Genomic DNA, 132,786 nt, shown 5'->3' on the forward strand with positions numbered 1-132,786 from the left:
GTGTTTCAGCGTCTTGGGTTGTCCTCCCAAAGTGAAAGGTGCTACATAAAGACAATTTGTTGTTGTTAAAAGCAAGGAATATGCATTTAATTGAAAATAGTTGTGCTCAAGTACTCAAGCTAAAATAATTTCGCAGCTGAGAGTTTTGAGCTGCTACATTGGAATTACTTTAACCAGAAGCATCATCAAAACCTGCAAAACAGATTGTAGACTCCCAATGTGATGTGAGACAACGGTATTCTACATCCTGAACATTGTGAATTTCCTCAATGGTGCTCCATTATCAGACAGAGCCCAAAGACATATCTGTACTGACTGCCATTTAGTCTTTAAATATTTAAACTAAAAAAAATCACTGTCCAGGAGGTTATTTTGCACTGGTTCCAAGTAGTTATTTTAGAAATAAATTCTTCCAACATAAATCTAGATTTTCATTCAAAATGTAAATAAAGCTTTATGCATTCATTGAGTTTCCTCATCAATAATTTCATTGACAAGCATATTACATGAACATACAGTACAGTCCCAGAATGGAAAAGACCATACTGACACATCTGGCTGATTCAAGGTCACAAATTCAAGCTAAATTCAGTAAATTAAAATTGATCCAAAACATTTCATTAGTTAGCTCAAGGAAAATCTCATGATTGTCCACGATTCCGAATGTAACTAACGTTTCGCAATATTGAATCACATATGTTACTTATCTGTGCAGTCTTTGCATCTATACACATGCACTCATGGTGGAGGATATCTTTAATTATTCTTGCCACATAAATATTGTATTTCTATTTCATGTATTCCAAATAATGCACTTCATTGCATGTATTACAATGTGAATAGAATAGAATGGACCTGCATTAATTGGCAAGGAGATATCACGTATCAGAATAATGAGCACACCCATATCAATTGGCAAGTTTTGAAAGAAATTAAGACACCTTCAGTCAGATTAGTTTTAGTCTAGAGTACAATTTAAATCCGGTTTGAATGTTATATCAGTATGTTGAATAATATCAGCAGATTATACCAAAAGTGCAAAAAATTTGCACTGTTAAGCACTTTAATTGGGTCCACTACATTAACTGACTCAGTGAGAAGATGCACCAGGTGACATGGAATGGGACAACAAGTCAAAAACATCGCAAGTTCCAGCTAAGGTAACTGCAAGGGGGTTAGACTTGGCCTCAGCATTCCCAGGTTAGAAGGGAAAAAAACAGCCAAGTTTATTGCTCATTGCTATCCAATGACCTCTGGTGAAAGTACACATATGTAAGTAGGATCAGTCTCAGCCATAATCTCCCCCACTTCTCCCTAATTGCTATACTAAGTGTTCCAATGATCAGGTTCGTACTGAGTGTAACTACATTTTATAATTTTCCTGCTTAAAAAACAACTTTTATGAAATACAATTTGAATCCCACTTTTTAGATTCTAAGCCTGACCTTGGACAAAAGAAGTTATAGTGTGCAATAAACAGCTAGACACAGAACAGCTTTCAGGTGACAATAAAAGGTACAATTATCAAAAATTTACCTTCGAGAGATCTTTCAGTATATAGCCTAATTTCAGTTAAGCTATAAACACAAAAAAGCCCCTGTGAAATGCTATACCAGGAAAGGGACAAATCTTATTGTGATTTTAAAACTCATTTTCAATCCAAAAGAAACATTCAAGTGCCAAAGTGAATGTCAGGAGTATCTTGTTTGAAAATCTCAGGAATCCCAAATACGCATTAATCAACATTTGTATTCTCACTGCGATAGCAGTACAAGGAGTAAGTCTACAAATAGAGTCGCTACTCCTTAAACCAATTACTTGTGAAGCACTTTGAGACATTTTCACTTTAGCCATTATTAGGCAAGGATTGTAAGAAGGAACAGTAGTGTCTTTCACAACTCTAATATCAGCATCAAGGTCATTTAATGAGTCAGGTGCAGTAAATGTGAATAAAGCAACTTCACATTTGAAATTCTTTGCTTGGGAGTGAAGGGTGGGTGGAAAAAGTGAGAAGGCAAGGGCTGCTCAAGGGAACATTGGGCAAACCTCCTAGACACATTCCAGCATGATGCAGCATCTCTCAGCAATCGAGCAGTATTTACTGGAATTTTTTTAAAAATGGTTTCTAATTATTTTCTCCTGTTCTCCCCACTGGCATATGCTTCAGCTCCAGGGCTTGCTGGGGTCCAGGTCCCACACATTGGTTGGCCTCCGGTACCCTGCTCAAGTGGCCACGAGTGTACCCTGCTGAGTGGCCTTGGTTGTAGAAGGCATCACAGATGGACCCGACTTCTTCTCACCCAGAAGAGGATGCTGAAGAGGGCCCAGGAACAAGAACCCTGGCTGGATTCCTCCTCCCTAAGGGAAAGTCAGGACTACTTTAGCCTCCCCGAGCAACACCAGCAAACTCAGGATTCAAGCCCACAAGCTCTGGTCCGGAAGCTACACAAGCCATGGGAGCTTCCTAGAAGTTCATCTTAAAAGGAGGAAGAGTTTTGACAATTTGTATTACTGCTAAAGCCAGTAGTGTAAGTAACACCTTTAATGACCTACACAAATGGAGAAATCACATGTGAACCAGGGAAATAAAGATGTAAAAAAATGAGCTGGTACCATTTATTTTATAATATTTTAGAATTCCATAGCACAAATCACCAAAGTCGGGTAGATGAATGGTGTTTTTGGAGTTTCACCCAACCCTTAAATTTCTCCCCACTGATCATGCTGATGAATAGCTACATAAGCAATAACCTGGGTCAATAGAAATGTGCAGAAATATTTGCCCTAAATTGAGGGGAGATTTGCAAGGATTGCAGGAAATTGCAGGGGTTGATTTTTGCTACTGAGGTACATTTTACTGCCGACCTAAACATGAGGAAATAAAACATAATAGACTGTTTTCTTTCCATTTAGCACCGGGTAATACTGGAATGACATACTATTACTAGATGCAACATTGTTATATTGTTATAACAGCAGAGCTCGCTGTTCTGTAGCTCAGTGGTCAGAGCACTCGCCTCGCAGCGAGATACCTGGGTTTGATTCCTGGCAGGACGAAACGTAGGGCAAGTTTCCTTACTCCACACGCCTGTGTTTACCAAGCAGTAAGTAGGAACCCGGTTGTTAGTTGATTGGCGGATTGCTTTTCAGGAGTAATAATTCCTTCAAAAAAAATAAATTGGTCAGTCAATCCGCGACTGTTTGTGGGACACTGCTGTGGGTAATTGGCTGCTGCATTTCGCCCACAAAATATACAGTCATTCACTTTACAGTATATTCTGTGAAGTGCTTTGAGACATCTCAAAGTCATGATAAGGTGCTATATCAAATGTAAGGATTATTATTAATATAGTCAACACTTCTAATTCAATTTAAGATCAACAGTTCTATTAAAATTGTAGTTGGAACAGTTTGGTTCAGAGGAAATCACAGCATGGGGTTGGCCAAGGTGTTGAGCTAGGAGGACAACAACATCAAAATTACATTTACAGCAACAACTTGGATTTATATAGCGCCCTCCACGCTGGACGGCGTCTCAGAGCGCTTTACAGTTTAGGATCCCGGGACCGAGCAAGGGGGAGGGGTGGGAAGTTGACCAAAGGCGCGGTCTAAAAGAAAGGTCTTCAGCAGAAAGGTCTTCATTTATAGAGGATGTCCCAAGGCTCTGGACAGTCAGGGGTCAGGAGCCGAGCAAGGAGGAGGGGTGGGATAGGGGTGAGGGAGGGCAGAGAGATGGAAGGGCGACCGAAGGCACGATCGAAGAGGAGGGTCTTGAGACCGGCCTTGAAGGAGGCAAGGAAGGAAATGAGGCGAAGGGACTGTGGGGTGGATTTCCAGAGTGTGGGGGCAGAGGCTGAAAGCTCGGCCAACGATGGTAGGGCGGGTCGGTCGGGCGGGAGACATGGAGCAGACCGGAGCCCGCTGAACGGATAATGCAACATTGCACCCAACTCATCAACGAGTCGTCCCAGTGGGGAGAACATGGGCTTTCTCACTAGGAGGAGTGCACCTCTGGAGTGGTAGAAGGCACTGTTGGGATAGGCAGAATATGAGATCCACAATTTGGCTCCTTTCTGCCTGCTTGCCTCTCCCCACTCAGATTCTTGGAAACTATCAGCCCTTGTGTTTTCATGCTGCCCTTGCCACCTGGCTCCACTGTTACCATAGGAGGAGCATGATCCTCACGCTTGTGTACATGCAAATTGGCTGTCATGTTTGCCCACAAAATATAGTCACTGCACTTTACAGTATATTCTGTGAGGCACTGAGAAATCCTCCAGACATGAAAGACAGTATAATACATGTAAGGATTATTATTATTTGTCCCTTTTTTAAAAATTCTTAATGCAATTTGGACCACACTAAATAGAAAACATTAGCTCATAATTAAGCACCTGACAGGAAGCATGATCCTTACTGTTCAACAGATGATCAAATGCTCCACCGCATCAAATCAAGGAACAAGTCATTACCGCTATCACCGCCATGCAATAGTCATCCTCCTGCAGCTATCTCAAGATACACTTTATATGCAGAGAAAAGATACTCTGAATAATCCTAAATTACATCGGCTACCATCTTTGTCTAGAACAAGATAATGGAGTGAAGGGGGGAAATCGTACAGGATTTAAATACTTCCTTGGGATCATTGCATATTTAAGGAATTCAGGTTACATAGTACTTTGAAGAACAGTATTTCTGCATTTTTGTGGTTAGCGCACTCGCCTCGCAAGCAAGAGGTCCCAGGTTCGATTCCAGGATGGGGTAAAACCTTGGGCAAGTTTCCTTATTCCACAAGCCTATTTACCTAGTTGTAAATAGGAACGTGGTTATTAGTCGATTGGCGGATCGCTTTCTGAGGGCAATAATTCCCCCGCAAAAAAATAATTTGATCATTCACTCCAAGACTGTTTGCTGTGCACAATTGGCTGCTGCATTTCATGCACAAATACAGTCAATTCACTTTACAGTATATTTTGTGAAGTGCTTTGAGACGTCTCAACGACATAAGGTGCTATATGAAATGGAAGGATTATTATTATGTAAAGCACATATAATAATAATAATAATCCTTGCATTTGATATAGCACTTTTCACGTCGGGAGGACGTCCCAAAGCGCTTCACAGAACACACTGTAAAGTGAATTGACTGTACATTTGTGGGTGAACGTGGCAGCCAATTGTGCACAGCAACGTCCCACAAACAGTCGTAGATTGAAAATGACCAATTTATTATTGTTTTTGGAGGGATTATTATTAGGCTCTGTGTGGAGTAAGGAAACTTGCCCAAGGTTTTGCCCTGCCTGGAATTGAACTCGGGTCTCTCACTTGCAAAGCGAGTGCTCTAACGAGTACTGATCATAGATGGGGGTACATGTAGAGGCTCAGGTAGGTATTGTGGAGTTGGGACCTTGCTGTATCATGGTTGCTTGGAGATGGCTGCGTTGTGTAGACATACAGAAAATGAACAGTTGTCTCTTTGTGTTTTCTTATTGCTAATGACAGTGTATCTATTCTCATGCAGATTGTCAAACATCCCTCAAGCGCTTTTGTCTGTTTAGCAAATGAAGGTGCCTGGTGAATAGGACTTCCCCCATTACAATCAAATCATTGTTTTTCAAATAAAGTGCAGTAGATATTATTGCTAGCTAAAAGAGGTCATAATTGGACAAGACTGTAATTGGAGGCTGTTTTTCTAAACATTTGATTGCATTATTAAGATAAGTCATTTTCAGGGACCAAAAATATACACATTTAATTGTTCATAAAATACAGATGTCAAACCTCCAACTCACTAACTCCATACTAGCAAAAACGAAAACCGTAACTAATATTACGAGACCAAACAAGTATTTTTTATTTAAAAAAACACTCCCTAATCATCATTAGTAAAATAATGGAATTTTGTTTTAATCAGCCAGGTGTTCGACTTGTGCAGAAACCCATCACAGTGTTTAAGATTATACAAATCAGACAGAGTTCCACAAATCTACGTGTGCACCTGCACATGGAAATTTCCCTTTGTCTGGAATGGAATCCGCACTTTCACCCTGGAGGGACACGCCCTATTTATCTAATGCCAGAGATTATTAGATAAGGTTGGCAAGAATCATAGAAATTTATATTGCTGGAAAAGGGCATTTGGCCCAATGAATCTGCATCAGCTCTCAGAGCAAGACTCATTCAATCCCATTGCCCTGCTTTGCCTAATCCCTTCAAGCCTCAAGGCTTTGGAATCACAGAATACGTATTGGGATACTGCTAGAATTTAACCAGCTAAAACTGCATAACTTACCATCTCGTATTGTGTGGCAATCTTCCCGCTACTTGTCCAGATAGGACCACCCTACCCATTTGGGCTTTGGCTTGCAGGAAGAAATAAATGTGAGCGAAATTAATATTAAACTTTTTTTTAGCACAATTGTAATTTTAGAACTACCTAATACAGATATATATCCGGCACATTTTCCAAATTGTATAAACTGGCAAATAGTTTAGTATTAGGTGAAGTAGCAATTAACTTGACATCATGAGAGTGACGGCTATTGAATTGGTGCACAATTGCCTCAGGTTTTAAGATCGTTATTGTTATACAGTAGCAGGGCATTGACAAATAGCTGTGATACAAGCATGAAAGAAGAGTGTAAACAACGAAATCATTACACCCAGTTATGAATTCTTTAAAAAATAGGAATTAGTGACTTGATTAGATTTTGATGCCAATATTGGATCCAAATATCGGTCAGGGATGGGGGAGGAAGTCTTCAATTCGCAGCAACATTTTACATCTTGTTAAATATATGAAGGTAAAAAAGAAAATGTTTGTAATGTTTATTCAGTTATAAAATGGTTTTCTATTAATACCTGCATTCCCTACCGAAACATTAATCACCAAACTTTTCCAAAAATCTTCAGCTGTAACACCACACTTTGTACTTTTTGCTGCGAAAAGCACTCAAGCATAAGATTGTAATTCACAGCTGTCTTTAGCAATATCCTTCATTACGTAGGGCTCTAAGCATTACACAATTAGTATATTTTGAAAGAAACTATTACTGAGGCTTATTCACAAAATACTGTATAACAATTAATAATCATCAAACACAAAAATAGCCAAAGTTCAGAAGTACAAGTCTTGATAGCCAAAGGATAACCTATAATAATAATGAACTAACATTGAACACAAACGTTTCTGAAAAAACAGATTGTTAACACCAAGACAACCACCTTGATAAAAAAAAACTAGAGTCCATGATCATTGCAATATCGGATGACGGCTAGTGGAAGGTCTTAGCTGTGTTTCTGATTATTACATTTAACTTGACACCTTTGTTTTTGTTGAATGGATCCAGCAATGACATACCTGCCAACTCGAAGTCAGGTTCTTAAGGTCCAGTTATGAGTATACGGAGAAACCTCAAGTCTACAGGGAAAAGATTGCACTAGATTTTAAAAATGCGGCTTTATTGATGCCCGTGGCTAAACCAATCGGTGCCAAACTGTAAGCATTACGTGGGTTGGCATGAGTGTGAAAACGTATTGGATTTTTAGTGCGTATGATCGCAAGATTTTTTTTCAGATCCAGTCTGACTAATTCTGGATACTTGGGGTCTGGAAAGCCAGGCGTTTACTGAACTTCAATTGGCAATGCAACCATCTAAGAAAGTCTGAACACAATTGTAAGACAGAACAAATTTTCGGACCTGTATAAAATTAGAGTAGATGATTGTTATTTTTTGTGCTTTTTGCGGAAAAGAGATTTTAATAGCAAAGAGTGGCAAAAAGGATTTCAAAGATTTTGATGTCTATGTGATAACGAAAGCATGTCCGTGACTACAAAATTCTTAGATATGCCAAATTAACCATAGTATGTGTTGCATTTTTATGTTAGAGTTATAATCATATGGTTTTAGGGTACATTTCAGTAACAAATTCTATGTTATTTGGTTATTATAATGTTTTTAGTAAAAAAAAATGCTCGACATGCACTATGGAAGATCTGCTTTTTACTTCTAAGAGGTTTTTTTTGCAAGGGGACACTAATCCAGGTTAACATTTATACCACTAAAAACCTGCTTTTTTTAAACAAATCTAAAGCTTTTTAGTGAACATCTACAGTACTCTTTTTTTTCCTTCTGCAAGGTTGTCGGGCGTGCTATGGCTTAGCAAAAATACAGGCAGCCAAATGAATGGAAGCAGGAGCAGTCATTAACCTGGCCTATTTTAGCAAACGTATTTCACCAGCGTATATTTATTCAGCTCCCTCACATGGTCCAGTATACACGCTGACCTCTGTATATAACGACCCCTGGGTTTACAATCCCTCCAGTTATAGCGAACTCGACATTGAGACCCCTTTTATCCTTTTGATTCTTACCCCAATACCTTAATACAGCAACCATTGAAGCAGCACATAAAACGATCTGCAATCAAGTCAAAATGATGGGGGCGCTCACCAGCCAGTCACAGGCATATTCAGCTGCCAACCAGCAAACCAATCCACGCAGGGCGGCCGCTGAAGTTGGGCTGGAGGGAGAGTCGAGCACCAGAGAGTGAGAGCGCAGGGCCGCCGCTTACACACTCACCTTCACCTCACGTCATACACCTGCTCCTCTTCCCCTTCATTAAATGACTGCTCACCATGTGTAACATTCAGCTATTTCAGTATTTAAATGCTTATACAGACACAACGCTTCCCCCACACACCCCCACCCCACACTCTTTATTAACTTGACATTTGAATTACAGAAACAGTAATTGTGTTCATTTATTTACACTATCTTGTGCAGGTGGTTATTTCAGTCTCAAGAGAGGCAGACTGCTCATAGCTAAGTTATCATTTTTAGCAGAGGGAGGGAGTATTGCAAAACCAGTAAAATATTAAAACGTTTGAAGAATTAGATTGTCAAAAATGTGTTTCTAAAGAAGAATGGCAATACAAGGCATCAATAAATCAGTCACAATGGTATTAATGTTAGGGGCAGTACTGTCCTGATCTAGTTTGCTACATATTCTAGTTTATAATAGCAGCACTCCTTAGAACATTATTCATAAAAAGCAGCTCTGCTAAGAATAACTATCTAAGAAATTGGAACACATCCATCAATCTGTTTTTCTCATGCAACTGACTTGAATTCCACACTGGTTTCAAAGATTTATGCCAGGCTCCCCGATAACCTAGCATATAAAGGCACCACCCAACTTTAAACAAAGTTATTCAGACCAGAAGGTCACAGGTTCAAATTTTGGGACATTATAAATTAACTAATCTCAGTTGGTATTGAGGTTGGGCAGTACAATTATCATTGGTGCTCTGGGCAAGCGAAATCAGCCAGTCTTCCTGCTTCTGATCATTGAGTGATCGCTTTCCTTTGCGAGATGCCATGCACCAAGGATCCCAGATGACAAGATGGTTTTAATTGTGATACCGTCCATTGTCAAGTAACCTGCTGACACTTCTATCTAAGATACATTCAGATTAGCCTTGCTGTAATAGTGTTTGGTATTAATAAATTCCCAACCCACAGTCATAGCAAGACATGATAGAAGGTTTGACATGAGCATGAGCACAACTGGCTAAAAGAAAAAAATGGTCAATCCCGGTTCCTCAAAACTTCACGTTTCATTTTCTGGGTATATGGAGAAAGCAAAAAGTGATATCAGCAGTGACCAAATGAACCAATTTTAGCACAAAAGACAGCTGGCACTTGGGAAATGAATAAGCCGGCTGCATAAATGCGCAATTAATGGAATCCACAGAAAAACTGTGTTATAAGCAAATTCAAGTTAAAAGACCTATTTTGTTGACCATGCTTTCAGTCATCTTTCTCCTCCCCACTCTCCTCAGCTCCCATCCTAGCTCGGGTGCCCAGCCAGCAGTGTAAAGTGTTTTGAGACTTACTCCCAACATTTAAGGCAAAAAATGAATGTAAATCGTATTGTATTCACACTATTGTAAAGCATGTTATAACATGGCTTTGCTGCATAACCTCTTGGCTTTGGGGTTATGATGTAGTGGCAATAACAGAGACCTGGCTCAAACAAGGGTAGGAATGCTGAATATTCCTGGCTACAATGTATTCAGTAGAGATAGGGAACGAAAAAAAGGAGGGGTGTGGCAATATTGATTAAAGCCACTGTTACGGCCCTGGAAAGGGACGATGTGCTGGAGGGTCCAAAAACAGAATCTATTGGGTTAGCATTAGGGAGTAGAAAAGGAGCCGTTACTATGTTAGGTGAATTCAAGATCCTCATCCTCACCTACAAGGCCATTCACGGCCTCGCTCCCTCCTACCTCTCTGACCTACTATCCCCCTACTTGCCTGCCCATACCCTCCGTTCCTCTGGCTCCGGTCTGCTCCACATCCCCCGCCCCAACCGCCCTACCATCGGTGGCCGGGCCTTCAGCCTCTCAGCCCCAAGCCTCTGGAACTCTATCCCCCAGTGCCTTCGCCGCCTCCTCCCTTTCCTCCTTCAAGGCCGGTCTCAAGACCTTTCTTTTTGACCGTGCCTTCAGCTCCCCTCTCGACTCTCTACCCCCTCCTTGCTCCCTCCCTTCACCCTGACCATTTCCCCCTGCTCGGGTCCTGACCCAACTTTACAGCACCTTGGGACGTCCTCCCAACGTGAAAGGCGCTCTATAAATGGAATCTTGTTGTTGTGTATACTATAGACCACCAAATAATGGGAAGGAGATAGATGAGCAAATCTGCAAGCAGATTTGAGAAAGATGCAAAACCACTAGAGTAGTGATAATGGGGGACTTCAATTATCCTAATTATAGACTGGCAAAATAATAGTCTAAAGGGCAAAGAGGGGGAAGGATTCCTGAAATGTGTGCAGGATAACTTTCTGGATCAGTATGTTTCCAGCCCAACGAGGAAGGAATGATTACATTTTTTTAAAAAAGTGAGTAAACAAAACAACCTGGGCCACACTTACATATCTCCTAACAACTGGTTCAAAAGCACCATTGCCAAAGGCTTCGAAGCAACTTGTTTGCGGGCAAGGCATTCAAAGACCTAAAAGCTTTTTTAACTGGAGGATCCCCCAAACTGACAATAATAGAAGATGAATGCAAGCCTTGTTGAACAGCTACAAACATGAACATATAATTGCTTAATTACCGAGACTTAAGCAAGGATTCAATGCTCTCAGCAAACTACCAACTTTACCCTTTACATGCACTCTTGAAAACCGCATTGGTGATGTGCTACATGGATAACATTGTCTATTAAACCTGCTATGTTGTCACAGAGAAATTATATTTTTTGCAAGTCATTCCAAACAACAGCAAACGTCATTTCACAAAATAAGATGGAGGGAAAAGGCTAGGAACAATCCTAAAAACTGTTAAATACATTCTGCTCACAATCTGAACAAAGGCTGCAATTCAATCTCGGGGCTCAAGTGACATTTAACTGTTCAGTCTTTTTTCCCTTCCTCATCTTCTAATGGCCATGAATCACGCTCCCCTAGCACTGCATTGTATCATCATCCTGGATTATGAGCTCAAAGTCGCAACGTGGGGCTTGATGCAACATTTTTCGCTCAACGGCAAGAATGCTACCGAGATACGCTGATACCTTGAATTGTAGCAACTTCCTTTCAAATAGAGCAACAATTTACTCCAGTAAGGTCGTAAAACAACCACAAAGTAAATGACCAATTCATCTGTAGTATTGTTGGCTGGAACACTGGAGAAACACTATTCTCTTTTCATATTGTGTCAAATTATGTTTAATATGCATCCAACTAGGCAGAAGGGACCTCAGTCTAATGTATAATCTTAAAATTGGATCTCTGACAATGCAACACTCTGAACCCCAGGACTGCACTGGAGGGACAGCCAGGCTCTTGACTATGTTATTTATAGGTTGATTAGTTCATTTGTTTTTCATCGAGCAAAAAGTGGAAGTAACTTGATCCTGGGTAGTTGGCAAGTGGGATTTTGTATCCTGCACAGACATTAATTTTAAAACAGTAAACAAAAGATTTTCCAATCACATTTTGAACCAAGTCAACATTTTGGTAGGGATCTTAAGTCCTTTGTAGAATTGTTAAATGTCTCATGAGTCAATTTCTATGCATATTTCTTCACAATTAAACACCAACATTTGTGTTTACTGGTTACAACCAGTTATATAATGTGAATGATTTTGACTGAATAAAAAACTTTCCAGTTGTGTACCAAAGGAAATGTCATTTAACTCTTCCCCCCTGAAAATACACTCCATAGCTCAGTTGATACAGTAAAAGAAGCCTTGGTGATATAAAAAAATTAAGGGACCGATTGCACATAATCTCAGTATTTTGAAGCACAGGGACAGTGCTATTCATAACACAGCCTAGGAGCAATGTACTCCCTATCTCCTCTTCATCTGTAGATTTCAAAACAGCCCTCTGTAGGCCAACAAAGAAAAACAAAGCAAGGTTCAATTCCCAGTCAAAAGGTTCAGTCTCAGTCTGTACTGAATTAGTGCATCTGAGCTGAAGCAGCAGTAAGGCTGGTAAAATTGGCAGCAGCATGCTACTATATTATGAGAGTTGGAAGAGAAATCAAGCAGAGTTCACTGCTCCACATCACTGTTACTTTATAGGCCTATGTTGCAAAATACGTTTCAGATGAAGGCAGGATCATTCTCAACTACAATCAACCAAAGGACACATTGTGTGCACTGCCCATGTTCACTGTAGCTGTACTTTATTTGCACGCAAACATGGCACCCATGAAATGAACAATCAATTCAATTCCTATTCATACAGAGGCCAACATACCAGCAGAAACTCTCTTTCTCTTTTCAAACTTTTCAATATTAGATATTTAAACATCCACCTGAACATGGCACCGGGATTTATCATATCACCTGAAGGTCGGTAATTCTAACAATGCAGCACTCCCCAGAACTGCACTGGAAAGTCAGTCAAGACTATGAACTTAATGGTTAATTGTGGACTTGAACCCACAACCTCAAGAGAGCAACCGATTACACCAAACTGGAGTGGAGTCCTGTAGCTCAGTGGTTAGAGCATTTGCCTTGCAAGCAAGACACCTGGGTTCAATTCCACGAAGGGCGAAACCTTGGGCAAGTTTCCTTCCTCCACACGCCTAATAATAATTCCTCCAAAACAATAATAAATTGGTCATTTTAAATCCACGACTGTTTGTGGGACACTGCTGTGCGCAATTGGCTGCCGCGTTCGTCCACAAATATACAGTCCATTCTGTGAAGCGCTTTGGGACGTCTACAAGACATGAAAAGTGCTATATCAAATGCAAGGATTATTATTATTATACTATAAGGAGTCTTCAAAAACATTAGGAAAATAAAACCAAATTGAAGCAATCAGAAATAAAGCTTGCTTCTTATAATAAAACCATGATACTACATTTCAAATGCAAACTGCCTTCATTACTATATTAACAGATGCCTTGGTAACAAACAAAAAAAGGGACCTATTGCACATAAGCTCAGAAGCACAAGGGGCAGCGCTATTCATAACACAGCCTAGGAGCAATGTACTCCCCATCTTCTCTTCATCTGTAGACTTTAGTGGGCCTGCTGCTAACATATGCTTTGTTTTTGGCCTGCCTGGCTATGGATTTTTGTCAGTGGAGATTCAGCATTTTTCCCTTTCATTCTCTGCTCTACGGAAGGATTTCTCAACACCACACAAGTTAAAGTGCTGTATTCAAATTACATGACAAGGAATATAAAATAGTGGTCCAATTAACCTTTCTGTCTTCCCCTGCCCAAGCTCCGTGGGGAAGTGCCTGATGTCAATACGACTACCACACATGGTGGAACAATTGAAATCAGATATGCATAACTACCGATACACATCCCAATATTGCAAAGCATTCTTGAGAGCGGTGCTTGAGCTTCATCTAGAATTCCTTTCACACCCTTGTACTTCGCTACCTTTGTGATTTTCGCCAGCCTTTCTGCGACTCGCTCCTTTTGCTCAGCAAACTCGGGAATGCTGCGAAGCCCTAAGTACTGACAGGAAGATACAAAGGGCCTCAGTCCCAATCATCTTACTGATTTCTGGGGTATTATGATGGACACTATCTTTTGCTTGGACACTACCCTAACAAGGGGCAAAGAGCACACTCGTTATTCTAATCTCACTTCAAGGACAACAAGGTCCCAATCCAGGTTAATCTTAGAGTATAAGACATGTGTCCAAACAACTCTACTTCATGGTTCCAAGATCCAGTGGAGGAGTTTCATATTTCTAAGTTGAGGACCAAGCAGCAAGCTAAATTTTTAGTAAACATGAGAAGTGGTAGTGGGAGAAATGGCCCTGGCCTACAATGCCCTGTCGAAAAGCAACCTGGAAGCAGTCAGCTTCATAGGAGGTATGTCTATTTGCCAAAGCTCCTCACATGAGAAAACGTAAAATACTGCAGATGCTGGAAATCTGAAACAAAAACAGAAGTCGCTGGGAACACTCAGCAGGTCAGGCAGCATCTATGGAGAAAGGAAAGTGAGTCAACGTTTGTACTAACTATATTTATAGATAAATATATATTTTCAAAAAAAAGTAAGGGAACAGGTGGCAAAGAACATTTACGAGATTTCAGCACAGATGTATATGAACAGAAGACCAAAACAGAAACAGTTTTGACACCAATTTGATGCCTTTATGAAGGAATATTCCACTCTTGAAAAAAAAGTTTAAATTCTCATTTTACACACACACACACCACCCAGAGTGAACTCACAGATAAAAAGTAAACAAAAAAACTCTAAACCTGCATGTGCGTAATTCAGTGAAGCCAGTAAGTGTGCACACAGTATTTTGTCACTGCAGCCGGTAAGTGCGCATGTGGTGACAGTCAAGAGTAAGATTCCCACGACTTAATGCGTCTTGACCCGTTGCCCGTGGGCACTTATCAGAAAGCATTAGAATTGCATTGAATCACGGGAAACAAAATCTTCTGTGCATGCGGCAACAGATCAAGACTACGTTTCCCACGATTTAATGCAGCCAGTAAGTGCTGGAGTAATGGAGGATAAGGAAGCAGAGTTACTAGTTAAGAGATGATAAATACGACTAATGAAAATAAATCTAAGTGGTTTTGATAGGAAACTGAATGGGACTCGGGTGCATGTACGACTTAAGCGATTATACAATTTATAAAGATAAGACTTATGCACGTTTTACTGTACTTCATAAAAATAAAATACTGTTAGAATAGAGGCCAACCCTTTCCAATGTCTACTAGGGCTCTCGGTAAAGATACCATCAAAAATGGTCAGAAATGCTACTGACCTTTTCGATTTTTAAAAAAAAAATACACTGCACTCTGTTGATACCAGTTGGCATCGCCACTAACCATCTGAGTCAACTAATTGCACAATGGAAGAACCTAAAAGAAGACTACAGTAGACTTGCCCTCCCCTTTATTTTTACAAAAGCATGCACAACTGGCCAGGAGGTTCCCTCTACTGAATAATTCTCAGAATAATTCTTTCATACTTGAATTCACATCTTTCCTACCGGATCATTCATCATCCATCCTGGAGACACTCATATCAATTGTATCACCGCTAGGACTGCCTGGCTGCTTGCACAAAATTTAAACCATTACATTTCTTATCCATGAGGCTCATCTATGGCCTAATCCATCCAAGGCAATCGTTTCAACAAAATGCTACATGTAGTTGAGGTACAACTTCTAGTTAAAAAAATTATTTAATATATATTATTTTTCACCTGAGCATTCACTTCCATAAACAAGTTTTTTTAAAAAAACCTTACAGCCCGCATGCACAGAAGATCTTATTTCTTGTGATTCAATGCAATTCTAATGTTTATTTTAGAGGGGAAAAAAATCTAAATGTATTCGTATCCCTGCAATTTTCCATTAACTATTTGATCATTATGTATTATATCTGAACCAACGCTAGTTCTAAATCATTAGTCAGCAATAGTAAGTCAGAATTCTACAACAGCTGTTTAAGCATAATTTACATATATAAAAGATTATGAGATAACGGTCTTTGCTTTAATTTTGTGATTAGGAAAAATAATGAATCCGTTGTCAGTGTGCCATTTTCAAATTACATTTGGAGCACCTCAGATGCTCATTTGTACCATATGCAACTACCCCAGGTATGAATTGCTTGAAATAGAAAGTACAAATGTATATATAGAATCCTATCAAAGTTCCTCCCTTAAGCTTATTACTATAATTTATAGCACAGTTTCAGTCTCTTGCTCAATCTGTTAAAAGTTGTAGACTAGTATCAGCAAAAGGAGAATCAGTACGTTACATCATCAAGAAGAAAAAACTTGAATTTAAATAGCACCTTTTTACAAAATTTTCAAATTGCTTCACAAGCGATGACCAAGTGCAGTGGGTTTTTCTTGTAAACAAACAGGGCAGGCATGTCTGCCACCAAGGTTCCACAAGTGAGGTGAATGGCCAATTAATCTATAGGATTAATCTATCATTCCACTTTACAATACAAACTTTCATTTATATAGCACCTTTCAGGTCTTGAGGACCTTCAAAAATGCTTAACTTTGGCAGTTTCTTCTGACACCCCTGTGCTAGAAAATGACAATGGTACAGGACTCATTTTCATTTAGCCAATGGAGACGATATAATTTCATTTAAATGGAAGGAGTTATTGCTCTGAAATCTGTAATTACTAATATCTGCATCCAGTACATGATTCCTTGTTAGGTACAAAAAGTACAACCGATGTAGACAAACTATTTTCATACAGATCAATTTCACACAGATAATCCCATTTAAGTATTTTATTAACTGTTGACATCACCCACAATTGACCACACGTTTTTTTTAAAAATTGCAAATTGCACAATTTTTCTGACACTCAAACTTTAATTACACATATTGTGAAAGACTTTGCCCTTTCATTTTTACTACTAATCTTCCTCCTTTATAATCCAAGAGCACCCTTAATGTGCCCAACTGGTTTGCCTAATCATTAGGCAGTGCCAGCACCATTTGACTAGTGGTGGATAACTACTAGTTTAAATTGTTTGGATGGTGGGAAGGGGCTGCACATTGCACCTTTCTGAGTTTTAGTATAAGACATCCCAGCCAAAACCATAAAACTTAAGGGTAAGTAAACATCTGTTTAAAACTATGACTTGAATTAATGATTAAAAAGGAAAACAACAAGTCACTATTGTGAACTATTGGAACTTAGGTTTCCGGTTCAACAGTATAGTTTAATGAAATATCTATTTAGATCTGATAATTTATTTTAATTAGCTGAGGTTCAAAGTCCTAACCAGGAAGAACAGCATGAATCCATTACTTATATGCTATAACTGCCAACAAACCTTCCATAAATGAATGTCTGACATTCACAGTACCTGCATCTCACGAACTTTGAGACTAAGCACATAGCATTACAGTGGAGTCTTGACAAAATGTATTCCTGATTAAAGATGAAAGATACTCCAATTATGCAGGTCATGATCCAAAGCATAATTTGAGCATGCTTTCATGTAATGTTAGTACAGTTGATTGGGTGACAATTAATGCAATTAATTCTGGATATTATCAGCTTCAATTTGTATGAGTATGTTAAAGCATCAAGCCTGAAGCTGAGAGTATTTCCAAAATTTCCAGGTGTAAGTTCTAGCCTGTATCCGACAGTCAACTATATATACCCAAGTCATAGATGACAGGCCTTTTACTGTAGTTTTCACCTTCCCATTTGTTACAAGTGCTGTCCTTGGCAGCATGCAATGCCCCGAGCAATTGTACAACTAACACGGGGAGCACCTTACTTTTAGAATGTTAATTCTAAATCTAATGTTAACAGTTTCTGTATAAATGATCATCACCTATTAATTTCAACCAATGTAAAGCCAATGAGTTTATGTTTCATCCAGAACTTAATTAATCTAAAAGTGAGATCTTAGAAAAACGAGTAACATTAAAACCGAACGTGTTATCTGGCGTTATTGAAGAGTTCCTGCCTTGTCTTCCATCAATATTTACAGAAAACATTTCAAAGCTTCCACTTTGGAAACAATCGATTCTACCGCTACAACATTAGCGACACCTCCTGAAACCAACGCAACCTGTCACCATTAATAAAGAACTTATTTCTTTTTGAAAGGCAGTCAAATACTATCGATACGCTGAACATCCTGCCCATGGGAAGGTGTGTTTGAACTGTAACATGAATGAGATAATAGTGTGTAAAATTTCAAGTGACATATGAAAGTTTTTTTAAAAAAGGTTCGTTCAAATCATCCCTCCCCCCCACTCCCTCCTCCCCCGTCCCACCACCCACTAACTCCCACCACCCCCTCCTCCCCCCCCACTAACTCCCTCCCCACCACCACCACACTCCCCACTCCCTCCTCCACCCCCCACACCACCCCCCCCCACTAACTCCCTCCCCCACCACCCCCCACTCCCTCCACCCCCACACCACCCCCACTCCCTCCACCCCCACACCACCCCCTCCACTAACTCCCTCCCCTCACCCCCCCCACTCCCTCCTCCCCCCCACCCCCCCACTCCCTCCTCCCTCCACCCCCCACTCCCTCCTCCCCCCCACCACCACCCCCACTCCCTCCCCTCCCACCCCAGCCCCCCACTCCCTCCTCCCCCCCACCACCCCACTCCCTCCTCCCCCCCAACACCCCCACTCCCTCTCCCCCCCCAACACCCCCACTCCCTCTTCCCCCCAACACCCCCACTCCCTCCCCCCCCACCCCCACCCCCCCACTCCCTCCTCCCTCCAGCCCCACCCCCCCCCACTCCCTCCTCCCTCCGCCCCCCCCCCCCCCCCACTCAAAACATGAAACCATGTTGTAATATTCCAACCGAATATACCGTGGTGCAGTTTCCACTTCCGCGTTGGCCACCTTCACACAAACCCGACCTGTGTCAGGTGCTCGTTCACAAATTAGGCCGAAGACAGAATTTGATCGCGTCCCACCCTTTGCACACACAGAGATACATATATATATATACACACACACACACACACACGCGCGCGTCTCCCGAAACAGTGCTGTAACCGCCTTAACTCCAGTACCAGAAAGAGAATGCTTCTGACTTCTCCATTTAAGCCACACGGCGTTTGCTGCTCTCTTCAGCGCGACACCTGATCCCAAACTTCAAAACGTGTATTTTATTCACACGCGAAAATAGATTTTCTCTATTAAAAATTTTTTTTTAAAAAAAAAACACCGCTCTGCCCTCTCTTCCCCGCTCCCCCCCCCCCCCACCCCCACCCATCACCCCCACCCATCACCCCCACCCATCACCCCCACCCATCACCCCCACCCATCACCCCCACCCATCACCCCCACCCATCACCCCCACCCATCACCCCACCCATCACCCCCACCCCCGGGGTACAGAACAAAAAACTGTCTTTCCTCCCCGATCGTTTGCAAGACAGTTGCATTAACCAGCGAGCATTCCTTGTTGTTGTTGTTGCTGCGTAATAAAAGGGAGTTTGATCGCAAAGGTGATCCGGTGGTTTGTGCCGATACGGGAACAAATGAATCATAAAGGTCAGGGCTGGTGCTCCCGAGGAGAGGACAGTGGCAAACCGACCACCTCACGCCGGCACTCTTACCAGGTTGAAGACGGTCTCCACGATGTCCCTGTTGGTCACTTCCCCGGCTCGCAGGAGGCTCGTCAACACGGCGAATTTCATCCGGATCCCACGGATGGGTAGGGGTGGGTTGAGGCCCAGCGAGGCGGCGGCGGCGACGGCGGCAACGGCGGCCGAGGAGCCGGCGGACTGAGAGCGCTGCCCCGGGTCCGCCCGCGCCGCTAACGGGGAGGGCGCAGGTGCAGGTGGCGCGGGTTCAGGTTGGCCTCCTCCTCCTTCTCCACCGCCGCCCGAGTCCGACGACTGCTGGTGATTCTCGCCGGTAGACATGGCGATCCGGGTCGGGGATTTCTATGTGTCTGTGTGTGTGTGTGTTGTGTGTGTGCGTCTGTGTGTGTGTGTGTGTGTGTGTAATGAAGATTTTTTTTAAAAAAACGGGGGTGTGCAAAAAAAAAAGACGCGAAGCAACTCCAACGAACTGGTATCCAGAGAAGGAACGACTGGGGACAGGACTCGGCTCGGCTCGGCGGCTGCCCTGAGCCAGAGTCCAGCTTCGCTTCGCTCCCTCCGCTCCTTGAACGCTGCTACTGCTGCTCTGCTGCTGCTGCTGCTCCTGAACTGTTGAAGCTCCGCGGCAGTGCGCACGCGCGCGCCCCCTTGTCAGCTCGGTTTAAAATCCCTCTCGAGCGACCGAGAGCCGCGTCGCGTCGCGTCGCGTCTCGTGTCGTCTCTCGCGGCCGCGGCGACGGTTGGCGTCTCCCCCTCCCCTCTCACGTCCGCTCCGCCATGACAGCGCGGCGACCAAAGTGCGAGCTCCAGACACACACACACACACACAGAGAGACTCTCGGCGGTGGCTGTGCGACAGCTCCTCCCCCCCCCACTCCTCCCCCGGCCCGTGGAGGTGGGGGGGTCCAGAGTGTCGACTGCGCACGCGCGTCCTCGTCCCCCCCCCCCCCCCTCCGCTGTGATTGGTTCAGGTGCTTCAGGTACAAAGGTGATCAAAAGAGTCCCCTCTCTCCTCCGTACAGTGCAGAACACACCCAGAGAGTGAGAGAGGTACAACAGTGACAATAACTATTGTTGCTTCGACGGGAATAATCCTCGCGCCTCGACCGCGGCTTCGAGACGTCTCGCGAGCCGGTCACACCGCGCTGCCGTCGAGACATTTTGTGGGGGGTGTTAGGAGGTCGGAGAGGTAGGTAGGGGGGGGAGCACATTTCGTGGGCGGAAAGAGGCTTCAGCCGATTGCGCCCGGCAGCCTCCCCGCAAACCTGTCGTGGTTCCGAGTGGGGTTTTTGTTTCAAGGGATTATTAGCCCCGGAAAGCGAGCGGCCGGTCGGCTAACAACCGGCTTCCTGCTTACTGCTCGGTAAACAGAGGCGATTCCACAAAAAAACTTGAAGGGGAGGCGAGGGGTGGGAGTGGAGAAGACGTATAATATAAATATAAGATATCGAGAGAGGTATGGTAATGCATAATAATCCTTGCATTTTTTTTTGCAAAAACAAAAACAATAATAAATTGGTCATTTTCAATCTACGACTGTTTGTGGGACATTGCTGTGCGCAATTGGCTGCCGCGTTCGCCCACAAATATACAGTCCATTCACTTTACAGTGTGTTCTGTGAAGCGCTTTGGGACGTCCTCCCGACGTGAAAAGCGCTATATCAAATGCAAGGATTATTATTATTATTATTATTATAGTGCCTTACCACGTCGTTGAGACGTCTCGAAGTGCTTCACACGATATACTGTGAAGTGCATTGACTATGTTTTGTGGGCGAAAAACACAGCAGTCAATTGCGCACAGCAGCGTCCCACAAACAGTCGTGGATTGAGTGACCAATTTATTTCATTGTTTTGAAGGGATTATTCCGCCCGGGAAAGCGATCCAACAATGCAACTACCTCTGCTGGGTAAACAGAGGAGTGGAGCAAAAGGGAACTTGCCCAAAGTTTCGCCCTGCCGGAAATCGAACCCAAGTCTCTCGCTTGTGAGGCAAGTGCTCTAAGCGTTAAGCTACAAGACTCCACAGATATAAAGAGAGAGAGAGAGAGATATAGAGAGGGATACAAAAAGAGAGAGAGAGATATAAAGGGAGAGCCCCTCCTTATAGAGTGCAAAACAGAGAAAGAGAGAAAAAGAACGAGAATTAAATAAGAACAAGCATGGAATGAATGAGAGGCAAAGACAGAACTGGCCACCTTGGTCTCCTCTTCCGACAGAGGCATCTGTGAAGCTCAGGGTCTGTCTGTCACTAACCTCAGCGCCATCTGCCGCGCGGGGAAGCCGTCCTTGAGATCTCTTGTCCGGATGGGTTACATTTGGTAACACTGTTCGCTGTCAGTCAAACCAGCTGGATCAGTCTCGCTGGATACTGCTGTCCGCGCTATTTTTAGACAATCTGTATTCATTAAGAATTGAAGTAAGAAAGGTACTGCACGCTCCCAGCAGTTGCTGCTTCTATTTCCAAGCATTTAAAAACATATCTCTTGAAAGCTTGACATTATTTTGTGCCTTTTTGTTCTGTACGTTTTATTGAATGATTGCATTTGGTTAGCCAATTAAAATCTGCAGAAATCTTTGCCACAGTAGATTTTAAAACTGCATGACTTCAGATGTCCATTAAAATAGTGTAGAGATCATCCATAACTCTGCAGCCCGTGTCCTCTCCCAAACTAGGCTCCACAATCCTATCACTCCCATCCTTGCCCAACTCCACTGGCTTCCCATCAGTTCAAGATCCTGGTCTTCACCTTCAAAGCCATCCACGGTCTTGCTCCCCCCTACCTCTCCGACCTCCTAACCCCCTACCACCCTGTTCGCTCCCTGCACTCGGTGGGCTCCGGCCTGCTTCACGTCCCCCGCCTTGCTCGTCCCACTATTGGCGGGCGGGCCGTCCGCCATACTGCACCCACTCTCTGGAACTCCCTCCCGCAGTCCCTCCATCTCGCCCCCTCCCTCGCCACCTTCAAGACCCACCTCAAGACCCTCCTCTTCAATCGTGCTTTCGATCTCCCTGGTCCCCCCCTGCCCTCCACCCTCCCCCACCCCGATCCCCAGCACTTGTTCTGTAACTCTGTCTGTCCAGCGCCTTGGACGTCCTCCCAACGTGAAAGGCACTATACAAATGTAATTTTGTTGTTGTTGTCTTTAAATTGGCGAGGCGGGGGACGGAAAACCAATATCAATACTTCTAACATGACCAAAAAATGTACTTAGTAGGCATACTGTACAGTATTTCACAGCGTGCTGAGACACTATCCTGCCTGAAGGACATTATATAAATGCAAGTAGTTATTTTATTTCTCCTAGTGTCCTGGCCAACAATCCACCAAACAAAATTAGCCATTCACTTAATGGCTGTTTGCAGGATATTGCCATACCCGCAAACATGTTAGTCTACAAAATATACAATCATTACACTTTACATTACAAGTGCCTCAATTCACATTCTGACATCCCCAAGCCTTGGCTCTTGCCAACCTGAACCTAATATTCTGTGGAATTAGGTGAGCAGGGTGTGTCCCTCTAGAGAAAGAGTGCATATTCTATTTCAGGCACAGGAATTTCCATTTGTAGGTGACATGCATAGAACTCTGTGTGGCTTGAATAGTCTTAAGCATGTTGATGGGTTTCTGCATATGTCTGGCACATGCAGAACAAGTGCTGTATTGGTAATATTTAATTGAAAATACTGTGGCCGTACTGTAGCTGCTGAGATATCTGTATTACATTGGACAGTTTTCTGAAGACTGAAGTAAATGGAATTCTTTAGCAATCCAGCAAGACCCTCCCAATTTCTGGAATGCAGTCTAGCATTTGCCTCTCATCCAGTGGAGAAATTTCATTTATTTTTATTTTTAAATCAGTTTTGTTCTGAACAAACTTGGTTACTCTTTTGACCTGTATGATGTTATGCTACTAGACTGGTTAATAGTAATTTTATTGATCTCCAATATTAGAATGATTTGCAGACACGCCCATACTTTAGAATATAACTCCCTCTACACTGTCCGTCCACACTCCCAGGTCCATGACAGCACGGGTTAGAGACAGAGTAAAGTTTCCCTTGACACTGTCCATCCGGTATTCACTCCAAAGTCAGCTGCTATTTCTAACCTGCACTGTACCTGAACCCAACAATCATTTACTCCTCGTACACAGGTTCAGAAATTGAGACAACCTCCATATAATCTCATTTGTTTAATGGGTCCATCTGAATCAAACGGGGGTGTAAGTATATATATATACATATATTGCAATGAACTCCTTGTGCTTTTCATGCACGTATTTCTATAGTGTGTTATGCGTCACTGACCTTTTACCCACACACGTAGAATACAGACCCCATTCACCAAACACATCTTACACCCCCGCAAATCTACTCGGCTTCAGTCAATAGCAGCTAAGGGGCTGTGACGTGACCTAGTGATGTGCAGATAGATCATTGACCCACACCACCATTCAGGTAATTAGAAATATCAAGACATTGAAATAAATACCAAATTAATAAGTTGTGCATTTCACACAATGCATAGAACATCTAAAATGTCTCAAAACACTTCACAGGTCATTGGTGTCAAGTGTAGTTAGGGACTGTTATTTATAGGGGCTAGCCAATTTGTACTCAGCAATGTCCTGCAAACAGCCATGAAGTGAATGACCCAATTTATGTTAGGATTTTCAGCCAGGATACCAGAAGAGACAGGAACTCTCTTCTGTTTTCCAATTGCGTCAGGGGATATCTTTAACGCTAATACATTTTAATACTTTCCGGAATTAGGAAAGCAGGAAGCGTCCCTCTAGCTCATTCCAATCCAACAACCTATCTCTGAAATTTCCATACATGGGTGGGATGCATGGAATTCTAAGTTTAGTTTGGATACTCTTGAGAGTGGTGATGGGTTTCCGCATGTGTCAGACACCCGGGCACCTCGGAACAACATTTCACCTGAAGCCTCTGACATTGCTGATTATGACATCTGTTCATATTCTCCAGTGAATATCGCCCCAGTTTTAGGATCATAACGAAATTACCCGGTAAATCCAGTGGAGTCCTGTAGCTCAGTGGTTAGAGCACTCGCCTTGCAAGCAAAACACCTGGGTTCAATTCCAGGCAGGTCAGGGCGAAACCTTGGGCAAGTTTCCTTACTCCACACAGAGCCTAATAATAATCCCTCCAAAAAACAAAACAATAATAGATTGGTATTTTCAATCCACAATTGTCTGTGGGACACTGCTGTGTGCAATTGGCTGCCACGTTTCGCCCACAAGTATACGGTCAATTCACTTTACAGTATACTCTGTGAAGCACTTTGAGACATCTAGAAGATGTGAAAAGTGCTATATCAAATACAAGAATTATTATATTATTTTTAGTTTTCTAAGGCTTTAGAGGAGAAACACAGCTGACAAAACTTTGCCTATTAACAATTCTAATGATCCCATCTGGAGTGACCTGTGAGATGACACTTATTTTGATCTTTAGCTTTATTTGTTTAGCTACTTATGTCTGCCCAGTGAGGGCCTTAATGGCATTACTGTATTTTTAGGCTATCTAATTTAGCCCTAAACAGAAGTGGGACAAGTAGTTTAGTAAAATAGAACAGTCCTGTTGTAAATTGCAAAAGGTGATCAAGAGATCAACAAATATCTAAGGAGAGTTAAAGAAATGGAAAACTGAGTTAAAAAAGTAGATTACATGGCCTTTTCTAGATAACAGGTTTTACCAGCCTGCACCTAATACTCTATAGAATGAAGTAAGTAGGGTGTGTCCCTAATAAAACAAGCAGCAAAGAGGGAGGGAGATTCAAACAAGCTATATCCGTCATGTTGATCCAGTGCTCAAACATCGGAATCTCAAATTGCACACAGTCATTGCAGACAGGTTTATCATTCTAAATACAATTCCACTCTCCACCTTTCAGTTAAAACACTTTTGCCAATAATGAAATGAAAATGTATAGATTATTATAATAATCCTTGTATTTGATTTAGCCCATTTCACATCAGGAGGACATTTCAAAGTAGTTCACAGGATTCAATGAACAGTATAGTATCTATGTATTTTTGTGGACAATTTGCGCACAACAATGTCCCGCAAACAGCCATGAAGTGAATGATCAATTTCATTTGGGGAATTATAGGCCTGAACACAAGCAGAAATTCTCTTTTCGAATAGTGCCATAGGATCTTTAAGGTCCATCTGAACAGGCAGACAGGATCTTGATTTTGATTCGTAGAAGGTACGGCTCAGAAGCAGGCCATTTGGCCCATCTAGTCTGGCTGGTGTTTAAACTCCAAATGAGTGGTTTAACATCTGAAGGAAGGCACCGTCAACAATGCAGCTCACTATATAGTACTGCATCAGAACATCAGCCTGCACTGTGAGTTCAAAGTCATGACGTAGCACTTGAATCCACAAACTTGTGACTCAGAGGCGAGAGTGCTACCAACTGTTACCTAATGATTTTTTACCTACGATTTAGATATTAGTTTCATTTTTTTCTGTTTAACATTAAAGCATTCTAACTCAGGAGGGGGTGGGGTGTGTGTGGCAGTTTAGCTGATTGTGCAACCATAAGATCACACCAGTTATTTTCCAAGAATCCCTTTTTATACTTCCTAGTCTTCTTTGGTTCCCGTTCAGTTGTTTATTTCCTCTTAAAGGGGTATCCGACAGTTTTGATGTCTTTAGATGATGCAAAAGGGGAATTTTGTCATGGTCCAAGGTTTTGTTAAAAGATGCATCAGTCTTTTCTTGTCCTATACATGCCTGTGATTCTATGTAGTGCCTGTTATGTAGGTAAATATAGGGACTAATTTGTGACAGCAGTGTGCTATAAACATCAACAAGACGAATGACTGAATAATTTGGGATGAGTTTGTTTGACGGAAGAATATTAATCAGGATGAATTCCTTGCTCTTCTTAGAATTGATGCCATAGGGCCTTTAATAACTAATTGATCCAGCGTATGGAACTTAGTTCAACGTTTAATCCAAAGGACATCCTCTCAAACAAAACAGTACAGGCTGTGAATTGCATTGGAATGTCAGCCGAGATAGTAAACTCAAGTTCAGATGTGCAACCTAAACCAGAACTTTTCTGACTTTGAGATACAAATGCAACCAATTGAGCTAAACTGACACATAAGCATTTTCAATCTACAAACGACCAATTGACAAATAAACACATTTGTTTTTTTTTATATATCGGGTGAATTTATTTTTCTGTGTGAAGGTCATGAAACTAAGAGATAATATTGTGTTAATGTATTAGGTCGTTTATACTTTTTTGCAACCAGTGATTGTGTTCAATAAGAAGAAATCTCCCTCTGTATTCTTTAGTAAACTGTAAACTGTACTTCATGACATACCTCTAGAGAACACCTGCTACTGCAGGTGCATCAGTGTTACATTTCTACATAGAGGGCAAATATTATCCTGTACGTTTGGAATTGATTCAAATGCAAGTCTCAGAGGTGTGTGCTCACAAAGCAACCCATTCAAAGTAACTCACATCAGTCATATTTTTGTATTATTATTTATGGCAAATCATTTTTTTTAAAATTGACTACCACGTATTTCCATTGGTCCAGTGGCTGAGTTCCTGCTCAATAAGATATTCTTTCTTTGACCTTAGCAAGCTTACAAACCCAATTACTTTTATTTTCTGATGTCTTAAGTTTGCTTTCTACATTACTGTCACTTTACAGCAATGACTGTTCACTGTCTTCTATTTCTTTGACCCATGCTTGGATTTGTATCTGTCTTGCCTTTCTTCAGAGGTGCCTATGATTGTTATTTGCCAGACTGACTCTTATAGCATTGGGAATTAAAAATTGTTCATCAGAAAAAAAACATCAACATAAATGTCACCTCAATGTTAAAAAAAAACCCAGATCACAAAGAGTCCTCTGTAGGGAGATGTCACACCATGTGCATCACTCCAACCCGTGGGAGCTCATTCTGGCTTAAGGTTGACTGAGATGAGCTGAAGCCTCATAGATCAGCATGATATACATATAGCTCCCTGCATATGCTGTGAAATGCCTTGAGACATCCTCTTGACGTAATAATATAATACATAATATATCAAATGTAAGGATGATTATTATTATATCCCAAGGCACTATTTCGGTATTGAGGTGCCATTTTATCAAATGGAAATACAAGGATTATTGTTGTTTATGCTGTCATTATTGTCCTGTTATGCCCTATTTGAACCTTACATCCACGATCGCTATATGTATGCTTGTATTTGTGTCTGTGATTGTTCCCTGACTAATTTTTTCCAGTGTCTGTAATTCTTTCCTATTTATTTCTCTCTTTTCATTGGAGTCTAAATCTTCCTTGTTTTCTTCTGTTGAGCAGTTACAAGAAGGACTCGCCTTTAAACTACAGTTTTCTATTATCAAGAGTCATTCTTAACCAATTATTGGTTAATCAAACAATGATTGTTTCTCATTATTATTGGCTACATTTGCTGCTGATCTCTATGCCTGTCTTTTTTAGTCTCCCGTGTTCTTCCACACCTGCTTATGTCTGTGTTTGATTCGTCCTGCCAGCCCTGTTTGATTTATCCTGTCCGATTTTCAAAATAGGGCTGGCAGGACGAAAGAACCAGAATGGGGAATTGTTTTCTCCCGTGGCGTAACAAGGCCCCAGGGGGCCATGGTGCAAGAATATGTTTCCGAAATCTAAAATTCTGTGCGCTGGAATGCGGGAGATCCTGTCATTGATTCACGTCCTCACCAGGATGCTGTGTCCCCAACACTGCTGAGCTGGGAATGCTGAGCTCAGTTACATTGCCCTCGCTCTCTGGACAAGCCAAGTGGTCAGCCCCAGAGCAGGATCACACAATGCTGTTCCTCCTGACCATGGCTGACAAGAGCCCCCGGATGCGGCACAGCAAGAGCTCCTCACTATACTGAAGCACCATTCCACTGGCTTCCCTCCCACCAACTTCTCTCCCGTCATTAGCATGCAATGATGTGATTGTTCCCGTCCACCTGCTATAGTTCCTTTGCACTGACTAAACCCAATTTCTGCCCACGCTGAAAGTTGATGACCTCCCCCCTCTCCCCCCCCCCCCCCCCCCCCCCCCCCCGACATGAAGGAGGACTGGAGGGGCTGCCATCTTTGTGGCAAGCCCTGCAATGGCTATCAACAACAACAACAACAACAAAATTACATTTATAGAGCGCCTTTTATGTCGGGAGGATGTCCCAAAGCACTTAACAGTCAAGTGTCGAGGCCCGAGCATGGGGGAGAGGTGGTGTAGGGGTGAGGGAAGGCAGAGAGGTGGGAGTATGGCTGAAGGCACGATCGAAGAGAAGGGTCTTGAGACCGGCCTTGAAGGAGGCAAAGGAGGAAGCAAGGCGAAGGCACTGTGGGATGGAATTCCAAAGTGTGGGGGCAGAGAGGGTGAAAGCCCGGCATTGATGGTAGGGCGGGTCGGGCGGGAGACATGGAGCAGGCTGGAGCCCGCTGAACGGAGGGAGAGGGCAGGTTGGTAGGGAGTCAGCAGATCAGAGAGGTAGGAGGGGGCAAGGCCATGTATGGCCTTGAAAGTGAGGACAAGGATCTTGAATTCGATCCTCTGGGGGATGGTGAGCCAGTGGAGTCGGGCGAGGGTGGGAGTGATGGGGTCGCGGAACCTGGTGCGCGAGAGTGCACGAGCTGCAGAGTTTGGGATGATCTGCAGCTTGTGAAGGGATCAATCAAGAGGTCAGGGAGGTGGGGGTGTTTCTGCCACCAACAGGTTGGGCCCCCATAATCTCATGGGCTCTGGCGCAACTGCAGCACTTGCACCAATATAGTTACGCTACTGTTTTTCTCCACTACAAAAGGACAAGTTTGTTTTGTTGTGCATGTGAGTGATCAGGCAAATTCATTTAGATGTCTACCTGAGAAAAGTGTTTTAGGCTAAATGCTTCAGTAAATCTTGGAAAAGTGCATTACTTTCAAGCAGAGGACATTAATCATTTATATCTTGTGTTTCAAATGGTGTTGAATTTCAACTGCTTTTGAGTTAAGTGTGCTAATTAGCTATGAAACAAACAGCTTGATGGCATCAGAAGACGGATTTCAAAAATCTGGATTGGTGTCATGACAACCTTTGATCTCATAAGCAAGTGAGTGAGGTGCCCAGATCTGGGAATCCAAGTAAGATTCAAGCAGACTCTGAAATGTATTATTAACTTTGATATTGTGGCCAAAAAGAATTCTTATGGTACTCTACTATTGGAAACTTTTTCCACTCGTCAGAACTTTCACCTCTATATTGCTAATCCAATATTCTATGCAAAAGATAATTTAGCATAAATTCAATAAGGTTTTACTTTTTTAAGGTTGGAGAAGTTCATTTTTAAGCAGCAAAGTTGACAGCCCTTGTGACGAAAAGGAGAAAGTTTTCTGTAAGAACCAGTGGCATGTAGCGCCTTTCATGCATGAAATTTTCATGTGTCATATTGCTTTATTGAGATGGAGTGGAATCCTCAGCTGGATGGACGATAAGGGAGACAGGATGGTTCAAGCCATAGAAGTGTTTCAGAAGTGGAGAGGAAGTGAGCAATGTGAAGGGAAATTTTGAAAGAGTTCCAGAGAAACAAAAGGGTTCAAGGTTTAAGTTCATAGCCTGACTCTCTAATGCAGCTATTCACCAGGAGAATGGTATGTTATTAGAGGTAGCATCCTTTGGATGAAAGATCCCGTACCACTATTCAACTAGTGGAGGAAGTTTCTCTCAGTGACCCGACCAACAATCCTCAGAACCAATTGATCATTTACCTAGAACAAAACTCATGTTTGTTTATGGGATTTGTCTGTTGGACAATCAATGATAGACCAAAACTATACATACAATACTCATTTTGTATTCAGTGATCTTTTGTCCGGAATTGTGAAAGTATTGTTGCATTTTACTGCTCTGAGAGTTTTACTTTCCTCTAGAGTTATTTTTCCAAAGACTTCAGTTTAACAGGGACTCCAGGGATTTGCTGTTCGTGTCTGGAGCAGAAGCTTTTCTTTCATCACTTTCTCCAGCTCAAACTGCTGCTCCAACTCTGAGTTGGATCTTGCATGATTCAGAGTGAGGACAAACTCTGTTGTATGTTACTAGTTGTCTGCAGAGACCATCGTGCTTCCAGAAACAAACTAGTACTGTAAAAGCAGCATTAAATACTGGTCCATTTCCTCTAACTGAGTTAGTTCAATTTCCCTAAACTGACAATCAGTCATTTGAAAACAACTTTTGCTGATCCAACTGATTTTTATGGCCTCAGCTTAATAAATCTGGTAATGCTGCTCTACTTTTTAACCCTTAAGACCACACAAAAGTTGTACGTATTGTATTCACAAAAGCTTCACAAGGGGAAACAGATCTGTCTTAGATTGTGTCCAATGTGAACACTTGTAACTTTTACAATTGTTAAAGTTATGGATCTTGTGTGACTTATTTTTCGCTGGAGTGGAAATGCCATAGTCAAACAATGTGGTGAAAATTATACAACAAGCTGGTGCCTTGCTAAACAGCACAAGGTACAAATGTTTTCCTTCTTAAAAAGAAATCGAATAGGTACCTAATAAATCTAATACCTCTAAAGTACGAAATGCAAACCCAAACTGAATACTGGCTGATAGTGAATTCATAATTAAGACTATGGGTTATTCAAAAATGAAACTTTTAATTTCTTCAGATTTTATTAAGATTTTGTTTCTACTTAATGAGCTGTGATATTTATGAAAGCCGTTCATTGGGCAGAAATACTCTTGGTGTCTCAGTCTTGGTGATGGTGATTACCTTGCACTCAGCAATGTCAAATGCTGCAGTTCGCTAATGAGCTTGTGACTGGATATTCCTTTGAGTCATTTTCAGGCCTCTGGGAGCATGATCAGTTGTTTATAAGAACTGGACTGGGAAATCTATTACCATATCTGACAGACTGTTGTTCATTTTTACAGCATACAGTGAAATCACTTACTCTTCTAGATTGTGCGATTATTCATTTTACTTGGGCAAATCTACACCACATATAAAGAATGTGATGCGGATCATAACTACAGTATACACATGTCTGTAATAAAATTGTAAGAAAAGTGATTAAGGAGTTATATTATAATCTCGTAAAACTATGGTGAGGTGAAAGGTGAAATCTAGTGTACGTGTTAATAAATCATTCTGTTCCTCCCATATGATGCAAGTTATTGAGTCTTGCACTACATTTGGTAGGTGGATCACAAATTAACAGTGCCATCTATTGGTTGATACATTTCAGCATACCGGTTAGAGTATGGAAGAGTGGATTTTCTACTATTCAGTTGTCCCAATAGTGTAACCATACTTAAAAATAGTCTTTTTTACATACACTTCAAAAAAGATAATGCTTTGAAGAAAATATGATTGAAAACCTGTTTTTAATATGTTTTCATGTACCATGTATTCTTTCTTTATAGTTATGGAAGTGTAACTATCTGTGGTTTGGAAAAACAAAAAAAAAATCATCAAAAAGAAAATAGACCAATTTCAATAATACCAAAAAAACTCTTCAAATTACGTTCTTTTCATTGATTTTGCCTTATGTTCCTTTGCACAATGTTTCAGCCTAAAGTAATTATTTACCAAAAATATATTCCAATGAGAAGGCATTGAGGGTATTTCAATTTGGAGTAATATCTCCTAGCTAATTATACTTCTATTTTCTGCTACCATTTGGGTACAAGTATGTAGGAAAACATTTTAGGGTAAATCCTGTAAAGCACATTCAGATGTTTTGATAATGTGATAAGCCGCTATATCAAATGCAAGGATTATTATTACTATTATGGTAGTCATCCAAACAAATGTAACACAACCCACTTAATCTGTTGCTAACAAGCCTTATATTGGTATATGGGTCAATAATTTTGTTCATGATAAAGTGGTGTAAATGGACGGTAAAATATCCTCAGCCCTAACCTCAGAGAATGATGAAGGCAGCTGCAGTTTCTCTTTTCTGATCACTATCCAGTGGCCCATTTTGAATAGTGTACTTGTGTAGAAATTGAGGTCGCTGTTATCCCATTTCCACATCTCTAGGAACATGTTAGCTGCACATCCAAAAACTCCATTCTGACGTCCCTCCAAACATATTCCTTCTTTCCACCTACTCATGTCTACTTTAGGCTTACCTACCAGCTGCTTGATTTCCTCCATAGACCATTTCCTGTCCGTTTCATTTCAAAACAAGTCTATATCTGCTGCAATCTTTTCCTCCATCACTACCCTTTCAGAAATGTCCCTGAAAAGTGTTATTGCATCTCAACAACCACAACAACAAGATTACATTTGTATAGCGCCTTTCACGTCGGGAGGACGTCCCAAGGCCTTGGACAGTGTACAGCATTTCAGACCTGGGGTCAGGGAGGGAGAAGGGAGGAGAGGGGAAGGGGGGTGACCGATGGGATGGTCGAAGAGGAGGGTTTTGAGGCGGGCTTGAAGGAGGCTAAGGAGGGGGTGAGGAGGAGTAATTTGGGGATGGAATTCCAGAGGTTGAGGACAGAGTGGCTGAAGGCTCTCCCGCCAATGGTGGGGCGGGTGGGTCGGGGGGCGTGGAGCAGGCCGGAGCCGGCTGAGCGGAGGGAGCGGGCGGGTTGGTAGGGTTTAGGAGGTCGCAGAGGTAGAGTGGGGTGAAGCCATGGAGGGCTTTGTAGGTGAGGACCAGGATCTTGAACTGGATCCTCTGAAGGATAGGGAGCAATGGAGTCGGGCGAGAATGGAGGAGATGGCATTGTGCAGTTTGGTGCGGGAGAGGACACGGGCTGCAGAGTTCTGGATTATCTGTGGAGGGAGGAGTTGGGATGGACGACAAGCAGGGTTTTTGCATAGTCGAGCTTGGAGGTGATGAAGGCATGAACAAGAGTTTCAATGGCCTGAGGGGTGAGGTAGTGGCAGAGTCGGGCGACGTTACGGAGGTGAGGGAAGGCAGAGTGGGTCATGGCTTGAATGTGCGGGAGAAAAGACAGTTGAGGGTCGAACAAAATGCCTAGGTTCCTGACTGGCGGTGAGTTGAAGTGTGCAACCATGGAGGTGATGCTGCCAGTGCCTGAGGTGCAGAGGCGCTGGCGCGAACCAATCAGGAGGGCCTCAGTCTTGTTCACATTCAACTGTAGAAAATTTGCCCTCATCCAGGACTTGATGTCTGACAGGCAGTCTATCAGGACAGCAGTGGTCCTGGAGTTGAGGGTGGAGGCAGAAAGATAGAGTTGGGTGTCATCCGCATACATGTCTGCGGATGATGTCACCAAGGGGGAGCATGTAGATATTAAAGAGGAGAGGGCCAAGGACAGAGCCCTGGGGGGACGCCAGACGTGACAGTGTGGGGGCTGGAGGAGAAACCATTAAGGCAACAAAGTGGAGATGGTGAGAGAGATAGGATTCGATCCAGGTAAGGGCAGGTCTGCGAAGATTAAGTAAAGAGGAGAGGCGGTGTTTGAGGATGGAGTGATCGACAGTGTCGAAGGTGGCAGAGAGGTCGAGGAGGACAAGGGAGCCTTGATCACAGATGTTCAGAATGTCATTAGTGACTTTGACCAGGGCTCTTTCTGTGCTGTGGGCAGCGCGGAAGCCGGATTGAAGGGGTTCAAATGGCGAGAAAGAAAGAGCGGAGCTGGGACGCGACGACTCATTCCAGGACCTTGGAGAGGAATGGGATGTTAGAGGTGGGGCAGCAGCTGGAGAGGAGGAATGGGTCCAGGGAAGTTTTTTTCAGGATGTTTATGTTTATATGTTCACCAGTTTATCTTCACAGTCTGAAGCAACTATCGGAAGAAGATGTGGATTCTCCAGCGTCAAAACCTTCCAAGAAACGCTTCCAGAGGATTTCAAGCAAGCAATAAGAGCTGACATGGTGGTAACAAACATAAGCTGTTCCCTTTAAGAGAAAACTGGCTCTATATCAAAGGAAAAACATCTAACTGCTTCTCACTCCAATAGTTGGAAGAGTCATGAGAGACCTGGCACCTGCCAACAGCAAAGAGGTCACTGATATAGCTATTTGATGGGGACCAGGTGCAGAGGCCCCATGGGATGTAGAAGTGGTTAGGGATCTGCATTATCAACTGAGCCATTGGACAAGCTTGGATTTCTCTTCTGTATTTCTGATGCTATCATTTTTATCCCAAGATCCCAACTAAATAGGAAGTAAGTATTAAAATATGCCTGATATATTCTTAGATTACTTTGTTAGCCGCAATGCCTCTCATATAGCTGTATAACTGGAACGTGCATAAGAACTAAATTCTAGTTGCAAAGCGAGTGCTCTAACCACTGAGCTACAGGACACCAATTTATTATTATTATTAACTAAATTCTATTCTGTTTTAGTTTTGTTGGCCAAACCTGTCAAATGAAGTTGGAATACTGTAGCATCATCCAAAATACAAAAAGGAAGGAGCAGTATCTTCAATGGAGTTAACTAATCTAATCATAATTCTCATCTCAATCCCCACGCCCTTTTATATCAAATATTTACCTAAATCTCTTTTAAAAGTTGTTATGATTTCAGCATCAATAGTTACTTATGGTATTTAATATTCCAAAAAACTTTGGCATGACAATGTTCCTTCTATTCTCCTCCAAGACTCTTTCAGTGATGATTTCCTGAGTTTTTTTTGGTCAGATAGGTATCTGACTCATACAGAAAACCATCACCACATTCAAGAATCCAAACCAAACTATTTCATAAATTTATGATTTCCATTCTAGCAAAAATGTGAACTCTCTCTCTATCTCTCTATGTTAACCTAATTTCTGAAATTGGCATAGGTTGACAAGATCCAAATCTTGGAGGCCACAAAGTGTCGCTTGGGTACTACTGGCTTACTAGTCTTATTTTTACTTCAGAAGGTATGAGTTTCAAATAGAGTTGTCAACCCTCCAGGATTATCCTGGAGTCTCCAGGAATTAAAAATTAATCTGATGGACAATACTACGAGCAACCTGGGAGAACAATCATAGGGAATTCTCAGAATGAATATTAAATAATGAAACAGGTTTATCCTTATGTTATCATTTTCTTGTTTATTTCTTACACATCTGAAGACTCTACAATCCACCTGGTGCTTGAAATGTCAAGGCAGTGTGGCTTGCCCTCTCAATCTTCTTATTGGTCTACTGGTGATGTGATTTATGTTATCCAGCTACTGTAAAGTCAGTGCTGTCTCACTTTATGATAGTGAGCAAAAATAACCCTGGCTCATGAGCAATCACAGCGTTTTGCATTATGAAAAGGAACAAAACCATTTTTCAAAATGAATGTGTTTTGCAGTCACTCCACAGTGAATTTGTTTTAGAGTAACTCCGTCTTTAATGGCATTACATCATCTGATGAAACCTCTCAGAATACGTTTAACCAGAGTTGGCAACCTAAGTTTCAAGTCTGAACTAGATGGATGTTAAAGATGCCATAACATTATTTGAAAAGAGAAGCTAGTTTTTTAAGGCCCACAATCCTCCAGAATAATTGGCTATTGATCTCATGACTATTTGTGGGTGGAGCAATTATCTGTCCAGTGTTTTGATGAAATATAAAAATACAGCAAAAACAAATAAAGTTTTTTCTTAATGCACAAAATGTGTATGCATCTTTGAAGGTTGAGGTGGAGGATTACAATTGGAATTGCTGGAATCTCAATCTTCCTTAATTGCTGAGACATATCAGAGTACGACACAGTATCTTTGTAAAATGCTTTTGAGATATTCTCTCTGATTATCTGTTATATTTGGCTACAAAATACACAGACACTACACTTGACAGTAAATATTGTGCTTTGGGATCGTCCTCCTTATTTGAAGGGGTATAGGGGTAATGTAATATTGATTTGTTAATAGCAGAGACATTGTTGTATACTGTACTTAAGTACAAACTGCCCTTGCAGCTCAGACCACCAGTTGCCAGATATTAAAATAGAATTGTAGCCCAAAGTCAACCAGGTATAAGCCCAAAAATTATGCATTGGCTCCTATGGGGGTAGCAGAGTGGCCAATTTAGGTCAGTGCTTTTGTAACTGTGTGAAAAAAATCTTCAAGGGATGGGGACATGTTGCAGGCATAAATTAAAAATTAGGGCACCTGCCCAGAGCAGTCTTCTTTGATGCACAGTGCAACAAAAACACCCCCAAACTGGGTGTGAAAGCCGCCCAATCTGACCAACAACAACAAATTACACGTGTATAGCGCCTTTCACATCAAGGAGCTGTGCAGTCAGGGGTCCGCACCCAAAGCTGGTGGTTGGGATGGGATTAGGAGGGGTGGGTGGCGGGCAGGGGTAGGAAGCTGACCAGAGGCGCGGTCAAAGAGGAGGGTCTCGAGACGGGTCTTGGAGGGTGGGGGCGAGGCGGAGGGACTGCTGTCCATCGGGCACCAAAAAAAAAAAACCACAGAAGTGGCTGGGGGGCATTCAGCAGGTCAGCCAGCAGTGTGGAGAGAGGGAACTGGGTGCTGAGTATCCCCACTGACCTAATGCCAACCTCTGCAGCAGCAGCAGCACCAGCTGTCAATCACTCTGCCCGTCCGCGCTGGCGCTGTCTGTTGGCCGCCGCGCTCTTCTCGCGAGATGTCGGCGCGCGCGCGCGCGCGGGGGGGGGGGTCGGTGGGGGCGGTGGGGGGGAAGAGGGGGCGGAGCCTGAGTCCCGGGGCACCTGAGAGAGCCGCCAAAAGTCTCGCGAGATCTCCGCCTCCCCCTCTTCCCAGCTCCCCCCCCGAGCAACATGGCAGTCGGCAAGAACAAGCGGTTGACCAAAGGCGGCAAGAAAGGGGCCAAAAAGAAGATGTGAGTCGTCCATCTCGCGCCCAGCGCCTCGGGCCGGCTTCCCCGCGCACCGTCCGGCCGGTCCGCGGCCACGGCCCCCGCGGATGCTTCTGATATCCAGCGGATGCGGGGTGGCGGGGGGGGAGGGGGAGGGTTCGGGTCCGGCCCCGGGGGCTCCTCTACCTCAGGCCGCCACGGGTTTCTCTCCTCACGCCTTAACCCTCCTCCTCCTCCACGGGTACGGGAGATGGCTGTCCCGAAATGGCGGCGGCGGCGGTGGGGAAAGAGAGAGAGAGAGAGAGAGCGAAAATATATCATGTGAAGCGGCGGCGGTTCGCCCGCCGTCAGGGCCTTGGGATCCCATCCCAAGGCCGCGGCTTCAGGAGTGAGGCGGAGCGGGTTGGCCAGTGGTTGAGGAGCAGTCGCTCGCTCGCTTTTTTATATATATATATATATTTTATATATATAATGCGGAGTCGCATTAACTTCCCCCCCACACACACCACCCACACCCACCCCCCACACACCACACACCCCCCACACACACACCCCACACACCACCCACCCCCCACCCCACCCCGGTCTCTCCTCCCTGAGCTTTTTAACTCCTGTGGAGCAATGTGCGACGTGTGAGAGCAGCAGCGCGTTAGCCGTAATGTCACACGGACTGATAAGGCTTTCGTGCGCTGTGGCGCCTCGTCACGTGTCCGGGATGGCTCAAAAGCGCTTCACAGATTTTGTCTTTTTTTTTTGCGCGCGATCTCCGATGCTGAACCTTCTCTCTCTCTCCCTCTCTCCCTCTCTCTCTCTCGAGGGCTGTTAAGTTAGTTCCAAGTATGATCTACGAGGGCCAACGCAGGAAATGTCACGCAGCAAATGTCCCCCAACGGCAATGTGTGTTTTGACTATTGGTCGCTGCTGGTTAGGACACTGCAACCTTCTTTTCGAAATAGTGTGGCCGCATACTTAATGCCCACCTGAACCAGTGTGTTGTAATCTCTTCGTGTGGCACCTTCTACTAATGTAGCACTTTCTCTGTGTTTCAGGGGACAGCCTGGCTCAGTTGGTGGCATTAATAATCCTTGCATTCGATATAGCGCCTTATCACATCTTCGAGCCGTCTCAAAGCGCTTCACGGAATATACTGTAAAGTGTGAATCAACTGTATATTTTGTGGGTGAAACGCGGTAGCCAATTGCGCACAGCGGTGTCCTGCAAGCAGTTGGCGGCATTAACAATCTTTGCATTTGATATAGTGCTTTATCGCGTCTTCGAGAGTCTCAAAAGCGCTTTACAGAATATACTGTAAAGTGAAGGGATTATTATCTCCAGAAAAGCAATGCTCCAATCGGCTAACAACCAGGTTCCTAATTACGGCGAGGTAAACAGACGCACGTGGAATAAGGAAACTTGGAGTAACTGCTCAACCTGAAAACAACAACAACAAGATTTCATTTATAGAGCGCCTTTCACGTCGGGAGGACGTCCCAAGGCGCTGGACAGTTGGGTCAGGACCCGAGCAGGGGGGAAATGGTTAGGGTGAGGGAAGGGAGGGAGCGAGGAGGGGGTAGAGAGTCGAGAGGGGAGCTGAAGGCACGGTCAAAGAGAAATGTCTTGAGACCGGCCTTGAAGGAGGAGAGGGAGGAAGCGGCGAAGGCACTGGGGATAGAGTTTCAGAGCCAAGGGGCTGAGAGGCTGAAGGCCCGCCCACCGATGGTAGGGCGGTGTGGAGCAGATCGGAGCCAGAGGAACGGAGGGTACGGGCAGGTAAGTAGGGGGATAGTAGGTCGGAGAGGTAGGAGGGAACGAGGCCGTGAATGGCCTTGTAGGTGAGGATGAGGATCTTGAATTCGATCCTCTGGGGGATTGGGAGCCAGTGGAGGCGAGCGAGGGTGGGAGTGATGTGGTCGCGAAGCCTGGTGCGGGACAGTACATGAGCTGCAGAGTTCTGAATGACCTGCAGCTTGTGGAGGGAGGTGGCGGGAAGGCCGGCGAGGAGAGAGTTCCCATAGTCCAGCCTTGAGGTGATAAAGGCGTGGACCAGAGTTTCAGCAGCACTCCATCAGGAACAGCATATCAACCAAGTTTATATGAGCTCAATAAGACTTGAACCTACAATCTTGACTCAGACATGAGAACTTTTGTGGAGTCCTGTAGCTTAGTGGTTAGAGCACTCGCCTTACAAGCGAGAGGACCTGAGTTTGATTCCTGGGCAGGGCGAAACAATCCTACTTGCTGCTAGGTAAACAGATGTGTTTTGACCAGCCCAGGAATGAAACTCGGGTCCTCTCGCTTGTGAGGTGATTGCTCTAACCGCTAAGCTACGGGACTCCACAAGAATTCTTGTCTGGGTCAAGGTTGTAGGTTCAAGTGTCGTTGAGCTCATACACTCTAGGTCGACATGCTATTCACATGCTATTCCTGGTGGAGTGCTGTTTTCAGGTTGAGAGGTTAAACCAATCCTGGCAACATGTTCAGGGAATGCTAATGGGATGGCACTATTTGAAAAGCTTCTCCTGGTTTCCTGGCCAACAAACCTCCAGATAAAATTGGTTATTTAACTTTATTCATGGTTGTTTGTGAGACATTGCTGTGTGCAAATTGATAGCTGTTTGCCAACAAAATACAGTCACTACACTTTACAGTAAATTCAGTGAAGTGTTTGAGAAGTTTTGTTGATGCGATAAGGTGATCTATCAAAGGCAAGGATTATTATTACTTTGGACTCAATCCTGAGGTCTCAAGTCCTGGTGTGAAACTCAAATCTAAATTTTCACCTAGAAGTGAGTTCCACCAACTGAGCCAAAACTGATACAGACTGTTTCAGGTTTGTTGTATTAGGTTTTCCCTGTCCTGTAATCTGAATACTTGACTAATTTTATTTCAATTTCTCCTCAGTGTGGATCCTTTTTCCAAGAAGGACTGGTATGATGTTAAAGCCCCAGCCATGTTTAACATTAGGAACCTGGGGAAAACTCTGGTGACCAGAACCCAAGGAACTAGTAAGTATAGAACTTCCATTTAAATGGAACAAGTTGTGCTCATGGTTAAAATAAAATGGGTACAGGAGTAATATGGAATTTTTTGATGAAGATTTGTTTTGGTCCCATATGACCTAACATTATGTTTATTGAGATTGTACTGAAGTTTCCAAATATTGTAATTGTCAGCTTTAATGGAAAAAAAATGATTGTTAAAAGTACCACATATAGAATTATACAACTTTGAGGATAGCTGCTCAAAGTGTGGCTCCAGGCTGTCAGTCAATTGTGATTTGACTTCTCCCATCTACATTCCTTCCCTTGTTTCTTCCCCATTCCTCTGCCCCCACCGATTGACAGGCTGGAGCTGCTTGTGAATGGAACCGCTCGAGACTGAATAGCACAGTACACATTTTGTCCGGATTAACCAGATTTTTGTTTGGATTAACCGGCATATTTAAAACAGATAAGAATACAGATGAATCAGGGACAGGCGTTTTGTCTGATTTACCTGAGGTTAATCTGAAGTCAACTGGTGTCTAGCTAAAGAAGACATTTATTTGGTTTGCTGTTTCCTGGTCTGCTTAAACCTTCCAGCACATTCCGCTCTACTTGAAAACTAATTTTTCCAGGTAGATGCAAGTTGGCATTCTTTAAATGCATTAGTGTGAAGAGTGAGCAGGTTGATGAGTGTTATTTACTTGTCTTCCCATTTGTCATGCAGAGATTGCCTCAGAAGGCTTGAAAGGCCGTGTGTTTGAGGTGAGTCTTGCCGACTTACAGAATGATGAGGTGGCCTTCCGCAAGTTCAAGCTGATTGTCGAAGATGTTCAGGGCAAGAACTGTCTAACCAACTTTCATGGCATGGACCTAACACGTGACAAGATGTGTTCTATGGTCAAGAAGTGGCAGGTAAGATTTAATCAGTATAGAATCCAATGGGGTCATTTAATTTTGATGCTCAATATGGGAGTTGTGAATATATCAGTTAATGTATTCACACCTTCAGTATCATTCCAAACAAATAGTTCAAATTATCTGCATACATCATAGAAATATTGTTTATACAATGGTTTACGTTAATCTGCACTTTGTCGGGAAGCTATCTCAAAGCACTTCACATAACTATGAAGGCATGGTTGAAGAGATAAATCTTCAGCTGGGCTTTAAAAGTATTTAGGGAGGGGACGAGGAGAGGCGTAAGGTCTCTGGGATAGATATTGAAATGGGGAATAGAATGGCTGAAAGCTCACAGTGGCATTTGTTGGGTAGGAAACATGGAACAGGTCAGTGTTGACTGAGTTGGTAAGGTTGCGGGACAGGTAGGTGAGTGGAGGGATTTGAATTCAAGGACGTTTTGTTATCTTGCTGTATACGAAGATCTTTGATTTACTGGACCTGTTACTCCCAAAATCCACATATACATTTGCAGCAGGGTCACTGGATACTGGCTTAATTCTTTTACTTCCCCATCTATATCAGAAATTGGAGATTTGTGCTTTTTTAACTTGGGAGTTTGGAAATCAATATTCATTTTAGCTAATTTAAAAAAAATTTGCTTGCTGTCTAGTGAACTGATTTGATTTATGCTCAAAGTAACCTTTAATTAATTTAATTCCTCTTTGACCTTGTAGACCATGATTGAAGCCCACATTGATGTCAAGACAACAGATGGATACCTGTTGCGTCTCTTCTGTGTAGGATTCACCAAGAAACGGAACAATCAGATCCGGAAGACTTCCTATGCTCAACACCAGCAGGTCTGCACAATCCGCAAGAAGATGATGGAGATCATGATGCGTGAAGTACAAACAAATGATCTCAAAGAGGTTGTCAACAAGTTGTAAGTAAACACAGAAAATGGTCTGTATATTCCAGTCTGTGTGCGGTTGTATTAAAGCTTCTTTCTTGGTAAGGTTTTTATTAGAACCATAGAAATTTGCAGCATCTAAGGCCATTCTGGCTCTTATAAGATCAATCCTTTCAGTCCCTGCCCTTTCCCCATATTCTGCCCTGAAGTAAGACTAATACTGTACTACACAAACTTGTCATAGTGTGAAAAGGTGCCATGCCATTCAAGTTTTGTATTGGCACCAATTTGGAGTCGATAGTTTTAATTGCCGTTCCAGGACACAAAACAACAAGATTGCATTTATAGAGCGCCTTTCACATCGGGAGGACATCTCAGGCGCTGGACAGTTGGGTTGGGACCCAAGCCTTAGGGGGAAATGGTCGGGGAGGGAAAGAAGGGAGCGAGGAGGGGGTAGAGAGTCGAGAGGGGAGCTGAAGGCACGGTTGAAGAGAAAGGTCTTGAGACCGGCCTTGAAGGAGGAAAGGGAGGAAGCGGCGAAGGCACTGGGGGATGGAGTTCCAGAGCCTCGGGGCTGAGAGGCTGAAGGCCCGACCACCGATGGTAGGGCGGTTGGGGCGGGGGATGTGGAGCAGACCGGAGCCAGAGGAACGGAGAGTACGGGCAGGTAGGTAGGGGGATAGTAGGTAGGAGAGGTAGGAGGGAGCGAGGCCGTGAATGGCCTTGTAAGTGAGGATGAGGATCTTGAATTCAATCCTCTGGGGGATGGGGAGCCAGTGGAGGCGAGCGAGGGTGGGAGTGATGTGGTCCCGAAGCCTGGTGCGGGACAGTACACGAGCTGCAGAGTTCTGAATGACCTGCAGCTTTTGGAGGGAGGTGCCGGGAAGGCCGGCGAGGAGAGAGTTCCCGTAGGACAATATATTGCAGTTGCTGGTTGCAGAACAGGTCATGTCATCTTGGTCTAGTATTGCTTTGGAATTTTGAGTGACTTTTGTGTAGCCTTCAAATTTAAGAAGCATTTTACATGCTTCTATTACTTTGTTGGACTGCATTCTTTTGTTACATTGCTATATCTAGTGTGGTTCAAGTCAGACAAAATAAAGGAAAGCTTCAGCAAAATAGACTGACCAGTTTAGATGTGTTGTATTGCAGTATTGGACAGCTTGAAGTACACGGTCTTGTTTGCTGCAGGAGAGGAAGAAATGTGTGTGTACCATAGAGTACACTGGCTGCATTGTTGTATGCTCATATCAATACCTTTCTAGTTTGAAATGACTTATTTGCCTTTAAATGAGGACATCGGTTTTGTAACAGTGCGACTGGACATTCTCAATTTATTTTGGCCACTACAAAAGCAAGTTTTCTAGTACAGTATATTGGGGTCATGGCATTCTGTCCTATTGCCCATCTTATACCTTGTGTGATATTTGATGAAAAAGTCATTTACAACAACTTGCACTTATATAGTGCCCTCCACGCATGGTAGCATCTCAGAGCGCTTAAATTTAGCTAGTAGTATTCACTGGGAATTCTGTAAAATGCCTTATTAAAAAAATGCTAATTTCTGATAGTGTTCAAACAGTCCCTGGATTTGAGATTAAATAGGTTAAAACTGATGTAATGAGCTTTCCCAGAGCTGTTTTTTGAAATTCTAAATGACTTTACTCGTTAGTTCTATTCTGCTTTTATAACTTTCTTTTTACAATAACAGTTTACATTTGTTTAACAATTCTAGAGAAAATTCAGCTGTTAAGGATGTTAATCCAAACTGCAACAAACATGTGTTTTAAGAAGGTTTTGAATAGAGGAAGCAAGACAGAGGTTTTGGGATAGTTTCAGGCAGTGCCACAGTGGTCACCACTGGTTGACAGAGGAGGGAGATCTGTTGGAAAAGAGAAGGTTGAGGGGTGGTGTAATAGAAGTGTTTAAGATAATGGAAGAGTGAGAGAATTAATCTCAGAAAAACTTCCACTAGTAGGGGATTTGAGAAGGTATAAATTCAAGATTGTAACCAAGGGAGATTTGGAAGAAGCTCTGAAGGCTGCCTGCAGATGAAATGATCTGGGCGACAATTGAGCAGCTGTTTAGGGCATTTAAAGAAGTGGACAAGCACATTGCAGAGCAAGGGTGTGGGGAATTGGGATATGGGTGGATAACATCTTGCGAGAAGCAATGCTCAAATGGAAAATAAATGGGTCGAATGGCCTCCCACTATGTTGTTCATTTCTATGGAACCAGAATCAAAGCGGAGAGAGGTTTGGATGAGATTGCAGGGATTCCAGAGATGCAAAGACAGCAATTGACTGCATGTAGAGATTGAAGGTTAAACTGAGTGCCAAAACACTGTGCACTGGCTGATTGAGGGGTTAGGAGTCTGAGATGAGACGGCATGAGCGATAACTATCCAGAAGGCTTTCTATCATTTCAAGGACACAAATTATAACCTTTAATTTAAAAAAATCGAACTGTGAATTGTGTAGTCATCACTCCTTGCACTATGCTGCTTAATATACTGATGAATTTTAAACTTCTAATGATGTTGTAGCTGAAATAGTTGGACAAAATTCAAAATCACTAAAGAAACCAAAAGTTAATGGTTGACAAAGCGGTATTTCTGTTCTATGTATTGTTTTAACAATCCTTACTTTTGTTTTTTCAGGATCCCAGACAGTATTGGTAAGGACATTGAGAAGGCTTGCCAGTCAATTTATCCTCTCCATGATGTATACGTTCGGAAAGTCAAGATGCTTAAAAAGCCCAAGTTTGAATGTGAGTGTGCCTTCTCATGGTTCCTATGCATTTGCAGTTTTAAAATCCAACCTTAACTTGCAGTTTTGCACCATTCAAATCAGTGCTCCACACACTGAATACAGGGCACCTTGGTTAGAGTGCAGTGCAAATTATTGTTTTTTAGGGGGATTATTATCCCTGGAAAAGCTTCATGCTCCTGTAGTTATTTTAGCTTTTTCCTATTACTGGGATAGTTGCTTGACAGGTGCCACTCATCCTCCAATATAGGTGGAGGAGATGGAGGCTCACAGCTGAGCCCAACCCTGTGGTAAACTGACAGATTTGAAGTGTTTTTTTTAAAAAAGGGAATGTTGTTGGCAGATTTCTTCAAAGCATTTTAGGTTCTGCAGAAAAGGCTTGATGCAAAAATTAAACCCTATGGCATTAATGGGGAAAAAGTGTAGGAGCATGATGTATGAAGGGCAGAAAGTTGCATGCGATAATGGAGATGTTGTTCAGGCTGATGGGTTGTCAACATACCCCGTGTTACTTTCTTTGGCAATTTTGCTAATAAATTAGGTGTCATCAGACAGAAGAGGGATACAGGATGAGTTAGTGGAGTGGGCAACGATTAGTCAGTGGAATTCAATGTAAATGATGAATTGCGGAGAAGAGCAAGGATGAGAATTCTCCCTATTTATACCAGAATGGGGAACACCAGATAATGTGTTGAACGTCTTTGTACTGTAAAATGTTTTTTGGCTAAATACCTACATAAATGAGGCAGTTGATGTTTTGACAGTGCATGTTTCACAATTTATTTGATGTTTGCCAGACAACTGAAGTGTTTGATTGGGGCAGTTGATGATTTGACATTTCATTCCCAAATAACCTAAATGATTACTGCGAGAAAATATTGGATTACTGGAAAGCTACCAAGAGGATAGGCTGGTTAGGGTCTTTGGCGTGTAGTGTCATTAACTAACCACATGTATTGCAAACCTTTCAAAATGTAAGTGTTACACATGATATGTTTTTGTGGTAAGCATTTTACAAAATTGAATTAATCTCTTGCAGTGGGCAAGCTGATGGAGTTGCACGGTGAAGGAGGAAGCATCACAAGCAAACCCTCTGGGGAGGAAACTGGTGCTAAGGTTGATCGAGCTGATGGATATGAACCACCAGTCCAAGAAACTGTCTGAAAATACATTTTAAACTTGTGTAATAAAACATCCAAAATCTAACTGGGTACATGTTTTATTTCACCTAACTTTCAGTTGAAAAGCCAGGGGCTCCCCTGTGTGCCATCTCACTTCAGCCATGGATACACGCGCTATCTCAGGGAGCCAGTACAGAACCTTGATGTCTTGTTAGACTAACCGTCCTTTAAACCTCCTCTGTGCTATGGTTTGCTCAGCTTTCTCCTCTCCCCTACCCCCCACCACCCAATCTATAAAATTGCCTGCCACCAGAAGGACATACATACTGCACATGCACCAAGGGACCAACTGTCAGTTTGTGTCTATTATATGATAGATTAAAAAACTTAATTTTGCTCATTTAAACCCGAATCACTCAGACCTTGCCAAAACAGCCTAAAATAAAACAGGTCACTGGGAACACTCGGCATCTATGGAGAGGAAAGTGAGTTAATGTTTCAGGGCAATGATCTTTTGTCAGAAATGGATGTTGGAAGGGAGCAGCCTACCACATGTTTGGCTGAGGGCAACCTTTTCCCATGGTACTAGGTTGCTCATCGCAAAGGGTTGGTGAGCACCTCTGGCAGACCGTGTAGGCAAGTTTATTCTGATAGATCAGATATTTTAAAGTTACTGGAAGTGAGTGATGAAATTAGTGAAGGGGGTGATCCATTTTGCATGGGAAGCAGTCAAGACATTGATAGCATGATGATATAAACCATGGTCTTGTGAGAGAGTTCATGATCCAAGCATATGATACTATTAATACTAGACTGAATGACTTGTAGTTCAGTCTAGATGAACTTTTTTTTCATATTTTAAGTTTGTATTTGGTTTACAATACAAATAACCTGCTATAGAAATAGTTTAGTCCAGGTACTTCCATAAAATATTAAAGCATTCATGTAACATTCCTTGAAACACCTAAAAATGCTGTAAACATTTATTTTTAGTCAATGTGTACACAAACAGCCATAAAATGAACAACCAATTTTATCTGGAGGGTTGCTACAAGGAGAAATTAGTTTTTTCGCATAGTGCCATGAAAGCTTTATCCACCTGAATGGACAGATTGGAACCTTAGTTTAACATCTCATTTGAAAGATGGTCTACTTAAATGCAATGTAGTACTTACAGTGGAGTATATCAATTGGGAATACGATCTTACGTTCCAACATAAGGTTGGAACTCACGACCTTATGACTCAGACACAATAGTATTTTTTTCTGAGCCAGACAAATGCTGAATACAATCTGACCAGTAACTGACCGCTTAAAACTAGATTAGAGGTAATAATAATAATCCTTGCATTTGATATAGCGTTTTTCACGTCGGGAGGACGTCCCAAAGTGCTTCACAGAACACACTGTAAAGTGAATTGACTATTTGTGGGCGAACGCGGCAGCCAATTGCACACAGCAATGTCCCACAAACAGTCGTAGATTGAAAATGACCAATTATTATTGTTTGTTTTTTTGGAGGGATTATTATTAGGCTCTGTGTGGAGTGAGGAAACTCAGGTCTCTCACTTGCAAAGCGAGTGCTCTAACCACTGAGCTACAGGACTCCACAAAGGTAGTTGTTTCAATATCAAATGTATTGAGGATGTTTCAGATGCTTTCTTCACAGTAAAATATGGCTCTAGGTTCCAGGATCATAAATTAAATGTTTTTATAGATACAAAACTAAGTCAATGTGTAACAAGTGTATATTTTTGTAGGAACTGGCCACAAGGTGGCAATATGAGCCACTTAAACACGAGCAAGCTGTCAAGTGAATTTTTGAAAAGTTGTGGATGTTTTGGACTAACAGATAGATCAGTGATGCATGCAATATTAATAGAACTTAAAACATCACCACAGAAAGGCAAGTTAATTCTGTAAAATGGTATCTTAATATCAAGTGATATTTGTTCCCCAAATAATACATGTGCACATAAATTAAGAAATAAATATGGTTTATTCAAAAGGTTATAAAGTCATCATTCTTGCAAAAGTGAGCAGTGAAGAACGCACACCAGAATAATTCAGTACCATCCATAGCCAGTTGTCATTTGACAATAATACCGTATCAGTATTGTAATGCTAGAACTTTTAAAAAAAGCTTTTTAAAAAGATCAGTAGCTGAAAGATAAGGAACAGGATGTAAATAGGCACTTTTGAGGTTAGTATTAAAGAGAGAGAAAATATAAATGAAAGATGACAGCACAAAAGGGAAAACCAGCCCTTTTGATGTCAATATCAGTATGTACAGGCAATTCCTGTTGATGATAATGTGATTGGTGTCTTGCTCTCTGAATCTGCAATGAAACATCACTACAGCAACATTCATTATGACTGAGTGGCATTGTGGTACAAAAATACAATCTGTAGTGCTCATTAACTGAAGAAAATGTGGATATCCAAGACTGACCCATACACCTACCCAAGTGACTGCAGTGCATCCAAATTCACAACTGTGGAATCCATTTGATTGACTTCATCTCAAGGGTTAATTCATTCCAGTTTTTGGTCACCTTCAGTACAAATGGTCATTGAGCTCTTTTTGGTCACCTTCAGTACAAAAGGTCACGGAGCATGATTGATAAAATTCAGTCATGCTCTGCTTTACCACTTCAGCACAAGTGAAGGAAAAGTCACAATGGCTCTTGAACAATTTGGACAAAGTTCCTGGGAAAAATTCCCTCTTTTCCCAGTAGTTCTCCTTTCATCCAATCAGCATCTATTGATTCCAACTCGACAATCATATCTCCAACCTTGAAATAAAAAGATCATTGCTTACAATAAAGATGGATGCCATTTCATTTTATAAGTACCAGGTTCCATGCAGCACGGCAGAAGCTAAGGGTTGTGATAAACATGAGGCTATATTGGCAATATTTTCATGGACATATCTCTACCAAATTGTCCAAGCAAGGAAATCAGATTTATGTAAATGATTGGTATCTCGTGGGTAAAGTCACTATTCAGTAGTACGGGACTATAGAGAGAAACAAAATCTCAGGTTTTCGGTTTAAGTCTAGGATGGTAGTTTGAGGTGTTCATATTTAAGTCCTAATCACAATCCAGAAACTGCTGGAAGATGAGTGTGTGGATGGGAGTGTACAGGGTCATCCTGAGATGGGATAACTCCTGTGGTCAAAATAACCAGCCAACAATCGGTGCCATATCACACAGCAATAAAGACACCTGGAGGCCAACAAGCACTTGATGGAATCATATCCCAGTGGAAGCTGAACATCTTTAGGAAAGGAGATTTTTTTTTAAAAAAAGGCGGAAAATTGGATCACTTGATAATGGAATCAGCATGAAACAGGACTACAAACAATTGTAATAAAGAGGAAGTGGGTGACGCAGTGGATTGAATATTTTACCCTTCCACTTCTAATATAATAAAAATAATCCTTGCATTATTTATAGCGCTTTTCACGTCGGGAGGACGTCCCAAAGCGCTTCACAGAACACACTGTAAAGTGAATTGACTGTATATTTGTGGGCGAACGCGGCAGCCAATTGTGCACAGCAATGTCCCACAAACAGTCGTAGATTGAAAATGACCAATTTAATTATTGTTTGTGGTTTTTGGAGGGATTATTATTAGGCGTGTGGAGTAAGGAAACTTGCCCAAGGTTTCGCCCTCTGCCTGGAATTGAACTCAGGTCTCTCGCTTGCAAAGCGAGTGCTCTAACCACTGAGCTACAGGACTCCACTTCTGTAAATTCTGTAAATAGTGAAGATAATAATAATCCTTGCAATTGATCTAGCACCTTACCTTTGAGAAGTCTCAAAGCTCTTTACAGAATATACTGTAAAGTGAATTGATTGTATATTTTGTGGGCAAAACACAGCAGCTGATTGCGGACAGCAGTGTCCCACAAACATGGATTAAGTGACCAAATTATTATTATTTTTTTGAAGGGTTTATTACCCCCAGAAAAACAATCCGCCAATTGACTAACAGCCAATTGACTACTTACTGCGAGGTAAACGGAGGCATGTGGAGTAATGAAGCTTCCCAAATGTAGATGGTTCCAATGGAGGCTGTAGCACAGCATAGGATTGAACGATTTGTGTGAAATGTCAGATTTCATCAGATAAAAATGAAGACTTATTGTTTTAAATAGTTTAAAGAATTGTTGGAAAATTGCTGAATTACTGTACTTCTGCCTTCCATTCCTGGGAAAGGTTTCTACCACCTAAATAAAGGATTCAACAGGAGACAAATTATACTGTATTGTATTGAGGCACATCATACCTTAAAAGTGAGCTCATCTTCATTCTCCCCTGCAAAATCATACAATGCCTTGGCTTTGCCTCTCTTGTTCCCCAAAGTTTGTTTTACTGAATTCACGGTTCCTGAAGAAAAAAGTAGCCATAAAGTCACTGATTTATCCTGAATGACTGCACAAATATTCAGAATGAAAATTGAGAATTTTGCTAATCCTCGGTGTCACGAACTCCCAGGTTCACGACGATAGTACCTGAACAGAACTGAACAAACGCAGTCGGGAATATTCCCTCGTGCCCATTCAGTTTCCCTTTGTACCACTCAGCATCTAGCTGTTCCATGATCAGAATCCGATCTCCTTGTTTAAATGACAGGTCATCAGGATCCTCCGCTTTGAAATCATAAAGTGCTTCACACCACTCTGTGCCCAAGTCTTCAATCTGCAGCAATTACAGTACAAAATCGGATCAGTGTGCTATCAGCAGAAAAAGAGCTTTCTTATGGCCTAATGCACAGACAAGTGCAGCAATAAAGTCCTCATAAATAAATAATACAATAAGCCTTGCTTTTGATACAGCGGTTTTCACATCTTCTAGACATCTCAAAGCGCTTCACGGAATATACTGTAAAGTGAATTGACTATATATTTGTGGGCGAAACGCAGCAGCCAATTGCGCACAGCAGTGTCTCAAATAGTCGTGGATTCAAGTGATCAATTTTATTTATTTTTTTCTTGAGGGTTTATTATCAAGTGTGTAGATTAAGTAAATTTGCCCAAGGTTTCGCCCTGCCAGGAATCAAGCCCAGATGTCTCGCTTGGAAGGTGAGTGCTCTAACCACTGAGCTACAGGTCTCCCATAGATCAGAAGACCTTACAGTCGAATCTAGGCCTGTGCCGACAGCAGCTGGGCTCAGCCAAGGTGGAGGATGAAGCAGTTCAATTGACCTCAGGAGAAACAGACACCCATTACTTAAGTGACCCATCTTTATGAGTGACCTTTGACAATGCTGATAAGTTAGACAGCATCAAGGCAGGTCAGATCTTGTTCTCATCAGGTATCCACACACATTCAACTCCATTAAGGATCTCTGTTTAGCAGGGAACCCAGGCTAATTTGAACCCCTCTTCACCACTACCACCATTTCCATGGATAAGATCAGTTAACTAAGAATCAAAATCGGAATCTGTATAGCTTAGGGCAGACCCACACGGGCACATTTTTCTACAGGTTTACTTGCGAATGCGCAGGTTTACCTAGAAAATCCTAAAGTACTTTTAATTGAAAAAAATCCAACTCTAGTACGTCTCAATTGATTTCTTCACAAAGATCTATTTAACTTCCTCTTAAATTTGCTAACAAACTGTCCCGTCTCCAACTTCAGAACTCCATTCTTTTTCCAAAGTAATGAAATCTAAATGACCTGTTCTGCTCTCGAATCACGACCCTACTCTGTAGCATGCGACTGTGGTGATAGTTGAGAACTGCCTTGCCTTTTCGAATGTGATGTAACCATGTTATAACCGGACGGTTGGAATACATTAACCTGCAACTCAATTTATAAAACATACTATAATTGGACATTTACGTCATGCCTGTGTATGGCTTATTGCTGTGCACAAATTGGCTGCTTAACCAGCACAGTCACTAAACTTTGCAGTAAATCCTGCTGAAGAGCTTTGAAATATTGTCCCAACGTGAAAATCACAAAATCAAATGCGAGGATATTAATAACGCAATGTGATCACCAGTTAGTGCTTCCGCATCATGAAATCACCAAACATATGAGAGATGATGGTCCTGTGCACGTGAAAACTGCTGGCCTCAAAATACAGAGCCTTGCTTGCTCTAGCAGGTTTGATTGTGTACTGTTGTGTTTTGCTGTGGTACACAACCAACCCAATATTGCGGGCAGATTAGGTCGCACATACCCAGTGCAGGAAACTAGCTGTGGGTCCACAGTGCATCTGCTTTATAAGCAAAGCATAATTATAAGAGTTATTGTTTGATGTAATATTTTAACATCCACTTCAACAGGTAGCCAGAACCTTGTTTAAACATCTTGGACAAACAAGGGAGGGCCGCACCAATGCAGGGCTCTTCAGCAGTTCATCAATTACTGTGTCCAATACCAACTTGAGCTGAGGCTCAAGTTGGTATTGGGACACAGTAATTCAGATGAAATGACTGCAGACAACTTAGCTATAACAAAGCTGGATCTTTCACTCAAAAACAGTGTTACCTGACTGGTCACGGGGGTATCTTCTGTCTTGCCACTCACAGACATGCCAAACCTAAGGAAAGATAGTTTTAACGTAAGTTTCCAGACTACACAAGGTTTATCTTGCTGACAGTAAAAAGATAATTTCAAAGTTTCAGACCACTGACAGGAGCACATGGCTCTTGACAAGATGGTGTCAAGTTTGAATGCTGGGGAAGCCCCATCACTGAAATCAGCCCACGGGGCTGCTACTGAATTCCTGGAAGCTGCACAGAATAAAGGCATCCTTCTCATAGGCCATCTTGTCCAATATCATGTAGATAGATGCATCAGATAATGAGCTCTCACATTTCCAATGTAAATCCTTCCTACATACCCTGAAACTATCCCCTAAGCTTGGTAACGTGCACCTAATACTTTGTGGAATTGGGTAAGTGGGGGTGCATTCCATACTAAACATAGGGAAATTAACAGGTGCATGCGTATGTGGACATCTTTGTCTGATTTGAATGCAGAACTCTTAAACAAGATGATGGGATTTCACAGGTGTCAGACCCTTAGAGAGGGATTTCACAGGTGTCAGACCCTAAAAGAGAGATGCTGCAATTGGATAGTGGCTCGCAGTGGCAATGAAAGGCCAATGGGACAATTCTCCATTTCAACTGTCAATCATTAATCCACAGAAACCCAGCAGTGTCCACCAGCAAGACAGACACATGGCTTTAAGAATGACTTTTCTTGCACATGTTAGGAGTGTCATCAGAACCAGTGCGAAACAGTAACCCCTAAGATAAGCACATCTGAGTAACCCAGACTAACAGAGTGCACTTACCCGAGGACACCGATGTGTTCTGCGATGGCTGCAATACTGGCATCGGGAGGTCCTCGATAATCTCTACAAAATTCAGAGGAAACGTTCCAACGTGACCTTTCAGTTGTCCTCGAACCCATTCCTCATTCAAATACTCTTTCAGTGCAATAACATCTCCTTCGAAGAAAGTAAGCTCATCAGGCTGCTCTCCCTCAAAGTCAAAACGAGCCACACATCGAGGTCCTCTGTGTAATAGGCAGAACGTCAGAGAGCACAGTATCCACATCACAGCCCAACGGACTGTTGAAACCTCACATTTACGACCAACGGCTTAAACATGTTCACTTTTCTAAAAACTACCTTATATACGGGAAGTATGGATAAAATAAAGGACACTTACAACAACTTGCATTTATATAGTGCCGTTCACGAAGAATGTTCTCTGAGCGCTTTAAAGTGGAGGGGATGGATGCCAAGCAGGGTAAGGGGGGAGAGGAGGAGGTGACAGTGGATATGGTTGAAGAGGCAGGTCTTAAGGCGCGACTTGAAGACAGAAAGGGAGTAAATCAAAAAATAATAACGCTATCAAATGATTAAAATCCACCACATTTAAGATTCAATTTGGTAAGAAGTTAAACTAAAGACAGCTTCACAATTATAGAGGTATTGAAGCCAACCTGGTAAGCGAGGATGACTTATTCACAACTTTCTTCGTATTTCTTTCCTGTAAGCCACTTGCAGGGAGGTCAACCTGGCCAAAAATAAATTAACTGGTTGGTACACTACTTATTCTCATCAAAGATAATATTCCTTGCATTTGAGATTAGTGTTTTATCGTGTTTTATCAAGGCATTTCAAAAGATTTACTGTAAAGTGTAATGGCTTTGCATTGGTATGTGAACGTATGTTAAGATAAAATAAGTATGGTCAGAAGTTTAACAAACATTTGCTTTCTCCCTTGATGGTATAGTGGGTAAAGGCAATCCCCTAATGACTCACATCCACAGTAAAACAATAATAATCCTTACATTTGTCATGTCAAGAGGATGCCCCAAAGCAATTCACAAGATATACTGTAAAGTGTGCTGACTACGTAAGTTTCAGCCAATTTGAGTTTATCAATGTTCCACAAACATCCATGGAGTGAGTGATCAATTTGATTAGCGGGCTAACTGGCCAGGATACGCTGAGAGACGTTCTTTTTTTTTTTTGAGTAGTGCCATGGGATCTGTAACATCCACCTGAACAGGCAGATGGGGCTTGTTTAATGTCTGATCTGAAGGACGGCACCTCCGACAATGCAGCACCCCCCCACCCCACATTGGAGTATCAGCTCACACCATGTGATTCGGAGTCCCGATGTTGGGTTTGAACCCACAACCTTATGACTCAGAATAAGCTGATGCACAGTAAAAATAGAAGGCACATGTACCTCATGAATTGCATTGAACTTGCCAAGGGAGAAAGTTTGAAAGATCTGGGGTGAAGCAGGTTATAAATATTAATTGGTTTGAGAATATCACTCGGTAACAAACTGTTCACTAGCCAGTGTGTAAACATGAGGTTATGAGGTTTCTTCCCCTAATTTCTGGATCTATGTTAAGATCCAGGCATTTGACAAATTACACAGATATGGCAAATCAGCAACTTACAACAACTTTGACAAAGCTAGCAGGGAAAATTCCAGTATGTCCCTTGCATTTTCCACTGAACCAGTCTTTATCCAGTTTTTCCAGCAAATACACAGCATCTCCGGCCTTCAGATTCAGCTCATCATTTTGCTCTGAGGGAAAAGAGAAACAGACACTCTGGTCAGTGCATCTCCACTGAATTATATATAGTTGAACCCATTCCCTTCGGACCTGGATGAGATCAAAGAGTGAGAGGATTACAGCTTCATCTGCTTGAACCACTCTTACCATTTTTAAATTACAGTTCCTGCAGTACTGATTATGGCTAGGTAGAGGCAACAACAACATTACATTTGTATAGCGCCTTTCATGTTGGGAGAATGTTCCAAGGCGCTGGACAGAGTACAGCATTTCATACCTGAGCTGGGGTTGGGGGGGGGAAGGGAGGGGAAGGGGGTGGCCCATGGCATGGTTGAAGACGAGGGTCTTGAGGCAGGACTTGAAGGAGGCTAAGGCATTGACCAGCCTTCACTCATTAAATTCTCACCTCACCCGGGTCCTTACCTGCTATAAAGTCATGCAGCACTGTTGCGTGGGGAGCATTTCGGTCTCCATCTGGCTGTCTCTGCGGAGAAGGTTTCTAACAAAACATAATAGGGCACAGATGAGATTACAGGACAAGATGATTTGTACAGTACATAAACCTAGCCAATTGCCAGCAACTGAACTTCCTCTTCTTTGAATCTTTGAAGAGTTACAATTCAGAACAATCCTAATCCCAAAACTACTGGGAAGTTTATCACATTAACTTTATTCCTTTCTCGTCTGTCCATCCGTTTGTCTCCCATCTCGTCCCACCCACCCACACCGAATACCACCAAAAGGAAGTAAAATTTCCCTAAGAAGATTATTCTAGCTTTCCTTCAGGTTTTAAACAACTACACCCCTAACCTCTGAAAATCACTCCCTCTAACCTCTCCAACTCACCCCCTTTCTATCAGTCTTTAAAGTCCTGCCTAAAATCCTACTTCTTCAACCTTGCCTATTGTCACTCCCCCCCCCCGACTCACTCAGCATCTAATAGAGTCTGAAGTGCTCTAAAACGTTATCCTATGTGAAAGATGCTATATAAAATAGGTTGATGCGTTGGAAATGGGTTTACCGACCTTTCCTGACACCTTCACTTGTTCATCATCCAATGGAGTGATTATTGTCATATGAGACTGAAGAACCTTGCCAGTCTCAAGGCCCTTCTGGCACCGGAGAGTCTTGCCATCAACACGACGCTGGAGAACAAGAACGTCGCCACGCTATCAATAGAGAGAAAGACAGACAGATGGTTCAGTCTTGGGGTTTTCCTTGCATTTAAGCTAGCCGTAAGTAGGAGCCCAATTGTTAGTCAATTGGCAGATCGCCTTTCCGGGAGTGATAATCCCTTCAAAATAAATGAAAAATAAAAACAATAATTTGGTCATTCAATCCATGACTGTTTGTGGGTCACTGCTGTGTGCAATTGGCTGCCGCATTTTGCCTACAAGATACAGTCAATTCACTTTATGATATATTCTGTGAAGATCTTCTGGACGTCTCAAAGACACGATAAAGCACTATATCAAATGCAAGGATTATTATTATTATTATCATTTAATACTCCAGATTATCAACAAAAAATTTTCACCAACAACAATCCAAGCTGGGTGCACAAATCAATGATATTTATGTTCTCACAGAATAAGTTTATTTTTTTTCAATGATGGCAGAAAAATGCTCCTTTGTTCCCCAATTCTCTCTCCAACTCCAGTCTACTTGGTTCCAATGGGATCTTCGTCACTGTTGTCAAATGGGAATTGTTCATGTGTAAGTCTGGACAGTGAGTGTCATCCAATATCTACCTAAATCTCTCACAAGCACATGCACACATTTTCTAGCTGAGATACTACGCAGAGCAGTAATCTTGGTTGTTTTCCTCTCTTGCCCATGGGTGAAAACCCAATTTCAGCACCCAAACATGGTAAATATGGTAGGAATTCAGCTCAAGGACTTTCAAACTAAATGAACCATTGAATCATTTTCCTCCTGCATTCTTCCCCTCACCCAAACAGGAGCCCAGTTTTTTGGGTCACTTCATAAACACTGTACCTCTGAAACTGGAATACAACCAAATGCCTTTTCATTGCCAATAGCACATCAATAATGCAGATTGTAGAAATAGGTGCACTGGCCACCTCACCTGGAAGGACAGGTCTCCCGAGACCTTGGAATTGACCTCACACTCAGCAATCCCATGCGGCACTGGCAGCTAGGAAGAAGTAAAATAACAAGCTCAGAATTGCCCATTCCAACATGAACATCTGGTCTCGAAGCTCCATATTATGCACTCTCAGAGCCCCAGGCCACCTGCATGAAACCCATTCTACAGTACAAACATTAATAGGTTTGTGATAAAAATATAGTCAAAACGGTTTTCAACAACCTCTCAGGGCAATGGGCAAACAACAACAACAAAATTACATTTATAGAGCAACTTTCACATCAGGAGGACGTCCCAAAGCGCTGAACAGTCAGGGGTCGGGGCCCAAGCATGGGGGAGGTGTGGTGTAGGGGTGAGGGAAGGCAGAGACGTGGGAGAGTGACAAAAGGCACGAACGAAGAGAAGGGTCTTGAGACCGACCTTGAAGGAGGCAAGGGAGGAAGCAAGGCGAAGGGACTGTGGGATGGAGTTCCAGAGTGTGGGGGCAGAGAGGCTGAAAGTCTAGCCACTGATGGTAGGGTGGGTCGGGCGAGAGACATGGAGCAGACCAGAGCTCACTGAACGGAGGGAGCGGGCAGGTTGGTAGGGAGTCAGCAGGTCAGAGAAGTAGGAGGGGTCAAGGCCATGGATGGCCTTGAAAGTGAGGACAAGGATCTTGAACTCGATCCTCTGGGGGATGGGGAGCCAGTGGAGTTGGGCAAGGGTGTGAGTGATGGGGTCACGGAGCCTGGTGCGTGAGAGTACATGAGCTGTGGAGTTTTGGATGATCTGCAGCTTGTGAAGGGAAGAGTTGGGAAGGCCGATGAGGAGGGAGTTTCCATAATTGAGCCTTGATGTGACGAATGCGTTGATAAGGGTTTCGGCATCCTGAGGGGTGAGGCACTGACGAAGTCTGGCAATGTTGCAGAGGTGGTGGTAGGCAGTGCCGGTCGTGTCTCGGATGTGGGGGAGAAACAGCTAAGATGAGTAGTAAATCCGAGGATTGGGAGAACTTTAGGTATCAACAAAGGAAAATCAAAAAGTGATTAAGAGGGAGAAAATGGAATATGAGGGCAAACTAGTGAAGAACATAAAGACAGACTGCAAGAGTTTTTATAAATATATAAAGAGGAAGAGGCTGTTAAAGGTAAATGTGGGTCCGCTACAGGTAGAGACGGGGGGGAATTATAGTAGGGGACAAAGACATGGCAGAGTCATTAAACAAGTACTTTGCTACTGTCTTCACCTTAGAAGACACTGAAAACCTACCAAGAATAGAGGGGAACCACGAAGACAATGTTGGCGAGCAACTTGGGGGAACTAATATTAGTAAAGAAATGGTTTTAGGTTAATTGTCAGGTCTTAAAACTGATAAATCTCCTGGACCTGATGGCCTACATCCTAGGGTTTTAAAAGAAGTGGCTACTGAGATAGTGGATGGCTCATCTTTGATCTTCCAAAATTCTCTGGATTCTGGAACGGTTCCCATTGATTGGAAGATTGCAAATGTAACACCACTATTTAAGAAGGGTGGGAGAGAAAAGATGGGGAACTATAGACCAGTTAGTCTGACATCAGTGGTAGGGAAAATTCTTGAGTCCTTAATTAAAGATGTCGTTATGGGATTCCTGGAAGACCATAACAAGATTAGGCAGAGTCAACATGGCTTTACAAAAGGGAAGTCATGCTTAACTAATCTTTTAGAGTTTTTTGAAGATGTATCTAGCAAGTTAGATAGGGGGGAACCAGTAGATGTAGTATATTTAGATTTTAAAAAGGCATTTCACAAAGTGCCACACAAAAGGCTATTGCACAACGTTAAGGCCCACGGGATTAATAGGAACATATTAGCATGGATTGAAGAGTGGCTAATGGGTAGAAAACAGAGAGTAGGAATAAACGGGTCATTCTCGAATTGGCAGGATGCGACTAGTGGAGTGCCACAAGGATCAGTGCTTGGGCCTCAGCTATTTACAATTTACATCGATGATCTAGACAAAGACATTGAATGTAACGTATCTAAATTTGTAGATGACACTCAACTAGGTGGGAGAGTAAGCTCTGAAAATATTGCAAAAAGATTGGAACGGGATACAGATAGTCTAAGGGAGTGGGCGAGTAGGTGGCAGATGGAATTTAATGTGGGGAAGTGTGACGTTATTCACCTTGGTAGAAAAAATAGAAAAACTGATTATTTTCTAGAGGGGGGGAGATTAGATAGTGTTAGTGTTCAGAGGGATTTGGGTGTCCTTGTACACCAGTCTCAAAACGTTAGTTTGCAAGTGCAGCAAGCAACTAAAGAGGCGAACGCCATGTTAGCGTTCATTGCAAAAGGTTTAGAGTACAAGAGTAGGGAAGTCTTGCTGCAACTGTATAGGGCCTTGGTGAGACCTAGAGTATTGTGTGCAGTTTTGGTCTCCTTATTTAAAAAAGGACATACTTGCCCCAGAGAGCATGCAGCGTAGATTCACTCGGTTAGTTCCTGGGATGAGGGGACTGACCTATGAGGATAGGCTGAATAAACTAGGGCTATATTCTCTAGAGTACAGAAGAATTAGGGGAGATCTTATTGAAACATATAAGATTCTTAAAAGGCTGGATAAAGTAGACACTGAGGGTCTGTTTCCCCTGGTAGGAGAATCTATAACCAGGGGTCACAGTCTTAAAATTAAGGGTTAGCCTTTTAGAACAGAGTTAAGGAAACATTTCTTCACTCAGAGAGTAGTGAATTTATGGATATCACTACCCCAGAAGGCTGTAGATGCTCAGTCCTTGAACATCTTCAAGGATGAGACTGATAGATTTTTAAAAAAAGAGGGATAAGGGGATAGGGCAGGTAATTAGAGTTAGGTCTGAAGATCAGCCATGATCTTATCAAATGGCAGGGCAGGCTCGAGGGGCCGAATGGCCTACTCCTGTTCCTAATTCTTATGTTCTTATGTTCTTAAAGGACAGTTCATGGTCAAATAAGACACCCAGGTTCCTGACTGGCTTAGTGAGGTTGAGTGTGCAGCCATGGATATTGATGCTGGCAGCGCCTGAGGTGCAATCCGGGCTGTCTGAGGGTGTTTAGCAGGGGTTGGCTGATGAATGGAGGTCACCTGCAGTCACCTGCTACCTGAAAGGCAGACAGTCTTTTGCCATATGTACTTCTGGTACAGTGCAGGTCTATAGTGTACCTATAGAGCCAAGGGTGCATTATAGCTAAACTGGGGAGCCTTATAACAGTAGCGCCCTGAAGCAAAGTGTGGAAACCTCCAAGTACTAAATACTTCACTATACATCTATCCCCCCATGACCATATTCAGGGCCGGGCCCATTGGAATGAGCCCTGCTCGAGAGCGGTTTCACTATGAATGCTGGTCTACTGTGAACCTCACTACACCAAAGGTACAGAACATCCAGTATCTGGTGCTAAAAAAAGGCCGATTCCCAGATCATCAGCCTGCCACTAATATCACATCCTATACACACGTACTTTTGCAGGAAACACCACTGATGTCACTTTACAAGTGTTCTAAGAGTCCTGCCTGTACTTAGAATTGATTTGCATTTACGCATTACTGCACTGTGGTCCTAGTTTGCTCGCAATGGCGAGGCAGGTTGTAGGCGCCCTACATTATCGTGCTGGAATCGCAATGGATTACCATGTATTGATTGTACAGCGGGTGCCCAGGACTTGGACGAGGTGGGAGATCGGGCCGATTCTTCTGTAAGACTTGACTCTTCGATTGCTTCCTCCCGGGGCGACTCGGACTGGTTTTTCTAGCGTCGGTGTTGAATATTGCCAGTTCAGATGCAGAACGGCGGAGTGAGTTAGGTGCAGCTGCAATCTTTGGTGGGGGTGGCCTTGCCGGGCCCACTTTAGCCGTTGGACGACGAGCAGGAGGGACTTTGCCCGCAGGTGGCCTGTAGTGAGACAGCAGGAACAATAATCTGAAGGGAATGCGGGCAGGTCTTGTAAAGTTAAATGAAATGTAAACAAAGTTCTTGTTCTAAATTTCCTCTCAAACATGAATATTCATAACTGTGCTTCAGCGACTGCTCAGAGACGGTTCTTAAACCAACACATACATTTTCCAAATCAAGAATCTGGCACTTCCTGCTTCTAATATGCTGAAAATAGCCTTGCAGAGACTGACTATTAATCTTTATGGCAGAATAGGTAAAAATAGGAATTACAATGTTGCACTTCTAACCGTGAGGTCAAATACACATTGATTTATTACAGGGCTCCTTAATAAGGAAACCAGAGGTATGGCCCATTAATTTGGAGGAACTCAGTGTTGGTGCTATCTCCTTACACAGCAGAGTTCCTATAAGTTACATTATACACACACAATATATATAATATGTAAAAGAGAGAACATATATATCTATATATACACACACACATACATACACACACACCCACACATTTAAATATGCATCCATCCATCCATCTATCATCATCAGCATAAATATATTAGGATGTTACCAGGAATGAATGGATACAGCTATCAAGAAAGACTGGACGGGTTGAAGCTTTTCTCTCGATCCGAGACAATTGATAGATTTATGAAGGATTCGATACAATGAATTTTGATAGGCTATTTCTAGTTAGCGAGTCCAAAGCAAAGGGCTATACCAGTAGCAGATCTACTAAAAAGGAGTTTAGGAAAATTTCTTTACACAGAGGATAATTTAGAATGTGGAACTCACTACTAGAAGTTGTGGCTTGATGCAAAAAGCATCGGCATATTTGCATATACACAAAGAAGGGCACATAGAGGGGAAAAGGTGAGGGGAATAGGAGACGTGGAAGCTTGTGTGGAGGATAAATGGTCACGGACTATTTGGGCCAAATGGCCCATTTCCGTGCTGCAACACTCTACATATTTCTATAAGTCAACGTGACTTCCAGTGACTAGAAGTATTCCCTCACTGTGGAATCCTGCTGGAAATCAATCGAATGTTATACCCCATGAGTCCACTGAGTCCGTTAGCCTTTGTATTTAAAAAAAGTTCATCTGACATACTAAATTCCTTATGCCTCGCTTACGGATCCTGGTGTCCATCTAAATTGTATGGATGAAGATGGTCAATCTATTTCATAACCTTGAAGACATCCTCTATTCCAATGAGAACAAGCTCATATCTTTGCTCCCGTATTCTTAAAACACAGCTTCATCCAGATTACCTACCTCTGTACTCTCCTATCGAAAAAAATGCTCTTCCTGACATTAAGCAACCCAAAATACCAGACGAGGCATGGCAAATTCTTACAAAGCAAGAGTACAACCTCTTTCAATTTGTACTCTATGCCTCTGCTAATAATTTAGAATGAGTATCTAATGCTCTGTAAGCATTGGGCTGACATTGATTTATCCACAATAATCTCTAGACCTCTCTCCTGATATACCATGATTTCATTTAACAATTGCTCTTTTGGCTATTCCTCACACTTAATTATTTCACTTATTCCCATGAAACCATATATCCCACTTTTCAGATCTACTCTGAAGCACTAGCTTCAGCTTTTAGTTCAGTAATTCTCATATTGTACCTTAAACTGTCAAATCTGCAGGTACTCACCAAGGTTTGGTGTCAGGTGGTCCTGGCCCATCAGAAAGTTCCTGAAAAATAACAGCTTGCAGTTATACAATGGCTTTAACATAAAAAAATCTCTGAAAGAGATTTACAAATTCTAATTAATAAGAATAATAAATAAATCTTGCATTTGATACAGCACCTTTCATAACATTTCAAAGTGCTTCAAATGATTTCATGTAAAGTGTGTGATTCATCATTTTACTTGTGGCTGAGTACATTTTGCAGCGTAATTTACAAACAGTAATGTCCCACAAACAGCCATGAAACGAGTGACACATTTCATTTGAGGAATTGTTGGCCAGGACACTGAGAGAACCTCCCTTCTCTTTTCAAATATTAAGAGGGCTACACAGTCCTGTAATGGCAAGAAATTAGGACAAATTGTGAAGGATAAAGCCATAGCACTCAAGACTGTACTACTCATCTTTACCCATCCACATTATAGCACTGTTTCTTCTACAGATAGACACACTGTGTTCCTCCATTTGTTTGCTCCTTCACGTTGCAACAGCCGCCACTCTGAGCTTTCCTATTCTCTTGATCCTTCCAGTTTTTGCACAATTGGCCTTTTGTGCAGCAAATTATCCTCTTAATTCAAATACCTCCACCAAACTGAATCCGAACTTTAGCAAGCACCAGTGACATGGAAAATAGCCAGGGCTGCGTTTCGCCCACAAAATATACAGTCAATTCAATTTACAGTATATTCTGTGAGGCGCTTTGGGACGTATCAACGATGGGATAAGACGCTATATCAAATGCAAGCATTATTATCATCATCAATAATAAAGGACCAGGATTGCACAGATCAGATCTACACAAACTGCACAGCCAGAACCTAGAGGGTATGTAAGGTCAGAGGCACGGGACATTCCTATTGTAAGCTTGAATGCACACTGATGTCATTGGTTGCTTTTTAACCCCCAGTAAATGAAGTAGATTCTCCTCCAACATCTCTCCCAATCTTCCTCCATCCCCCAAAAAACTGTGCACCTGCATTTCGCAATCTCAAACAATTGTTTCAGTATCCCATGCCTGCAAACGTTTAAATCATCATGTTCAAAACTCCCACTAAACAACCAGGTGACTGCACTAAAAAAAAGCTTTTATTGAAGCTTGAGAATGTATAATCGCTTCCATATAGAGTATCCTGCTGGATACATTTTGGGGTTGGTAAGTTGGACTGTGCAATATAGCTATTTGTTGCTCCTACATCCAGATTATTCAATTTAAAACATGGCCTGTACTGAGATCATAGGAAAACAGGAGGAGACTATTTAATCCTCCAGCCTTTTCCACCAGTTTATTTGATCTTGTCAGATCTTTTAATCTTAGTTACCTGCTCCTTCAATATCGTTACTGCCCATGTATTTGTGTCTCTCATTTAAACATAAATAATAATAATCAAGTCGTCGAGACTTCTCAAAGCGCCGCACAGAATATACTGTATAGCGAATTGATTATTATTATTTCGTCACTTAATAATCCCCAATACTTCCACAGCTTTCTGGGGCAGAAAATGTCACACACTGCCAGCTTGTGTGTGAAGAAATTAACTGGCTCAGCCCAGCCTGGAGCTGTGATTGAAAAAGCCCGCTTACAGTGATATCACGTCAATTGATATTCACTCCCATGGTTACTTTTGTAGATACTTTATGTATAAAGAGAATGCAGAGAATCATCAAGAGAATAAAGAGAATTATTGGGGTCTAAATTACCATCACTGTGACACTGGCTACAATTTACTCTGTTATTGAATAAACCACTTATAGTGATCATCTAATGTGTCCACAGCATCACATATTGTGTAAGGATTTGGGATGGCACAGGTAAAGCGGAGAGTTCTTCAATTCAGTCTCAGTTTGGAAGAACTGTGGCAAATCAATTTCCAAATCGAGACAGTTTGGGAATTTTCCAAGATTGAGGAATCTTGAATTTTCAGACAAAATGGTCTAATAGGCTAAGACTAGGTAGATAGGAACTTTTTATTTCGCAGAAGCTGAAGGTTTCATAGGCTGATCCCTAGTGTCAGAGGATTGAACTATGAAAAATGATTAGACAAGCTCTCCAGTCTTGAAAGGAATCATATCAGAGGGGACCTTCTAAGATTTTGAATGGGATTGAGACAGTAAACTTAAGAGTTGCAAAGGGCAATATCAGAACAGATACCAGGAAGATTTCTGTACCCAGAGGGTAATTAACAACTGGAACAGATTATCACAGGGGCGGGCAAAATACGGCCCGCAGGCCATATCCGGCCCACCAAATGATTCTATCCGGCACGTCATTGTGTCTAGCAATAGAAAAAATTATAGTTCGTTCAGTCCCAGAAAGTCTCACAAATTTCGCATTTGATTCAGACCGGGAACATCAGCCAATCACACTGCTTAGTTGTGCGCACGCTCCCTTAAGTGTTGAATCAGGCTGATGTCAGAAATGTACGGATCGGCAAATTTTCAAACACGCGCGGGTGGCAACCGCGGCAATACTTTTCATTGAAGAGGACGTTAATTCGAAATGAGTTTATCAAAGAAGCGGAAAGTGGACGCCGAAGGCCGAATATTCAACAAAGAATGGACTTCTAAATTTTTTTAAAAAGAACAGTGTGGGCAGAAAAACTGTGTGCTTAATTTGCAAAGAAAGTGTGGCAGTGCTCAAAAGCTACAACTTGAATCGCCATTTTGAGAGCAAACATGCTTGCGAATATAAGAACGATTCTGCCGAAGAAAAAGGAAAGAAAGCTGATGAGATGGTTGTTCGAATGCAAAAAGAGCAAACCATTTTCACAAAACAATTTGTGTCCCTGAATAAGTTTACAAGAGTGAGTTACGTGATGGCACACAAAATCGCCAAGAACAGCAAACCATTCTCTGAAGGAGAATTTATAAAGGAATATATGGTTGACTCTGCCTCGATTTTACGCCCAGACAAGAAAAACCAGTTCAAGAACATTAGCTTATCAAAGCGAACTATTGTGAGATGTGTCGAGGATATCTCTGTATCTGCAGTTAAAAATAAAGTAATAAAGAATCTGCAGTTAAAAATAAAGTAAGCAATTTTGCATGTTTTTCCACTGGCACTCGATGAGAGTTGTGATGTCAAAGACATAGCCCAGTTTTATTCAAGGCATCACCAAACATTTTGAGCTCACAGAAGAATTGGCATCAATGCAGTCAATGAAAGATACGACAACTGGAGAAGACTTTTTGGAGGCAGTAAATAAGTGTATCTTAAAATTAGGAGTGGAGTGGAAAAAATTGGTGAATGTGCCCAAATCTGACAGGCGAAAATGTTGGGTTACTGAAAAGAATTCAAGATCAACTCAAAGAAACAAATCCAGAACAGAATATTGTTTTCTACATTGCATTATCCACCAAGAGGTCCTCTGTAAGAGTGTTCTAAAACTAAGCAATGTCGTGGACACAGTTACGAAAGTGGTCAACTACATTCGAGCAAGAGGATTAAACCACAGGCAATTTTTAACTCTGCTTGAGGAATTGGAATCCAGCACACGGATGTTCTGTATCACACAAATGTAAGATGGCTTAGTTTAGGAAAGAGCTTGAAAACAGGGGGGAACTGAGAACAGAGATTGATTTATTTTTGGACATGAAACAAAAAGATTTGGATTTCCCACAGCTGAATGATGCGAATTGGCTCTCTGATTTCGCATTTGCAATTGATATCATGGGCCACATGAATGAACTGAATTCAAAACTGCAACGGAAGGGGGCCTTTGTGCATGATTTGTATTGCAGTGTCATTTATGACGAAATAATTTCTTTTATCACGTCAGATAGGAAGCAGGCTGTTCGCCCACTTTCCAACTTTGCAGCAGATTACTGTTTGCGATCAAAACCTTAAAAAGTATACTTTGTCACTACTTGACTTACATGCTGAATTTTCTTGCTGATTTCAGGATTTCAATTTGATCGAAATTAACCTGTCTTTGGTCTCTTCACCTTTCTCATTTGATGTTGAAAAAGTCCCATTTAACCTCCAACTCGAGCTTATTGTTCTGCAATGTGATCCATTGCTTGCGGAACAATTCAAATCAGTGCCGCGTCCCAGTTTTTACACCTCTCTTAGTGAATATACCTTTCCAAAAATAAAGGCTCATGCACGGAGGATGCTTGTGCTGTTTGGATCAACAAGCATATGCGAGGAGACATTTTCTGTGATGAAATTCAATAAATCAAAACATAGATCTGTGATGACCGATGACCACCTTGCAGCAGTACTCTGCATTGCAACAATGACTTCAATTGTCTGGTTAACGCAAATCAGGGCTTTCATTCTTCCCATTGAGTGAGCTTCTCACATTCTCATCAATATGTGAATAAATATCAAATAAACATCTGCTCAATGAGTTGGTTTTATTTAACCTAACTTTAATGAATGTCAATTATATAAGACTTTATTTTATGCATATACAAGTGTAAGACTTGATTTTGAGCTATTATTAAGCATTTGCACCTATGTTAAGTGTGTGGCCCGCGAAGCCCGCCAACCAAAATAATTGCCCACCCCTGGGTGATCAGGAAGTGTGGATGAGGTTAGGAGAGTGGACTCATTAAAAAAAATGCTGTGATGGTAGGACAATAGGTGGGTATTCTGGAAGGATGAGAACAAATGGGTCGAAGAGCTTTCTTCATCTAAATAGCTCTTGCGATATCTTCCAAATCAGAGTTATTGTTCCAAAAAGGTTTGACAATGAAAAACAGTGCTGCCTAAAGATATATTTCACCGTTTTAAATCTGCATTCGCTGGCTTGACTTTCCTGGTTTGATTTGAAGTAATGTTTTTGCATCTGCCCTATCTGCACAATATATTATAAACATACATATAACAATACGATCCCCTATTCCCCCTCCATTCACAACAGCAGCCTTCTTTTTAGACCCCACAACTTTATCTGCTCTAATCTTGCTCATCCCCTATGCCATGGGGATCAGTCTTGTTCTTTTCTGAACCAGAGCTTGTACTTTTATTCTCCTCTCCCCACGCCCGAGTGTCTGGGCTCACACATGAATGTCCGTTTGGGTGAGGCTAGTAAATCAGTGACTTTAGAGGAAAATAAAACACCAACGCTGTCAGACTTGGAAAGGATATTGAAGATTTAGGAGGTTAAGTTCTTACCGTAACTGCAGTCTTATTCAGAACACTGGGCTTCCGGGCAGATAAATTACCAACGGGAGTCACCAGAGGTAGAGGGGGAGGTGGACTTAACGTGTCTTCTGAGGACACTGCAGAAAAGAACAAAGATGTCCCCCACAACATTACATAGATCACACTATTTTTCAATAGTTTCAATCTTGTAGGAAAGCATTCGAGATTCTTTTCAATAGTTTTAAAATCAAATTTATAGCAAATCTGAATGCTATCCTACATTAGTCCAGAATTGCTTCACGGTGTAATCCTCATAAATTTGCATTACTCAGTCATGTTGACTACAGTAATTAGGTTTAGTGCATTCTGTAAGATTCATCCCGATCTAAGACAATAGAGGATAACAACGACGATGACAACTACATTTCTATAGCGCCTTTCATGTCGGGAGGACATAAACCCACAGACAAGATTAAGATTCGCTACTATTTGTACCCGGAATTGCCCACACAGCAAGTTCAGAACCTTTACTGTGCCAAAGGAACACACCAATCTGAGGCCGAGTGCCTCTTCCAACAAAGAAGGAATAAAATACTCAAGGAGAGACACTCTGGCTGCTATCTCATGACCAGCTCATGAGATGAACTGATTGATCGCTAGAAGCAGGTCTGTACTCTTGGACAGGGATTTGTCTTGCGTCAGGAGCAGATTTAGAATGGAATGAAGACAACCATGCAGCTTAACAGGTCAAAGCACTGGTGGTAATAATAATACTTACATATAAACATCTCAAAGTGCTTCACATAATGAGTACTTTGAAGTGCAGTAAAGTCAAAATTCAATGCCATCAATATTTTAAAGAAATGTTATTCAACTTGAACAATTGAGCTGGGTTGAGTCTCACTTAGCTGGAGATTAAAACCCTGAACTATGTGGTTCCAAGTGTGAGCTACCCAGGAGGATGAGAAAAATTTAAAGATAGGGGAAGATTTTCTTTATTAAAAAAGCTAAAACTTGAGAATATACAACCAAAAACAATTAAGTTATATTTACCTGATTTGTTGGGTATTCGAATTACTGTGGGTTTACGCACTGGAGGGGGTTGACCTGGTGTCGTGTCTATCCTTAGAGTTGCACCTCTGACCAATGTCTGAAAAGGATCTGTTCAAGATGCAAAGCAGAATATGGACAATGTTTATAGGCAAACCCAAAATGTCACGATGTTAGTAATCATCCATGGATTAACCAAGCAACACTCCTCAACACTCATCATGTCACAGAGGCTGAGGTCAGGGAACAGGCCAAGTATTTGATATAGCTTCTACACCATATCGTTGCAGCATCACGGCCAACAACTTGCATTTATATATTGCCTTTCATCCAGGATAACATTTCGGAGTGATGAACAGTGGCAGCGTTGGACCTGACGTGGGGTGAAAGGGTAGATGACTGAAGGAAATTCTTCGGGTGTGATTCGAAGAGTGGTAAAGAGGGGGCAAGGTAGATGGATTAAAGTAGCAAGTTCCAGAGTTGCAGGGCATAGTAGCTGAAGCCATGGCAGCCCTTGAGAGGAGCAGTGGAGTTAAGGGGGTATGTAGAAGGCCAAACAAAGGGCTAACACACACACACAGGACATGGGTGTGTGTCAATCAATACATATATGCACATGTGGCAGTGGGGACTCCCATCAGTGCTTGTGTACACACACACACACACACACACACAGAGCAGGAATTAGATAATCAACAAGAATTCACTGACATTACCTACTGTCACTAATGAGGTCACGTTATCCCCTGTTGGAGCTACAGGTAAATCATCATCAAAACTGATCAGGTCTTGCCCACTACTCGAGACATCTTGTAGGGAAGGCGCCTGCTGATTAGTTGAAGAACCTTCATCCTGCACCTTAAAGGTCTTTGCCACAGGCACAACTGAAGGTCTAGGAGCTAGAGCAAAGGGCTTAGGTGCAATAGCGGGATGTTTTTGAAAAGATGTGATCCTCTTTGCTACTGTAGGCCTCGGTGCTGGAACAGGAACGTGAAGCTTCCGATCCTCAGGTCTGTCCTTTGGAGTTCGATCTGCTTCATTACTGAGGTGAAAAGAATCATTCGTCACACCGCCACTTGCCTTAACGTCGGCAAAGAGACTAACTTTAGATTTCTTGGGTGGTTCTGGCCTGAGACAGCTGCCGTGCTTGCAGACTGTGGTTTCGGCAGCAGTACTGGCCCCTGCCTCCCCACTGCTATAGGTTTGCTTTCAGTCCCTGTAGCAGAATCTCCCAAATTTCTGTGACCACAGAAGGTTTCAGGGCTAAAGTGGGCTTTGCGTGTGTTACTGCAGGTTTAAGCCCAAAGGATCGAGGGGCAGCTTCTGGTCTTTTTAAAGGCCTTGGAGCACAACCAGGTGTATTTTCAGAATCTGTCTGTGTTTCAAAGGCCTTGATCCTCGAATGAATGTTGTGCCCACCACCGTCTCCCATTGTGTCTTGGTTATCAAAATTGTCTTCTGTAGCTGGACCTTGGCACAATTCGAACAAAGGTATGCTGTCCGAGTCAGGTAGACTTTCTTTATCTTCTCCGTCAGACGTCTCACTTGGAGCTTCTTTCCAAAGTACCTTCAAGTTCACTAAGGACCTGGGCTTTGGTATGGGACGCTCCACAACATCAGTGTTGGTTTGGACACTTTGTTCTTTACAGGAACTACTTCCTTCTCGCCTGGAACTACTTTCTTCCGTGCTGGAACTACTTTCTATTGAGATTAAAGATTCTTCAATTTCCACAGAAGGTATGGGGGTGAGAAACAGCGGCCTGGGGGGCTTCAGTGGTCTCGGAACTGGAACTGGAGAAAAGAAAAGATGAAAAAACAGGTTTGTAATAAAATTAAGTTTTCTATACACTTAATAAAACTAAGCAAATGAACCTCAACTAAACATTTTTTTAAAAAAAAATCTGTGTCTGGAAGCGATAGCGATGGAGTAATCCAATTGAGGGTTTCCAAGGAGATAATATAGGAGAAAAGTTCGAGCATCACCTGAACCTGACGTTAGATAAAGACTTTAACCCTCCAATATTTGATATTCTGACACTCCCCTATTTTATATTCTGTACACTTTGGTTCATGATCGCCCACCTCTTTCCAAATCACTGACTGACGCCAAGGTACAAAAGGACTTGGCATTGTGATTGTGCAGGAGCTCAGTGGCAGATCGGCTATTTTGATGGTGATACGTAGAAGAACTTGCTACTTTTCCTGAAACATAAAAGAAGGGATGTGCTTGGATTATAGTCTGTACTGGTGTGCAGGTTCCAGGCGTTCCTACATTGCCTACATTCCTGAGATCAACAGCTGTCCTAAGAGGTTATGGCAGCTGCTGAAAAAANCCCTTGTTGCTGGATGACTAAACAAAGAGTGAGAGCAGGCTTCTACAGGTCACTGTATCACTTGTGAAGGGACACAGGGTCCTGGCAACCTTGCTACTCCACGCTGCTGGCCAAGACTGGTTCGCTTGACTAGTTTCTCGAGTCGACGACGAATTTGCCAGGTATAGACAATTTTTTTTTACTGCGAGCCCACCGCACTTTACAGAGGCTACATTCAGCCACCTGCCAGTAACTTCTACTGCTTGCTATGAACCTGGGTGGTTCCTTTACCCGTGCTCGGAGTCGTGTTGCTTATGTTAACAAGGTTGGCTTCGCCGATGCTGGTCTCCGGAGTCTCAACCTCCTGCACAAAGTCAGTCTGGGTTGAGGCACTGGTGGTCGTGCGTCTTGGAGCAGCATTAGCAGTCGTCACGATAACTTGCTGCTGGTTGATTTCGCGGATCACCTGCTCGTACGATGGGGGAGGCTGTAGGCAATAATAATAATAGACATTTTTGCAAAAAAAGGATCAGCAAAATACTTTTAAAAAGAAAGGAAATGCTAACAAAACAAAGAACGTCGTCTAACGAGAGGGAATGTCTTACTTCTGCAGCAACAGGCTCGTCGATTCGCCACAGTGACCGAGAATGGGCAGCGCTCTGCCTGCAATGGCCCTGCCTAGGAGACGGTATGCAGTCACCTGGGACTCCGGGATACCAAGGACTAGGACCTATGGGTTCTGCAGATAAGATAGTGATCTCCGGGCGTCTAGGGGGAAGATCAAAAAGTTACTTATAACATCCTCTAACATCCTGTAAAAAGTCCAAAAAAAGTCCAGGAAAAAAAAAACTCTGTAAGCATTCACTTCCCAATATTGCACAGAGCTATTTCTTTCTCTCCCCCCCATCAGAAAAAAAAATAATCGAGTAATAGAATTCTGAAGTGATAGGCAGAGTGACAAATGTTTTGTGGCGATATCCAACATGCTCATTGCACATAGAGCAAGAATCCACAAGCCACAGAATAATAAAAATTGGAAAAATCACACACATCAGGGTAATGTTTGTGGAGCTTCATAACACCATTAGCTTCTCAATTATTGACAGGTTACAATCCCCAGAGGGACATGAAGGAGGCTGGAGCCAGCTGAGCCAACGCGACGGGTAGAGGAGTGGTGTGTAACTTTCCATCTTGCACTGGGTCAATGCAATGAAGCTCCAGAAGACAATACCATGGAAACAGAAATTCTCTGCATAGAAGGAGGCCACTCAGCTCATCACCGAGGCCACTGGTTGCAATGGGTCACTAGGAAGTGTGACTGAGACCAGGACAGCTCAGGAGATCCAACACAGGGCTGAATGGCCTTCCTCTGTGCTGTAAATTTCTATGGTTCTATGACACTGGACACTTTACAAAAACCTGATGCTTCAATGGAAGGACATAGGATGGGTATTTCTGCAAGTTGAAATCCAATGGAACAATGTGATTTCTTCATTTCAACCTTTATTATCTTTTGACTGGGATCTATTTTTTTTTGTTGCTAAACCAACTAATCCCAATTTCTAGCTCTCTCCCCGTATCTCTAAATGATTTTAAACTGCTCAGGTGCTTATCCAGTTGAACGTCACCATTGACCTGGCCTGAAGAACCACTTATGTAGTAATCAATTTGAAGCTCTAACAAATCTGGGTAAAGAAATTCTTCTATTCTCTTCCCCAAATTTTACTGCCAGCACAGCAGTAACTCTGATTCCGTAATATTCGCAGGGAACCTCAGAGTGGTTTCCTGGCATTTTCCACACGGAAAGAAAAATAGAGGAAAAGTCATCCTCAGTCATCCACTCCAGTTTCTCCTCAAGTACGTCCTGAGCCAGCTGCTGGGTGTTGGTGCAGATCAATGTCACCTCTCTCACTGCGGGATGCGCATGACCCAGAGAGGAAACTTATCCTGAGACCAACAAGCAAAGTTTCTTACCTCCTTTCTCTCTGCAGTTCAATCTGGGCTGCTGCACGACTTGATGCTGAACAAGAAAAAGAGGAAGGGGGTGGGGGGAAAAAAAGAATCTGAGCAAGATTGAAGCAATAACTTGCTGCTGTAGTAGAGGCCAGTTAATGAAAGGATGAATTAGCAGCATTTATTGAACTAAAGCAAACAGATATCATGATTACCACAACATCGATGTGAAGATGTTTTTTTTCATGTAGCACCTATAGTATTGAAATATCTGTCTTGAATAAATCATAAGGTACAATGCACTAGTTTGAAGTCATTTGGGGGAGGGGAGTATGCGGGGGTCTCCTTGTAGCTGAGCTGGCTCCAGGGTGACATGCTTGGCAATGAAATGTTGGAAATGAGCCAGCCTTTTGTGGCGGTCTCGGTAGTCTGGTTCCTGAGTCAGGTAGTTCTGCGGTATCCCAGGGCACTGCTGATGACAGCCCAGCCAGCCAGACTTGTTGGCAGAACTTGAGAGGGAACGGACAGTCATTGGGGATGCAATTTTTCCCACTTGGGTCCTGTGAAGGATCCGTGACCCTCTCACTCCCGCCCTGGTTCACTGGCTCCCCATCCCCCAGAGGATAGAGTTAAAATTCCTTGTGCTCGCCTTCAAGGCCCTCAACAATCTGGCTCCTTCCTACCTCTGTGACCTGCTAACCCCATATCAATCTGTCCGCTCCCTCCGCTCAGCAGGTTCTGGCCTGCTCCACATCCCACCCCGGCCCGCCCCACCATCAACGATTGGCCTTCAGCCTCTCTGCCCCCACCCTGTGGAACTCCATCCCAAATTCCCTTAACCTCGCTCCCTCGCCTCCTTCAAAATACGTCTCAAAACCCTCCTCTTAGGCCACCCTCCTACCCTCCCTGTCCTCCGCTTTCCCTGATCCCAAATCCCCTGCTCGGGTCCAAATCCCTGACTGTCCAGCGCCTTGGGAGATCATTCCGACGTGAAAGGTGCTTTACACAAATGTAATTTTGGATTGCATTACATTGGAATACATTAGAATATACAGCACAGAAACAGGCCATTCAGCCCAACTGATCTATGCCGGTGTTTATGCTCCACATGAGCCTCCTCCCCTTATTGTAAACCTTGCAAGTCATGTGGGCATGTCCAGCCCCCAACAAGTGCAAAAGGAGCCATAAATTGCCAGTTCTTTCACAGAAGGATGGCAGGTGTGGGAGTGGAATCTCACACTGGTGCAGTTGGAAGTCTGCTATCACGGTTAGGGATAGGGACATTTATGATCCGAGTAAAGAGCCTTTTTTCATCTAACCCACCGTAAACCCAACAGCACTTGATAGAGACATTAAAAAACAGAAGTTAAGAAAATTGCATTCTCCACCTTTATTACCACACTAATGTAATATTTAAAAAGATTTCTCAAATTCAACTTTACATTTATCCTCAGCAATTTAAAAAAACACATGTAAAGAATGAAACATTTTATAAAGCTGAAGGAGTTTAGTGCTCAAACAATAGCCTCATCATTCCCACACTTCTTTGCTTGGCAAAGCCTGACTTCCTCTATGTCAGGTGCGCTGAGCTCCAGCTCAATATTCGGTATCAATGCAGAATGTTCACATGGAATATTAACAGCAAAGGTCCGTTGTACAGGCTGTGTTAGCACCTTGAACTTGGCCGCACATCAACAAAAGTTCAATTGCAAGTTAACAAGCCCTCACTAAACCAGGGCTTTGTGGCTTCGACTAGGCCAATGAAAAGGTTCTGTACCTGTCTCACTATCCAGGCTTACTGGGCTTCCAGCAACAAGCAGAGCCTAACAGCAATCTCCAGGTGCACTTCATTCCTATTGTGGCTTATTATTATGTTTTATTTTTTAAAAATGCGGCTGACTTACATCTCTTGATAGCTGCTCTTATGGAAGACAGTGGTCCTTGACTGTAAGAAAAAGAAATAAAAACGTTACCTTTTATAATACAATACAGACTATAACTTTTTTTTCCCAAAGGGTGGGGTGATAGGAGAAGGACTTATGCTAGGGAAGTGTTCCACAGCGCGTCTCAGCAGGTTGTTCAACCGTTAGAATATGTATCATAACCGAGCGCAAGGTCTATCCACACATTTCACAGCACAGATTTCTGGAGTGAGGAGCAGGAACCCTGGATCATCTCCTCCCCTTTAGCTAGAAACCAAGTATCATAACTCTTGTATCTCAACCTGGCTCAGTTGGTAGCATTCTTGTCTTGCAACCAAAAGGTTGGATTTGGTACTCAGAGTCTATCCTGACACTCCGATTGGAGTGAAGCAGATGTTAAACTGAGGTTCCATGGACATTAAAGATCCCATGGCACAGATTGGAAAAGGAGAAAAGGGTAGTGTCCTAGCCAACAATCCCCTATATAAAATTGGTCATTCACTTCATGGCTGTTCGTGGGACATTGCGGTGTGCACATTGGCTGTCACATTCACCCACAAAATACACAGTAATTGCATTTTACAGTGCATCCTGATGTAAAAGGCACTATCTAAAAGGCAAGAATAATTAATTAATTATTATATTAATTAGTTGCCCAATAAATTGAAGTTGGTAATAACCCACTGCAAGAGCTCACGTGCCTTCCCCCAACTCACTCTGAAAGTCACCCACGCTGAGTGTTGATATTAGACAGGAACAGTTACACTGTTACATTGCAAATGACCAAGAGATAAATCAAAACATTTTACTCTGGTTTAACTTGTCCCACTTAGAAATCCTGCTGCTTCAGCCTTGAAAGCGTTAACATCAATCTTATACAGCAATGATTAAATTGGAATGAAGTTGAGCGTTCAAAGACTATCCCACCAAAAATAAAGCGTACTCTGGAATACAGGAAGAATATCCGCTTTGGACTAATCCCTCAAAGTTCGAAGACTTTTCCAAGTCAGAAGTCCGAGAGCTGCAGGAAGAGAGAGCACAATGCGTTCTCGAGAGGCAATTGAGGCAGGAGACGGCAGCAATCCTTTCCCTGCACCCCCCTCCCCCACCCTTCCTCTCGGCTAAAGTACAAGTTCCATTACGATTGCTCTTTATTGGCCCAGATTTCCACTAATGTACTCACAGCTCCTGGCACACAGTTTCTGAAGTCTGGAGCAGAGTGACAGGGCTGAAACACACAAACAAAGGAGCTGCAAAGATCGGGGAGTGGCTGCAAGTCACTGAGGACAAGGCGAGGCACCGCTGCTCTGCCAGGCTGGAATGGATTCAGCCCTGCACTGAAGGCAACAGCCACTATACATCAGTGTGGAATATCCCCGTCATCTGCCACATGTTTATTTCCTTTCTACCCTGAGGTGATGCCATCATCCTGCTGTGAACATCATTCAGCCCTGCACTGAGCGACTGGAGCAATGCCAGGAACAGCAAGAAGCCTAGAATGTGCACACACAAAGCACAGGAGATATTGGAAGTACAATTTGATGCATTAAATAAAACAAAAAACATCTGATGTTTGGAAGCGCATAAAAGTACTCTTGATGGTTAATGCTGCCATCTGAATCCCCAGATCAGGTGCCAGACATTATTCCTGCACGCACAACTTGAGAAATAAAGGTGGAGTTCTTTACTATGCTTCCTTCTACTATGAAGCACAGTCACAGTGCTGTCCTTCAGCATGCTAATTTATTTAACCATATTAAGAGTGTCGAACACGCTACAGGAAAAGCTCACAGTGTTGTGCCAATACACGATATGTAATACTCCTTAAATTCATCGCCTCAAAATTGTGGCAGCACTGCACCACCGTCCCACAAACAGTTGTGGATTAAGTGACCAAATTATTATTACAACAAAATTACATTTGTTTAGCACCTTTCACACCGGGAGAACAACAACAACTTGCACTTATATAGCGTCCTCCCACGCAGGGTAGCATCTCAGAGCTTTACGTCCCAAGGCGCTGGATAGTCAGTTTTTTGGACCTGAGCTGGGGGTCTGGATTGGGGAGGGTGGAAAGCAGGGGGGAGGTGGATGATCAAAAGCACAGTTGAAGAGGAGGGTCTTGAAAGAAGCAAGGGAGGGGTGAAGCAGAGGGGCTGCGGGATGGAGTTCCAGAGGGTGGGTGTAAAGTGGCAGAAGGCCCAACTGCCAATGGTGGGTCGGCAAGGTGGCGGACGTGAAGCAGGCTGGAGCCCGCTGAGCAGAGAGAGCGGGCAGAATGATTGGGGGTTAGGAGGTCGCAGAGGTAGATGGGGAGTAAGGCCATGGAGGGCTTTGAAGGTGAGGACCAGAATCTTGAACTGTATCCTCTGTGTGATGGGAAGCCAGTGGGGCCGGGTGAGGATGGGGGTGATAGGGTCACGGAGCCTAGTGCAGGAGAGGACATGGGCTGCAGAGTTCTGGATGATCTGCAGCCTATGGAAGGAGTCAGGGAGGCCAACAAGCAAGGAGTTTGTCCTTGCTTGTCGAAAGAAAAAATGCTCTTTCCAGGCAAGTTCCACAGCAAATTCAGAAGAGATTGGCCACTAACTGAAAGAGGAGTTTCAAAAAAATGAAAAAATTGCAGTCACGGAAAATGAAAATCAAAACAGTATGTTGCAAAAGGTCACATGAAGGCTCTCAGGCTCTGTACGACCAGACATCCTGTCCTATTGTTCCAGCAACAGTTGTCCACGTCTTTCGCACACAAGGCTGGCTTTGCAGGACATTGATAGTTGCCCGTTCATCACAAAATTACTGACTAAAACCATTTAGGGAAAATAGGAAAGGCGTAGCTGCGAATGCTACGTAAGCTTCAGTGTATTTTACACTAATTAAACCACTCTTGTGGTGTTTTCCACAACTGTCAATCAGACCAGATAGCCTATAATTCACAGTATTATTTGTTTTTGCTGCATATATTACAATACAACTTTTTGATTTCTTGTTTTAGAATTCTTCCTTGTCCAGTCCTCTTGACAAAACTGAATATATTCTGGTACAGATTCACAATATGGAGAAGGGAGTGGTGGGGATTTGGGTGGGGAGTACAGCTCCATACACTGTACATTCCATTCAAATATAGGCTGGTATCGGAGGAAATTCTTGCCAACCAAGATAGAACTTTCAGCCTGACCTTACCAGCTCCAATTTTCTCCCATTCACTTCAGAACGCACCAACTGCAGTTCTACAAGCACCACCGTCCTTCCAGCGCATCTCTGGACAGTAATCATTACGGCTGAATCCAATCTTGTCCCCCCACTAGATATCCATATGTGTGTGGTGTGTGGGGAGATGAAGGTACTGGATAATGACTAGAAGCTTGCAAATGGAAAACGTCCTCTCCATCATCAATCTCCATTAGTACAAATTCTTTCAGGTGACGTTATAGTAAATGCTGGCAGGCCTCACCCCACCACAGCATTCGCACAGCCCACTGAACCTTGCACGTCACAGCAACCTTGGGACTTAAAAACCAGTCTTTCTAGTCAGGTGGAATATTGAAGGTGGCACATCTTGTTCTGTAGCTCAGTGGTTAATACACCCGCCTCGCAAGCGAGAGACCTGGGTTCCCGGCAGGGCGAAACCTTGGACAAGTTTCCTTACTTCATGCGTCTGATAATAATTCCCTCAAGAAAAAAACAATAATAATTTGGTAACTCAATCCACGACTGTTTGTGGGACACTGCTGTGTGCAAGTGGCTGCCGCGTTTCGCCCACAAATATACAGTCAATTCCCTTTACAGTACATTCCGTGAAGCGCTTTAAGACATCTAGAAGACGTAAAAAGCGCTATATCAAATGTAAGGATTATTATTATTTATTATTATTGTCTGACCACAATACAGCTAACAAAATAAAAATACAACCTGCAGCTACTCCCCAACGTAGACCTGGAGAAATTCCTCCATTTTCTGCTCAAGCGCCAAACCATTCAAAAATAATCCTTGCATTTTATGTAATGCCTTATCAATGCCATCAGTCGCCATCAATGTCTCAAAGTGCTTCCCAGGGATTAATGTAGAGTTTAGTGACTATGTTTTGAAGGCCAATATGGCAGCCAATTTGTGAAAAGCAATGTCCCACCAAACTGCCATGAAGCGAATGACCCATCTTATCTGGGGGATTGTTGGCCAGAACCTTGGGAGAAATTTTCCTTATAGTGCCTTGGGATCTTGAGAGGCAGTCAGGTCCTCAGTTTAATGTATCATCCAAAGGATGGCACCTCCAATAATCCAGTATTCCCCCAACACCACACTGGACTGTCAGCCTGGTCTCAAAGTCCCAAAGAGGGCTTAAACCTACAATCTTTTGTGTCATCCATTGGAAGGGGCTTGCCTAAGGGGGTAAGATTATTTCAATGACACAATGTTATTCAAATGGTCCTACACTTGAGTACTTAACCTAAAACAAGTAAAAGTTTAAGTTATTTGATAAAAGGGGAGATGAAATTTGGCCACCATTAAAACTGAGGAATGCCCAAGTATTTGAAGGTTTATTTTCTCCTTCCAAGTCTCAATCCATTTTGAAGTGTGGAATGTTTCGAAACAATAGAAAAGTGCTTTAAAGATTTGTATGGCTCTTTTAGTCAAGAGGGTTTGCATTCATTAACCTTGGAGCACCTTACAAAGAACAATATTTGCGTGCAGAGAACAGACTTTTGATACATACAACCAAATTTCTTACAAATGCAATTAACCACTCCCAGGGAAAGAAAATGGAATGTAGAAAAACATGCATTTGGATAGTTACAAATGCCCCCTCCACTCCTTAGTTAAATAACTAGACTCAAAACAGATGCAGAATTAACCTTTGGAGAATAAACAGATTAACAGTGGAGCAGCAATGGGGCATGTTCACAAGCAGGGGTCTTTCACTCCACTAAACCCAGACAGCAGTGCTCCTCTTACAGTACTTCTGAGTTGCATCTGGCCCAGTGACTGATTCGATATGAAAAGCATGATTTACAGGCTGGAGGAGATTTGGGAAAATAATTAGCTCCAGACAGATGGAAATATGTACACAACCCTTCTTCCAACAAGGAAATATTTGAGTTTTAGCTCAGCCTTTTGTGAAGCTACAAAGTTCTGTTGCTTTGTGTGCCTTGAAATAACTTTTGTTTTCTCGTTTAAAGGATCCCATCAGCAGTTTCTTTATAGATCCATCTGAAATTGTTGTGGTGCATAAAGTACGAGTTGCACAATTCTCACTTTAGCCAATTTGCATGCAGCCATATCCTACAAACAGCCCTGAAGCGAATGACCTATTTTATTTGGAGAATTGTTGGCCGGGACAGCGTTGAAGAACTATAGAGCCACGAGAGTCTCATGAGGGGTCTTGGTCTGGCTCATAGCCACCTGAGCTTTCAACAGAAAACATGTGACTTAGATGATTATCACTGACAATTTGTTTAGAGGCGAGTGCAATTCTTTTCAGTGTTCAGATTGACATCTCTCTGTGAATCAACCTTTTCTGCGATTGCATTCAAAGGAAAATAGAAATCTCTCGTCAAATGAACGTTTGGTAGCAGAACTGCACTGTGCGGCTTCGCAATCATTTTCAAAACCACACCATCCAATTATTAGAAATTATTTGAGAAATACTCAGCTCACACTCATGTGTTGTTTTGTGTTGGTAATGCTAATATTTGCATATGTATGGGTTTTGCTGCTATCGATGTGGTATTCTTGGTGTTGCCTTTGCTGCCAAAAACAAAAACATACGTATGACATGCTTATAAATAAATGTTTTGGAGGAATTTCTGTGACTCGTTTTATTTTTCGATTGCTGTGGCTCACAATGTTGTTCATGAGGCACACGTTAGGGTTCAACAACCCTGGTCTAGGAGAAACTCCCTTCTCTTTTCGAATAGTGCCATGGGATCTTTAACTTCCACCTGAACAGGCAGACAGGACCTCGGTGTAACATCGCATCCGAAGGATGTCACAAGTTGCTCAGCAGTGCAGTGAGTTGTCAAAGGTTTAGTTTCTATTTTAAGTGGATGTTGACTTGGCCGCTCCAGTCTCAGACTCGCATCCACAGAGCGAGCTCGGGTTCAATATTCACCTTCAGTTGATATTTAAACATGACCGCAGGCGAGTCGTGACAACTTTCAACCAGGTGATGACGCATACAAGCTCCCTTCCTCTCAGACACTCTAGACATAAAACCACATCTCTTGCTGAATGATCACTGGGTGAACATATGCAAAGCAGCCTCTGCTACAGGCCCTCTCACCTACCTGGCTGAGCAGGTGCATTGCACCATGAACTCAATGGTACTATTGAAAACAATGATGCAACAAGGAACATCAATTCAAATAAAGCGAGTTGGGCAATCTAGGCTTCACCCTCAATGAGGCGTCATCCTGTCCCTCAGTCGGATTAGGGTTCAACATCGCTGGTCTAGGACACGTGAAAGGCAAGTGAAATGTTCCAGGCATCACCAACTCAAAGAGGGTAGAGATGGTAATGGGTCAAGATAATAATAGTAAAAATCCTTGCATTTGATATAGCGCCTTATCACACCATCAAGACATCTCAAAACCCTTCTCTTGGCCCGTCCCATTGAGTAATTCTTTGAGGCGGTAGGGAAAAAGAGGAAAATTGTTACCAAAAAAGTATCTTTCCAGGCAAGTGGTAAAGGAGAGAAAACACATATTAGAATTACCTAGTTTCCCTGAAAAGTCGGAGCAGTTCACAGATTGCTCATTTTAATGTTCAGCCTCGAGCTTTTTAGCTATTTAGCTACAAGTTCCAGGCATCAATCCTTCTGGGATTCAAACATCTGCTACCAATGGTGAAATTTGTAGTGGCCTGGGATCCTTGATAATTTATTGGACTTTTGCACTTCAAAAGGTAATAACCTTAGCCTGATCCGTAGAGAATTATGCCATGTGTTTTTGAGATTTTCAGCATGTTAAAAAAATTTACCAGTAATTGAAACGTCTCAGTTTGAAGATCGGTCACTTGGGGTGAGTGGAACCGAAAACTCCAGGAACCAAATGTCAGTGAACATCTCAGATATCAGTTTGTGGGATGTTGCTATACGCAACCAGCTACCACATTTTGCTCAAAATACAGTCCCTTCACTTTACAGTATATCGTGTGAAGTGATTGGAGACATCTAGATGATGTGATCAGGTGCTATATCAAGTGCAAGGATTAATTATTATTATTGTGATCATCTGTCACTGCTACACCTCAGAGATTGCGCATAGAATCAATTTATATTAAATAGTGCCTTTCACTTAGGGAGTCACTGGAATGTACTGACGATGCATTAAATGGATGAAGCCTGATCTGTGGAGGCTGAGTAAGTGTTGAAGTGCACCAATAAAGTGCCTTAGATCAGCACTTTAGGTGCTGGTCTCTGAAGTCGCAAACGGAGGTTCTTCCCTCTCCTCCACCACCATCTCTTGTTAGAAGTTCCAATAGTGACAATAAAGGATACATCACAAACACAAGGAATGAAGTGTGTATTTCCAAATAGCAACCTTGAATTCAGACTTCAACAGAATCACAACAATAATTTTCATTTGTAAAGCGGACTTCATGAAGGGGAGAGTCTTGAGGTAAATAGCACTTAACCAGAGTAAATAAACCAGGGAGATGGGAAAGAAACACAAGCTCGAAGAAAATTCACAAGCATCAAGCAATACTTTAAGTGTGGAGTTGCTCATTTAACTGTAAATGAAAGTCAAAGCCAAATCTCAGCACTCCCCCAATTGCTTAGTTAATGGGGCTCTCGCCTCAGTCAGAAGTTTGTGCGTTCAAGTCTCATGTCAGAATTTAGAGCTCCCGGTCCAGGTGATGTCCCAGTATTGAGGAGCACTGCATTGTCATAGGTGCTGTCCTTCAGATGAGATGCTAAAATGAAGTCTGATTTGCCTGTTGAGACAGACATTAAAGATCCCATGGCCGTATATTGCATAGAGAAGGGAATTTCTGCTGGTGTCCTGGCTAACAAACCCCCAAATAAAAAAAAGGGTTATTCATTTCAAGGCTGTTTTTGTAACATTGCCAGACATGAATTAGCTGCCGCATTTGCCTACAATTGCATTTTACAGAAAACTGCCTGAAAAGCTTTGATATGTTTCTATCCGATAAGGCACTATATCAAGTGTCAGGATAACTATTGTTTATTACAGCCACTGTCCAATTTGAAAATGAGCAATCCATCCCCAGGTACAATTACAAAGTGACTGGAAGTTGAAGCACTAATAATTAATCTCAAGAACCGCTTTGCGACCAGTTTGTTTAGAGAGAAGGAAATGCCAGGGTTCCCCCTTTCCAAATCACTATACAAATGGCCTCAAGGGGAAAGTACTTATGAAGGCTTTGCAGACAGCATTGGCTTGGTTGTAATGCTCATCATGGTTAAACTGTAAGTTGAGTTAGGGCTCACACATAAAAATAGCCCCTTGGGCGAGGTTCAGGGGGTGATTAGCACCAGTAGAAATGTCCAGCAAAAAGGAGAGGAGAGGAAGTGGGGGAAAAAATTATGTGGGAGAGAAAGTTACATCCAAAGTTAAACTAGCTCATTGGGGGATCGATGGCCAGAACACTGGGAGAAACTCGTTTTTCTTTTGGAATAGTGAACATCCACCTGCAGTTTAACGTCTTATCTGAAGGACAGCACCTCCGACAATGGTACACTCCCCCCACATTGCGCTAGAGCATCAGGCTAAATTTTGAGCTCAAAGTCCTGACATGGAGCTTGACCCTACAACCTCCTAATTTAGAGATGAGTTGTACCAACTGAGCCAATATTACAATAAAAGCTGAACGTGAAATTGCCTTCCCCGGTTTAAGATGGCCAATGTGCTATGATGCTTGTTGATTTAAAGCAATACGATTTTCTTTGAAAGACAGACACCAGGCCAATGGTGTGAACAATCCACATGCCCTACAACATGCTTACCTAGAGCTGCGTGGTGCCTGGTCTGGCTTATTTCGATCAGGACGATCTGTAAATCAAAAAACAAAACACAACTTAATAGCAGAATCAGGTCATCTTCGGTGTATTGCAGTTGCACTGCTAGAGATTTAGATAGCACTTAAATTGTGGGATTGCTTGAGATTGACATTAAGACCCCGTTAAGTGGAGGTCATGCCACAGAGAGCTTATTTGCTTACGTGCTTTTATATTGCACCCACTATTGGGAAAATTCTACATCGCACAAATAATTCGAAACCCAATATGAATCATGTCGTTCTCTTCCTACAAGATAGCTGGTCCCTCCGTGGATGTTCGGCTCAAGTGGATACAAATAAATAACCTCTCCTCCAGTACTCATTGTCTACAAGCCTGGTGAAATGTTGTACTCGTGTTATATAGAGGCCAAGTGACAAGATGTTCGGCTGTACAAGTGGCCTGACCAGATTCTTTCATGGTTACTACCTCAGTTCATTTCTCCTCAGATATTCTGCTGATAACACACGAGACACGTCAGTAAATTAAATATTGGTTTTAACCAGAGAAGCCTCTCTCCGTCTCTCAGTGGTGGATCTCCTTACCACGCTTACACTGATCAATGAAAATAGTGGGAAGTCAAAAATTAAACTAGTGAATACTGCAGTTATTGTTTTTACTGGTAATTACACATACACGGGACATTTGTTTGCCACAGGCAATCTCTTCAGGTTACTGAAAATAGCGGAGGCTCAGAATGTTGCAGCACCTCCTCCTCCTTTCACTCCACATTTCCAGCAAAAAGTGCCTGGTAAAAGTCACATTACAAAAGCAGGATACGAAGGAAACACACAGCGTGTGGATCAGTACGGGAACCACTAGTTTCTCCAACCATTGCAGCAGGTCCTCCTTCCACACATTGATTCAGAAGTTGTGCATTTCATGTTTTTATTTCCGTTCTCCAGAATCTTTTTTCTTTCATCATTACAAGTACCAGAAAACTAATTTATATACACCTGCTGAAAAAAAATCTTTTAGTCAGTCATTTCTCCTACACCAGCCCTGCCTCTATTAAATTGATTCATGATAGTGTGGAACCAAGCTTGTTCCATGAACAGATCTGGTTGCTTTCTTTTAATATAAACGCTCTTGCCTCAATCAGAAAGTTCTAGGTTCAAGCACCACAACCAAGTGTCTACAGGCTGATGCTCCAATACAAAGCTCAGGGAGCACTGCATTGTCAGAGGTACTGCTTTTAGATGAGCTGTTAAGACGAGGTCCTGTCTACCTGTTCAGATGGATATTAAAGATCTCCCACTACTTGAAGAGAGAATGGAGTTTACTTCATCCTGGCCAACAATCTTCTAGATAAATTGATCATTCGTATCATGACCATTTGTTGAGACTATGCTGTGCAGAAAATGGCGGCCATATTTGCCTACAATTGCACAGTCACTATATGGACAGCAGTGAGGTGCAATGAGAAATGGCATTCTATGTGCTATATCAGATACCAGGATGATGTTACCACATAAAAACATTCCTAACGAACTTTTCATTTGAATGGAAGCACCCTTGCCTATAATATTGGCTTCCCTCACTCAAAACTCTTTGCATTTTATACTTAGAGAATTGTTGAAACATTCTCTTATTTCCAAGAGACAAACTTCTCTAAAACAAATACAAGCAGCAAAGTATTTCATTTTTTCTAATTAGACTCATCAGCAGAGCTTGTTGCTGCCGTGGCTGCTAACTCTATAGCTGGATTATATAACAAACAGAATGTGAAACTGGAATCAATTAATTTGATTTTCTCCCCTCTGATCACAGCTTTATTAATAGCTGGTTAAATCAATTCGTTTTTTTAAAAGCAATTAGGCATTAGAGTTTAAGAGGATTTATTTAATTGTCATTCTTTTATCTTCTTTGAATAATTGCAGAAGAAATATTTGTTCCCAGGCTCTCAAATGTTTCAATATTTGCTATTGAAAGAGCTCGTTCAGAAAATGTTAACCTTTCCTCTCACTCCACAGAGAGCAATCACTCTTCAAAACATATGCAACAAAGGGAGAAATACAGATAGACAGTCAAGAGATATCGAGGGTCCATTTCTTCCTTAACCCGATGTCCATTACACTGCATTTTCCAGCAATGATCACTGGGAGACGATCATAAACTCTGGCTAATTTTCTCCTCCGAGGTTAGGAACACAATGGTCCGCACTGCTGCCTCAGCTGAGATCAGGTAATTCAGTGGTGGCCAACCTTCTCAGTCGGCCAACCAAATAAAAAATTCTTGATTCATGGCTACACCATAAATAGATACATAGAAACAAGAGTTGGTTATTCAGCCCCTCAAACCTGTTGAGGGGTAATTGTTACTCAGTAGCTGCTGGAAACAAAATATTGATTTAACAGATTTACCTAGGCTAGTGTGAGTGTTCAGTGGGCCACTTTTGGACCGTGAGCCATGGGTTGGCTACCTCTGAGCTAACTCATCACAGATGACAGTAACAACTTGCATTTCTATAGCACCCTTCATGTGGGGTAGCAATTAACAATGGCGTTGTTTGAAACCGAGCTGAGGGAAAGTCCTCAGGTGCGATCTGATAACAGCGAAAAAGGGGTAAAGCAGAGGGCAGAGTGTCTGAAAGCACAGCCATCGACAGAGGGGTCAATAATATAAAGAAAGCCCAAACCAGCTGAGTGAAGTAGACGAGTAGAAGAGTACTACCTGCAGGCAAAGGGGCGAGAGAGGAGGTTTGGTCCCTGGCCTCTACCAAAGCCATTATGGACCAGGACCCATGGTCACCAGCCACCTTCCCTTCCCATTGCAGTCATCCACACATTTGACTTCTGGCTCAAGACTTTGGACTAGCAGTTAGCAGGATTAGGGCATTTATTCTGGTTTAGGAAAAGTCAATGGAAAGGCAGCATCTGGACTTCAAATGCATGACCTGGTTTCATTGATTACCATATCAGGTGAGGTGGGGGGGCAGCAAAGAGAAAGTGAAGACACCACTTCTACACATTCAAGTCATTCCAATTCAACATTTAAAGGAATCTCTCTTCTAAAACAGCAAAATCAAACTGGCAGCTGAAGCAATAATAGACAATGATTGCAGTTTTTAAGATGACAAGCTGTTATATCTTGTCCAGAACAGCAGAAGCAGAAGACATTGCCTGTGATTGAAGGGGGGTAAATTCAAAACAACTCTGGAAACACTACTTCAGTGAGTGAGCGGTAAATTGGAGTCCTGTAGTTCAGTGGTTAGAGCCTTGCAAGCAAGAGACCTGGGTTTGATTCCCAGCAGGATGAAATTTTGGGCAAGTTTCCTTACTCCATAGTCCTGATAATAATCCCTCAAGATAAATAAATAATAATAATTTGGTCACTCAACCCACAACTGTCTGTGGGATACTGCTGTACACAATTGGCTGCTGCGTTTCACCCACAAATGTAGAGTCACTACACTTTACAGTATATTCTGTGAAGCGCTTTGAGATGTCTAGAAGACGTGAGAAGCGCTACATCAAGTGCAAGGATTATTATTATTTTATTATTATGTATGGAACAGACTCCCTAGGGAGGCAATAGAAGCAGAAAGTGTTGATTCTTTAAATGCAAATTAGATTATTTATTTTATGAAATAATATTTTGAGCATATGAGCAGTTCAGGACATGACGTGCATGCAACTGCCAGGAAGGTGAACTGGATGGACTTTGGTCTTTTTTGGTCCAGCATTTCCTATGTTCCTATACTGTAATGCCTTCATCAAAAGGACATTCATGAAAGGATCTTAGATATACACGTGAGGAAGAAGGGAATAGAAGAGTACGGGAGGGAGTAAGGAGTGGGTAGAGGTTTTTGTGTGGAGTAGAAACACTGGTACAGATTGGTTGGACTGTAAATTTATGTAAATCTTCCATTCAAAAAAATTTGAACCACTCCCTCGACAGAAGCCATAGCAGAAATGCTACTGCGTGTTCTAAAGACCCCACCAACTGCCTGAGGGGAATAAAAGGTTAAAAATATTCTACTGTCAGCCTGCTCACAATGCAAGCAGCACCACAAACAGGTTCACTTGAACAGGAATTATCTGCAGAGTTTCCATGATGCACACATAGACTGCCAATCACAAGAAAAGCTTCTGACTCAACAAGAAGAAATGTCCGTCAAAAAAAATCAGGTGGAAGAAACCGAGATACAAGTGAGGAGATTTGCAAAGACGATAAAAATATTCAGCTCTGTGCAAGTTATGATTGGTCTGTGTTTGATTTTATTTCTGAAAATGTTGAGATTAATTTAAATTGGTTCACCTACACACAGTTACTACAATTCACAGTAAAATCCTGTGAAGGGCTTTGAGACATCAATGACAACGTGATAAGGTACTATATCAAATACACAGAGTATTGGGAGGATTTTGGCGTGTTGGATAGAGTTGAGACAAGAGCAATAAGGCTTATTCCAAGATTCAGGGCTTCAGGTGATGAACGATGCCTCAGAGAGCTTTTCATTGGTGAAAATGTTCTATGGAGAAAATGAAAGGCACACCTCATTTCAGATTTTAGGAACATAAGAACAGGAGAAGGCCATTCGTCCTCTCGAGTCTGTTCCACCAAATCATGGCTGATCTGTACTTCAACTTCATTCACCCACCTTGATACACTTGGAATTTTAAAATCTGAGGTCAATAGATTTTTTTTCCTGAGAGCCACAGATGAAAGGAGTTTATTTAACTTGAACCATGAATCCACAGCTAGAAACTGGTTTAAAATTGGCAAGCTTTAAATGAGACAAAAGATTAGTCATTTCGCCTTTCCTTCCCTTCTACATCCCCCCTCAAAAGTATCATTCCCTTGAGCGGGTGTCCCAACTCAAGTACCCAACCAATGTTAAGCGCTCAGAGATGTCCTCGCAATTTGAAAGGCACTATATAAATCTACTGGAGTACTGGACATGTGGAAAAAACTTCTGACGAATGTGATTTATCCTGTCTTGATTAACTGCTTCATAAGAGAGCTTGGTGGTGACTTGACCAAGTTGTCATAAGTATCTGCGTTGATCCTAATTTCAGTTGGACTTTTCTCAGGCGCAATTGACAACAAGTGACAAATATTGTGGGCAGGAATGAAAATTGCATATGAACTGTAGGATGAAGACCATCTGGATTTAGTGAAACCTCTTTTCTCAATCGCTGTGCTGATCCCATGGTCTAATGCGCTCCAGTGATGGAAGGAAAGAATAATCTTCCAGGCAGAACAAGAGAAAGAAGAGTTTTAGGATGATCACCAAAGAATGCAGAGGAGGCAAATATTAGTAACAATTTTTATTAAAATGTTGTAATCCCAACATTCATTAAGTATGGCACATGGCTAATTTTAACTTGGAAGAATTCCAGCAGGTCTATGGAAAAGTCCCATCTTTCTCTGCACCACAAAATCTCATCTCAGTATTAGACATCAAGTCCTAGATGAGAGCTGACTTTCTCCAGTTGAACGTCAACAGGATCGAGTCCCTTCTGGTTGGCTCCGTTCAGTGCCTCCCTACCTCGGGCGCTAACAGCATCTCCCTCCATGGATGCAATCTACTCCTGGAGTCGATACAGAACCCCTGCATCCTGCTCAAGACCCAACTGCCCTTCATCCCCCACATCTGTTCAGACTTTCCCCACCTCTGCAATATTGCCCGGCTTCGTCAGTCTCTCTCCCCAGGCTACTGAGACCCTTATCCACGCATTCATCACATCCAAGCTCGACTACGCAAACTCCCTGCTTGTCGGCCTCCCCAACACTTCCCTCCACGGGCGGCAGATTATCCAGAACCATGCAGCCCATGTCCTCTCCTGCACCAAGCTCCGCGACTATTACCCCTATCCTTGCCCAGCTCCATTGGCTCCCCATCATGGAGGATACAGTTCCAAGATCCTGGTCCTCACTTTCAAAGCCTTGCATGGTCTTGTTCCTCCTTATCTGTGATCTCCTAACCCCCTATCAACCTGTCCGCTCCCTCCACTCCACAGAAAATTCCATCCAGACTTGATACACGTTTGTGAGCTTAGCCTGATTTAAGAATTTAACACAAATAGATTGTAGCACCTCAAGTTTTTTCACCCTCTCCCTCCCTCCCAGGAGATTCTGTCAATCCCACACAAGTTATACATCACAATATGCAGCAACACTCTTCCTATCCTTCGTGAATGGCGCTATGCAAATGCAAGTTATTGTTGTGTTCTAGACAGGCCCTGCTTATCTATTCAACATAGGTGGTGCACTACACTACAAGCCTCGACATTCACTTTGGTGATCATTAAGACTGCTAGTCAAACTCTGTTGCACTCAGAAACAGGTTTTACTTCACATCATGGCTCAGTGACCTCCACAATGTAACATCCCAGGGGCACTGATCATTTCCCTTTCATTGTCCTGCGAGTCACTAACGGATACTGAAAGCCGATCGTCCAAGATCAGGCTACATGTGGGATCATATTATGTGCATCGCACACAGCAAATCAACAGGAACAAAGTGTAAGTGTTTCAGCACAGGAGCACTTTCACAGGACAGGCAGTCTTAAATGTGCAACTTTAAATGTAATGCAGAACATCAAATGGATAAACTGAAACATTATTGGTGAATGGATTGAGAAAATAAACTCAGAACAATACTTCAACAAGAAGTATTGTCAAAGTATTACTTCAACAATAATAAGCCCAGAATTTTGAAGGATCAGTTTAGGACAGACACCAGGAAGTCTTATTTACCCAGAGATTTGTCAACTGCTGGATCATATTACCAGGAAGGGTGGTTGAGTGCAGGAAGCTGGCTGGCCTCATTTAGAAACTTGTGCTGTTAAAAAAAACAATTCTGTAATGGAAAGACTTTCATTGGGCCAATAAGATTAGATCCAATAATATTAATAATAATCCTGGCATTTGATATAGTGCCTTATCACATTCATGAACAAGTTCCACAATGACAAGACAATTCCCAACAACAACGAGATTACACTTTCACGTCGGGAGGACATCCCAAGGCGCTGGACAATGTACAGCATTTCAATCCCGAGCTGGGGTCAGGGAGGGAGGAAGGGAGAAGGGAGGGGAAGTGACGGATGGCATGGTCGAAGAGAAGGGTTTTGAGGCAGGACTTGAAGGAGGCTAAGTAAGGAGGGGGCGAGACCGAGTGACTGGGGGATGGAATTCCAGAGGTTGGAGGCAGAATGGCTGAAGGCTCTCCCGCCATTGGTGGGGTGGGTGGGTTGGGGGACATGGAGCAGGCCGGAGCCGGCTGAGCGGAGGGAGCGGGAGGGTTGGTAGGGTTTAGGAGGTTTAGGAGGTTGCAGAGGTAGAGTGGGGCGAGGCCATGGAGGGCTTTGTAGGTGAGGACCAGGATCTTGAACTGGATCCTCTGAAGGCTAGAGTCGGGCGAGAATGGGGGAGATGGGACACGGAGTTTGGTGAAGGAGACGACATGGGCTGCAGAGTTCTGGATTATCTGCAGCCTGCGGAGGGAGGAGTTGGGAAGGCCGACAAGCAGGGCGTTTGCATAGTCGAGTCTGGATGCGATGAAGGCATGAACAAGAGTTCAGCCGCTTGAGGGGTGAGGTAGTGGCAGAGTCGAGCGAGTTTACGGAGGTGAGGGAAGGCAGAGCAGGTCATGGCTTGGATGTGGGGAAGAAATTACAGTTGAAGGTCAAACAAGACACCTAGGTTCCTGACTGGCGGTGAGTTGAAGTGTGCAACCATGGAGGTGATGCTGCCAGAGCCTGAGGTGCTGAGGCACTGGCGCGAACCAATCTGGAGGGCCTCAGTCTTGTTCACATTCAACTGTAGGAAAGTTGCCCTCATCCAGGACTTGAGAGAGCCCTGATCACAGATATTCAGAATGTCATTAGTGACTGTGACCAGGGCTGTTTCCTTGCTGTGGGCAGTGTGGAAGCAGGATTGGAGCGGTTCAAAGACGGAATGGCGAGAAAGAAAGGAGCGGAGCTGGGACACGACAACTCGTTTCCAAGACCTTGGAGAGGAATGGGAGGTTAGAGATGGGGCGGTAGCTGGAGAGGAGGGATGGGTCCAAGGAAGGTTTTTTCAGGATGGGGGTGATGTCGGCTGTTTTTAGGGGGGGTGGGAACTGGACGGGTGGACAAAGACCAACAACCAATAATACGTACATTTGATATAGCAATATCATATTCGCTATATCAAATGCAAGTATTATTATTGGTTGTCTCAAAGCGCTTTGAAGGATATACTATGCCTGTAGCCAATTTGTAACAAATACAAAGTCTACAGTCTTCGCCTACAGATAGTTACTACACTTTACAGTAAGCCTTGTGATGTTTCGATGAAACAATAATGAACTATATCAAATAAAATGCAAGGATTATCTCAGACGGATGATTAGATACATATTACCACATGAACAGGGATTTGACCATAGAGGAGGAAGTTCATGTGGCCAGACACCTGGCTCTCTGCTTATCTATCCTCTCAATATACTGATGTCTGTCTTTCAGACACACACGCACGCGCTAATTTTAGTCTCTCAGACACACACACACACACACAAATTTCAGTCTCTCAGACACACATGCTGATTTCAATCCATCCATGATCCTCTCTCGGACACACATGCTGACTTCAGTTGATTAGCCTCTGACACAAACTTTTGATGGTGAAGGTGGAACTGTATCAAGAACAAATACAGTAAAAACAATCAACCTCAAGTGTAGATTGAGAGCACAGCCTGTGCTCCAGTGCACACCTGCACGTTTGACCCACATTCAGAGCGTAAATCGTGAACATTTCTGATCTCTCTTCCTAATTCCCGAAGTTAAAAATAAACCAGTCAAGCACACGTTAACATGAGATACGTTTAGAGACCTCAATCCTCAGCAGACTACGAAAGACTTAAAATAAAATCACGTTTTCTTTCCCACCTTTGGTTAAGCTCCATGTTTCAACCAGACTCCGGTACCTTTAGCACTGCAGTGAGAAATAAAATCACAAGCCAGATGATCACAACAGTCTTAAAGCAGCTCTTGCTTTAAACAGCACTTCTCCTGTGTAACATGCTGAATTTCAGGAAGTCACAGGAGTGCCTTCAGTTTGTCGCACACTTCCATCCAGGAAGTTTCTATATCTGGAAGCCTGGAGGACTGTTGGACCGGCTCACAGTGAAGCAGGTGTTGAGCAGGGATAATAAAGAGGAGGAGGAACAGCAAAGGGAAAACAAGACCGATCTGTGTCAACAACAGCTCTATTCATACCGCAGAGAGGATTTTCTAACGCGTTCCACTGCCTTTTAGGGCTTCGCTGGCAGCTTCCAGAAATGCTGTGAACAGTCCTTTTATACTCACAACGACTTGGGACGTCAAGTTCCCCAACGCTTTCCGCACCAAGATAGGATTTCCAAAAGTTACTCATTGCGAAAGAAACAGTGTATGACATTTCTCATGAATTCAGTAACAATTTTATCATCAAAACTACTGCAACCACAACTTGCACTAACGTTACGCTTTTCATGTAGCACAAACTACAACAAACAACATCTGTATAGCAGCTTTCACGGCGGGAGGATTTCACAACATCTAGAAGCAATTTACAAAGATGAGATAATGTAGATTTTTTTGTGTGGGGGGGGAGAAGAGATGCTGGCAAACAGTCAAAAATTTAGATTTTAAAAAGGGATTTTCAAGCACAGGATGGAGGGATTTCAGGAGAGGGGCAGAGCGGAGGCACAGTGTCTGAAAGCTTGGCCACCAGGACATTTAGCAGTTTTCCCACCACCAGTGGGGGAGGAAGCCACTAAAATGATCTCTCTCTGATGTTTCAAACTTACACTTGTGCACAATTCCAAAAGCACATCTCACTCAAGTGACGGTTCTTGTGCTGTAATCTGAGACAGTTTACATCACCAGCCTCCCCATCCATCAGGGCTTCACAACCCCGCTCAAATTTCGTTCCCACCCAATATCCAGACGCAAAACATACTCTGTTACTAGATAGCAAACGGGAGCAGAAATTCAGGTTGATCTTCCCAATTGCTGCCCCAACCAAGATAGACTAACGTATGACAAACCAGCTATCTAACTTGTGACCTTCTGTGCCAGTTTGGCTGAGCGTCAGATCTAAATAATAATAATCCTTGCATTTGATATAGCACTTTTCACGGCTTCTAGACGTCTCGAAACCGCTTCACAGAATGGACTGTATGACTTTTGTAGCTTTATCTTCAAGTGCTCTCTTTTAGTTAGTCTTTTGTTCTGCAGTAATCATGTTTATTTTTAAGTGAACTACAATCTCATCAAGGGGAGGAATCTAGATTCCCACGCCACGTCCTACACGACAGTCAAAAGGATTCACTAATCAAGTCTTAAGCGTAAATGATTCACTCCATATAGCAAATGGAGAGCAAGTCTTTCTTTCTGGTTCTCTCATTCCTCTTCCTTGGAAAGGCTGGAAGGTACTCCTGACTGAAATGGCCACATACTCAGGCAAAGCACTCCTTGGTAAATCACCTGGCATATCTGATAGAACTATGGTCTTGTTTGCAAATTAGACTGCGCTGCTGGCAGGCTACTCAGAGGATCTCATGCACTACACTCACTATTTTGAACACCGGACCAGCCAGCCTGATATAATGGTGGGTTTCCCCTTCGCAGTACAATATTTATTAACTATTATAATATAGCAAAGCTTTGCACGGCTCAAGAGGGGACCACGAAGGATCGATTGAAGGATACAAGGGTAACTGTCCCAATGAGTATTGGGGGTTGTGGGGGGGATCAATTTTTGCTTGGACATGTTCTTTGGAAACACATTGAGAAGGAGCAAAGTGCACTCAGGTCATTTTTATCTCTGTCAAAGATAGCAGGGTCCCAATGCAGATTAAGCTTGTGGTATACAAGGTGCAAGACCAAACTGGTGCAAGTCTTGAGGTGGCTGGAATGTTCCTATATAAGTCCTTCGACCTCACTGAAGGCAGATGTCCATCAAATAGCTAATAGGGAAACTAAAACTTGTAACGACAGCTGCTGGAATGCGTTACCGGGAGTCGAGGTTCGTGAACACACTCAGTCATGTATCCTGGGTTTGGAATCCACTTAGACTTTTATGTAGCGGTAAATAACTTCTGCTCAGGCTCACAGGGAGTACCTGATACCACTACCTGCCTAGTAAGAGCTGAAACGTGCCACTGTCGGATGTTAAATGACCAAGTAATTTCCAAAATCGAGTCAACTCTCTATGACAGTCTTGGAAATCTGGTTTCTGAGCAAACAGGGCCGCATTACTTCAGGACAAACAGTCTGGTTTCGATACTTGCAATTGCACATTATCAGGCACCAGGCTGACCAAAAAAAGCTTGCGATACCATTAATAGTAAGACTACAATTATCACTCACTTACTCCCTTTCTATCTGAGACTCAATGTCTGGCCTCCGATTTGGATAATGTTCCTAGACAGCTACCAAAAACACACAAACAACAACTTGCACTTATATAGCGCCCTTCACGCCCTCAGAGAGCTTAATATTAGCGGAGCTTGACTCCGAGCTGGGGGAGAGGGGAGGTGGCCATAAGCACAGTCGAAGAGGAAAGTTTTCAGGTGGGATTTGAAAGAGGGGAGAGAGAGGGCAAGGCAAAGGGATTGAGGGAGAGTGTTCCAGAGTTTTGGGGTGCAGTGCCTGAAAGCACAACCTATGATAATGGGGTGGAGGGTGCGAGGGACGAGCAGGAAACCGGTGCCAGTTGAGCAGAGGCACCGAGTGGTGGATTGGGGAGTGAAGAGATCAGAGCGATAGGGAGGTGCCAGGGAATGAATGGATTTCATTTACACAGAGCAAAAAAAAACTTTCATCCACCTACAACTATTGGATTCAAATCACTTTGATAATGAACACAGTTTTAAATAAACAGAATTGCTTCCTTACACTTCAGATACACAATGCGAAAAAAAGAACATTTATTTCACTTAACAAACCCTCCTTTATGACTCGGGGCCTAAATGGAGATGAGGGATTAACATACAACTAACCTCTGACCTTTCCTTCTTCACTCACTGCGAGTCTTGGCATTGAGGAAATATTTGCTAGAGCTAAACAGTTACTTGCCAACATATCCAAGATCTTGCCAGGGACATTCTCTACTCAGCTTCCATCAGCTGCAAGAGACCAGCTGCAAACATCGTATTATTGTTGAATGTACACAGCATCCCATTGCACAGAGATTCAGTCAAAGAGCATCTCCTATAGCAGTTTTATTCAGATTCTTCTGAGGAAAAGTGCACTAAAGCATTCAAATAGTAGTAGGACTGGACATTATGCTGCATTGGTGATTGTGCAGGCCTTCAGACAAGATGTTAAAACGAGGTTCTGTTGATCTCTCTGTCCTCAGTGGACTTTAAATATCATATGACAGCTCAGGCACTGACAGCATCACCATCCATGGTTGCATACTCCACCTTACTAAGCCAGTCCGGAACCTTGGCGTCTTGTTTGACCCTCAACTATCCTTTCTACCCCACATCCATGCCATGACCCGCTCTGCCTTTCCCCACCTCCGCAACATCGCCCGGCTCCATCACTGGCTCACATCTCAGGCCGCCAAAATCCTCAAACACATTCATAACATCCAGGCTTGACTATGCAAACTCCCTGCTTGTCGGTCTCTCCAACTCCTCCCTCCATAAGCTGCAGATCATCCAGAACTCTGCAGCCTATGTCCTCTCCCACACCAGGCTACGACGTGACCCTATCACCCTCACCCGACTCCACTGACTTCCCATCACACTGAGGATACAGTTCAAGATCCTGGTCCTCATCTTGAAACCCTCCATGTCCTTGCTCCCCTCTACCTCCGTGACCTCCTAAACCCCACCAACCTGCCCGCTCCCTCTGCTCGATGAGCTCCAGCTTGCTTCACGTCCCCCCGCCTCGCCTGCTCCACCATTGGCAGGCGAGGGCTCAGCCACTCTGCCCCCAAACTCTGGAACTCCGTCTCTCTGCCTTGTCCCCTCCCTTGCCTCCTTCAAAACCCATCTCAAGACCCTTCTTTTCGACCTTACCCTCAATCATCCTCCTTCCCCCACTGCCCTCCAGCCTCCCCGATCCCGACCTGCAGCTCCGGTCTGAAACATTGACTGACCAGTGCCTTGGGATGTCCTCCCGACATGTCCTCCTGCTACACAAATATAATTTTGTTGTTACCATTCAGAAAGAGAACAGTGCTGCTTCCAGTGCCCTGAGCAAGCATCTTGCAGATTACAACAGTCAGTCACCTCATAGCTTTGTGGGATAATGCAACACGCAATACGGCTGCCACAATAACAAATTACTACACTTGATTGCAAAGTGTTCTGAGATTTTCCACAGACAAGGCACGCTCTCTCTCTCTCTCTATATATATATATATTAAAAAAGTGTCTTACAATGAAGGTTGATTGCTACAATACAATCAAGTGCTATCCATTCCATCTCACTGGAGTTTCACATCCTTGTCAACATTGAGCTGTGATGAGTTAAAACAATGTTGGCAATTCCCATGTTCAATGAAGCGTTGACTGATCTGTGCGTGTGTGGACGTCCCCACCCGATTATCATAAAGGTCGGGTTAGCTTGGAGTGCAGCAGCAGGCTGTCAGTTTGACACCAAAAATAAAATCAGAATACTCTTTATTTAGCTAATTTGCACTCCAACGTCAAGTTTCACAAGCCGGCAAGTCCAAACACATGCTGTAGGTCAGCTTCAGGCCCAATTATTGAGAGTCAGGCGGGTAGGCGAAACTTACCATTTGGTCATTCAATTTGGTCGCTCAATCCATGACCGTTTGTGGGACACTGCTGTGCGCAATTGGCTGCCGCATTCCATACACAAAATATACAGTCAATTCACTTTACTATATATTCTATGAAATGCTTTGAGACGTCTCAACAACATGATAATGAGCTATAGCAAATGCAAGGAGTATTATTATTATTCATCCAGAGGCCAGTCGATATCAGGGAATGGGGGAATTTAATGGGAGGAACCCATCCGGCTTACCTAATCCAGAAAATGATCAGGCACAGGTACCTACAATAAACTTTCATACCTCTGACTTTACACATTTGCCATAAGTCCATGACTTTTACTAAATTTTCAGTGACTGCTCCAGTGATTTTTTAATTTAAAAAAAATGCTGTAACAAATGTGCAGTATAAACTATGCCCCTACTCAATATGAGGGACACATACTCCAAATGAGACTGTAGTGGAGTTCTAAAAGAAAGTTCAAGCTTGAATTTGAAATCTTTTGATAAATACTTTCAGTCATTACGCCCCAAATTCTGGAACACTCTTCCTCGATCCCTTTGTCTTATCCCTTCCTTCCCCATCTTCAGGCTGCACCTGAAGACCTTCCTCTTTGACCATGCCTATGGTCACTTCCCCCCCCCCACCCCAGCTCGATGTCGTGCTGCGACACCATCAAGCGCTCTGGGACACTATCCTGAGTGAGTGGCGGTATACAAATACAGGTTGTTGTTGGAAGTTGTTGTTGTAAAATAATAATCCTTGCATGCATTTTAAAGTCTTTCACATCCGAAGGGCATCTCAAAGCAGGATTTATTGTAAGCATAGTGACTGCACATTTGTAGGCAAATGTGGCAGCTAACTTGCACACTGTGGGGGTGGGGAAAAATAAAATAAAAGCATTGAACTTGATCTTTGGTACTCTGACCTATGCAAATCACAAGAAGTAGCATGCCTCAAAACCAGAATTTCCAAAGGTAGGAGAAATAACATGCTTTTTACTTATTTAAAAAGAAAAGGGGGCTGGAGCGGACTGAGGTCTGCCATGGGTTAGCAAATTGCTCTTTGATCTCCTGGATCTGGATATTAATCAAAGCTTTTACTCTGCTAGAGCTGTATGAAATGAATCTGGCCCAGACTCCAGTGTTGTAAATTCATACAGTGGTGTAAACCCATAGCACGTCAGATTAATCCATCACCAAGGCTTCCCATTAAGCGTCACTCCAGCATGTGAACAGCTTAGGAGACCCACCACGCTAATACTAGGTTAACAATCCTTGCATTTGATATAGCGTCTTTCACGTTGGGAGGATGACTTCTTCTGAGGTTGGGGAAGACACGGTTGGCACAGGCGATTTAACTACCACCTTTACCTAACCCACAAAAACGTGGTGCAAATACTGGTATACAGTGAAACATTTTCCTAGCAAAATGTACTTACATCACTCCCATTAACAAAGAAATTATAAGTCCATAAATTGTTTTTGTAGATCATTCAGTATTCACTGTACCTATAAATAAAACAAGCCTGCAGTTCCCGCCACGGCTTAGTGGGTAAAAGCCATACAACCTAGGATTGAACCCTAGTCAGTGCTGAACTAACTGATCTCGGTCAGTCATGGTAGAAGGGTCATACTGGGCCACAATTTCTGCATGTATCAATGATTGGGAGGGAATAAGGGGGGGGGGAACAAAATAAAGATAAAGGGATTTCTATACAATAATCCCTACTGCAAAGATCATACCTGTACATGGGCAGCAGTGAGGCTAGAATTGGGTCAGCTCTCATGCCTGACCAACAACAACAACATATTACATTTGTATAGCGCCATTCATGTTGGGAGGACATCCCAAGGAGCTGGGCAGTCAAACATTTGCACCCGAGCTGGGATCAGGAGGTGTGAAGGGCAGGGAGGATAGGGGTAGGAGGGTGACTGAAGGCACGGTTGAAGAGGAGGGTCTTGAGGAGTGCCTTGAAGGAGCACAAGAGAGGCCGAGATGAAGGGTCTGTGGGATCGAGTTCCAAAGGATGGGAGCAGAAAGCCTGATCGCCGATGGTGGGGCAGGGGAAATGGAGCAGGCCAGATCGCGCTGAGCGGAGTGGTCAGTTAGGGGTTAACAGATCAGAGTTAGGGAGGAGCAAGGCCGTGGAGGGCTTTGAAATGGAAGTCCAGCAACATTTGGCAGCGGGTTTCACACACGAAGAGCAACCAATTCTCCCCCTCTCCCTACCTCCCCAAGTCGTCTGACAGCGTCCACAAACCCACAACCATGACTCACAACATCTGTGAGAAGAAAGAAAACCAGGGCAGGGAACAGAGACTAAACACAACTGAAGCAGTTTACCGGCAATTCAACATCGTTCACATAACGACTATGCCGGAGGGGATCGTAAAATGATAATGGTCATTTTTTTTTTAAACATTTGTGACATGGCCCACCCCAAAAGCCTTACACATACTGCACCACCACTCGCTGTTGTCACAGTCTTATGCTGGTGAGCTGTAAACAGAGTAATCAGCAATAAAGGGCAGCATTTCCGCAGCAATTTTCGCATAGGTCTGAATTCAGGCCCCCATAGTCTTCCACGCCTTATGTGGTTTCATGCACAAATACCTTCATTCCATTCTTCTGACTAGATTAACAGCAGGACCTCTTTGCAAGTCCATTGCGATGCATTTACCACAAAACACTTCGCAGAGAGTTCTCGGCACGAGGAAATGCAGTCTCCTCCCTCGTCTAAATCTCCGCTGACAGGAATTTTTTTTAGAATCAGGAGTTAGCAGTTCTCCAAACAGAAACACCCTGTGGCGAACAATCCATCCAGTCAGCAGTTTCCAACACGGTGAGAGACTGTGCTGGGAGTCTGCCAGGAATGCAGAGTCTGGTTTGCGATCAATTGTCCCACAGAAACTAGCATCTCTCTGGCCAGCGGAAACCTTGTGGAAGTTCAGATTCAGAGAGATAAACTTGAACCGCACTGAGGGTTTTCTAAACTAATGTTAAAGGCAAATGGCAGAAACCTGGAGAGAGGGGGGGGGGGAAAGAAAAAATCTGAAACTTTTCTACAGCACACACGATCAGTAGCTCACATTCTCTCAGCGCTGAAGCTTTTGGGCAATATCAGGCGTAAACGTTTCAGAGAATTTTCTTTTTGAAACAAATTGCAAAAGCCTGCTCTTTTTTCCCCCAGCGGGGTTTATTGGAGAATTAAGCTCACAGAATAAAAGCTCATAGCATAAAAGCGACTGCATACCACGACTCGTAGTAATGTTGACTATTTTAAATATTATAAATATATTATCAAATATTTGTAAAAATTTGGTCACTGTTTGTGGGACACTGCTGTGCACAATTGGCTGCTGCATTTCACCCACAAAATATACAGTCAATTCGCTTTACAGTATATTGTCAACAACGTAATAAGGTGCTATATCAAATATAATTATTATTAAAGCACTGCATGCATTGAGTGCACTTCTGCTCTGTGCATCCGAAAGAGAAACCGAGTTTGAAAGATCATACCTGAAACTTAAGCTAAGAATCACATCTGAAATGTTAACCGATTTTACACTTTCAGAGGCTGAGTGACCTGCTGTGAACTGCCAGCGTTTTCTGCTTTTACTGTAACAATGAACCAGCAACTCGCTAGCCTGCGCAAATGACAAAATAACTACAATAATCATAAATCCTTTTTTCCGTTGCTGCTTTTTGGACGATCTTATTCAATGAGAATTTGTCAGTTCAGTCAGCAATAAGTCAAATTTTCCATGGAAATCAGCTGGACAATGTTTGCAACCTTCTGGGCTGTTCTGACTGGTTGAGCAGACTTTTCTGGTTCTTGTTGTCAAGGTCTAATACACTGACTATTTCACAGTGAAACAACACAGGAACAAACAGCTGCTGAAAGGAAAAGCTGACATAGACCACGTGCAGACCTCCACTTGTACTGAAGTCAATTGACCATAATATCTTTTCAGTGGGTGAAGGAACTGCCCAGTACGGCACTAAGACCTGGTTCTGTGCTGAGCTAGCTGATCTTACACACGATGGCAATTTGGGTGTTACAATTAACTTAAACGCCCCTGAGTTGGGAAACCGGGACAAATTGCCAAGCTTCCTATGCCTGATTACACCCTCCTCCAAGCCCTGATGGAAAGTGCCATTATGTGGACACTGGAGAACAACTCAGCAGGGTTGGTCATATAATAATAATAATAATCCTTGCATTTGACATACTGCCTCATCACATCATTCATATGTCTCAACGCGCTTCACAGAATAATATGTAAAGTGAATCGACTGTATTGTGAGCAAAATGCGGCAGCCAATTCCATACAACAGAGTCCCACAAACGGTCGTGGATTGAGTGAACAATTTTTGGGGTTAAACATCAAGACAAAATGAAAAGATCACTGTTCCTAAGTGGCCAGTGTACGATAGCAGCGGCCTTCTCTTCCCCCACCCCCATCTCCCCCATCGAGGTTCACCCGTGGGAGCACTTGGGTAAAGTTGGCAGCCAGGATTATGATATAAAGCGCATCATAATCTGCCTGCATACAATCTCACTTTGACAATAATAGTAATATTTTGGTTGTATTCAAAACTGGATTGGAGACCAGTGGAACCATACCACAGCATACAGTCAGCTCTGTCAGGAAAGGGGGAAAATAAAGTGAAAGGGTTTACATCAATAAATCCAGAATTCTTTCCCAGGGGTTTCAGTTACACTTGACTCATATTTTACATCTAAGTGCAGTAGATCTCAAGCAATACTTGCACCACAGGAAGTGGTATTACAAATCCTGCAACCCTAGCTTTTTCCCACGGTTTTAAAGTGTTCTTGCACTGCACCCTCTCCCATCGCCAATCATAGCTGAGTGAACTGAAGGGAAATTCAAAAGGCATTGGAGGAAACAAAAAGAAGACATTTGCTTGCAGACATGAAAAAATATTGGTCACAGTTCCACACCAGTTCACACTGGAATGCTCCATCCACTTCAGGGAGAAGGAGGTGGTCATTTTCAATATGACCACACCTTTACTTCCATCCTTTATGTGTCAGCCTTGCTCAGTGGTAGCGCTTTTGCCTCAGAGTCAGAAGATTGTGGGTTTAAGCCCCAGGTCGGACTTGGAATCTACATAGTCTAAGCTGACCCTCCAATGCAGTGCCATGGGTGTGCTGCATCTTTGGAGGTGCCGTCTTTCACATGAGACGCTAAACCGAGTCCCCTTCTGCTTGCTCAAGTGGACAATAAAGATCCCATGGAACTAATCGAAAAGAGAAGGGAATTTCCTGGCTAAAAATTCCTCAAATAAAATTGGTCACTCACTCCACAGCTGTTCCTGTGACATATGCATGCATAAGTCTGCTGCTGTGTTCGCCTGTAAAATACACATGTACATGTTATAGTGTAACTTTATTGTTGTGTATGTGCATACGTCACATCAGCAGCATATACTCTGCTTGGTCCATGCTTGTTCCTGATGGACTGAATGCACCTATAATACACAGCACATTTTTTCTGCGTATTTTGGCAGTCAGTCGCTGGTATCGTAGATGTTTCAGGCACTCGTTTTTCTCGCAGGCTGGTCAGTCACAGCGCGTGAAGTAATATCCAGGGTCCCTTGCTGTAGTTGATGTAAGTTTCAGTTTATTCTGTGTACCATTATGTACATACATATATATAGTACAATATTAGCATTTCAGTTGGTTGATGAAAGTAAAAACTTACCGCGGCTAATTTGCAGTGCTAGAAGAGCATATATAGTGCATAAAAATGTGCAAAATAGTATATAGGTATACACATACAATGTTTTTATGTATATTATCTACACTGAGTCCCTTTCTATTATAGAGTGGCCATTTCTCTTAGGGTCTCTTATTGGCCACACTTGTGAATTTGGCTTGGACAGCACTGTTATCTATAGATGTATATATTATATATATAAAAAATACTAATAAAACAACAATGTATCTGTGCTTCACAATAGCCGATTGACAGAGACATGATCTATACCTCATCGGGAAGGTCCTGGGACTGGGAGTGACATGGGCATATTTGTTTTCCGGTTTCTGCTATTGTTCGTGAGTTATTTTCAGTTTTGCGTTTTTTGCTGTAGTTACGCCTGGTGGCTGCCAAGTCGAAGTGACACTGTGGCACCCTGCATCACAAAGCACCTATGTATGTACGCACTCACTGCAATTACACCTCGTGGACGCACCGGCTGACCATGGCGCTGTTGCATCCTGCGTCACAGAGCACCAAGCGGTGGGAACAAAATAAAGAATACAGACGAAGCTAAGCCGTGGCAACCAAAACATTACATTTTTAAAGCGCTGAGTCCTCCCAAAAAGAGTCCTCCCGGATGAGTATAGATAAAGATGAAATGCAACAGGTACAGCCAGTAAAGCAATAGAGTCAAAATCTTCAGTGATTTAAATACTAAACCAAAGACACTACAACTGTTAACAAATCCTGACCATCACACCCTGCTTCCCAGGGGGAATCAGCGGAGAGATAGCAGGAGTGGGAACCTTGAAGGATTTAATTTCCCCTCCTCCTCAATGGCCCAAGAACATGGTAGGCCAATTATTGCACCTGCACCACTACCCAGCCTGACATTGGTTAACTCTAAAGAGGTGAGCAATTGAACCTGGGATCTCCCTCAGTAGCATAATGCCTTTATTAATTGAGCCAAAAGGAACACTGTAATACCAATGCAATACAAGGAACTCTACCAGATAAAAGAAACTACTTTTAGACTAGATGATTTGTTACAACTGTGCAGCTGATAGTATATACAGCATAATTTAGAGATTTGCATTTCTAGTACGTCATAATCTGAAAGGCTGTGAGTCAGCGCTTATTAAATATCAATACAATGTTTGCAGCTTATTCACACATCACAACGAATGCACATCCATTCACAGAAAACCAACTGTGACCACGTACAGCTATGGTAAACAACAAGAATTTCATTTACATAGAGTTCCTCACGCAAGGGTAGCGTCCCAGAGTTGATGGTGGTTAAAGTGCTGTAAACTACTTTCAACGCCAAAACCCAACAAGCAAGTCACTAAATTCCAGCTTCCGCCAATGTAATGGTTAATTATTGATCACATTTCGCCAATACATCAATCCTTGTTTGTGTTTAAAGCCGGATTAAAACACAGTTCAGAGAACCCAGAGGCACTTCTGTAGGTCCTTTTAGTGAAACAGTTCCTTCTACTCCTTGAGGAAACGTTTATGAACCATAAGGACCCAGTACTGTCAGCTCTCTTCAAATCACTGGCACCTACAATACAAGACCATTTCACTTCTACATTGAATATAAAAGAGAAAGGCAAACAGGCAGCAACATGCCCTTCACATTCATGTGCATGTATAGACTTGCATGCGACAGAGGCATAGTTTTTAAACAAAAGAGGTCTAATTTTGGTTGTGGGAAGTAATGTTTTAGTTTATTCAAAATAAAAACAACAAGATTACATTTGTATAGCGCCTTTCATGTCGGGAGGACATCCCAAGGCACTGGACAGAGTACAGCAGCTGGGGTTGGGTGGGTAGGGAGGGAAAGGGGGGTGGCCGATGGTATGGTCAAAGAGGAGGGTCTTGAGGCGGGACTTGAAGGAGGCTAAGGAGGGGGTGAGGCGGAGTGATTGGGGGATGGAATTCTAGAGGTTGGGAGCAGAGTAGCTGAAGGCTCTCCCGCCAATGGTGGGGCGGGTGGATCGGGGGACGTGGAGTAGGCCAGAGCCGGCTGAGCGGAGGGAACGGGCGGGTTGGTAGGGGGTTAGGAGGTCGCAGAGATAGGGCGAAGCCATGGAGGGCTTTGTATGTGAGGACCAGGATCTTGAACTGGATCCTCTGAAGGATAGGGAGCCAATGGAGTCGGGTGAGAATGGGGTCACGGAGTTGGGTGGGGGAGAGGACAAGGGCTGCAGAGTTCTGCAGCCTGTGGAGGGAAGAATTGGGAAGGCCAACAAGCAGGGAGTTTGCATAGTCGAGCCTAGAGGTGATGAAGGCATGAACAAGAGTTTCTGCGGCCTGAGGGGTGAGGTAGTGGCGGAGTCGGGCGATGTTACGGAGGTGAGGGAAGGCAGAGCGGGTTATGGCTTGAATGTGGGGGAGAAAAGACAGTTGAAGGTCAAACAAGACACCTAGGTTCCTGACTGACTTGGTGAGTTGTAGTGTGCAACCATGGAGGTTGATATTGCCAGAGCCTGAGGTCCTGGCACGAACCAATCAGGAGGGCCTCAGTCTTGTTCACATTCAACTGTAGAAAAAAAAGTACCCGACTCGAATCACCAATTTTTGCCCTAAACCCTTTATGTGCGTAAAGTTTCTGAAATGAAAATTCAAAAGAGCAGGTTTGACTGAATTTTTCCATTCAGATATTTTTTAATGTTAAAGAACGATGAAGTGTGTGAAATCTGGCTTCCCCCCCACTCCCTTTCCCCTTTTTGCCCAAGGAACACTGGCCAAAAATCAGCAAATGCAGTATCGGTCTGGCAAAGAACCTGGTGCACCTTCCTGGTGTGGGTGGCTAGATGGTGCGTTATTACTCATTAAGTCACGGGAGATCAAGAAGTCAAGGGAAAAAAAGAGGAAAGGGCGTTTCATCTCCTTCATGCTGGTCACTTCATGCTGAAGTGCTTGGTCATATGAAGGCAATGATTACCTTCAAATCACGCAGCGCCACTAACCTTATCAAGCTTTCAGTTAACAACAACAAAATTACATTTATAGAGCGCCTTTCACGTCGGGAGGACATCCCAAAGCGCTGAAAACCATTGCTATATCAAGGCGCTGTATCAAATGCAAGGATTATTATTATGATTAATATATTGCTGAGCTGACTGCAGAAAGGCTGAAACACACATTGAAATGGCTCCTTTAAAACCAACTACTTGGCACATGTCACAAACGATAAGAAACAGCAGGCAGAGAGTTAGCAAGTACAAAGGTCACAATTTGTAAGACCTCAATAAAGACTGCTAACATTCAGCTGGGGAATGGATTGATGTTTGCAATCCTTTGCGTTACACTTTCACAGCTGATAAGGTCATTACAACAACAACTTACGTTTGTATAGTGCCTTTACGTCAGGAGGGCATCAATCCCTCAACTGAATAAAATTCAGCACAACGCACATCCGGCAGCAAGATACAAGGCACCAATTAATTCAAGCGATTTGTATGAGGACCGGAACGGCAACAGTAAAGCTCACACTTTTTTTGTGCAAGTGTGTGTGTGAGTATTTTTCCCCTCCTCCTCTCCAATCTCCATAGTCAGGGCTGTTTTAAGCGCTCCGAGACGCGTGGAAGGCGCTATACAAGTGCAAGTTGTTGTTGTCCTTGATCATTATCTGGTGATCTCAGCTGTAAAGTGTAGCAGGTACATAAGTGATGACAGGATTGAGCTCAGCTGCCTACATTCTTGACACAAAGAATGAGTCAGCACCTTTAAGAAAAATGGGGTTCCCGAGAGATTTGAATGAAGAAGGCCTTTTGATTCCCCTTTGCTCTCATCTTTCCAGAATGCCCACTCTGTCCTCCCATCACATCAACAAGATGCTTTTAAATGTGTCCAGCATCCTGACCTCAACCACCCTTCCTGGTAACCAGTCATTAATTACTCACTGTGTAAAGAAATGCAGCATTTGTTGGTGTCTGTCCTAAAGATGCCTATTGGAATTCTAAATCTGTGTTCTCGTGTCCTGCTGACTAGGTGAAAGTAATAATAATAATCCTTGCATTTGATATAGCGCTTTTCACGTCGGGAGGACGTCCCGAAGTGCTTCACAGAACACACTGTAAAGTGAATTGACTGTATATTTTTTTGTGGGCGAACGCGGCAGCCAATTGCGCACAGCAATGTCCCACAAACAGTCGTAGATTGAAAATGACTAATTTTTATTATTGCTTTTGGTTTGGGAGGGATTATTATTAGGCTCTGTGTGGAGTAAGGAAACTTGCCCAAGGTTTCGCCCTGCCTGGAATTGAACTCAGGTCTCTCGCTTGCAAAGCGAGTGCTCTAACCACTGAGCTACAGGACTCCACAAATTGTTCTGGATTTACTTTCCCCAATCAACAACAACAACTTGGATTTATATAGCACCTTTCACGCCGGGCGGCGTCTCAGAGCTGATTTAAACTCTTCTTTACCTTTGAGCGAAAAGTGAAAACAAAACAACGACAACAAAATTACATTTGTATACAGGGAGAGGACACGGGCTGCAGAGTTCTAGATGGTCTGCAGCCTATGGAGGGCGGAGTTGAGGAGACCGACAAGCAAGGAGTTTGCATAGTCAAACCTCAATCTTATGAATGCGTGTATGAGGGTTTCGGTGGCCTGAGGTGTGAGACCATGGCGGAGCCAGGCGATGTGGGAGAAGGTAAAGCGGATCATGGCACAGATGTGGGGTAGAAAGGATAGTTGAGGGTCAAATAAAACACCAAGATTCCGGATGGGCTTAGCAAGGCGGAGTATGCATCCATGGATGGTGATGCTGTCAGTGCCTGAGGTGTGGAGGCACTGACGGAAGCCAATCGGGAGAACCTCGGTCTTGTTGACATCCAACTGAAGAAAGTTAGCTCTAATCCAGGACTTGATGTCCAATAGACATTGTGTGAGGACAGCAGTGGTCCTGGAGTCAAGGGTGGAGGCAGAGAGGTAGAGTTGGGTATCAACCACATACATGTGGAAGTTAACCCCATGCCTGCAGATGATGTCACCAAGAGGGAGCATATAGATGTTGAAGAGGAGGGGACCAAGGACAGAGCCCTGACGAACACTGCACGAGATGGTCCGGGGACTAGAGGAGAAACCGTTTGTGAAGATGAAGTGGAGGTGGTGTGAGAGATAAGATCTGAACCATTCAAGGACATAACCGTGAAGGTTGAGGTGAAAGGAGAGGCGGTGAATGAGGATAGAGTAGTCAATAGTGTCAAAGGTAGTAGAAGTCAAGGAGGATGAGGAGGCAGAGGGAGTCCTGGTCGTAGATAGACAGATGTCATTTTGACCAGGGCCGTTTCTGTGCTGTGTGCAGCACGGACACCCGATTGGAGGGGTTCGTGAAGGGAATCGCGGGAGAGGAAGCAGCGAAGGCAGGAAGCAACATTACTTTCCAGGACCTTGGAGAGAAAAGGGAGGTTGGAGATGAGGTGGTAGTTTGAGAAAAAAGAAACTAAATGGAATCGGCTCGACAACTCACAAACTGAATCCGTTACTTGAAAGGGAGTGCTTGGTGTTGCAGGGCCATTAACTACTCCCTGGAATTAATTCATTGTTTACAACAAATTTCCCGGTTTGGCTGGATCACCCTGATCCAAAGCAGCTGCTCTCATTAAATCCAATGGCGCCACGGAGGCTCTCAGTAATGGGCATGGCCAGAGCGGTCTAACACAAGAGAAAGCAGGTCCAAGTTTATCACAGTGAAGAATTTTTGGAGGAGGAATCCAGCCAGGTGTCTGACACGTGTGGAAACCTATCACCATGCTCAAGAGCATCCAAACCAAACTGAGTATTCCATACATCCCACCTACACGTGGAAATCTCAGATCATGGGGAAGAACCCACGCTGGGAGGGTGGGATTGCATTCTGGAGTTTTGTTCCTAGAAGCAATGCAAAGTGTTCCTGGATTTCAGTTCCCCTTTTTAAAGAAAGTACCATAAATCCAACAACAAAATCAAGCTACAATGAAAGGCTTATCAAGGAGAACAATTGGGGCATTTTCAACAGAACATGAGTAGTCCCTGTGTAATGACAATACCAGGGTTAAGATAGCTATCTCATCAGTGGAGGTACAACAACAAACAATCGGCTCTGGGACTCCATCCCCCAGTGCCTTCGCCGCCTCCTCCCTTTCCTCCTTCAAGGCCGGTCTCAAGACCTTTCTCTTGACCGTGCCTTCAGCTCCCCTCTCGACTCTCTACCCCCTCCTCGCCCCCTCCCTTCCCTCCCCTCACCCTGACCATTTCCCCCCGGCTCGGGTCCTGACCCAACCGTCCAGCGCCTTGGGACGTCCTCCTGACGTGAAAAACGCTCTAGAAATGGAATCTTGTTGTTGTTGTTGTAACACGCATTTATGATAACGTGGCTCTCGGTTTCTCCTTCCATCCCCCCCCCCCACAAGCACAATAAAAACACAGCAATGGCAAACATCACAGGTTGGATGCGCTACTACTCCTGAAACAGGTCCTTCTCAAACGTGTAGTTGATTATTCAGGGACTAATAACAACATCACACATTGATGACACATCGCTTTCTGGCTGGATTCAGGATTATTAATAATATCAGATCTACATGAGGCCACTCGAATGAAGCAGTTTCTCCCAGGTAACAATTCTGTGTGGATGTCCAGAGGTTTGGGGGGGGGGCAGTGACCCATTCCCAGATAACCATCACTAGAGTGCAGTCCACAACCTTAACAGGGCAGCCAGAGAGAGAGAGGGGGGGGAGAGAGAGGTGGGGGGGAGAGAGAGGGGGGGGGAGAGAGAATGGGGGGAGAGAGGAGGGGGAAAGAGAGAGGGGGGGAGAGAGAGGAGGGGGGGAGAGAGGAGGGGGGGGAGAGGAGGGAGGGGGGGGGGAGGTGGGGGGGAGAAGGGGGGGGGGGAGAGAGAGGGGGGGGAGGGGGGGGAAGAGAGGGGGGGGGAGAGAGGGGGGGGGGGGAGAAGGGGGGGGGGGAGCCCCAGTCCCTATGTGGTCTGGTAGCTTCCAATACACACACAACACACACACAGAGAGATGGTTTTCTCAGTGCGCAGTACATTCCCTTCACTGAAGCTAAAACGTTTCCCGACACTTTCAAGCAATCGAGGCTATTTATTCCCTGGTGTTTCAGAGCCTGACTCTCGGGGTGACAGCTAACCCCGGGGGGGGGGGGGGCAAACACACTGAACCGCTCCACCTAAAGGTGGGGGTCTGTGGGAGCGCCTCACTCTCTCTCTCTCTATATATATATATATACACACACACACACAGTACTTAAACAGATTGGGACAAAAAAACATGTGGGAGTGCAAGTTTCCCTTATGAGCATTCCCCCCAACCCCCCCACCCCAGCCCCCCCCCCCCAGCCCCCTCAACCCCACCCCCAACCCCCCCACCTCAGCCCAGCCACCCCCCCCACCCCAGCCACCCCCCACCTCAACCCAGCCACCCCCCCCAGCCCCAGCCCACCCCCACCCCCCAACCCACCCCAACCCCCCACCTCAGCCCAGCCACCCCCCCCCACCCCAGCCCACCCCCCACCTCAGCCCAGCCACCCCCCCCACCCCAGCCACCCCCCCCACCCAGCCACCCCCCCCCCCAGCCCAGCCACCCCCCCCACCCACCCCCCCACCTCAGCCCAGCCACCCCCCACCTCAGCCCAGCCACCCCCCCCACCTCAGCCCAGCCACCCCCCCCACCCCAGCCACCCCCCCCCCCTTTACAGGCTGCTCGGTGTGCAGTGGACGGTGCTGGTGTACCTGCTGGATGCCGCCTCCTGTTCCCCGACGAGACGCGCCTGGAGCCGGGGTCCCTGTCGCTCGCCCCTCGCAAATCCTCCTCCTCTTCCTCCTGAAGCCAGGCTTCCGCCATCATCATATAGGGAATAGGATGCACGGCAGCACAGGCGGGGCAGGAGCAGGGGGAGGCAGGAGCAGGGGGAGGGAGGGCAGGAGCAGGGGGAGGGCAGGGGGAGGGAGGGAGGGCAGGAGCAGGGGAGGGCAGGAGCAGGGGAGGGCAGGGGGAGGGCAGGAGCAGGGGAGGGCAGGGGAGGGAGGGAGGGCAGGAGCAGGGGGAGGCAGGAGCAGGGGGAGGGCAGGGCAGGGCAGGGGGAGGGAGGGCAGGAGCAGGGGAGGGCAGGGGGAGGGAGGGCAGGAGCAGGGGAGGGCAGGGGAGGGAGGGCAGAGCAGGGAGGGCAGGGCGAGGGCAGGGCAGGAGCAGGGCAGGGAGGGCGGGGGCAGGGGGAGGGGGCAGGGGGAGGGGAGGGCAGGAGCAGGGGGAGGGCAGGGGGAGGGAGGGCAGGAGCAGGAGGAGGGCAGGGGGAGGGGAGGGCAGGAGGAGGGAGGGCAGGAGCAGGGGGAGGGCAGGAGCAGGAGGAGGGCAGGAGCAGGGGGAGGGAGGGCAGGAGCAGGGGGAGGGCAGGGGGGCAGGGGGGCAGGGAGGGGGGAAGGCAGGGCAGGGAGGGCAGGAGCAGGGCAGGGGGGCAGGGCGGGCAGTGTGTGCGCAACCACAGCCCAATCACTGCGGCCGCCCGGTGAACCCTGGCCAGCGGGGGCCGGGCCGACGGTAACAGCTCCGCTCTCTGCGGAGAAACCGCACGTCTCTTCTGCGGACGCAAGAGCCTGAGCAGCACTCACTGAGTGTGTGTGTGTGTGTGTGAGAGAGAGAGAGAGGGAGACAGTCAGTGTCTCAGTCAGTCAGTCACTGTCTCCTCACTCACTCACTCAGTCACTCTCTGTCTGTCTGTCTGACCCTTATTACTCCCTCACCATTTGTTACCTCAACAGGAGGAGGTCTCTCTTACCTCTCCAGCAACGACTTCCCTGATTGACTATCTATCTATCTATCTATCTATCTATCTATCTATCTATCTATCTATCTATCTATCTATCTATCTATCTATCTATCTATCTATCTATCTATCTATCTATCTATCTATCTATCTATCTATCTATCTATCTATCTATCTATCTATCTATCTATCTATCTATCTATCTATCTATCTATCTCTATCTCTCTATCTCTCTATCCCATCTCTCTATCTATCCCATCTCTCTATCTATCCCATCTCTCTATCTATCCCATCTCTCTATCTATCCCATCTCTCTATCTATCCCATCTCTCTATCCCATCTCTCTTATCTATCCTATCTCTCTCTCTCTCTCTCTGTGCTCCCAGGAAACTCAACTCAGCTGAACATAAAGGTGGCAGTAATAATAATAATAATAATCCTCGCATTCGATATCGCGCTTTTCACGTCGGGAGGACGTCCCAAAGCGCTTCACAGAACACACTGTAAAGTGAATGGACTGTATATTTGTGGGCGGACGCGGCAGCCAATTGCGCACAGCAGTGTCCCACGAACAGTCGTGGATCGAAAATGACCATTTTTTATTGTTGTTTTTGGCAATCAAAAAGAAAGGAGCATTCAGGGGCGTGATGCCCACCCCAACCCTCAGCCACCACCCCCTTCTGTGTGTCGTGACTCACGAGTTGCAACAAGTCCATTTCCCACTTTTAAGCCCAATTGTGGAGAACCAGAGATCTTTACAGCACACTTAAAAAGGCCATTCTTTGCCCTCTTTTATTTCCCCCCCCCCCACACACACACATACACACACAAAAAGAACTAAGGACTCAACTCAGCTGATAGTTTGCAGGTATTAAGATAGCAATGTGTCTTTATTATTTACTTTATAGAAACTGTGGCATTTAAAGGGTATGGCCATAAAGAGCGCCATCTGCCCTTTCTTAAAAAAAACTAACATGATCTCAAATGTGTAATAACAAAAACAATAATGATCCTTGCGTACGATATAGCGCCTTATCATTTCTTCGAGATGTCTCAAAGTGATTCCCGGGCAGGGCAAAACGTTGGACAAGTTTCCTTACTTGCAAGCGATTACTATGAATATAATCCTAATACGATAATTATAACTATATTATAATTATAATGGAGATTAGTTTTGCAGGTATGAAATTAGTAATGCATAGTTATTATTTACTTGCTAGAAATTGTGGTGTTTAAATAATATGGCTATAAAGTGCGCTATTTTCCCTTTTCAAAAATAACCTATTATGATCTCAACTGTGCGTAATAATAATAAAAATAATTATTATTCTTGCAATTCATATATCACATCTTTGAGACGTCTCAAAGCACTTCACAGAATATACTATAAAGTGAATTGACTGTAAATTTTGTGGGCGAAATGTAGCAGCCAATGCCGGGAATCAAACCGAGGTTCTCTACAGGACTTCTCATGTGTGTGTATGTGTGTGGGGGGAGGAAGGGATTACTGAAAAACAATTTTTTGCTTAACAATATTTTCCACTTTCCATCTCCAGAGAATCCACTCCTCGAGTCCTTAAATTTTAAGGCAACTTGGTGCAATGGGGTAAGACTGGGTGGAATTTCAGGAACAGAATGCATTCTCTTGTTCTTTCCTGGGGGAATAAAAGAGGCAAAGAATGGCCTTTTAATGTGCTGTAAAAGGGGGGGAAATGGGTCCCTATCGTAGCCCTGATCCTCATGGCCACCTTTGTGTGTAGCTGCCTGAGGCTATGCCTGGAGCCCCGCTACGGTACGTGCCGGGTTTCTACCTGTACCCAATGTTAAGAAGGGTGGGTCTGGCAGAACTGCCTCAAAACGTTCTACACAGTTGGAGTTCCAGTTGGAGAACACAGTTCCACACCCCTGATCCTATGTTGAGAAATTTCTGACGAACACCATCCCAGACCCCCGCGCAATATCACCGAGTGGGTCCGCACAACAGGTAGTCAAAACAGTTCAAAAGGTGGAGCAGGCAGACCCGATCAGGAGGTGCCCTGCGGCGACAGCCAGTTACGTCTGGCAAAATGCCTCGTCACCGGCCTTGACCAACAACCATCAGGACATGGCAATAAAAGGGCCCCCTTCCTCTCAGGGCTTTCTTGCACTGTTGAGGTCTGGGCCAGTCAGCACGTTGCCCTCGGGCCAGTTGCAGAGGCCAGGAGACCGTGGGCCACCTCTTCCTGGAGTGTTTGACAAAGGCGATTTGGAAAAAGATGGAATGGATTCTCTCGCGGTTTGTCCCTGGGGACCTGCTGTCACGGCATTCGGTGCTGTACGGCCTGTTCCCGGGCACTCACAGCGAAACCCACATCGAGTGTACCTGGAGGATCATAAACTCAGTAAAGGAGGCCCTTGGCACCTTATCAGTGTGCCTTATCGGGGTGTATGCGGGTGCGCACATGGATGTAGTGTATACACGGGGCCGACTCTCGACTGTTTTAATGGGATCGTCCCAAAAAGCGTATGCACAACCTATGTGTAGTGAAGGAATGTACCACAAACAACTGAATTTTTTTTTGTCTCAGGAGAAAAGGAAAAAAAATTGTAACAGAAGATGTTGTGTTTGTTTTGGATTTCTGTTGTACCAAATATTCTATTTATAAATAAATACATATTTTCAACAAAAAAAAGCAATGCAGTGATGGCCAAACTAAGCCTCGCAGGCCAACTCCAATCTGTAGGAATGTCCAGAAGGCGTCTAGTTAATCAATCATGTTCAACAACACCACAACAACAAAATACTTTTGCCTGTTTGACACTGCCAGTGCTGGAATTGTCCAGCGCCTTGGGAGGTCCTCCCAACGTGAAAGGCACTATACAAATGTAATTTTGTTGTTGTGTTGTTGAAAAAAAATGTTGAGTGTTTCAGACCCAAGCTGGGGGCTGAGATCGGGGAGGGTGGAGGGCAGGGGGATAAAGTTGGGTGACCGAAGGCACGGTCGAAGAGGAGGGTCTTGAGATGGATCTTGAAGGAAGCGAGGGAGGGGGCGAGACAGAGGGACTGCAGGAGAGAGTTTCAGCGGATGGGGGCAGAGCCCCCCTGCCAATGGTGGGTTGAGCGGAGTGAGTGGGCAGTTTGGTAGGAGGTTAGGAAGTCGCAAAGTTAGTGGGGAGCAAGGCCATGGAGGGCTTTGAAGGTGAGGACCAGGATCTTGACAAGGATCTTGAAATTACCAATGTTCAATCGGTAGTGTGTTTCCAGGTTTTTCTTGGTTTGATTTATGGCATAAATCAAGAAAGACTATTTTGGCTCTGGAAATGGATGTCACGATGACACCCAAAAGAAGTTAAAAATGGAGTTAAATGCTCAGACTGTTATCTGGGGAAATCGTCTAATGACTACGTAGTGTCTCTTGTCCATAAAAAATCTTCTCTCTCACCAGGCTAACAAGGTGAGATAGATTACTAGACACAAAGCAAGTAGTTTATAATAATAATAATAATTCTTGCATTTGATATAGCACTTTTCACGTCTTCTAGACGTCTCAAAGTACTTCACAGAATATACTGTAAAGTGAATTGACTGTATATTTGTGGGTGACATGCAGCAGCCAATTGTGCACTGCAGTGTCCCACAGGCAGTTGTGGATTGAAATGATCAATTTTATTATTGGTTTTTTTTCTGAGGGATAATAATCAGGCGTGTGGAGTAAGGAAACTTACTTACTAACTTAGTTTACTGAAAGCAGTTGTTTACTCAGTTACAGACTATGTGCTAATGCTGTAGATCATTTCAACCTCATGAGCTGCCTCTGGCGGTGTCCGACAGGCAACAATGTCTCCAGGGACATTAGCCAGGTGGCAGGAAATCTGGCCACTCAGTAGACATTCCCAATGCATCAGCAAGGTACACAGCTCACATGTTTACACATGTTTGTGGAATACTGTAGCTTAGTGGTTACAGCACTCACTTCTCAAGCAGGAGGGCCTGGACTCGATTCCCGGACAGGGTGAAACTTTGGGCAAGTTTCCTTACTCCACACGTCTCTGTTTACTTACTCCAGATTACTCCAGTAATTACTCCAGCAGTCGAGCATGGTTTCAGCACACTTATTGTTTTGTATTCAAGTAGCCAAGACCATTAGAATAAAGGCAAAATACTTTGGTTTCATACAGAATTACTCCAGTAATTACTCCGATTACTCCAGTCCTTGCCAAATTCCACTGGCTCCCTGTCACAAAGTGGATCGACTTCAAGATCCTCACTCTAGTGTTTAAATTCCTTCATTCCTTGGAACCCCTATCTCTCCAATCTCCTCTCTTCACACAGCAGTACCCGCTGCCTCTGCTCTACTGAATCTGGTCTCCTCCGTGTCCCTCGAATCCACCGCTCCACCATCGGCGGCCGTGCCTTCAGCCACTACGCCCCGAAGCTTTGGAACTCCCTCCCTCAATCGCTTCGCCTTGCCCCCTCCTTCCCCATCTTCAGGTCATGCCTGAAGACCTTCCTCTTCGACCGTGCTTACGATCACCTTCCCCTTCCCCCTGGCTCGGCCTTGGGCTCCATCATTGTTAAGCTCTCTGAGATGCCGACCGGCGTGAAGGGCGCTATATAAGTGCAAGTTGTTGTTGTTGTAGGAACCCGGTTGTTAGTCGATTGATGGATCGCTTTTCTGGGGGTAATAATTCCTTCAAAATAAATAAAAAATAATTTGGTCACTCAATCCACAACTGGATTGCGGGACGTTGCTTTGTGCAATTGGCTGCTGGGTTACGTCAACAAAATATACAGTCAATTCACTTTACAGTATATCCTGTGAAGCGCTTTGAGACATTTCGAAGATGTGAAAAGGTGCTATATCAAATGCAAGGATTATTATTACTATTTCTCTGCTGCCATTGGTGTTGTGGATTACAGCCCACAATTTAAACAAGGAAAAAAATCTACAGCACTCGCATCTTAACGGTACTACATAGCAGTTTGAAGTTGAAGCATTTCTGCAGTCCTCCACGGTATAAACACAGCCTAACTTTATTATTGATTTCCAGATTATAATCCATTTTCTTAACCACTTGAGATAGGGTAACACCCCGTCTGCCTATATAACATTTAGTTCATTTAATCAAATATATTTTCTAAAGTGCTGCAAGGCATTAATTTTACATTAAAAAATAATAACTTGCTTTTATAGAGTGGATTCTATAAAAGCAAGCTTTTTTTATATAGTTACACCATTGCTGGAACAAACCTCAACAATACATGGAGCCAGCATACAATACAAAATTACATTTGTAAAGTGTCTTTCACGTCGGGAGGTGCTGAACAGTCAGGGATTGGGATCCGAGTGGGGGCAAGGGGGTGGGGTTAGGATCAGGGAGGATGGAGGGCGGGCACGATGGTGGTGGTGGTGGTGGGAGTGTTGAGGGCGGGTTGGGTGGTGGTGAGATGGTGACCGAAGGCACGGTTGAAGAGGAGGGTTTTGAGGCGTGCCTTGAAGGAGGCAAGGGAGGGAGCAAGGCAAAGGGAATGTGGGAGTTCCAGAGAGTGGGGGCAGAGAGACTGAAGGCCTGACAGCCGATGGTGGGGTGGGCACGGTGGGGGACATGGGGCAGCCCGGAGCCTGCTGAGTGGAGGGAGCAGACAGGTCGATAAGGGGTTAGCAAGTCGGAGGGGGCAAGGCCATCGAGAGCCTTGAAGGTGAGGACGAGAATTTTTGAACTCGATCCTCTGAGAGATGGGGAGCCAGTGGAGCCGAGTGAGGGTGGGTGTGATGGGATCACAGAGCCTGGGGCGGGAGAGGACATGAGCTGCAGAGTTCTGGATGATCCGCAGCTTGTGGAGGGAAGAGTTGGGAAGGCTGACAAGCAGGGCGTTGGCACACTCGAGCCTGGTTTCAGCAGACTCATTGTTTTGCATTCAAGTAGCCAAGACCATTTGAATAACGGCAAAATACTTTGGTTTCATACAGAATTACTCACAGGCACCCCATTTCTCTTTTCCAACTATTGATACCAGGTTCTGTGAATGTGTAGGGGAAGAAAAGACTACAATATGAAGAGAGAGTAACAAACGTGAACCCAAACAATGAAAATTACGATCAGATCCTTTCACTGCTGACTTTTCACCTGGAACTAGTTTGAACGTCTCCTCTGTCCAATTGCCTAGAGCTTTCTAAAGAAGCCAATACACTGTTGTGTAATTCCGCCCTTTTTTTTTAAACTGCTCCAAAGTCCATTGCCATGGTAATAGATGGGCCACTTTCAATCCAGGCTAAAGCCAAATAAAATACAGTAAAAGCAGCTTTCCATCTCCACTCCTTTGTATTTTTTCTTCAATTTTCTTCAGTTCACTCCGGAAGACACTAACTTTTTTTTGTTGTGGTTTCTTTGGTGCCTGGAGCCCCAGGAAACCTTGCTCAAATGGCTGTTCTCGATGTTTTAGCTGAGGCAATGGTGCTGGTAAAGTTATAAGAAGACATTACAGCCAAACTCAACACAATCTTCAGTCTTCCCCATGTCGAGACTTGGAATCAAATAGTCTAAGCTGATTGTCGGGTGAGACGTTAAATTGAGGTCCTTCAGATGAGACATTAAACCAAGATCCTGTCTGCCTGCTCAGATGGACATTAAAGATCCCGCAGCGCTATTCGAAAAGAGAAGGGAGTTTCTCCTGATGTCCTGACATCCCCCTAAATAAAATTAGTCACTCACTCTGCAGCTGTTTCTGGGACATATCGGTATGCAAACTGGTTGCTGTGTTTCAACCACAAAACACACAGTCTCTCCACTTTACAGTATAAAAGCGCTTTGAGACGTCTCGATGATATAATAAGGTGCTATATCAAATGAAAGGATTATTATATTCGGTTGCCTCTGCAAAAAGTTATATCAGCATAGCAGGCAAGGCGCTCACAGGCTTGTGCTAATGTATGACTTGAGCCAGATGGGAGGAGTTGCACACGTGTGACTTGGTGACTTAAAGATCTCATGGCACAACTCGAAAAGAGAAGGGAGTTTCTCCCGGCATCCTGGCCAACAAATCCCCCCCAAATAAAATTGGTTAGACACTCCATGGCTGATTGTGGAACATTGCTGTGGGCAAATTCGCTGCCACGTTTGCCCATAAAATAAAACAGTCAAACCACTTTGCAGTGTATCCTGTGAAGAGTTTTGAGACGTCTTGACAACGTGATAAGGTGCTATATCAAATACCAGGATTATTATTAGTAGTAGTATTCAACAACAACAACAACAACAATTTGGATTTATATAGCGCCCTCCACGCCGGATGGCATCTCAAAGCCCTTCACAGTAACGGATCCCAGGACCGAGCCAGGGGGAGGGGGAGGAAGGTGATCAAAGACCCGGTCGAAAAGAAAGGTCTTCAGCAGAGACCTGAAAATAGGAAGGGAGGGAGCGAGGTGAAGGGAGTGAGGAAGGGAGTTCCAGAGCCTCGGGGCATAGTGGCTGAAGGCACGGCCTCCGATGGGAGAGCGGAGAATTCGGGGGACAAGGAGGAGGCCAGACCCGAAGAACGAAGGCAACGGGTACTGTTTTGAGGAGAGAGAAGGTCAGAGAGGTAGGGGTGTGCAGAGGAGTGCAGGGACTTGAATACAAGGGTGAGGATCTTGAAGTCGATCCTCTCTGGGATAGGCAGCCAGTGCAGTCTGGCAAGGACTGGGGTGATCGGGGAGCGGAGTTTCGTGTGGGTGAGAATGCGGGCGGCAGAGTTTTGAATGATTTGGATTTTATGGATGGTGGTGGATGGGAGACCGACGAGGAGGGCATTAAAGTAGTCTGGCCGAGAGGTTACTGACTTATGGTCACTGGGGCAAAAGCACTTCTTGCTCCCTAGACCAGCTGAAGGGTAGGATCATGCTGACAATAATTGCAGGAAGCCCAATTGCCATGCCAATTGGGATCATTATGATCAACACTGACCAGGAGTCAAATCTTTCAATCTATGTGTCACCAAGGGAGTTTACAAAAAAAATAACATTTGAAGTGCTTGCCAAGCATGCAGTTGTGTGTGAGAAGTCACCAGCATACGTTTCAGGTTTGCCTTCTTCATGAATCTCCATTTATGTATTACTTTCAATCTTGGCACTTTTGTACTGCTGGTTACTATTGCGTGTGGCAAAGTGTCTGAAAATACCATGCTGTGGTCTAAACTGCTGTTTTTTCTTTCAGTGCTTTTTTTCCTAGTATGTCTAACCCTTTCCAAGGGAGTTATTGTCTCCCTTGGAAGATCTGTGTGTGGTTGGTTGGACGTCTTTACAAGTGTTGCAAGGATCGGGTATGAGTAATTGTTCACAAAGTGCCAAGCCTAAGTGAAATCGTTTATGGTATTGTGAAATACCAAAGCTGTTTGAATTCACTCACACATCTGATCTGTAGAGCTATAAAGCCGTAAATATCTAACTGAAACTGCTCGTTAACTTAAAATACCTTTTGGAGGCCAAGTTAGCAAGGTTAAGAGATATTAATGAATGACATTGGAACTTGTGTTTATTAAGTTCGTCTGTGGTGGTGGTTTAAAAATCATGAGATCTGCTACAAGTGGGAACATGATTTTATTTGCTACCTTGTTCCTATTCCATTATCCTACCCCCATCACCCCAGGCTCCACTGGCTCCCTAGACAGAATGGATTGATTTCAAGATCCTCACACTCTTTTACAAATTATTTCATGCCATGGCACCTCCCTACTTCTCCGACCTGCTTACTCCTCACTCCACTTACCCACCACCTCTGCTTGATGGCTCTGGCCTCCTGCATATCCCTTGTCCCCACCACTCCACCATTGGCGGATGTGCTTTCAGCCACTAGGCCCTGAAACTATTGAATTTTCTTCCTCAGTGTGTCTCGTCTCCTCCTTCCCCATCTTCAGATCGCACCTGAAGACCATTTTCTTCGACTGTGCCTCTGGGCACCTCCTCCCTGTCCCCAGCTCAGTGTCAGGCTCCGCCATTGTTAAACGCTCCAAGTCGCTACCCCACGTGGAGGTTGCTATATAAATGCTGTTGTGTTATAATAAACATTCATTGGGCCAACTTTGTAGATGTAAACAACAAGCTTTTGGGGGTCACAGTGTTTCTTTTTTCAAAGTGTTGGCTGCTGACTTTATGACATATTCCATGTAAGTATTCCAACTTCATTACAGAGCTGTCCAGTTGTGAGGGAACTAAAACCTTCCACCGAATTGTATGCATTCCCATTAAAGGTGTGTTGTGGGACATTTCCTGTACACTTTGCCACTTTATAAGCACACAAAATGCTTTGCTCTCAAATACTGAAAGATTAAAAGGTACGACTCTTTATTTCCACTTTGCCTAAAACATTATGGGCAGAAATTCCACCCGGATGGTGATTTACTCTATTGGTGTAACATTTCACAACATCCAGAATTTAACAAATTCTTAAACAGAGCCTTACCTTTGAAGTTGTTTTTCTGTAGGTTTCTTTTAAGAACTTCAGAAAACCGGCTTCAAATTTAAGATGGAATTCAATAATTTGCTACGTTTTGGACACTCGGAAATGCTACAAAAATAAAGTAAATCTAGACACTGGTGAAATTTCTCCCTCTTATTTTTTTAAAAAAGTCCTTGAATTCTTTCAATCCATCTACCTATTATCTAGATGTTTTCAATAAATCTGTCGTGATGACATTTCCTCTGTTCTGTCATATTGTGAGTCAGTTTAGGAGTTCAGTTGATACTTAGTGTCCTCCTCCCAACCACAATGGTATTTTTAAAGAGGACAACTGCTACAGGCTCTCAGGATACTAGTTTCTAGAAAGAAAAAAACCTGCTGGACTGCAGTCCAAAGCTGCAAGTTGTGAATCAGTAGTTCAGTCTCACAAATCCGATTTCATGAATAACACCATTGAGAATGGCATAGAGGACTCCATTCTCTTGTACATCCAGGGTCATTAAAATAAATATCAAATATACCAAAGAATTAACATTGCATGATATTAGACCCACATGCATGCTCCTGCATGATTCAATTGTTGGTGCATTTCCTTATTTGGATAAACAGCACTGTAATCATCCACCTGACAGAAAATTGTTTGTATGAACATAAATTCTACTTATGAACAGCCAGAAACTCTGACTCAGGCAAATGTTTGTATGTTAGTTTAATTTCCATCATGCCACACCAATCACCTCATGTTAAACTGGGTTTAACAAGTTGCCAAGTCACAAACTCTACCAATTAAATCCATTATTAGGTACAGATTGTTTCTAATTTAAAATAAAGCCCACTGTAGAATCTGAGCTGAGTTAAACATTGGGTGGAAACCATGCCTGTGCAAACTGCGTGGAAAAAAATATTCTTCTTTCAAACGTGAATTGTAAAGCACCAAATAGTGAATATGATGAGGTAAGATGTATGCAGTCCAGATCACAGATTTATAGTTTATCAGTTTGTTTCACGAGGCCATTGAGCTGCCAATAAATTTCAATCCTGAATGAGAGAAGTATTTTGCAGTTCATGTGGTGAGGTTTATGAGTAACAGAACTGAACAAACACCGCGCTAATTTACAAAACTGGCATCTTTGTGTGATTTTTCACTGCTCTTCAGCTGTTATTTTTGCACAGTTATGTAACAAATGTTGCTGGCTTTTTTATACAGGTTACTACAAAACGGAAGGTGACCTGATAACCACACCGTTTTCACAGAGATTTGGTCCTCATTAGTTTGGATTTTGGGAAGCAGTATCTAAAATAAATTATTCTTATCAATTTTGAATATGAAGAATCACATTAAGTTTCTTCCTTTGGCATCACATTTAACTACAACTAATGCAAACTATATTTCTTGCACAAGGTAGATTTTACAATTGTTCAGTAGATGATGATCACGTTTTTGTTTCAGTCTTCTCTTCCTCAATGGTATCACACTCTAGTGACTAATCCTCATGCTTGAGCCTTGTAATGGTGGACCTTCTATTTGAACCACTGTCGTCTCTGTGGTAGAGATGCTCCCACAATGTTGTTGGATGGGGACTGAGCAACAACAACAAATTGCATTTGTATAGCGCCCTTCACATCGGAAGGATGTCCCAGGGTGCTGGACAATCAGGGGTTTTGGACTCGAGCTGGGAGCTGAGGTCAGAAGGGGAGGAGGGCAGGGGGTGGGAAGGCAGGCGAAGGCATGATCAAAGAGGAATGTCTACAGATGAAACTTGAAAGAGGCAAGAGAGGGGGTAAGGCAGAGGGATTGCGATCAAGTAAGAGCAACACATTTCCAAGTCAGTACGGTGAGCGATTTGTGGGGGCAGCCTAGATGTTGTCCAGATCTTGCCAAAGGCAGTTAAGAGCTACATCAAAGCCAGAAGTGTTGGTAATGGATCTGAACACCAAAATCACAAATGAGCAGTCCCACTCCTGACCTTATGGTGGAGGAAAGGTTGTTGATGAACCAACTAAAGATGACTGTTGGACACTGCAAGGACACTATCTGAAGGAACCGTTGCAAGTTCTTAGGAGCCATACCTTTATGCTTACTCCAGGAATACAAAAGCTGGTGCAATTGTACCTCTGCTATTTTTCATCTACCCCAAATTCTACATGTAGCATTGGTGACCTAGCGTCACACAGCACTCCAGTCTATGACACTTTATATAAGACAGTGACATTACGTGAAGCTCTGTGCCTTGAATGCTAGCTTTATTTAAGAAATACTTTGATGCTAAGAAGTGTTTCACTGGTTTCAATGGAACAGGGGGAGCTGGATGGACAAAGAGGAGCATCCAACCCCAAAACTGGTGCAAGATAACAGCATATGATCATGCACCCCATCCTCACCCAATGGTGCACCACCCAATGACCCACCACCTAGTACAGCACCAGCCCATACAGACAGTCAGCCACTCTACCCCCACCCTTTGGTACTTCAACCCACATTCCCTTCACCTCGCTGCCTCGCTTGCCTCCTTCAAGGCACGTCTCAAGACCCTTCTCTTCAACAACGCCTTCGGCCACCTTCCTACCCTCCCTGTTCGGGTCCAAACCCCTGACTGTCCAGAGCCTTGGGACATCCTTCCAACGTGGAAGGCGCTTTACAAATATAATTTTATAATTGTAGCAAATACCCTAATGGGTAGGGTGGTCCTGGATAAGCAGCGGGAAGTTTGCCAGATAATGCTTTCAATGGCAAGCTGTGCAGCTGGTACTCCATACTCCAGAAGTACCCCAAAACCCATTCTGGGTGCCTAAGCCGTAGCTCTTGCCAACCTGCTCTCTGGAAGTAGATCAGCATGGTGCACCCCTCTAGTAGAAATACCTCTTAAAGTCGATCTGTGTAGATATCAGGTGAGGCGACTGATAAACTGTAGATTTCCAGCATTTCTCTTTTTATTAGAATTGTTGCGATGAAGTTCCAGGGTGCTGTAATCCTGTAAGCCTATCTCCTGGCAGCTCAGTAAGGCTCATTGCCAATATCATCCATCAAACAGACTTGCAGAATTTTCCCATTTAAAGTTACGGACACCCATGAACTTAGAGCCCAGTACTATAACCCATTTCCTTATTATTTTCAAACGAATGAAATGCATTGTAATATTTGTTGCGTTTGAAGTTTTGCATGAACAAGCAGAGAAAGCAAAGAAAACTTTGTCTCATGTACTGCTGGAGCTCCCCCCAGTGCCGGCATAGAGTACATACTTGATTAGGAAAAAATAATAATCCTTGCATTTGATATAGCGCTTTTCACGTCTTCTTGACGTTTCAAAGCGCTTCACAGGATATACTGTAAAGTGAATTGACTGTATATTTGTGGGTGAGAATGCTTATAGTCAAAAGCCCACCTTTAGATAATTAATCTGAGACATGAAAGTTCTCATGGTCTTAGCCTTAAAAGCGTTGTCAGAAAATGTGAGATTATGCAAAACGTTGGAAAATTCTTAAATTCAACTTTAATTTAAATGCCCTTTTTTAAGCACTCAGAGACACTACCCACGTGAAGGGTGCTATATAAATGCAAGTTGTTGTTTTCATCAGTTTTTTTTAAAACATGAGTGCTGGCAAGTATAATCTTAACACTGGGTTTCCAATGCCTTGAATATTACTGGGACAGACCCAAGTATGTGGCCAAGCGAAAGGCACAAAGCGTAGGTGTTTGCATTGGAAGTGGCATTTAGAAATTCTTGCATCAATGGAAAGTCTCTTGATTCAGGCCCAAAACCTCTTGCTTGGGTATGTTGATCACAAAGTCAAAGTTGATGATGGACAGCTGAGCTGTGCACTTTATTCAACAGTTGTTATACATTGTTAATACTTCTCGACAGTTGTTATGTTGTTATTCTTCTCCTCCCATTAAAACCATTTAAGACGTTCTGGAATTTCTGCAGTTTCGTCTTCCTGAAATTGCTGGAGTTAACGAAAGTTGATGAAACGATGGAATAGTCTAAGTCTAATGTTGACACAAATTAAAACAATTATTGCTTCCAGACTCTTTTGTGATGGTGTGCCTATGTATAAATATAATAATAATAAATGTTGCATTTGGTATAGTACCTTATTACGCCTTTCAGATGTCTCAAAGTGCTTTACAGAATATACTGTAAAGTGAGTTGACTGTACATGTTGTGGGTGAAACGAGGCAGACAATATATTATCTGAGATCCAACATCATTAAACTGTAACTGCCCACGATTAACAAGGAGATGAAAAACACTAACAGAAGCTAAGTTCTATTAGTTTGGGAGGTAAATTACTCTTAGATCAATCATAAGTCTGCCTGCTCAGGTGGACATCAAAGATCCCATGCTGCTATTCGAAAAGAAAGGGGAATTTCTCGCAGTGTCCTCTGGTACCATTCCCACCCTGTTAAAAACCGCCGTCATCACTCCTATCCTTAAAAAAAAACCTCCCTGGACCCATCTCTACTCCCAAACTACTGCCCCATCTCCAACCTCCCTTTCCTCTCCAATGCCCTGGAATGAGGTGTTGCTTCCCAGCTTCGCTCCTTCATGAATGCCTCCAATCAGGTTTCCATGCTGCCCACAGCACAGAAACAGCCCTGGTCAAAGTGACAAATGACATTCTGTCCATATGCGACCAGGGCTTCCTCTGCCTCCTCGTCCTCCTTGACCTCTCTGCTGCCTTCGACACCATCCACCACTCTATCCTGATCCACCGCCTCTCCTTTCACCTCAATCTTCATGGCTCTATCCTTGACTGGTTCAGATCCTACCTCTCACACCACCTCCATTTCATCTCCACAAACGGTTTCTCCTCCAGCCCCCGGACCATCTCGTGCAGCTTTCCTCAGGGCTCCGTCCTTGGTCCCCTCCTCTTCAATATCTATATGCTCGCTCTTGGTGACATCATCTGCGGACATGGGGTCAACTTCCACATGCATGCAGATGACACCCAACTCTACCTCTCTGCCTCCATCCTTGACTCCAGGATCACTGCTGTCCTGACAGAATATCTATCGGACATCAAATCCTAGATGAGAATTGACTTTCTTCAGTTGAACGTGAATAAGACCGAGGCTCTCCTGATTGGCTCCCGTCAGCGCCTCCTCATCTCAGGTGCTGACAGCATCACCATCCATGGATGCACACTCCACCTTACTAAGCCGGTCCAGAACCTTGGCTTCTTGTTTGACCCCCAACTATCCTTTCTACTCCACATCCGTTCCATGATCCGCTTTGCCTTTCCACAACATCGCCCGGCTCCACCACTGTCTCGCACCGCAGGCCACCGAAACCCTCATACGTGCTTTCATTACATCCAGGCTTGACTGTGCAAACTCCTGCTTGTCGGACTCCCCAACTCCTCCCTCCATAGGCTGCAGATCATCCAGAACTCTACAGCCCATGTCCTCTCCCGCACCAGGCTCCGTGACCCTATCACCCCCATCCTTGCCCAACTCCACTGGCTTCCCATCACACAGAGAATACAGTTCAAGATCCTGGTCCTCACCTTCAAAGCCCTCCATGGTCTTACTCCCCCCCAACCTCTGCGACCTCCTAACCCCCTAACATCCTGCCCGCTCCCTCTGCTCAGCGGGCTCCGACCTGCTTCACATCCCTGCCTCGTTCGCCCCACTATTGGCGGACGGGCCTTCTGCCACTCTGCTCCCACCCTCTGGAACTCCATCCCAAAATTCCACCATCTCGCCCCCTCCCTCGCCACCTTCAAGACCCATCTCCAAACCCTCATCTTCGACTGTGCTTTCGATCTCCCTGTTTCCTCCCCTGCCCTCCACCCTCCCCAGCCCCGAGCACCAGCTCGGATCCATCTGTCCAGCGCCTTGGGACATCCTCCTGACATGAAAGGTGCTATACAAATGTAATTTCATTGTCGTTGTTGTTAATACCCCACCCCCCTCTCCCCCCCAAAAAAAAATTGGTCATTCACTTCATGGCAGTTTGTGGGACATTGCTCTGCACAAATTAGTTACTGGGTTTGTCCGCAGAACACAGTCACTACACCTTCTAGCATATCCAACAACATCAACAAGATTACATTTGTATAGCGCCTTTCATGTTGGGAGGACGTCCCAAAGCGCTGGACAGTGTACAGCATTTCAGACCCGAGCTGGGGTCAGGGAAGGGAAGTGGGGTGGCCGATGATATAGTCGAAGAGGAGGGTTTTGAGGCGGGACTTGAAGGAGGCTAAGGAGGGCGCGAGGCCGAGTGATTGGGGGATGGAATTCCAGAGGTTGGGGGCAGAGTAGCTGAAGGCTCTCCCGCCAATGATGGGGCGGGTGGGTCGGGGGACGTGGAGCAGGCCGGAGCCGGCTGAGCGGAGGGACACTTTTGGGACGTCCTCCAGATGTGAAAGGTGGTACGCCAAATGTAAGCATTATTCTAATGAAGTCCCGCGATGCATTTTATTTATTTATTCTTGTAATATTTTTTACTTTTTTAAAAAAAATATATATCAGGGGCCACATTTGAGGGGAGAAACAATTAAACGCGATATTGTATGTACAGTACTGAATATAGCCCTGTGTCTTCCAACCAGCTATGCGGTGCTGTGTGTGCTCAGTGTCTCCTCGCCCCAGGCACACAGCACCTGGTGTAGTGCAAAGGTGTATGTGTACCTGTATTCCCAGGTAATCCAGGTACACCTGCAGTTCCTCTTTATGGACGCTAGGGGGCGTAGCAACTGCAACCAATGCGACTCTTTACCTACCACACACCACACACACACACACTTCATCTTGCAATGTTTCTTTTACTTCAGGGACTGGTGTGATAGGTATTTTTCTTCTCAACACATGTTTTCCTTTTCAACCTTCCTCACCTTCCAATGGCTTAAAAAATAAACCACAGATCCCTTTCTCCCTCCCCAAAGCAGAGATGTTAAATTTTTTCCAAAACATAGGTGCACAGACAGGTTAAAAAAGCTACTGTATTTTAGCTCAAACATTTTTTTCATCCTCTTGTCTTGCAGAAAAAATAATAGTGAGTTAAACACGCATCCCTCAATAAAGGCATTCTTTTATTTAATCTTTTTTTTACAATAACAAAAGCACTGTGAGAAAAATGTACTTGGCTGAAAAGAAGCGCAATTGCTGTTAAGAGGCCACTTGCATTTTTTTGGCATATTATTGTCAAATATCAAATGCAAGGGCTATTATTATGATTGCAACACAAATGACACATTTACATTAACAGAGTGCCTTTCACTCAGGAGGACATCCCAATCCACTTAACACGACTGAACAACAAGTTTTGTTGTTCATGTTGAAATGTGGTTCCTGCACAGATGTCTGCAATGCAAAAACCTGTGGGACCAGATTCCCTGTAGCAGCTCATTATGCCAAACAAACCTTTTACAATTTACTCTAAACATTAGTTGCAGAGTTTAATGCCCAGTACCTTTTTATTCATCTTGTAGGGAGGGGCATTTTCCATGAATTGATAGACATAAGTTATTTTCAAACCATGCCTTTTATTCCTTTTAAAACTGGAAAAAAAGACTATAACAACAACGATAAAAGACTATCCCTTTCCCCCACCAAAGAAAAATGCCAACAAGGGTGTGGTCAATGCAAAATAAATAGTATTCAATGCTTATCTTGGGAAGAACAAACAAACCTGACTGAAAACTCATGTTTGAGGGTTTTTAAACACAAGCCTGAGCAGCCTGGGGATAAAGCCAAATTATCTGGTTGCCTGTTGTTGAGCCTCCTCCCTAATCCTACCATTGCATTCCCCCCTCCCTCATACCCCACTGCTTTGATCTCCCTATTGCCTTCAGTTCCTCTTACTTAAACTAGATTGTTTTTAAAAATAGGTTTAAACATATTGATGCTTTGGGAAGCTATGTATGCAGCAAGTACATAAAAAAATCACATTATGCAATACAATAAATACAATACAAATTAATTTACATTTATATAACGCATTTCACATCGAGAGGGCATCCTAAGATGTTGGGAGAGCCCTGCACTGATTCTCTAACCAGGGCAGCTCCACCCCACCTGTTCAGTATGCGGAGGCTGCATTTGTTTTCATGTCAGGATAACCAGAGCATTATTGTATCTCCAAGCTCAAGGCTGCTTTAAGGTGGGGCTTCTCAAAGTATGAAAGTATTTCCACAATGTACTTTAAAGTATTGCAAGGACTAACTTGCTGAATACTATTCAGTGCATTGGATATCTAGAAATGTTTGGGATTCTGAGAACAAGCATCAGTTTGTGAAAGGAAATGTCACTTATTTAACTTCAAGTAATACTTCAAACACAATGTTCACCATTCTGGTATTGTGCTCTTTGTTCAAGCCAAATAAAAATTCTTGTTTGTAACGCAATCAATTCCCAGGATATCGTTCAATTGCTTGAGACTGAATTGCTGACATAGGCTTCCTAATGTCAGGACTTGTCATGGCCTTAGCCAGAGGGTAAAAACAGGGTGGATGTAATCTTCACTGGGGAAACAACCCATTTATTGCAGTCAAACTACCAGGCGTACATGACCTGTAAACTTAAAGTCCAATTTCTGTGCTTGGATCTGAGTTTTGAAAGGACTCCAGGGACAAACCTGGAAACAATCTGATGTACAAAGTCTGTACGTGGAGTTGGGGGTAGAGGGAGAAAACACTATCTATATCAGAGTTTCCAGAGGTTTAGTTTTATTCCTTTTTTTTAAAACACACACAGCAAATTTACTACATGTCAAAAAGAATAAGCAAGAGGAAATTCTCTAAACCCCTTGCCGTGTTTAAACCCAGTTGTCTAGAAACTAGTTTAATTTGTCATTGGAATGCACACTCATCTCCCTGGAAAACACAGGTCAGAAGTAAAAGCTTAGGAATGCAGGGTACATATTGGGGTGGGGGAAGGGGGGTAGTGCTGGAATTTAACCAAGTAAGACTGCCACTTAAGAATACTTAACAATCAAGAGAACTTAAAAATCAACAGAAATGCTTCCCTCTGCTTGTCCAACTAGCACCAGCTCAGCGATTAGAGCGTGGTCTTATATAATTGTATTGACATGAAATGGGAAGAATCAGAATCCCAAATGACAGGACCATTCCAAATCCCACTGAGGAGTCAGATTGCCTGGACAGTCATCAATATTTTGGAGTACTGTTTACTGACTCAGATATTGCAGTGGATCTGCCCGACTTACGTATAAGATTCCTGTGAGAATTCACTTGGCTACACTTTCTCTTTGCTAGCCATGTCATCTCAGAGCCTGCTGGACCCAAGCAAGACCTTATTTATTTCCTTACCTCTCCCCTGGATGGTAGTCATGGAATGATTTATATCTGCAGTAATCCCCAGTGTCTCAAAGTGAATAAATTGCTCCTTGCTGCTCAACTCATGATTTATATCTGCAATACTTCCCAATATCCTAAAACAAATTAATTTTCTTCAAAGGAGAGTGAATTTCACAAAGTTTGTGGAAGTTATTCTTTGATTTGTGTGTGAATCAAAAGATCCTTTAAACCCCAGAGTGAAAAGAAGGAACAGCAGTATAAATTGAAGTATGCCAGACTCAATTATCCCTTTCTGCAAAGAATATTTCACCTTCAGGGATTGGCATCATCTATCTTCTTCTTCTATCTTATTTATATATATATAATATATATGCTAATAAAATGACAATGTCTGTCTGCGCTTCAAGAAAGACCTCAATAAACGATTGATATAGAAACATGACTTATATCTCATCAGAAAGGTCTTGCATCTGGGAGAGATGTGGGCATATTTGTTTTTGGATGTCTCCTATTGTTTATGAGTTATTTCAGTTTTGCATTTTTCACTGTCGTTATGCCTGGTGGCCGCTGAGTCAAAGTGGCGCTGTGGCATCGTGCGTCACAGGGCACCTACGTATGTACACCTGCACTGCAGTTACACCTGGTGGCCTTACTACCTAACTGTGGGTTTGTGGCATCCTGCGTCACAAAGCACTCATGTAGCCAAGCGGCAGGAACAAAATAAGGAACACAGACGAAGCTAAGCCGCGGCAACAACAACATTACATTTTTAAAGCACCTTTCACGTCGGGAGGACGTCCCAGTGATCATAAATTATACGTTTATGTTTATCATTATAAAGATGCCTAAGCAAAAATCAAACCTTTCAAGGATAAGTAAAAATGCCAGACAAAAGAGTGAAGGCCCATTAAATGAAACTGAAGAACAAAGTTCTCCCACAGAAGTCCTCCCAGATGAGTATAGATAAAGATGAAATGTCTGTCTGTGTGTCAACCTACATTCTATATTGGATACTTTGATTGCAAGTGTAGCTGCAATGGGTACAGCTAGTACTGTATATAGAAAACATAAAGTCTGGTTCTCATTGAGTGAAATTTTCTCTCGTTTTCAGTGAGATATTCTAGGATGAATACACGCTCAAGAGCAGGTGGAAAGAATTGCTATTAATTCCTTTTCCCCCAATTCTCAAGAGATTAAACCCCTTATCTGGAGTCCTGTAACTCAGTGGTTAGAGCACTCGCTTCGCAAGCAAGAAAACCTAGATTCAATTCCCAGGCAGGGCGAAATGTTGGGCAAGTTTCCTTACTCCACCTGCCTCTGTTTACCCAGCTGTAAGTAGGAACCTGGTTGTTAGTCCGTCAGCGGATTGCTTTTCCAGGCGCAATAATCCCTTCAAAAATAAAATAATAATAATAATTTGGTCACTCAATCCATGACTGTTTGTGGGACACTGCTGTGCGCAATTGGCTGCCGAATTTTGCCCAAAAGATATAGTCAATTCACTTTACAGTACATTCTGTGAAGCTTTTTAAAGATGTGATAAGGTGATATATCAAATGCAAGGATTATTATCTCTCTCTACCTTCTCACTTCTGGCTCATAAGATTGTGGGTTTCAAGCCCTATGTCTAGATGCAAGGTAATTAATTTAATGGTTGTTTGTGGCACATTACTTTGCACTTTGTATGTCAGCCTGGCTCAGTTTGTAGT

The 132,786-nt window shown here is 43.5% G+C and overlaps 3 protein-coding genes across 4 annotated transcripts in view; 1 reads left to right on the forward strand and 2 right to left on the reverse strand.

Annotated features, from left to right (window-relative positions):
* The window catches only part of lrba (LPS responsive beige-like anchor protein), a 430,270-nt gene extending 410,539 nt beyond the window's left edge, over positions 1–19,731 (reverse strand). The window contains exon 1 of one of the 2 annotated variants that reach the window (XM_007904022.2): positions 19,596–19,731. In XM_007904022.2, coding sequence (XP_007902213.1) covers positions 19,596–19,676 — 81 coding nt within the window. In that variant the 5' untranslated portion in view covers positions 19,677–19,731. The remainder of the gene's footprint in view (positions 1–19,595) is intronic. The other variant, XM_007904021.2, reaches the window with a different exon arrangement.
* A 17,571-nt stretch (positions 19,732–37,302) lies between these two features.
* Positions 37,303–46,133, forward strand: rps3a (ribosomal protein S3A). The gene is given in 6 exon segments (NM_001292403.1): positions 37,303–37,391; positions 40,269–40,372; positions 41,076–41,263; positions 41,986–42,194; positions 44,821–44,930; positions 45,969–46,133. Coding segments are annotated over 6 exon segments (798 nt in total). The 5' UTR covers positions 37,303–37,329; the 3' UTR covers positions 46,094–46,133.
* Positions 46,134–48,030: 1,897 nt separating this feature from the next.
* Positions 48,031–111,483, reverse strand: sh3d19 (SH3 domain containing 19). Its single transcript, XM_042340157.1, is given in 22 exon segments — positions 48,031–48,845; positions 50,345–50,445; positions 50,571–50,757; positions 52,559–52,609; positions 53,368–53,593; positions 54,044–54,099; positions 55,001–55,131; positions 55,544–55,619; positions 56,146–56,289; positions 57,210–57,278; positions 60,857–61,118; positions 62,784–62,824; positions 67,941–68,047; positions 68,964–69,071; positions 69,677–70,154; positions 70,156–70,751; positions 71,564–71,759; positions 71,878–72,040; positions 73,247–73,292; positions 75,130–75,170; positions 84,110–84,155; positions 111,372–111,483. Coding segments are annotated over 22 exon segments (3,357 nt in total). The 3' UTR covers positions 48,031–48,725.
* Between the last annotated feature and the right edge of the window lie 21,303 nt (positions 111,484–132,786).

Source organism: Callorhinchus milii, unplaced genomic scaffold (assembly GCF_018977255.1).
Source record: "Callorhinchus milii isolate IMCB2004 unplaced genomic scaffold, IMCB_Cmil_1.0 Scaffold1, whole genome shotgun sequence".
NCBI classification, from domain to species: Eukaryota; Metazoa; Chordata; class Chondrichthyes; order Chimaeriformes; family Callorhinchidae; genus Callorhinchus; species Callorhinchus milii.